Here is a 144,179-nt window from a genome sequence, read left to right as displayed (position 1 = left end):
TAGAGGGCTGGTCATAGCTACTGTAAGAAGGGCCTATAGGGCTGGGCATAGCTACTGTAAGAAGGGCCTATAGGGCTGGTCATAGCTACTGTAAGAAGGGCCTATAGGGCTGGTCATAGCTACTGTAAGAAGGGCCTATAGGGCTGGTCATAGCTAATGTAAGAAGGGTCTATAGAGCTGGTCATAGCTACTGTAAGAAGGGCCTATTGGGCTGGTCATAGCTACTCTAAGAAGGGCCTAGAGGGCTGGTCATAGCTACTGTAAGAAGGGCCTATAGGGCTGGTCATAGCTACTGTAAGAAGGGCCTATAGGGCTGGTCATAGCTACTGTAAGAAGAGCCTATAGGGCTGGTCATAGCTACTGTAAGAAGGGCACTTATGGCTGGTCATAGCTACTGTAAGAATGGCCTATAGGGCTGGTCATAGCTACTGTAAGAAGGGCCTATAGGGCTGGTCATAGCTACTGTAAGAATGGCCTATAGGGCTGGTCATAGCTACTGTAAGAAGGGCCTATTGGGCTGGTCAAAGCTACTGTAAGAAGGGCCTATAGGGCTGGTCATAGCTACTGTAAGAAGGGCCTATAGGGCTGGTCATAGCTACTGTAAGAAGGGCCCATAGGGCTGGTCATAGCTACTGTAAGAAGGGCTTATAGGGGCGGGTCATAGCTACTGTAAGAAGGGCCTATAGGGCTAGTCATAGGGCTGGTCATACTGTAAGAAGGGCCTATAGGGCTGGTCATAGCTACTGTAAGAAGGGCCTATAGGGCTGGTCATAGCTACTGTAAGAAGGGCCTATAGGGCTGGTCATAGCTACTGTAAGAAGGGCCTATAGGGCTGGTCATAGCTACTGTAAGAAGGGCCTATAGGGCTGGTCATAGCTACTGTAAGAAGGGCCTATAGAGCTGGTCATAGCTACTGTAAGAAGGGCCTATAGGGCTAGTCATAGGGCTGGTCATACTGTAAGAAGGGCCTATAGGGCTGGTCATAGCTACTGTAAGAAGGGCCTATAGGGCTGGTCATAGCTACTGTAAGAAGGGCCTATAGGGCTGGTCATAGCTACTGTAAGAAGGGCCTATAGGGCTGGTCATAGCTACTGTAAGAAGGGTCTATAGGGCTGGTCATAGCTACTGTAAGAAGGGCCTATAGAGCTGGTCATAGCTACTGTAAGAAGGGCCTAGAGGGCTGGTCATAGCTACTGTAAGAAGAGCCTATAGGGCTGGTCATAGCTACTGTAAGGAGGGCCTATAGGGCTGGTCATAGCTACTGTAAGAAGGGCCTATAGGGCTGGTCATAGCTACTGTAAGAAGGGCCTATAGGGCTGGTCATAGCTACTGTAAATAGGGCCTATAGGGCTGGTCATAGCTACTGTAAGAATGGCCTATAGGGCTGGTCATAGCTACTGTAAGAAGGACCTAGAGGGATGGTCATAGCTACTGTAAGAAGGGCCTATAGGGCTGGTCATAGCTACTGTAAGAAGGGCCTATAGGGCTGGTCATAGCTACTGTAAGAATGGCCTATAGGGCTGGTCATAGCTACTGTAAGAAGGGCCTATAGGGCTGGTCATAGCTACTGTTAATAGGGCCCTTATGGCTGGTCATAGCTACTGTAAGAATGGCCTATAGGGCTGGTCATAGCTACTGTAAGAAGGGCCTATAGGGCTGGTCATAGCTACTGTAAGAAGGGCCTATAGGGCTGGTCATAGCTACTGTAAGAAGGGCCTATAGGGCTGGTCATAGCTACTGTAAGAAGGGCCTATAGGGCTGGTCATAGCTACTGTAAATAGGGCCCTTATGGCTGGTCATAGCTACTGTAAGAATGGCCTATAGGGCTGGTCATAGCTACTGTAAGAAGGGCCTATAGGGCTGGTCATAGCTACTGTAAGAAGGGCCCTTATGGCTGGTCATAGCTACTGTAAGAATGGCCTATAGGGCTGGTCATAGCTACTGTAAGAAGGGCCTATAGGGCTGGTCATAGCTACTGTAAGAAGGGCCTATAGGGCTGGTCATAGCTACTGTAAGAAGGGCCTATAGGGCTGGTCATAGCTACTGTAAGAGAGGGCCTATAGGGCTGGTCATAGCTACTGTAAATAGGGCCCTTATGGCTGGTCATAGCTACTGTAAGAATGGCCTATAGGGCTGGTCATAGCTACTGTAAGAAGGGCCTATAGGGCTGGTCATAGCTACTGTAAGAATGGCCTATAGGGCTGGTCATAGCTACTGTAAGAAGGACCTAGAGGGCTGGTCATAGCTACTGTAAGAAGGGCCTATAGGGCTGGTCATAGCTACTGTAAGAAGGGCCTATAGGGCTGGTCATAGCTACTGTAAGAAGGGCCTATAGGGCTGGTCATAGCTACTGTAAGAAGGGCCTATAGGGATGGTCATAGCTACTGTAAGAAGGGATCGGATTTTTTGACTTTGTTGCTGTGCCAGCTAGTGACCGCTCTGCAGAGCTGCCTCCAGAACGTTAACCTGCCTGTTCTGACTGGGTTGTCGTCAAGCCTCTCCTCCTCTCCTATTCTCACCCTGGGCTCTAACGTCGGCTGGTGGGAGGGGTGGAAACATTTGAGGGGTGTCCTTAAACACTTGTGCCAATATGCCAATTTCAGTCAGCGGAACTAGGTATTAGACTGATCCAAATCTGGTCGGTAACTGGATTGGTTATGTCTTTGATTTAGCCAGTAGCCTTATCACTACATCACCATGTTTCATTAAAATATCAACAGTCAACAGACATTCCCCTTTTTGATTTATATTGGACATGCTTTGTGTTCAGCTTCTGTGAAACGTTTGGACTCATTCCATGTGATGCCCATTGCATGGAAGGTGTCAGTGACCGTAGGAAGCCTGTTCAGGAACATCAAGTTATTTAATTAAGACTGCTTATTGTTTTTCATTGATCATTTTGTCAAAGAATGCATCTTCCATTTTCCTCTGTTGGACCCAACTGTCAAATCTCAGGAATTCCAATCTCTGTCCGTGGTGCTGAATCCACTTGTAGCTACATTTGCCTGTTTGTTTGTTTACCTTTCACATTGCAAAGTCACTACCGGCCGTATCAACAGCCATGGAGGGCTTTAGCTGTGTACATCTGGGAGCAGTACAACGGTGAGTGAACATTCGCCCTTTCTCTTTATATTGGACATTTTTCCAGCTCCTGTGAAAAGTTTGAATGTGCGTAAAATCCTCCATAGTCTACGTTGTCTTAAGCCTATTATTATCTGCCCACAGGGAGCAATTATGGTGTCTGTAACTGTATTTAGACATAGCTTATTTAAAACAAGTTGTTGTTTCGTTTTATTAGAATTTGATTTAGATTATTCACTGTCTTTTTAGGTCTTACCAATTGTGAATTTAGTCTTGCTTATTGACAGCGTTTGGAATGTCCATGGGTCAGACATAAAGCATTTTACAGTAGGCCTATATCAGTGTCAATGCTATGTTAACAATGCAATATATATATATATATATATATATATATATATATATATATATATATATATATATATATATATATACATATACAATATATAATTTGTTGAAACACAATCCAAAGGCTTTATCTCTTACACACCCTGACCTTTCCATAACACCTTTTCTCTACAGGTGTACGATTACATCAATTAACCCTATCGGTCTACCTAAATACCTGATGCTACAACGTTATGAAGCATATTGGTATGCAGCATAGAAACTACATTCTACAACGGGTTGGTCAAAACAAGCGTAGTGATTGGTTGAGATGCGTTCCAAGCCATACTAAAAAAAAAGCATTTAGCACGGGTAAACCTATGATGCAAAAAAATAGGCATCTTGTTTTCTGTCCCATCAGCCCAGACAGCCAATTAATGAACTTGATCTCCACTGTAAAAAGCATCTAGACATTATTTCCCCTTGCTTCTAGCCTAACAATTGGTTTGCGACAACGGGGGGGTTTGTACAAATGTTGCTGTCCGTCTCTCGACAATTGAAACATTGTTTCAATATTGAAATTCGATCTCCACTGTTGTTTCAAATGCCAGCATGGCAACGGAACATTTCGAACGAACGACTGGGCCGCGTCATATACCTGTGACCGCAGCACAGCCGTGCAAAAAAAAAAAAGGTTTGTTTACAATGACTATATTAAAACACACTGGGTAAGCGTCCGAAGTGTCACCCTATTCCCATGGGGCTCTAGTCAAAAGTAGTGCACTATACAGGGAGTAAGGGTCCCATTTGGGATGCAAACAACACCTATAGGTCCTGTTCTGTATGTCAACAATATGGGGGGACTTGGTTTTTGACTCCAGCCAGCCATGACATGAAGAAGGCTAGGGAACGTGTGGAGATGAGCTAAATTAGGCCACACGGTAAATATTTTAGGAAGGCTCATCAATTATTGACCGATGGCTTTACCTTACCGAACGGACTGGGATGTCAAGTCTCTCCAGTCTCCTCACCGCCATAGCTAAGACTTCTCTCCGTGACCTTGGATCCCAAGAAACCAGGCCAGGACATTCCACAAGAGAGAGGTGACTGACCAGCTAAATGCATCCAGACTCCAGCCATAATAAATCCCTCGAAAAGTAATCTGTTGTGATATGAATGTCTACTATACCAACAGAACCATCTCATGTTCAGGTTCTTTCTAGCCAAGCCATACCATGAACATGTATCCTTACAGTTTCCTAACTGTACAATGGTATAGCAGACATACATGCAAGCTGCTGTAGCATAGGCAATAATATTATACTGTTTGCAAATATATATAATTGTAAATTGCTTCCCTACAATAATTTTACTGTACAATTCTAACCATACGAAAACCAATCTATTAAAACAGAAAACCAGGCACAGTTCAACAACCACCCTCAAAGTAAAAATCACATTAACTACATTTAAATGAATGAGTAAAGTAAACCCCAAAATGAATGTCAGGTGAGATTTGTTCCTCTGTTCCGTAGATGACTGTCCAGTGGAAGGCTGGCTGGGTGCACTGTGGAGGCATAATAATGTGTGTGTGTGTGTTTGTGTGTGTGTGTGTGTGTGTGTGTGTGTGTGTGTGTGTGTGTGTAATATGGCTGGCTGAATACTGTGGAGTCATAGCATCAATACAAAATGGCTGCCTTCCAATGTGATTCAGTTTAGCATAACATCATATCTGCAAGTGAAAATGTAGGTATGAAATAATATTTAACAACAATGTTGTTACCGTAGTAATTACAGTGTTTTTACACAGTGTGGGTGTGTGTGTGTGTGTGGGTGTGTGCATGTGTGTGTGTGTGTGTGTGTGATACTCACTGGTTGTGTTTCCTGACATCTGGATGATGCATTTGCTGTCCTTCCCAATCTCTCTGGAGTTGAAGGGTCGGACTCGCACCGCCACCTTCACAGAGGCCCCGGCCATTGTGCGTCCTGCCTAGCACCGGCCTGCACGGAGTGCCTCTCAAAACGGGCCCAAATACAGGGTCTGGGAGATGGGGTAGCAACACCTGCAGAAGAAGAAGAGGAGTGAGACACAATTCAGGTCCCGCTTTATTTGAAGTGCATCTTATGAACGCTTTATAGAGCCTTCATGTAGACGTCGTAAGCACGACACAGATGCTTTCACAATTCATATTTACTGGTAGCTTTAGGTATTACCAGAGCCATATATTTAGAGATTTAGGACATTGAGGTTTCTGCATGGTGCATTTACATGGCGCCACATTCCATGGCAGCCATGTTAGCTCCTCACGGGCAATATTGACCAATAGCTGTTCTCTAGAATTTTCAGAATTTCAACAATGCTAAGTACAAGACTCCAAATCCTCGTCATTAATGGATAAATGGAATGCTCAAAGTTGCTTACATGGCGTCCATTTTAAAGGTTGGCCCAACTCTCTCTATATGTCCCTGGGTCCTGGGCATTGGTGGTATAAATGTCTTAGTTGTCGCTGTTTAAGGCAGGGGGCGGAACTTTGGTTTTAGAAGTGAGGGGGGGGGACATAATATTTTTGTATAAAAAAAAAAAGGTATCCAGTCGGATAAACACTCCAAACAGCCTACCAGAACGCTCGGAGGCGTTCGCATGGTCCTAAAGCAACACCGTCGCCTCGTTTTGTATCACATTCCAATGATAAAAGTGAGGGGGACAAAAAATGCAATTTCAGAATGTGGGGATGTCCCCCACCGTCCCCAGTGAAAGTTGCGCCCCTGGTTTAAGGTATCGATTTGATACAGTTATGACCTAATAATGCATAGTGTATATACCCTACAGTTGGTTTCTATTTCAATAAGTTCCCCACAGAATGAAATACAACAAAGCAACAATAAAAATGGTGTCCCCCATGAATGATGCAGTTACAGTGGGGAGAACAAGTATTTGATACACTGCCGATTTTGCAGGTTTTCCTACTTACAAAGCATGTAGAGGTCTGTAATTTTTATCATAGGTACACTTCAACTGTGAGAGACGGAATGTAATCCAGAAAAGCACATTGTATGATTTTTAAGTAATACATTTGCATTTTATTGCATGACATAAGTATTTGATCACCTACCAACCAGTAAGAATTCCGGCTCTCACAGACCTGTTAGTTTTTCTTTAAGAAGCCCTCCTGTTCTCCACTCATTACCTGTATTAACTGCACCTGTTTGAACTCGTTACCTGTATAAAAGACACCTGTCCACACACTCAATCAAACAGACTCCAACCTCTCCACAATGGCCAACACCAGAGAGCTGTGTAAGGACATCAGGGATACAATTGTAGACCTGCACAAGGCTGGGATGGGCTACAGGACAATAGGCAAGCAGCTTGGTGAGAAGGCAACAACTGTTGGCGCAATTATTAGAAAATGGAAGAAGTTCAAGATGACGTCAATCACCCTCGGTCTGGGGCTCCATGCAAGATCTCACCTCGTGGGGCATCAATGATCATGAAGAAGGTGAGGGATCAGCCCAGAACTACACAGCAGGACCTGGTCAATGACCTGAAGAGAGCTGGGACCACAGTCTCAAACAAAACCATTAGTAACACACTATGCCGTCATGGATTAAAATCCTGCAGCGCACACAAGGTCCCCCTGCTCAAGCCAGCGCATGTCCCGTCTGAAATTTGCCAATGACCATCTGGATGATCCAGAGGAGGAATGGGAGAAGGTCATGTGGTCTGGTGAGACAAAAATAGAGCTTTTTGGTCTAAACTCCACTCCACTGTGTGTGGAGGAAGAAGAAGGATGAGTACAACCCCAAGAACACCATCCCAACCGTGAAGCATGGAGGTGGAAACATCATTCTTTGGGGATGCTTTTCTGCAAAGGGGACTGGACGACTGCACCGTATTGAGGGGTGAATGGATGGGGCCATGTATCGCGAGATCTTGGCCAACAACCTCCTTCCCTCAGTATGAGCATTGAAGATGGGTCGTGGCTGGGTCTTCCAGCATGACAACGACCCGAAACACACAGCCAGGGTAACTAAGGAGTGGCTCCATAAGAAGCATCTCAAGGTCCTGGAGTGCCCTAGCCAGTCTCCAGACCTGAACCCAATAGAAAATCTTTGGAGGGAGCTGAAAGTCCGTATTGCCCAGCGACAGCCCCGAAACCTGAAGTATCTGGAGAAGGTCTGTATGGAGGAGTGGGCCAAAATCCCTGCTGCAGTGTGTGCAAACCTGGTCAAGACCTACAGGAAACGTATGATCTCTGTAATTGCAAACAAAGGTTTCTGTACCAAATATTAAGTTCTGCTTTTCTGATGTATCAAATACTTATGTCATGCAATAAAATGCAAATTAATTACTTAAAAATCATATAATGTGATTTTCTGGATTTTTGTTTTAGATTCCCTCTCACAGTTGAAGTGTACCTATGATTAAAAAAATTACAGACCTCTACATGCTTTGTAAGTAGGAAAACCTGCAAAATCGGCAGTGTATCAAATACTTGTTCTCCCCACTGTACCTCTGGTTCATTCAGCCATCCCTATGGGAAATAATAGGGTTTTGGAAGGAAGGCTGAAAATAAGGTCGGAGGTTAACACTTAGGAAATCTTATATAAATAAATAATATGCCATTTAGCAGACGCTTTTATCCAAAGCGACTTACAGTCATGCGTGCATACATTTTTTTGTGTATGGGTGGTCCCGGGGATCGAACCCACTACCTTGGCGTTACAAGCGCCGTGCTCTACAAGCTGAGCTACAGAGGACCACATGTTCTATGAGATAATAGCAGTCAGTTAACATGACCTTTACGTGATTAATGTTTTAAAATGCACAAATAAAGACGTTAGCTGATGAAGATGATCTCATAGAACAAAACGTATAAGATTTCCTAAGCCTGTGTTTACCACAGACCACATTTTCCTCGTAGGCTTTCTCCAACGGACCATGGCGGAGTTAGTGCCTACAGAAAGACGCGTGACTATTCTAGCCAATGAGAGGGCAGATACGGGTGTGAACAACAGGCACGACTCCGATATGAAGTATTTTTTCATAAAGTTGCCGGGATGTCACGTGTCCCACTTACCAGTACATTTGTAGCAACCTAAGAACTACGAAACGTATATATTCGATCAAATAAGTCACACACAGCAAATAAGCCATACAAATGTTTGCTAACCAAATTCGACACTCCATACAAAATCTCCTCACTTTGTGAGTAAATATATTACAATAAAAAAAACGCCACCTGCTGGAGAAGACCCATTTATCTCCCTCGCTGCGTCTCTTCCTCTCTGGTGTGACTCACAGATGTCAGTTAATCACTATAAGCGCCCCCCCCTTGGGCCAATCAGTGTCATTTTGTAAATGCCGGATCTCTATGGCAAAGACGCACCCTTCACCCAAGTTTAATCAAAATAGGGCAGGTGCTGTCTGAGATGTCGTGTGTGACTAGAACGGACATACGAACGGAGGACGGTGACCAATCCATCGACAACAAAGTAAGTATTAAGTATTATGTAGTGTCTCTATGATGTGTTGACCGCTAACCCGCCAGGCCTGTCCCCCAAATGGACTATTCCCTATTTAGTGCACTACGTTTGACACATCCCAGATCAAAGAGCCCTTCTGCTGTGTATCTATTAAGATAAACAGAAGTGGGGATATTGATTCAGGAAGCCCCTCTATTGGAAGCATAATGCTCATAAATTACATTAGTTCAGCTTTAGGATAAGATGTTAGCTAAGATCTGAGATCACTAAGCTGTAGACTAACCCCCCCTCTGTCCATCCATATCACTATGGCAACCTAGTCCTCCGAGAGTCATCAAGCACTCGGAAATCTATAATCTAATTTAAGGGAGATGACACTGAACTGTAAAACAGCAGAGAGAGAGAGAGAGAGAGCGAGAGCGAGAGAGAGAGAGAGAGTGAGAGAGAAAGAGAGAGAGAGAGAGAGAGTGAGAGAGAAGGAGGAGAGAGATGTACAGAAGAGACATGGTGGCAACTGGACCTGTCTAATCTCGAAGAAACAAATCTCGCGTGAGTTGGACAAGTACTTGATTTGTGTTTATGTTAACAGTCAGTCACGACAGACTAGGACCTGTCATTCAATTAAATTAATCTGTGTACAAACAAGGCCTCACATCCCCTGGTCCAGACCAGTAGCAGCGGGCTACAATAGAGGATGCCTGACTGTGTGGCTGGCTGTCTCATGAAAGGAGCGTGCATGGTCAGCTCCAGTGGAGGGGAGATGAAACCTAGCCTGGCGGCAACAATGGAAGTGCAGCCACAGCTGAATGACAGGCCGCTTCCTAGGATTACCCTGACTGGCCCAATAACACAGAGTCATCCCAGTCAGCCAGTCAGCCAGTCAGTCAATCAGTCAATCAGTCAGTCAATCAGTCAGCCAGTCAGCCAGTCAGTCAATCAGTCAGTCAATCAGTCAATCAGTCAGTCAGTCAATCAGTCAGTCAGCCAGTCAATCAGTCAGTCAGCCAGTCAGTCAATCAGTCAATCAGTCAGTCAATCAGTCAATCAGTCAGTCAGTCAATCAGTCAGTCAGCCAGTCAATCAGTCAGTCAGCCAGTCAATCAGTCAGCCAGTCAATCAGTCAGTCAGCCAGTCAGTCAATCAGTCAATCAGTCAGCCAGTCAGTCAGTCAGTCAATCAGTCAATCAGTCAGCCAGTCAATCAGTCAGCCAGTCAGTCAGTCAGTCACTCAACAAACCCAAGGTTACTGCCGGGCTCATTTAAAAAGAGACCTGGGTCTCAATGTGACTCCGTTTTAAAATAAAGAAATACTTTTTTTTACTTTTTTTTTTACAAAAAAACTACAGACATCAGACCAGTCTGTCATTCACTCTGTCAGTCTGTCTGTCAGTCTGTCAGTCAGTCAGTCATTCAGTCTGTCAGTCTGTCAGTCTGTCAGTCTGTCAGTCAGTCTGTCAGTCAGTCTGTCAGTCTGTCAGTCAGTCTGTTAGTCTGTCAGTCTGTCAGTCTGTCAGTCAGTCAGTCAGTCTGTCATTCAGTCTGTCAGTCTGTCAGTCTGTCAGTCTGTCAGTCAGTCAGTCTGTCAGTCTGTCAGTCAGTCAGTCAGTCAGTCAGTCTGTCAGTCTGTCAGTCAGTCTGTCAGTCAGTCTGTCAGTCTGTCAGTCAGTCTGTCAGTCAGTCTGTCAGTCAGTCTGTCAGTCAGTCTGTCAGTCAGTCAGTCAGTCTGTCAGTCAGTCAGTCAGTCTGTCATTCAGTCTGTCAGTCTGTCAGTCTGTCAGTCAGTCAGTCTGTCAGTCAGTCTGTCAGTCTGTCAGTCAGTCTGTCAGTCAGTCTGTCAGTCAGTCTGTCAGTCAGTCAGTCAGTCAGTCAGTCGTCAGTCAGTCTGTCAGTCTGTCAGTCAGTCAGTCAGTCAGTCTGTCAGTCAGTCAGTCAGTCTGTCAGTCTGTCAGTCTGTCAGTATGTCAGTCAGTCAGTCAGTCAGTCTGTCATTCAGTCTGTCAGTCTGTCAGTCTGTCAGTCTGTCAGTCAGTCAGTCAGTCAGTCTGTCATTCAGTCTGTCAGTCTGTCAGTCTGTCAGTCAGTCAGTCTGTCAGTCAGTCTGTCAGTCTGTCAGTCAGTCAGTCAGTCTGTCAGTCTGTCAGTCAGTCAGTCAGTCAGTCAGTCTGTCAGTCTGTCAGTCAGTCAGTCAGTCTGTCAGTCAGTCTGTCAGTCTGTCAGTCAGTCAGTCAGTCTGTCAGTCTGTCATTCACAACACAACAAGCATAGACTGGATCAGGGTTCAAGACTGGGAGAATGCAGGAGCTATAGGAGTACAATTACTAGAATGATTGGATGAGGATAGATATGATTTAATCATATTTCTACAGCAATTAGATAGCAATTAAATATCAATTAGTTGCATACAGTATGATTACATGCTCAGTTGTTGTTGTAAGGGGACAGATTCCATTTTGACACGTGCTCCATTTGAGATGTGTCTGTGTGCTGTCAAAGTCAATTTACAAACCTTTGAAAGTCATTACATATTTGGGTAGTAAACAATAATTCAGAAGCCTCACTTTTTTTGCATCATTAACATGTTTTTTTTTTTTTTGAAACTATGACAAAATATCAGAAACGATGCAAGGATCTGACATATAGAATTACAAGCACAAGAATAATATGCCTCTAGCATATTGATGGAACACTGATGGCTGATGGGTAGAAACTGCTCTTGTCACACCAGACCAGGGTGTATTTCCTTTATCCTCATTGGCTAATGGCCACAAAGGCCCAAAGGCCAATAGGGTGCATTGAATAGGTTTACTAATAAGGGCATACACATCCTTCAAGATACACTATATATACAAAAGTATGTGGACACCCCTTCCAATGAGTGGATTCAGCTATTTCAGCCACACCCGTTGCTGACAGGTGTATAAAATCGAGCACACCGCCATGCAATCTCCAGAGACAAACATTGGCAGTAGAATGGCCCTTGCTGAAGAGCTCAGTGACTTTCAACGCGGCAACGTCATAGGATGCCACCTTTCCAACAAGTCAGTTCGTCAAATGTCTGCCCTGCTAGAGCTGCCCCGGTCAACTGTAAGTGCTGTTATTGTGAAGTGGAAACGTCTAGGAGCAACAACGGCTCAGCTTTACAGAACGGGACCGGCGAGTAATGAAGCGTGTAGCGTGTAAAAATCGTCTGTCCTCGGTTGCAACACTCACTACCTAGTTCCAAACTGCCTCTGGAAGCAACGTCAGCACAAGAACTGTTCATCTGGAGTTTCATGAAATGGGTTTCCATGGCCGAGCAGCCGCACACAAGCCTAAGATCACTATGCGCAATGACAAGCGTCGGCTGGAGTGGTGTAAAGCTCGCCGCCATTGGACTCTGGAGCACTGGAAGTGCGTTCTCTCGAGTGATGAATCACGCTTCACCATCTGGCAGTCCGACAGATGAATCTGGGTTTGGCGGATGCCAGGAGAACGCTACCTGCCCTAATGCATAGTGCCAACTGTAAAGTTTGCTGGAGGAGGAATAATGGTCTGTGGTTGTTTTTCATGGTTCGGGCTAGGCCCCTTAGTTCCAATGAAGGGAAATCTCAACGCTCCAGCATACAATGACATTCTAGATGATTTTGTGTTTCCAACTTTGTGGCAACAGTTTGGGGAAGGCCCTTTCCTGCTTCAGCATGACAATGCCTCTGTGCACAAAGCGAGGTCCATACAGAAAAGTTTATTTTGAGATCGGTGTGGAAGAACTTGCCTGGCCTGCACAGAGCGCTGACCTCAACCCCATCGAACACCTTAGGGATGAATTGGAACGCCGACTGCGAGCCAGGCCTAATCGCCCAACATCAGTGCCCGACCTCACTAATGCTCTTGTGGCTGAATGGAAGCAAGTCCCCCACAGAAATGTTTCAACATCTAGTGGAAAGCCTTCCCAGAAGAGTGGAGGCTGGCTGTTATAGCAGCAAAGAGGGGGGACCAACTCCATATTAATGCGCATGATTTTGGACTGAGATGTTCGACGAGCAGGTGTCCACATACCTTTGGTCATGTAGTGTACCTACCATTATAACCAGTTCCCAATGGTAAACCATTACCATACCCAATTGTAACCTAGGACTATAACTATTTGACTGAGTATGGTACTAAAAAGCTGTATGGAATCATTTGAATAGATTCTCACAGTAGGCTCACGTACAGGCCCACCCCCATGATCATACAGGCCCACCCCCATGATCGTACAGGCCCACCCCCATGATCGTACAGGCCCACCCCCATGATCGTACAGGCCCACCCCCATGATCGTACAGGCCCACCCCCATGATCGTACAGGCCCACCCCCCATGATCGTACAGGCCCACCCCCCATGATCGTACAGGCCCACCCCCATGATCGTACAGGCCCACCCCCATGATCGTACAGGCCCACCCCCCATGATCGTACAGGCCCACCCCCATGATCGTACAGGCCCACCCCCATGATCGTACAGGCCCCCCCCCCATGATCGTACAGGCCCCACCCCCCATGATCGTACAGGGCCACCCCCCATGATCGTACAGGCCCACCCCCCATGATCGTACAGGCCCACCCCCATGATCGTACAGGCCCACCCCCATGATCGTACAGGCCCACCCCCATGATCGTACAGGCCCACCCCCATGATCGTACAGGCCCACCCCCATGATCGTACAGGCCCCACCCCCATGATCTTGTGATTTGGAATCGAATGCGTAGGTCTGCCTCCCAAAATAAGAGCAAGCAACAACTACTGTATATCATATTACGTTAACCCCAAAATATTCCATTTAGTCTACAGTAGTAAGACTTCCATGCAGGTCTACAGTAGTAACACTTCCACAGTCTACAGTAGTAAGACTTCCACAGTCTACCAGTAGTAAGACTTCCATGTGGTCTACAGTAGTAAGACTTCCATGCAGGTCTACCAGTAGTAAGACTTCCATGCAGGTCTACCAGTAGTAAGACTTCCATGCAGGTCTACCAGCAGTAAGACTTCCATGCAGGTCTACCAGTAGAAAGACTTCCATGCAGGTCTACCAGTAGTAAGACTTCCATGCAGGTCTACCAGCAGTAAGACTTCCATGCAGGTCTACCAGTAGAAAGACTTCCATGCAGGTCTACCAGTAGTAAGACTTCCATGCAGGTCTACCAGTAGTAAGACTTCCATGCAGGTCTACCAGTAGTAAGACTTCCATGCAGGTCTACCAGTAGTAAGACTTCCATGCAGGTCTACCAGCAGTAAGACTTCCATGCAGGTCTACCAGTAGAAAGACTTCCATGCAGGTCTACCAGTAGTAAGACTTCCATGCAGGTCTACCAGTAGTAAGACTTCCATGCAGGTCTACCAGTAGTAAGACTTCCATGCAGGTCTACCAGTAGTAAGACTTCCATGCAGGTCTACCAGTAGTAAGACTTCCATGCAGGTCTACCAGTAGTAAGACTTCCATGCAGGTCTACCAGTAGTAAGACTTCCATGCAGGTCTACCAGTAGTAAGACTTCCATGCAGGTCTACCAGCAGTAAGACTTCCATGCAGGTCTACCAGCAGTAAGACTTCCATGCAGGTCTACCAGTAGTAAGACTTCCATGCAGGTCTACCAGTAGAAAGACTTCCATGCAGGTCTACCAGCAGTAAGACTTCCATGCAGGTCTACCAGCAGTAAGACTTCCATGCAGGTCTACCAGCAGTAAGACTTCCATGCAGGTCTACCAGTAGAAAGACTTCCATGCAGGTCTACCAGCAGTAAGACTTCCATGCAGGTCTACCAGTAGAAAGACTTCCATGCAGGTCTACCAGCAGTAAGACTTCCATGCAGGTCTACCAGTAGCCCGGGACATATATGTGAGGTGGCGTCAAACAGGAGTGAATTGAGACATAAATACAGATTGCTTTGGTGGAATGGTGTAGACTTCATTGCAAAGGTAAAATACAGAACAATTCTGATGTGTTTTGTAGGCTGGCCTACTTGCACCAGTAGGTAGGCCTATCAAACTATAAAGGTAGAATGGCGGGTAACATCTTTTAGGAAATGGATACTGCGTAGCAAAATGTCATTGACATAATTTATATGACCTGTGGCTACTTAAGTGATATTACCCTCGAAGCCGGTGTTTGGAGGATATATTGGCACGGGTGTTGTTAGGCCAGAGCCAAAGTCAAGGGCCGGCAAACCGTGCTAATATATCCTCCAAACACCGGCTTCGAGGGCATTATCACTTTTATATAACGGGTTACCAACATATTCAAATAATGATTTACATATTTTCATTTAAAAAAATAATATTTTGATGAATTTATTCATACTATTTCATCCTTCCACGAGATATAGTCTCGACACAAATCTAAGGTTGCTACCCAAGCCGGCTGGTCATTCGTTCTATCGGTTCGTTTGCCAGTGATGCAACCCAGTCGTTAAGTCTTTTTGTTCCGTATCTATGGACTCGACCCAGTCGTTAGTTCGAAATGTTCTATTGCCATACTGGCTGGTAACGTTCTTATCCCTTGCTTGCAAGCTAGCCGACTACGGCTAATTTACAGTCACGTCAAACAGTGCAGCCAGAATAACAATAGTAGGTGCATTTGCATTTGTTTAAGCTGTTTTTGGTTACATTTATTTGGATATATCCATAACAATGAGCTAATGATGTGCGATTTCACCTGGCATAGAAAATGTGCTCTCTCTCGTCAGGAGACTGTTGTTCAGAGGAGCTAGCCAAGAACACAGCTACCGCAATCACTTCAAACTGAAGCTAGAAAGACTATAAACTAGCTGCGCTTCTTTTCATTTGACCTGTTTTCTATTGACATTTCTTTATATATATATATCCATAAAAATAATGCTGATTCATGATTTCGACTGGCTGAGAAAAGCTGCCGATCAGTTTCGCCCCGACTCCCGACCCATAGACGTTCATTACTATGGGACAGCTGGAGATCGGATTTCAATACTGAAACAGTGTTGCAAAGACAGAGAGAAAGGTTATACAAATCTCTGCTATTTAAAACCAATTTCTAGTCTAAAAGAAATGGGAGGTGAAGTTTATAAATTGCCTGGCTGGGCTGATGAGATAGTGGATTGCGCAGTGAGATGGAACAGTAAAAAAAAAAGCATTTCAACATCATAGATTTACCCGGTGGTGACTTGTGGAATAGACACCGGCTAGAATGCAGTTTTAACCAATCAGCATCCAGGATTAGACCCACCCCCATTGTATAATGTATTATAATAATAATAAGATGGGTGCTTGTATTTGTCCTATTTCAATGTGTTTTTTTTTTGCATATCCCAATTCTCCCTGAGACACCCTCGGACTCGGAGAGTGGGGTAACAGCCAGAGTCTGGGCGACAGATTTTCCACCTTGCCGGCTCAGGGATACTAACTAGCGACCTTTCGATAACTGGCCCAACGCTCCAGGGATACTAACTAGCGACCTTTCGATAACTGGCCCAACGCTCTAACCACTAGGCTTCCTGCCACTCCACCTTATTATCAGGTAGGCGGGCGTGTAGGCTTAATCTGACATGAGTACGCATCTGACCGCCATTTTTTGGAGAGAGACTGTAAACACGAGGATATAACTGTTGGGATGCTGTGTGAAATAAGACGCAGGTGCACAGGCTGTGCATCGTAGGAGTTTATCATGATCCTAATGTTAGCCTACACATTTACCACGTCATTTTTGTCATAGCGATACGAACGACACACACATGTAGCCTAGACCTAGGCTGTCATTCGAAATGGATATTTCAGGACAATTCAACAGCTATTATATTGTCACAGGCACGATTTGTTTGTAACGTAACAAATAAGTCAAATTCTAAATGAGGCTGCCAACTGATTTAGATGCCTAGCCCACCTCCTTAATGGCATTCTTATCGTCAACCAGCTCAACATTATACTAGAAAATAACAATAAATAGGTTCTAGAGAAAATGATCTATTATATTTAAGCTCCTAGTTTTCCGTCCACCCTACGTGGTCTGAGCTGACAGCTCCTCAATAGCCGCACCCCATCACAATCATTTCTCCCTTCCCTTCCCAGCCGCAGGAGACCCAACACCAAACAAACAGACACTGCCCCATGAATACTGCATTATCACCAGAACAATGGATCCTACCTCTTTAATGCCCCGTCCGGTTTAAGAAGCTTGTTTGCTCTGCTCTCCTCCTCTGTTAATCGTCTGTCTTCCAGCTCCAGATCCTCTTCTCTCTTTCTCTCTCTCTCTCTCTCTCTCTCTCTCTCTCTCTCTGTCTGACTGTCAGTCCACCTCCCTTATTTTCTCCCCTCCTCCCTCCAAGCAGGAAGAAGACACACAAGGTAGAAATAACACAATGACCGGTAGAGGGTATATTATAGTATAGCCTAGAAACCCTGCTATAGCCTGGGGTCCAGGGAGGGTTTGATAAAACGAGAAGGGTTTGCGTTGCGTGCTAGAAGCCAAAATGTCTCTGTTCTGTTCTGTTGACTGCCTGCTGCTGCCTACAGGAAGGATGCTGAGCTGTACTGAGCCTGGTGATGTCATCACTGAGGGAGGTAGCAGCATCAATGCAGCAGAGAGAGAGAGAGAGAGAGAGAGAGAGAGAGAGAGAGAGAGAGAGAGAGAGAGAGAGAGAGAGAGAGAGAGAGAGAGAGAGAGAGAGAGAGAGAGTAAGGGAGGGGGAAGGGAGGGCTGAGCACCCGGGCAGAGAGAAAGAGAGAGTGCAGAGAGAGAGCGAGATTATTATCCTGAGGGGAATAGGGCACACAAACAAAAACACTGGTCTTCTGTGTGGTCTCTGTGTTTTAGCAACATTTAAGTGATAATGAAGAAGAAGTCTTTGGAGGATATAATGACACGGGTTACCAACAAATTCAAATAATGATTGACATAGTTTCATAGAAAACGTTATTTTAATGAATTTATTTATGCTATGTCATCCTTCCACGAGATATAGTCCCGACACAAATCTAGTGTTGCTACCCAAGCCGGCTGGTCGTCCGTTCTATCGGTTCGGTTGCCAGAGACGCGACCCAGTCGTTAAGTCTTTTTGTTTCGTATCTATGGACGCAACCCAGTCATTCGTTCTTAATGTTCCACTGCCATACTGGCTGGCAACGATCTTATCCCTTCCTTGCTAGCTAGCCAACTACGGCTAATTTACAGTCACGTCAAACAGTGCAGCCAGAATAACAACAGTAGCTGCATTTGCATTTGTTTAAGCTGTTTTCTTGTGACATTTATTTGGACACATCCATAACAATGAGCTAATGAGGCGCGATTTTGCCTGGCATAGTCAACAACACAGCTAATACAATCACTTAAAACTGAAGCTGGAAAGACTGAAAACTAGCTGCACTTCGTTTCCTTAGACCTTTTTTCAATTGACATTTATTTGTATATATCCATAAATATCATGCCAGCTGATTCATGAGTTCGACTCGCTGAGGAACGCTGCCTGCCTGTCTGTCTCGTCCCGTCTCCCGACACGTTCATTACTATGGGACACCTGGAGATTGAATTAGAATATTGAAACAATGTTGCAAATGTCGGAGAGACAGACAGCAAGGTTTATACAACCCTCCGCTGTTGAAAACTAAATGTTAGTCCAAAACAAATGTTAGATCATGTCTAGATGCTTTTTATAGTGGAGATCAAGTTCATAAATTGCCTGGCTGGGCTGATGAGACAGTGGATTGCGCAGTCAGATGGAACAGAGTATTCATCGTTAGGAATTCACTTTTCCTCTGTCTTTATATTAGTGATTCGTCTCTCGTGACGGCCTTAACATTACAATTAACTTAGAGTAGCTGATTTGCTTCTGGGTGCCGAGATGAGTACACCTGTCTTGGCATGTCTATATACAATACTATAGCTAGATGTTATACAGAATTATACAATGGGTGGGTCTAATCCTGAATGCTGATTGGTTAAAATCGCATTCCAGCCGTTGTCCATTCGACAAGTTACCACCAGCTAAATCCATGATGCTAAAATGCCAGTTTACAGTAATGTACATTTATTTACAGCGTTAATGTCCTGGACAATGGAAAGCAGACAGCAGCATTCTGATCTGCACGGTGAATTAATCCTTTGTAGGTCAAGCCTGAGACATTAAGCTGAGAGGACATAATACCAGCACAAAGCAGAGCTCTGTTACCATGGAAATGCCCCGTGAATGTTATCAGGTCTGGTTAGTTGGTTGGGACCCCACCAAGTTGTTTAGAGGGCCTGCCAGAAGAGGACTGGCCACCCCTCAGAGCCTGGTTCCTCTCTAGGCTTCTTCCTAGGTTCCGAGTTTTTCCTCGCCACTGGGCTTCTACATCTGCATTGCTTGCTGTTTGCGGTTTTAGGCTTGGTTTCTGTATAAGCACTTTGTGACATCTGCTGATGTAAAAATAGCTTTATAAATACATTTGATTTGATTTGGTTAGTTAGTTGGTAGCTGTTACAGGCTTTGGTTTTTCCATTTTTATTTTGAGGTTGAATGTTAGCACGATAGCACGTTAGCACGTGGGGTGTACCGATTGGTGTCACCTCGTTAGTCAGTGTGTGTTACACCTGTGCTGGTTTGTCATCTCGTTAGTGGGAAGGTGTTTCACCTGTGCTGGTCCAGGTGATATTTAAGAGTGGCTGTCCCAGTTCTCCAGTTGTCTTCAGAGATGTGGAGGGTCAACACCTTTAGTTGATTTCTAGAACAATCCTTTCTTTTTGTTTTGCTCCACTTGTTGTTTTGCTTCCTGTCTTTCAGTTTGGGGTTGTTATTTTGTTTACCTCTTATTGGACAGAGTTAGTGTGTGTCATGGTGGGTGTCTTTTAGGGCCCAGTTGTTGTTGCTAGTCCACTTTCAGTGGACACTCCCATGAGTGTCTTTCATAACCCGTCCTAAAACCCCACCTGTTTCGTTTTGGTTGTTGTCAGTGACTCTTTGTTAGTTACCCTTTCTCTTTGAGCAAAATTTTTTGGTTTTCTTGCTGGGAAACGTAACAGTAGCCCACCAAATTGTTTAGAGGGGTTGGTTAGTTGGTAGACCACAAAGTTGTTTAGATTGGCTCAAGATGATATCAGACAGAAACATAAACTATGATGTCAGACCTCATGCCAAGAGGAGAGTTGCTAGGTCAAAGACAAACCAATGTTTCAGTAGGTCCCAGACAAACACAAACCAATGTTTTTGTTAATATATTTTTTAAAATATATATATAGATAAATGAATGATGGATGGATATAAATACATGTAGATTCTGTAGATTCATGATATTAATTGATTGAATTCAGTGTACTGTCATGCCAGCCATTTATGATGCAAGTGGTTCTGTAAATAATGTCTGACCTTTTCACCCTACTAAGGTTTATCTGGAGTGGGGGAATTATGGATGCGTCCCAAATGGCATGCTATTTTCCCATACAGTGCACTACTTTTGATGCAGCTTATATCCAACCCCCCGAAATGTGAGAGAAAATCGAATACTTTTCAGTAAATCCCAGTGCAAGACACCCGTGTAACGCTCTCTCGGTGGTAGGGAGAATGCAGAGCAGTGAGACATGAGACCCAGCTCTTCTTGAGTCGGTTTTGGATTAGCCTTACAAAGGGGTTACATTTATAAAGTGTTTTCTCAACAAGGGAATTATTTTTTGGAAAATTAGAGGTAATATTATTGTTTGATCATCATTCCAAATATGTAACACATAATTAGAGTACAACATTATGTTGGCATATTTAGAGACTATGGGCTCTATGTCCATCTGGCTCTTCAGTATGTCCAGCTGGCTCTACAGTATGTCCAGCTGGCTCTACAGTATGTCCAGCTGGCTCTACAGTATGTCCAGCTGGCTCTAGAGTATGTCCAGCTGGCTCTACAGTATGTCCAGCTGGCTCTTCAGTATGTCCAGCTGGCTCTTCAGTATGTCCAGCTGGCTCTACAGTATGTCCAGCTGGCTCTACAGTATGTCCAGCTGGCTCTACAGTATGTCCAGCTGGCTCTACAGTATGTCCAGCTGGCTCTACAGTATGTCCAGCTGGCTCTATGTCCAGCTGGTTCTATGTTCAGCTGGCTCTACAGTATGTCCAGCTGGCTATATGTTCAGCTGGCTCTACAGTATGTGCAGCTGGCTCTATGTCCAGCTGGCTCTACAGTATGTCCAGCTGGCTCCATGTCCAGCTGGCTCTACAGTATGTCCAGCTGGCTCTATGTTCAGCTGGCTCTACAGTATGTCCAGCTGGCTCTACAGTATGTCCAGCTGGCTCTACAGTATGTCCAGCTGGCTCTATGTCCAGCTGGTTCTATGTTCAGCTGGCTCTACAGTATGTCCAGCTGGCTATATGTTCAGCTGGCTCTACAGTATGTCCAGCTGGCTCTACAGTATGTCCAGCTGGCTCTACAGTATGTCCAGCTGGCTCTACAGTATGTCCAGCTGGCTCCATGTCCAGCTGGCTCTACAGTATGTCCAGCTGGCTCTATGTTCAGCTGGCTCTACAGTATGTCCAGCTGGCTCTACAGTATGTCCAGCTGGCTCCATGTTCAGCTGGCTCCATGTTCAGCTGGCTCTATGTTCAGCTCACTAACCTACCTATACTGACTGGGTTGTCGTCAACCCTGTTCTCCTCTCCTATTCTCACCCTGGCCTCTATATTAGGCTAGCGGTAAGGAGGCACAAGTGTCAAACGCACCTTAGTTTGCAATTTCGTCATGTAAAAATTGGCGCACTGGCATTTTCCAGCCCTTTACGGCAGGTTTGACAATTTAATGTTTGGACTCATTCCATGTGATGCCCATTGCATGGAAGGTGTCAGTGACCGTAGGAAGCCTGTTCAGGAACATCAAGTTATTTAATTAAGACTGCTTATTGTTTTTCATTGGTCATTTTGTCAAAGAATGCATCTTCCATTTGCCTCTGTTGGACCCAACTGTCAAATCTCAGGAATTCCAATCTCTGTCCGTGGTGCTGAATCCACTTGTAGCTATATTTGCCTGTTTGTTTGTTTACCTTTCACGTTGCAAAGTCACTACCGGCCACAACAACAGCCATGGTGGGCTATAGCTGTATACATCTGGGAGCTTTCCAACCCCACCACCCCTTCCCTAATTGGAGTAAACTAGTGAACAACAATGCTTAGGCCTCTACTTCCAGCTTATACATACTATATACATTTTATGGACACTGTCAATTTTACAATAATTATATTTTGTTTGTTTTTACTCCTGAACTTCCTCTACCCTCAACCTCTCCTATCATTTTCATGATGTCCATCCGGTTTGCTTCTATATGCCATATCTTTCTAACTGTGCTCTTTCACAAAACCTCTCAACCTATAACCTATATACTTATTATGGACACAGCATGCTTTACATTAGTTATCTTGTTGTTATTAGTTGTTGTTAGTCCCATCCTTCAGCTCCATTCAACACCTCCCATCTATCTCTTAACACCATCCATATAGGATTTCTATTTGCCATATATTTTCAACTGTACTGTGATGTTTTACAAAAGTTCTGAACCTTTCTATTCTCATTGTTTCTACAGATTGTAAATTGAAAATACACATTTTTGCTAAAAGTATTATTATATTATTGATCGATTGACTATGACTTTTCAGGTCACCCGGTAGTGCTATCTGCAGGGTTAGCTCCAGGTAAATATTGCAATCCTTCAGCCATTCCTGGACCTGTGACCAAAAACAAGCTACATATGGACAGTACCAAAACAAATTATCTAATGATTCTGTCTCTTTGCAGCAAAATCTGCAGAGCTGGGAAGATTGTATCCCCCATATAAATAACATTATATTGGTAGCAATAATTTTGTATAATAATTTAAATGGAAAAATTCTAAGTTTTCAATCCGGCGTCGTTTTGCGTATCAGTTCGTAAACACTATGCCATGGAATCGGTACGTCAAAAATCTCTTCCCAACTATTTTGCAATCTATATGGGACGGCTGTCAATCCTTTGGTCCTTAAATGAAACTGGTATACTTTTTTATTTATCACCATTTTCTTTAACCAATTATATTATTTAAGGCCGACAGACAAGTTCCTTACTTTTTCCCCCTTCCACTTTCCTTTTCCATTTTTGCGGTAATGCTGCAATTAATTGGTTGTAATTTTGGGTAGAGCAGACATTTCCATATGTTTTTGTTAGCGACATAATTCCACCAGTCCTACCTATGATATCATTTACGATGTGATGCGTGTGATAGAAGGAGTCAGGCGCAGGAGAGTAATACGTATCCAAAGAGTTTATTCCGTCGATAAACAGTTGCGCAAGCCAACAACACTCAGGCACAGGGGAAATATCTACCCTGGCAACAACAAGGTAAGGGTAGCTCAACCGAGCTACACACAGCTCACTACAAACAATCACACACACAGACAAGGAAGCAGAGGGAACACTTATACAATGGTATAAGTTATACGTGGTCCTCTGTAGCTCAGCTGGTAGAGCACGGCGCTTGTTACGCCAAGGTAGTGGGTTCAATCCCCGGGACCACCCATACACAAAAATGTATGCACGCACGACTGTAAGTCGCTTTGGATAAAAGCGTCTGCTAAATGGCATATTATTATTATTATTATTATATACAATGACTAATTGGGGATAAGGACCAGGTGTGTGTGATTAATTAGACAAGACAAGTGGAGTGATGATAAATGGATCGGCAGTAGCTAGTAAGCCGGTGACGACGAACGCCGAAACCTGCCCGAACAAGGACGGGAGGCAGCCTCGGCGGAAGTCGTGACATATGAAGATTATACCTTTTTCAAAAAATAATTGTCCTTTTTTTTTTTTACAATTAGTATATTTGAGTTTAACCACAATATTTGTTGCATTATTTGTTCTGTCGTTTCTGGAGGATTAAATTGAAATTGCAACCAACTTTCTACGGCTTTTTTTAGAAATAGTGATATTTGGGAGATTATTTCCTTTTCAAATAACTGAAAGTCAGAGGTAAACCACAACTTAAAGCAACCACATATTTAGCCAATGAGCACGTTCAGTGAGGAGTCAAGCCTCGACACACCTTCAACTTGTTTATTCATTATTCATGGCGGTGGATAGGATGAAAACACCAGCTACTGCGCCCATAGTTCTAGTTGTGAAAATAGCAAAAATATTTCTGACACCCCCTGAACCTATAGCACTACAGCCAGCACTTAGATTTACAATTACTTTGGGTTTATTAAAATAGAGCCCACAATGTAGCACCTACAGTGGGGGAAAAAAAGTATTTAGTCAGCCACCAATTGTGCAAGTTCTCCCACTTAACGCTCCCGTTGTCCTAGGGTCAAAATGACCCGCCACTGTGTTGAACCAACTTTATTAAATTTTTATATTTTTTGGATCATTTGTGAGAAGGAGGCAGTGATACTTTCTTTAAAGTCTCACTGCCTCCTTCTCACAAATGATCCCAAAAATATAAAAATTAAATAAAGTTGGTTCAACACAGTGGCGGGTCATTTTGACCCTAGGACAACGGGAGGGTTAAATAGATGAGAGAGGCCTGTAATTTTCATCATAGGTACACGTCAACTATGACAGACAAAATGAGAATTTTTTCCAGAAAATCACATTGTAGGATTTTTAATGAATTTATCTGCAAATTATGGTGGAAAATAATTATTTGGTCATTAACAAAAGTTTCTCAATACTTTGTTATATACCCTTTGTTGGCAATGACACAGGTCAAACGTTTTCTGTAAGTCTTCACAAGGTTTTCACACACTGTTGCTGGTATTTTGGCCCATTCCTCCATGCAGATCTCCTCTAGAGCAGTGATGTTTTGGGGCTGTTGCTGGGCAACATGGACTTTCAACTCCCTCCAAAGATTTTCTATGGGGTTGAGATCTGGAGACTGGCTAGGCCACTCCAGGACCTTGAAATGCTTCTTACGAAGCCACTCCTTTGTTGCCCGGGTGGTGTGTTTGGGATCATTGTCATGCTGAAAGACCCAGCCACGTTTCATCTTCAATGCCCTTGCTGATGGAAGGAGGTTTTCACTCAAAATCTCACGATACATGGCCCCATTCATTCTTTCCTTTACACGGATCAGTCGTCCTGGTCCCTTTGCAGAAAAACAGCCCCAAAGCATGATGTTTCCACCCCCCATGCTTCACAGTAGGTATTGTGTTCTTTGGATGCAACTCAGCATTCTTTGTCCTCCAAACACGACGAGTTGAGTTTTTACCAAAAAGTTCTATTTTGGTTTCATCTGACCATATGACATTCTCCCAATCCTCTTCTGGATCATCCAAATGCACTCTAGCAAACTTCAGACAGGCCTGGACATGTACTGGCTTAAGCAGGGGGACACGTCTGGCACTGCAGGATTTGAGTCCCTGGCGGCGTAGTGTGTTACTGATGGTAGGCTTTGTTACTTTGGTCCCAGCTCTCTGCATGTCATTCACTAGGTCGGGGTGAGATGTTGCGTGGAGCCCCAGATCGAGGGAGATTAGCAGTGGTCTTGTACGTCTTCCATTTCCTAATAATTGCTCCCACAGTTGATTTCTTCAAACCAAGCTGCTTACTTATTGCAGATTCAGTCTTCCCAGCCTGGTGCAGGTCTACAATTTTGTTTCTGGTGTCCTTTGACAGCTCTTTTGTCTTGGCCATAGTGGAGTTTGGAGTGTGACTGTTTGAGGTTGTGGACAGGTGTCTTTTATACTGATAACAAGTTCAAACAGGTGCCATTAATACAGGTAACGAGTGGAGGACAGAGGAGCCTCTTAAAGAAGAAGTTACAGGTCTGTGAGAGCCAGAAATCTTGCTTGTTTGTAGGTGACCAAATATTTATTTTCCACCATAATTTGCAAATAAATTCATTAAAAATCCTACAATGTGATTTTCTGGAGAGAAAAAAATCTGAATTTGTCTGTCATATTTGACGTGTACCTATGATGAAAATTACAGGCCTCTCTCATCTTTTTAAGTTGGAGAACTTGCACAATTGGTGGCTGACAAAATACCTTTTTCCCCCACTGTATCTATGTAGCCAACATGGTATAAAATATGTGTTCATAATTATATTGATATTGATATGTCTTTCCCTAATGTCTATTGGATAACGGATCAAATCCATATTTTTTGATTCATACAGCAGTGTTGTATACAGATCACATCATCCACCGACACACTAAATGGTTAAATGATGATTTGTTGTTTGTGTAGGCCTGGCTACAGTCTATTGTAATGGCTAGTGGATAGGATGTACTGTATAGTGTTTAGCTGGCTGCTCTGGAAGGTACCATGCTAGGACAGGCAGGCAGTCAGGCAGAGGCCACTCAGGTTTCAACCCGCCTGTAACACAATGACATTGTGTTTTCTGTAGACAGCCTCAATCCAGATCAGACACGCTAACTAGCTACTGTTAGCCAGTTTCTCTCGCCCTCCCTGCTCTCTCTCTCTCTCTCTCTCCCTCTCTCTCACTCGCTCTCTCTCTCTCTCGCCCTCTCTGCTCTCTCTCCCTCTCTCTCTCTCTCTCTCTCTCTCTCTCTCTCTCTCTCTCTGCTCTCTCTCCCTCTCTCCCTCTCTCTCTCTCTCTCTCTCTCTCTCTGCCCTCTCTGCTCTCTCTCTCCCTCTCTCTCTCTCGCTCTCTCTCTCTCTCGCCCTCTCTGCTCTCTCTCTCTCTCTCTCTCTCTCTCGCCCTCTCTGCTCTCTCTCTCTCCCTCTCTCTCTCTCTCTCTCTCTCTCTCTCTCTCTCTCTCTCTCTCTCTGCTCTCTCCTCTCTCTCTCTCTCTCTCCCTCTCTCTCTCTGCTCTCTCTCTCTCTCTCTCTCTCTCTCTCTCTCTCTCTCTCTCTCTGCTCTCTCTCCCTCTCTCTCTCTCTCTCTCTCTCTCTGCTCTCTCTCTCTCTCTCTGCTCTCTCTCCCTCTCTCTCTCTCTCTCTCTCTCTCTCTGTTCTCTCTCCCTCCCTCTCTCTTGCCCTTCCTGTTCTCCCTCTCTCTCTCTCTCTCTCGCCCTCCCTGCTCTCTCTCTTTTGGCAGCAGGTTAGGAAGTGCAGCTCAGTTTCCACCTCATTTTGTGGGCAGTGTGCACATAGCCTGTCTTCTCTTGAGAGCCAGGTCTGCCTACGATGGCCAATAGCAAAGCTATGCTGACTGAGTCTGTATATAGTCAAAGCTTTCCTTAAGTTTGGGTCAGTCACAGTGGTCAGGTATTCTGCCACTGTGTACTCTCTGTTTAGGGCAAAAAAGCATTCTAGTTTGCTCAGTTTTTTTGTTAATTCTTTCCAATGTGTCAAGTAATCCTCTTTTTGTTTTCTCATGATTTGGTTGTGTTGTTGTCCTGGGGCTCTGTGGGGTCTGTTTGTGTTTGTGAACAGAGCCCCAGGACCAGCTTATTTAGGGGACTCTTCTCCAGGTTCATCTCTCTGTAGGTGATGGCTTTGTTATGGAAGGTTTGGGAATCGCTTCCTTTTAAGTGGTTATTGAATTTGACGGCTCTTTTCTGGATTTAGATAATTAGCGGGTATCGGCCTAATTCTGCTCTGCATGCATTATTTTGTGTTTTTCGCTGTACACGGAGGATATTTTTGCAGAATTCTGCATGCAGAATCTCAATTTGGTGTTTGTTCCATTATGTGAATTCTTGGTTGGTGAGCGGACCCCAGACCTCACAACCATGAAGGGCAATGGGTTCTATAACTGATTCAAGTATTTTTAGCCAGATCCTAATTGGTATGTTGAATTTTATGTTCCTTTTGATGGCATCTCTATTTGCACATCATCTTCTGCACATCTATCAATCCAGTGTTAATACTAAATTGTAATTATTTTACACTATGGCCTATTTATTGCCTTACCTCCATAATTTACTACATTTGCACACACTGTATATAGATTTTCTACTGTGTTATTGACTGTGTTTTGTTTATTCCATATGTAACTCTGTGTTGTTGTTGATTTTATCGAACTGCTTTGCTTTATCTTGGCCAGGTCGCAGTTGTAAATGAGAACTTGTTCTCAACTGCCTGGTTAAATAAAGCAAATAGATGGCCTTTCTTGCCTTGTCTCTCAGATCGTTCACAGCTTTGTGGAAGTTACCTGTGGCGCTGATGTTTAGGCCGAGGTATGTCTAGTTTTTTTGTGTGCTCTAGGGCAACGGTGTCTAGATGGAATTTGTACTTGTGGTCCTGGCAACTGGACCTTTTTTGGAACACCATTATTTTTGTCTTACTGAGATTTACTGTCAGGGCCCAGGTCTGACAGAATCTGTGCAGAAGATCTAGGTGCTGCTGTAGGCCCTCCTTGGTTGGTGACAGAAGCACCAGATCATCAGCAAATAGTAGACATTTTACTTCAGATTCTAGTAGGGTGAGGCCGGGTGCTGCAGACTGTTCTAGTGCCCTCGCCAGTTCGTTGATATATACAGTTGAAGTTGGAAGTTTACATACACTTAGGTTGGAGTCATTAAAACTCGTTTTTCAACCGCTTTGAGTCAATTGAAGGTGTACCTGTGGATGTATTTCAAGGCCTACCTTCAAACGCAGTGCCTCTTTGCTTGACATCATGGGAAAATTAAAAGAAATCAGCCAAGACCTCAGAAAAAAATAATGTAGACCTCCAAAAGTCTGGTTCATCCTTGGGAGCAATTTCCAAATGCCTGAAGGTACCAAGTTCATCTGTACAAACAATAGTACGCAAGTATAAACACCATGGGACCACGCAGCCATCATACCGCTCAGGAAGGAGACGCGTTCTATCTCCTAGAGATGAACGTACTTTGGTGCGAAAAGTGCAAATCAATCCCAGAACAACAGCAAAGGACCTTGTGAAGATGCTGGAGGAAACAGGTACAAAAGTATCTATATCAACAGTAAAACGAGTCCTATATCAACATAACCTGAAAGGCCACTCAGCAAGGAAGAAGCCACTGCTCCAAAACCGCCATAAAAAAGCCAGACCACAGTTTGCAACTGCACATGGGGACTTTTTGGAGAAATGTCCTCTGGTCTGATGAAACAAAAATAGAACTGTTTGGCCATAATGACCATCGTTATATTTGGAGGAAAAATGGGGCTGCTTGCAAGCCGAAGAACACCATCCTAACCGTGAAGCACGGGGGTGGCAGCATCATGCTGTGGGGGTGCTTTGTTGCAAGAGGGACTGGTGCACTTCACAAAATAGATGGCATCATGAGGAAGGAAAATTATGTGGCTATATTGAAGCAACATCTCAAGACATCAGTCAGGAAGTTAAAGCTTGGTCGCAAATGGGTCTTCCAAATGGACAATGACCCCAAGCATACTTCCAAAATCGTGGCAAAATGGCTTAAGGACAACAAAGTCAAGGTATTGGAGTGGCCATCACCAAGCCCTGACCTCAATCCTATTGAAAATGTGTGGGCTGAACTGAAAAAGCGATGTGCGAGCAAGGAGGCCTACAAACCTGACTCAGTTACACCAGCTCTGTCAGGAGGAATGGGCCAAAATTCACCCAACTTAATGTGGGAAGCTTGTGGAAGGCTACCCAAAACGTTTGAGCCAAGTTAAACAATTTAAAGGCAGTGCTACCAAATACTAATTGAGTGTATGTAAACTTCTGACCCACTGGGAATGTGATGAAATAAATAAAAGCTGAAATATATAATTCTCTCTACTATTATTCTGATATTTCACATTCTTAAAATAAAGTGGTGATCCTAACTGACCTAAGACAGGGAATTGTTACTAGGATTAAATGTCAGGAATTGTGAAAAACTGAGTTTAAATGTATTTGGCTAAGGTGTGTGTAAACTTCCGACTTCAACTGTATGTTGAAGAGGGTGGGGCTTATACTGCATCCCTGTCTCACCCCACGGCCCTGTGGAAAGAAATGTGTGTTTTTTTCCCAATTTTAACCACACACTTGTTGTTGTTTGTGTACATGGATTTTATAATGTCCTATGTTTTTCCCCCAACCCCACTTTCCATCAATTTGTATAGCAGACCCCCATGCCAAATTGAGTCAAAAGCTTTTTGGAAATCAACAAAGCATGAGAAGACTATGCCTTTGTTTTGGCTTGTTTGTCTCTCTCGCGCTCTCTCTGTCTCTAGCCCCCCCTCTCTCCGTCTCTCTCTCTCTCTCTCCCTCTCTTCTCTCGCCCTCCCTGCTCTCTCCCTCTCTCTCTCTCTCTCTCTCTCTCTCTCTCTCTCTCTCTCTCTCTCTCTCTCTCACTCTCTCCAGCTCTCTCTCTCTATCTCTGACTCTCCTTCTCTATCTCCATCTCACTCCCTCCATCTCACTCTCTCTCGCTCTCTCTCTAGTACCTCACCCTCTCTCTCTGCTCTCTCTGCTCTCCCTCGCCCTCCCTCACACCTCTCTCTCTCTCTCTCTCTCTCTCTGACTCACTCTGTCTCTCACTGGCTCACTCTGCAATAGCTTTCATTAATATTAAAACAATAATGTACCACTGTCTAGCTCTCAGAGCAATACTGCCATCAGCTAATCCAATTAATATTACAAAGTAGAGCAGTAGAAAAGCGTATAGCCTCAGTCCTTCTGTCCCACATAAACACCTATCAGATGAAGCAATATCATTTTACAGAGCCAGAGGTAAACTGATGTATCTTCTCTCCATTCCATTCCTCTCCACTCCTACTCTCTCTCTTCTCCTCTCTTCCTGTCCTCTCCCCTCCTCTTTCATTTCCTCTCTCCACTCCTCTCTCTCCTCCACTCCTCTATCTCTCTCCACTCCTCTCTCTCCTCCACGTCTCAATTTAGTGGCACTGGGGCTTGAATAATTTATTGGTAGAATGAGTTGAGAGGGTTCTACATGGAAGCAAAAAGGGGTTCTACCTGGAAACAAAAACTGTTCCTCTGTGGGGAACAGCCGAAGAACCCATTTGGAACTATTTTTCTAAGAGTGTATCCACTACCTGTACTCCCCTGTACTCCCCTCTCAGCAGCATAGAACAGGAAATCAAACCTTTAATCTTATAGTCCACAAAATCACTGCATAATCATCACAGACACATAGATGTTTATTTGAGTCATGAACAAGATGAGTTGCTTCAATGCACATGTACAGTATAATAATAATAATAATAATAATAATAATAATAATAAATAATAATAATAATATGCCATTTAGAAGACGCTTTTATCCAAAGCGACATACAGTCATGTGCGCATACATTTTAACGTATGCGCACATGTATCTGCTTTATACAGTTGATTAGCTAGATAAACCTCAAAGGAAGCTGCTTTATACACTTGATTAGCTAAATATAAAACCTCAAAGGTAGTTGCTATGTGTGATCCATTTCAGGAAACTAGGCATATGTCGCAGGTCACTACTTCACAGGAGAGCTGTTTGAACGTAAAAATAATGTTTTTAATCAAAATGCTTTTTTTTGCAGAAATGCCTTCTCGAACAGGTGAACTTTCATGTGCCTCAATAACAAACGTGTATGCCATCTGTAAATACGAATAACATTGTTAAATTGCGAGCCTACTGTAGTTGGTTTAGCCAAAGAAAAAGACAGCAACCTTCCCGCTAGCCATGATTGGTTGAGATAATGAGTGGGCTGGACATGCCGAGAGATGAGTTTGGATTGGTCTGACATATAGCACGCTTCTGTCTATTTGAGCTGGCTATTTGTCTAGGTAATGCTGTCTAACACGACTTAAAAAAAAATAAATGTATTGTGTATTAAAACTGCATAAGAGTTGCTCTCCACTTTCTGGAGGACCGAGTTTTGAAATCAGTGGAATTCAAGTATGATGGCTAAGGAGATGGAGAAAACACCTCCAGATTACATCTTCAAACTAAGGGGCAACCATGGCATCCAACAGGAGACGCATCCATCCGTGAATGATGTACAGTGGGGAGAACAAGTATTTGATACACTGCCGATTTTGCTGGTTTTCCTACTTACAAAGCATGTAGAGGTCTGTAATTTTTATCATAGGTACACTTCAACTGTGAGAGACGGAATCTAAAAATCCAGAAAATCACATTGTATGATTTTTAAAGTAATTAATTTGCATTTTATTGCGTGACATAAGTATTTGATCACCCACCAACCAGTAAGAATTCCGGCTCTCACAGACCTGTTAGTTTTTCTTTAAGAAGCCCTCCTGTTCTCCACTCATTACCTGTATTAACTGCACCTGTTTGAACTCGTTACTTGTATAAAAGACACCTGTCTACACACTCAATCAAACAGACTCCAACCTCTCCACAATGGCCAAGACCAGAGAGCTGTGTAAGGACATCAGGGATACAATTGTAGACCTGCACAAGGCTGGGATGGGCTACAGGACAATAGGCAAGCAGCTTGGTGAGAAGGCAACAACTGTTGGCGCAATTATTAGAAAATGGAAGAAGTTCAAGATGACGGTCAATCACCCTCGGTCTGGGGCTCCATGCAAGATCTCACCTCGTGGGGCATCAATGATCATGAGGAAGGTGAGGGATCAGCTCAGAACTACACGGCAGGACCTGGTAAATGACCTGAAGAGAGCTGGGACCACAGTCTCAAAGAAAACCATTAGTAACACACTACGCCATCATGGATTAAAATCCTGCAGCGCACACAAGGTCCCCCTGGTCAAGCCAGCGCATGTCCAGGCCCGTCTGAAATTTGCCAATGACCATCTGGATGATCCAGAGGAGGAATGGGAGAAGGTCATGTGGTCTGATGAGACAAAAATAGAGCTTTTTGGTCTGAACTCCACTCGCCGTGTGTGGAGGAAGAAGTAGGATGAGTACAACCCCAAGAACACCATCCCAACCATGAAGCATGGAGGTGGAAACATAATTCTTTGGGGATGCTTTTCTGCAAAGGGGAAAGGACGACTGCACCGTATTGAGGTGAGGATGGATGGGGCCATGTATCGCGAGATCTTGGCCAACAACCTCCTTCCCTCAGTAAGAGCATTGAAGATGGGTCGTGGCTGGGTCTTCCAGCATGACAATGACCCGAAACACACAGCCAGGGCAACAAAGGAGTGGCTCCGTAAGAAGCATCTCAAGGTCCTGGAGTGGCCTAGCCAGTCTCCAGACCTGAACCCAATAGAAAATCTTTGGAGGGAGCTGAAAGTCCTTATTGCCCAGTGACAGCCACGAAACCTGAAGGATCTGGAGAAGGTCTGTATGGAGGAGTGGGCCAAAATCCCTGCTGCAGTGTGTGCAAACCTGGTCAAGACCTACAGGAAACGTATGATCTCTGTAATTGCAAACAAAGGTTTCTGTACCAAATATTAAGTTCTGCTTTTCTGATGTATCAAATACTTATGTCATGCAATAAAATCCAAATTAATTACATAAAAATCATACAATGTGATTTCCTGGATTTTAGATTCAGTCTCTCACAGTTGAAGTGTACCTATGATAAAAATTACAGACCTCTACATGCTTTGTAAGTAGGAAAACCTGCAAAATCGGCAGTGTATCAAATACTTGTTCTCCCCACTGTATTCATGCAGCAGATGCTCCTGTCTGGGTGAATTACAGTAAGTGCATTCATCTTAAGGTAGCTAGGAGAGAAAACCAAAAAATAGTCTAACTAGCTACATTTTCAGATATTACACATTTCTAATTTTGACAGAAAGAGACATTTGCTTGGCTAGCTACAGCCTAATGTAGAAGGATTACTTTATCCTATCCCAGGTATTCCTTAAAGAGGAAAGAATGTTCTCTCATTATGTGTCTGGAAGTAGCTTGCAAGCTAGCCAATGTTAGCCAGTTAGCTTGGGTTCTTGACTGCCGTTGTGAGGTCAGAACGTTCGGATCAAACCCTAGTCATTGGCCAGAGTGACTGGCGTGCGCTCTGAAAGCTCCGAGAGCGACACGTTTTGAATTTATGAACGGACAATCTGACAGCACAGTTGCAGTCACCAACGCTCTGGATAACATAACAGCCTAACCAGCTCTGCTAGGGCGAGTAATGTTCAGTGAGCTGTTCTGGGATTTGTGTCTGGAAGTAGCTAGCAAGTTATCTTGGGTGCTTGACTTCTGTTGTTAGGACAAAACGCTCGGATCAATCCTTAAAGAGATGGGTGGGGCTAAAGCTTAAGAAGGTGTGAACGATGCTGAATGGGTGGAGACAAAGAAGGGCTCTCCACTAGGTGTACCAAAACATTCAAAGGCCATTTTCTCAAAAGTGAGTTTACATGTTTATCAACTTTCAAAGCAAAATTACTTTCACATTGTTCCTCACCTGTAGTGTATGATATAACATTTTGTAGCTCTGAGTCTTAACTTTTATCCAATGTAAAAAACACATTTTCAAATTTTGCTACAAAAGACCGATTTGAGCCGGTCGGTCACATATATACACTTGATTAGCTAAATGTAAAACCTAAAAGTTGCTTTATACACAACACTAGTGGGTTCATTTTCTGTACTGACCATAGGAGAGGGCAACAAACCTTTATCATTGACCATAACCACTATCTTCGCTCGCCTTGGGGGAGGTGCCTTCTCAATAGTCCACCGAACCACTAAATATCTACACATCCCAGACCTAAAAGGAGTTTCATTATTCTCTTTACACTAGCCTATAGTAAGTCCAACAGTAATGGAGCCTGGGTCGACAGTGAGTGCAGGGAGGAGTAGGTTGGGTTCTGTGTGGCACTGGGATACGGCCTGCTGCTGCCGCTGGCTGTGAGTGAGGCAGGCTCTGTACGGCTCTCTGGTTCCGTGGCTCACACACACACAACATACTCCCCCTGTTGGAGAGAAAAATGTACTGATTTTGCCATTCAGCGTGTGTACTCATACGTCAGCCATTTGTAGTCCTAGTTCAATCTAGGGCTATACTGTGCCACGTGAAGAATACATAGCCTATTGCAGAGGTTCTTTTCATAAATCCTCAATCATTCATCTGAACCAAATTACACTGTAATAACATTTGTATAACTATCTCTAACATAGCATTACTGATGTAGCATTGCTCTGTAGGAGAGGCGCTATAACGTGTATGAATATATCTATAATATACATTTGTTGCTGTGATGGCAGGTAGCTTAGTGGTTAAGAGCATTGTGCCAGTAAACGAAAGGTCGCTGGTTCTAATCCCCAAGCCGACTAGGTGGAAGAATCTGTCGATGTGCCCTTGAGCAAGGCACTTAACCCTAATTGCTCCTGTAAGTCGCTCTGGATAAGAGCGTCTGCTAAAATGACTAAGAATGTTTTTTATTTTATTTTTTTATGTAAATAGTGGACATTGCCTCTGTAAGAACATGAAACAGCCTGTCCCAATTCGCTCCCTACCCCTTCCCATTGGCCCTAACCCTTCAATGTTTACAGATCTGTAAGGTAGAGGCAATACGGTGGACAGGGGTGTCATGCACCCCCAAAATCTGAGGGAGCACAAAGTACGTGAGGATGGCTCGGGGGGTTTGTCCGGAGGGGGCTATGCCCCCCTTCCATAAACTGAAACACCTGAATCAGCCTTTTCCTGCAATCTAGAGCCATAATCATTATGCTTAGTTCAATGTAAAATAATATGTGTATTGTTCTGCGTATCTAAGCATAGCTTTTGATCAGACCATATCCTCCTGACTGGGGGTTCTTTATTAAATAAACTAAATATCCTTCTCTGCATCTCTGCTCAAATCTGGGTAAAAATATTGAAAGGAATGTACATTTTAGTTATTGCTTTTCTAAAGACATTTCTAAAGTCTACCGACGTTGCCAACAGACATGCCAGCTAAAGATAATTAGACAAGCTACTATAACTTAATTGATATCCTGAGGGGGGGGCATGTGCCCCTGTTGGTGGAAGCTTCTCCGGTTATACCAGACCAGACCCTTTCAGATCGGCAAACATTGAGGAGTTAGGGCCAAAGGGGTAGGGTTAATGAGTGATTGAGGCTGACTGAGTCCCCTTTCCCACATAATCCACCTACAGGTGTTAGGGGTTGGAGATAGGGGATATGGGGAAAGAAGGGTAAACAGATTGCCTAAGGTTTACTCTTTCAAAGCTGGCCTTGAGTACAGATCACATTTTTAAACCATGCCTGTCACAATGACTAAGTTAGGCTACTTTTTTTAAACCATGCCTGTCAGAATGAATAAGTTAGTCATTGTGACCTTAGGCAGGCTACCTTTTTAACCTGCCTGTCACAATGACTAAGTTAGGCTACTTTTTTAAACCTGCCTGTGAAATCCTTCACGGAGCCTTCACCGTGCGCTGCCACTTTAAGAGTGCATCAACAGTCAGGAAGAAGAAGTTAAAGATAGCTCTTCCGGCTCTGTGTGGGAGCTCTCGGTTGACGCGTCGGTTTTGTGTGGGACAATTGACATTTGGCCGAGAATATTTTAAGACTTCTTTGTTTTGTCTATGGATTTGCCCAAAACCCATTCATTCCTCCACTGGGAAGTAATACAGAATATTGCAAATTCTCTAAGGTTTATGACTGGGTTCTTTCTTGTCCATTTTTTCTATGAAATTGCCTTTGAATTGCTCTGCCATTATTCTTGCATGAGGTGCTATTGGCTGGGTTACCCCTGTGCTGTAATACATTTACATTTTAGTCATCTAGCAGACGCTCTTATCCAGAGCGACTTACAGTTAGTGAGTGCATATTTTATATTTTTATACTGCCCCCCGTGGGAATCGAACCCACAACCCTGGCGTTACAAACGCCATGCTCTACCAACTGAGCTACATCCCTGCCGGCCATTCCCTCCCCTACCCTGGACGACGCTGGGCCAATTGTGCGTCGCCCCATGGGTCTCCCGGTCGCGGCCGGCTACGACAGAGCCTGGATTCGAACCAGGATCTCTAGTGGCACAGCTAGCACTGCGATGCAGTGCCTTAGACCACTGCGCCGCTCGGGAGGCCTGGCACCCGAACAAACATCTTTATCTTAACCCCTCTCTAACAACACCGCTACATGCCTGTCACAATGACTGAGTTAGGCTACTCCTGTGGCATCCTGGTTTCAGTTTCAAACTCACGGTGTAAAACGATATTAATAATTCATATAATATATCATTAATAATCATTGGTAATATTTTTTATGATTTATTTTACATAGGGCTACTGTATCACTCACATTTATTAAAGAAAGTCCCAAATGAATGCAGACAGTACAGTATACTCAGGAATTCAGTATGCTGATATGACCAAATATGATACAGTGCCTTCTGGAAGTATTCACACCCCTTGACGTTTTCCAATTTTTTTTATGTCACCTATCCTCCCGGCCAGCTCGGTCCTCCCCTCCAGCTCCGTGGCTTGATGACTCATTGCGAGCTCACAGAACAGAGCTCCGGGCAGCTGAGCGGAAATGGAAGAAAACTAGACTCCCTGCGGACCTGGCATCTTTTCACTCCCTACTCTCTACATTTTCTTCATCTGTTTCTGCTGCTAAGGCCACTTCCAAGCATCTGCCTCTAACCCTAGGAAGCTCTTTGCCACATTCTCCTCCCTGCTGAATCCTCCCCCCCCCTCCTCCCTCTCTGTGGATGACTTCGTCAATCATTTTGAAAAGAAGGTTGACGACATCCGATCCTCGTTTGTTAAGTCAAATGACACTGCTGGTCCTGCTCACACTGCCCTACCCTGTGCTTTGACTTCTTTCTCCCCTCTCTCTCCAGATAAAATCTAGCGACTTGTGACGGCAGGCCGCCCAACAACCTGCCCGCTTGACCCTATCCCCTCCTCTCTTCTCCAGACCATCTCCGGTGTCCTTCTCCCTTACCTCACCTGATCAACTCATCCTTGACCGCTGGCTATGTCCCTTCCGTCTTCAAGAGAGCGAGAGTTGCACCCCTTCTCAAAAAACCAACACTCGATCCCTCTGATGTCAACAACTACAGACCAGTATCCCTTCTTTCTTTTCTCTCCAAAACTATTGAGCGTGCCGTCTTTAGCCAACTCTCTTGCTATCTCTCTCAGAACGACCTTCTTGATCCAAACCAGTCAGGTTTCAAGACTGGTCATTCAACTGAGACTGCTCTTCTCTGTGTCACGGAGGCTCTCCGCACTGCTAAAGCTAACTCTCTCTCCTCTGCTCTTGTCCTTCTAGACCTGTCTGCTGCCTTTGATACTGTGAACCATCAGATCCTCCTCTCCACCCTCTCCGAGCTGGGCATCTCCGGCGCGGCTCACTCTTGGATTGCGTCCTACCTGACCGGTCGCTCCTACCAAGTGGCGTGGCGAGAAGCTGTCTCCGCACCACGTGCTCTCACCACTGGTGTCCCCCAGGGCTCTGTTCTAGGCCCTCTCCTATTCTCGCTATACACCAAGTCACTTGGCTCTGTCATATCCTCACATGGCCTCTCCTATCATTGCTACGCTGACGACACACAACTAATCTTCTCCTTTTACCCTTCTGATAACCAGGTGGCGAATCGCATCTCTGCATGTCTGGCAGACATATCAGTATGGATGACGGATCACCACCTCAAGCTGAACCTTGGCAAGACGGAGCTGCTCTTCCTCCCGGGGAAGGACTGCCTGTTCCATGATCTCGCCATCACGGTTGACAACTCCGTTGTGTCCTCCTCCCAGAGTGCGAAGAGTCTTGGCGTGACCCTGGACAACACCATGTCGTTCTCCGCTAACATCAAGGCGGTGACCCGATCCTGTAGATTCATGCTCTACAACATTCGGAGAGTACGACCCTGCCTTACACAGGAAGCGGCACAGGTCCTAATCCAGGCACTTGTCATCTCCCGTCTGGATTACTGCAACTCGCTGTTGGCTGGGCTCCCTGCCTGTGCCATTAAACCCCTACAACTCATCCAGAATGCCGCAGCCCGTCTGGTGTTCAACCTTCCCAAGTTCTCTCACGTCACCCCGCTCCTCCGCACACTCCACTGGCTTCCAGTTGAAGCTCGCATCTGCTACAAGACCATGGTGCTTGCCTACGGAGCTGTGAGGGGAACGGCACCTCCGTACCTTCAGGCTCTGATCAGTCCCTACACCCAAACGAGGGCATTGCGTTCATCCACCTCTGGCCTGCTGGCTCCCCTACCTCTGCGGAAGCATAGTTCCCGCTCAGCCCAGTCAAAACTGTTCGCTGCTCTGGCACCCCAATGGTGGAACAAGCTCCCTCACGACGCCAGGACAGCGGAGTCACTCACCACCTTCCGGAGACATTTGAAACCCCACCTCTTTAAGGAATACCTGGGATAGGATAAAGTAATCATTCTACCCCCCCTTACCCCCCACCCAAAAAATAATAATAATATATATATATATATATATATATATATACATTGTAAAGTGGTGATCCCACTGGCTATAAGGTGAATCACTAACTGTAAGTCGCTCTGGATAAGAGCGTCTGCTAAATGATGTAAATGTAAATGTAAATGTTACAATCTGAATTTCAAATGGATTAAATTGAGATGTTTTGTCATCTTCTACAAACAATACCCCATAATGTCTAAGTGGAATAATGTTTTTTTAAATGTTTTTATTTAAGCTGAAATGTCTTGAGTCAATAAGTATTCAACCCCTTTGTTATGGCAAGCCTAAGTAAGGTCAGGTGTAAAAATGTGCTTAACAAGTCACATAATAAGTTGCATGGACTCACTCTGTGTGCAATAATAGTGTTTAACATGATTTTTTAATGACTACCTCATCTCTGTACCCCACACATACAAGTATCTGTAAGGTCCCTCAGTCGAGCAGAGAATTTCAAACACAGATTCAACCACAAAGACCAGGGAGGTTTTCCCAATGCCTCGCTAAAAGAAGGGCACCTATTGGTAGATTTAAAAAAAAAGCAGACATTGAATATCCCTTTGAGCATTGTGAAGTTATTAATTACACTTTGGATGGTGTATCAATACCCAGTCACTACAAAGATACAGGCGTCCTTCCTAACTCAGTTGCCGGAGAGGAAGGAAACCCCTCAGGGATTTCACCATGAGGCCATTGGTGATTTTAAAACAGTTAGAGTTTAATGGCTGTGATAGGAGAAAACTGAGGATGGCTCAACAACATTGTAGTTACTCCACAATACTAACCTAATTGACAAAGTGAAAAGAAGGAAGATAAAAATATTCTAAAACATGCATCCTGTTTGCAACAAGGCACAAAAGTAAAAGAGCAAAAAAACTGGCAAAGCAATTAACCTTTTGTCCTGAATTCAAAGTGTTATGTTTGGGGCAAATCCAACACGACACATCACTGAGTACCACACTCCATATTTTCAAGCATGGTGTTGGCTGCATCATGTTATGGGTATGCTTGTAATTGTTAAGGACTGGGGAGTTTTTCAGGATAAAAAATAAACGGAATGGAACTAAGCACAGACAAAATCCTAGAGGAAAATCTCCTTCTGTCTGCTTCAGACACTGGGATATTAATTCACCTTTCAGCAGGACAATAACCTAAAACACAAGGCTAAATCTACACAAGAGTCATTATGGGGTATTGTGTGTAGATGGGTGAGAAAAACATCTATTTAATCCATTTTGAATTCAGGCCGTAACAACAACATGTGGAATAAGTCAAGGGGAATGAATACATTGGATCTGTATATTTTGTGTTAAACAAAAAAGTGTAAAAAAATTAAAAACAGCAACATAAAACATATGGAAATGTCTGCTCTACCCAAAATTACAACCAAATAATTGCAGCCTTACCGTAAAAGTGGAAGAGGAAAGTAGAAGGGGGAGAAAGTAAGGAACTTGTCTGTCGGCCTTGCATTAAAGAACATAATTGGTTAAGGAAAACTGTGATAAATAAAAAAGCATATCAGTTTCACTTAAGGACCAAAGGATTGACAGCCGTCCCATATAGATTGCAAAATAGTTGGGAAAAGATCTTTGACGTACCGATCCCATGGCATAGTGTTTATGAACTGACATGCAAAACGACACCGGATTCAAAAATTAGAATCTTTCAATTTAAATTATTATATAAAATTCTTGCTACCAATAGAATGTTATTTATATGGGGGATACAATCTTCCCGGCTCTGCAGATTTTGCTGTGAAGAGACAGAATCATTAGATCATTTGTTTTGGTTCTGTCCATTTGTAGCTTGTTTTTGGACACAGGTCCAGGAATGGCTAAAGGATTGCAATATTTACCTGGAACTAACCTTGCAGATAGCATTACTGGGTGATCTGAAAAGTCATAGTCAATCAATCAATAATATAATAATACTTTTAGCAAAAATGTGTATTTTTAATTCACAATCTGTAGAAGCAATGAGAATAGAAAGATTTCAGAACTTTTGTAAAACATCACAGTACGGTTGGAATATATATGGCAAATAGAAATCCTATATGGATGGTGTTAAGAGATACAGTGGGGAGAACAAGTATTTGATACACTGCCGATTTTGCAGGTTTTCCTACTTACAAAGCATGTAGAGATCTGTAATTTTTATCATAGGTACACTTCAACTGTGAGAGACGGAATCTAAAACAAAAATCCAGAAAATCACATTGTATGATTTTTAAGTAATTCATTTGCATTTTATTGCATGACATAAGTATTTGATACATCAGAAAAGCAGAACTTAATATTTGGTACAGAAACCTTTGTTTGCAATTACAGAGATCATACGTTTCCTGTAGGTCTTGACCAGGTTTGCACACACTGCAGCAGGGATTTTGGCCCACTCCTCCATAAAGACCTTCTCCAGATCCTTCAGGTTTCGGGGCTGTCGCTGGGCAATACAGACTTTCACCTCCCTCCAAAGATTTACTATTGGGTTCAGGTCTGGAGACTGGCTAGGCCACTCCAGGACCTTGAGATGCTTCTTACGGAGCCACTCCTTAGTTGCCCTGGCTGTGTGTTTCGGGTCGTTGTCATGCTGGAAGACCCAGCCACGACCCATCTTCAATGCTCTTACTGAGGAAAGGAGGTTGTTGGCCAAGATCTCGCAATACATGGCCCCATCCATCCTCCCCTCAATACGGTGCAGTCGTCCTGTCCCCTTTTCAGAAAAGCATCCCCAAAGAATGATGTTTCCACCTCCATGCTTCACGGTTGGGATGGTGTTCTTGGGGTTGTACTCATCCTTCTTCTTCCTCCAAACACGGCGAGTGGAGTTTAGACCAAAAAGCTATATTTTTGTCTCATCAGACCACATGACCTTCTCCCATTCCTCCTATGGATCATCCAGATGGTCATTGGCAACTTCAGACGGGCCTGGATATGCGCTGGCTTAAGCAGGGGGACCTTGCGTGCGCTGCAGGATTTTAATCCATGACGGCATGGTGTGTTACTAATGGTTTTCTTTGAGACTGTGGTCCCAGCTCTCTTCAGGTTATTGACCAGGTCCTGCCGTGTAGTTCTGGGCTGATCCCTCACCTTCTTCATGATCATTGATGCCCCACGAGGTGAGATCTTGCATGGAGCCCCATACCAAGGGTGATTGACCGTCATCTTGAACTTCTTCCATTTTCTAATAATTGCGCCAACAGTTGTTACCTTCTCACCAAGCTGCTTGCCTATTGTCCTGTAGCCCATCCCAGCCTTGTGCAGGTCTACAATTTTATCCCTGATGTCCTTACACAGCTCTCTGGTCTTGGCCATTGTGGAGAGGTTGGAGTCTGTTTGATTAAGTGTGTGGACAGGTGTCTTTTATACAGGTAACGAGTTCAAACAGGTGCAGTTAATACAGGTAATGAGTGGAGAACAGGAGGGCTTCTTAAAGAAAAACTAACACGTCTGTGAGAGCCGGAATTCTTACTGGTTGGTAGGTGATCAAATACTTATGTCATGCAATAAAATGCAAATGAATTACTTAAAAATCATACAATGTGATTTTCTGGATTTTTGTTGAAGTGTACCTATGATAAAAATTACAGACCTCTACATGCTTTGTAAGTAGGAAAACCTGCAAAATCGGCAGTGTATCAAATAGTTGTTCTCCCCACTGTAGATGGGAGGTGTTGAATGGAGTTGAAGGATGGGACTAATAACAAATAACAACAAATAATAACAAAGATAGCTAATAATGTAAGCATACTGTGTCCATAATAAGTATATAGGTTGTATGTTGGGAGCTTTTGGGAAAGAGCACAGTTAGAAAGATATGGCATATAGAAGCAAACCGGATGGACATCATGGAAATGATCGGAGAGGTTGAGAGTAGAAGAAGTTCAGGAGCAAAAAAAAAATATATATATATATATATATATATATATATATATAATATAATTATTGTAAAATTAACTCTGTCCATAAGGTGTAGATAGTAAGTATAGACCGGAAGTAGAGGCCTGGGCATTGTTGTTCACTAATTTACTCCAAGTAGGGAAAGGATGGTGGGGTTGAAAAGTAATAAAGGGGAATATATATATAAAAAACATGAGGGATTGAAAGTGATGCAGACAATTACATTGATAGAAGATTACAATCTATCTGCAATATTAAGCTGATCCATTCCCCCCGAAAAAAAAACAAGAAAAAAAAAAACATAAAACATATGCTTATGGCATTCCTATCCCCATAGCAACAGCATCCCTCCAACCACCATCCTGGATAACGACCATGAGAGGAGGGCGTCAGCGCCGGGACAGTGTTTTGTAGACACTGCCTTCTGGGGAGAGGTCATCCCTGGCAACCAGGTACTGGATGAAACAAATGAAAGCGTTTAGCTGAAACCTCCTCACATCGATCTACGCTGAATGGAAAATAGTTGACTGCCCAAGGCTACCTTTTAAACCTGCCTGTCACAATGACTAAGGTAGGCTACCTTTTTAAACCTGCCTGTCACAATGACTAAGTTAGGCTACCTTTTAAACCTGCCTGTCACAATGACTAAGTTAGGCTACGTTTTAAACCTGCCTGTCACAATGACTAAGGTAGGCTACCTTTTTAAACCTGCCTGTCACAATGACTAAGTTAGGCTACCTTTTTAAACCTGCCTGTCACAATGACTAAGTTAGGCTACCTTTTAAACCTGCCTGTCACAATGACTAAGTTAGGCTACCTTTTAAACCTGCCTGTCACAATGACTAAGTTAGGCTACCTTTTAAACCTGCCTGTCACAATGACTAAGTTAGGCTACCTTTTAAACCTGCCTGTCACAATGACTAAGTTAGGCTACCTTTTAAACCTGCCTGTCACAATGACTAAGTTAGGCTACCTTTTTAAACCTGCCTGTCACAATGACTAAGTTAGGCTACCTTTTTAAACCTGCCTGTCACAATGACTAAGTTAGGCTACCTTTTTAAACCTGCCTGTCACAATGACTAAGTTAGGCTACCTTTTTAAACCTGCCTGTCACAATGACTAAGTTAGGCTACTTTTTTAAACCTGCCTGTCACAATGACTAACACTTTCATTGTGACAGGCAGGTTTAAAAATGTGATCTTTACTCAAGGCCAGCTTCGAAACAGTAAACCTTAGGCAAAAGAGTTGACAGGTGAAAACAACATCGCGGAAGATCATCATTAGACTGCCTCTCACCTGGTCAGTTCTTCCAGATCAGTGAGTATGGTTACATGCACACAATAATATGATTATTATTAATAGTTAAATTAAAACTTTGACATACTTTGCTAGAATGATTATAATCCTGTTTACATGGAAACATCTTAAATCAGGCTACTTGATGGGACTCTGATAAATACGGAAAATCGCCAATCAAATAAACTTTCTACCACAGTGACCATGTTATTTTCAGGAAACCTATCTGATTCTGATTTCGGACATGACCGGGCCATACTTGCGAACATTAGAAAAAGTTTACGTTTTAACTTTTTCCCCTGTCTCAAAATGCGCATCAGTCAATTAAAAATTGTTGACGTAGTTGCGTGTGATCAAACGTTAAACGTTAGCTGTTCCCATTACATAACCTGGCACATTTAGCCCTACGCTAACCTGAGCAGGTGGCAGTGATTATATCCTGTAACAAATTCTGCATCAGCCTATCAGAGATCTTAGACTTTAGCTCCACCAACCAATTGCATTTCTTAAAATAGGTCAAAATTGGCCACCAGAATAATATTTTAAACCTCCAAATTCAAGGTTTACTTTTGTTCCGCTTGGTCTGTCTCAAGTGTGGAATGCCAAACCAGGCTACTAGCTACTTACTTTAGACAAAATTCAAAATGCACATTTTTTTGCATATATGACAAAATCCCAGGTTTTTGCTCATCCGTTTCACACACATCCATGTGCTTTTATGGAGAAAAAAAAATAGAAAGGAGGTCTATACAACATTTAGGTTTATCGTACACCGTAGAAAACACATTTCTACAAGCCTTATGGACTGGTCAAATAGCAGTCACGTACCATCATCCCTGCTTCCTGGTGGCACACACTGCTAAAGTGGTAGACACTAAAATGAGTGCACATTAACTGTGGGTTCGAGCTCCCCTTCGCGTCAAGCTTTTTTGTTAAGGAAAACACTGTTCACTGCTGGTCCTCGATGCTTGATTCAAAAATACACATATGTGACGAAGTGGATGATTATAATAATAAAGTGGATGATTATTATAATTATGAATTATTATAAAACAATGTAAATGTAGCCTACAGGTCTATGTAATATGGCCTATAGTAGCGACCATTAGCCTGTAGCTTCGATAAGACCTACACCGTCATTGCACAAAATGGTACGCAGCATCATCTGGATGTGTGCGAGAAAAGTTCAACATTCACCTTCTGCTACCATTTCTGTCAAGCCGTCTACGCATACAGTTTGAGTGACACGTTCGATAAATCCAACGTGTGCACCCCACAGAACGCACTGCAACTGCCTCTGCAACACAATGCTGCACGGCGAACGCAGCGTTCCATTGGAAATGAATGTACTTATGGTGTACCGAAAACGCAATGACGCTGTCGGTGTGATCGAAGCGTTATGTGTTGGTCTGCAAGAGGGACGCCAACAAGAAGCTCCTCTTTTAAATGTATTCTTAATCTTCATTTACAAGGTTTTGGGCTGCGTTTCTCTTCCCGACACACTAACACAATACACGTCATTCTACATTTCAAAGGGGGGAAAAAACGAATGTGAAATTCGAAACCCTTACAACAATCTGCGACAACTACGTGGCGCTATAGACACTCTACACAGAGAGCTATCTGCCCAGCCAGTAAAATAGATGCTAGTTGCTTTGAGTATCAGAACCTGCTGTTTGGACTTCTGTTAAGGACACTTTCATGAACAAGTGTTGGATCACGTCCAACTACGTCAATGATTTTAATTGGCTGATATGGAATTTTAACCGGATATAATCATGGCCAGCTGTGCAGGTTAGCACAGGGCTAAATCAGATAGGAACAGCTAACATACTGTGTAGCCACAGATAGAACAATGAGATGTTTCACAAAATAGGACGATGTCCCTTTAAGACAATTGGGTTCCAAAAGAGATGTCTACCTCACAGATAGAACAATGAGCCAGATGTTTCACCGGATGTATAAATCTGAAGTGTCCGGTTGGCGTTTCCACCAACCACCAAATAATGGTGATGAGAGGAAGCCCAGTGGGAGAAGAAGTAGCCAGATGTATTTTAGCAGACATTCTGCTAATTTTCCCGTCGATTAAACATTTGATCTCAATACAGTTTTCTGTTCCCAAAACTAGAATCTGTTACGAACAGAGTGGATTACGTTTTGTAGACTTTACCCATTGCTAAAGTTTTTTTTTAATGTTGTTGTTTAGAAGGAGTGCAAGGGAAAATTGAGTTTTTGCACACTCCCACAGTCAGAAGTTTACATACACTAAATTGACTGCGCCTTTAAACAGCATGGAAAATTCCAGAAAATTATGTCATGGCTTTAGAAGCTTCCGATAGGCTAATTGACATCATTTGAGTCAATTGGAGGTGGACCTGTGGATGTATTTCAAGGCCTACCTTCAAACACAGTGCCACTTTGCTTGACATCATGGGAAAATCAAAATAAATCAGCCAAGACCTCAGAAAAATAATTGTAGTCCTCCACAAGTCTGGTTCATCCTTGGGATCAATTTCCAAATGCCTGAAGGTACCACGTTCATCTGTACAAACAATAGTACGCAAGTATAAACACCATGGGACCACGCAGCCGTCATATCGCTCAGGAAGGAGACGCGTTCTGTCTCCTAGAGATGAACGTACTTTGGTGTGAAAGGTGCAAATCAATCCCAGAAAAACAGCAAAGGACCTTGTGAAGATGCTGGAGGAAAAAGGTACAAAAGTATCTATATCCATAGTAAAACAAGTCCTATATCGACATAACCTGCAAGGCCGCTCAGCAAAGAAGAAGCCACTGCTCCAAAACCGCCATAAAAAAGCCAGACTACGGTTTGCAACTGCACATGGGGACAAAGATCGTATTTTTTGGAGAAATGTCCTCTGGTCTGATGAATCAAAAATATAACTGTTTGGCCATAATGACCATCGTTATGTTTGGAGGAAAAAGGGGATGGCTTGCAAGCTGAAGAACACCATCCCAACCGTGAAGCACGGGGTGGCAGCATCATGCTGTGGGGGTGCTTTGCTGCAGGAGGGACTGGTGCACTTCACAAAATAGATGGCATCATGAGGAAGGAAAATTATGTGGATATATTGAAGCAACATCTCAAGACATCAGTCAGGAAGTTAAAGCTTGGTCGCAAATGGGTCTTCCAAATGGACAATGACCCCAAGCATACTTCCAAAGTCGTGGCAAAATGGCTTAAGGACAACAAAGTCAAGGTATTGGAGTGGCCATCCTATTGAACATTTGTGGGCTGAACTGAAAAAGTGTGTGCGAGCAAGGAGGCCTACAAACCTGATTCAGTTACACCAGCTCTGTCAGGAGGAATGGGCCAAAATTCACCCAACTTAATGTGGGAAGCTTGTGGAAGGCTACCCGAAACGTTTGACCCAAGTTAAACAATTTAAAGGCAATGCTACCAAATACTAATTGAGTGTATGTAAACTTCTGACCCACTGGGAATGTGAATAAATAAATAAAAGCTGAAATAAATCATTCTCTCTACTATTATTCTGACATTTCACATTCTTAAAATAAAGTGGTGATCCTAACTGACCTAAGACAGGGAATTTTTACTAGGATTAAATGTCAGGAATTGTGAAAAACTGAATTTAAATGTATTTGGCTAAGGTGTATGTAAACTTCAGACTTCAACTGTATAATAGATGAACGATTTATACATTAACCCATGACTATTAAAGCCACCAGAGCCCTGAACTAAACTCCCTCCCCCTGATCACTGTGCTTTGTTGTAACTGTAGACAAAGTCCACAGGGAGGTAAACATGGATTCAGACAAGACAGTGTAATTATTTACTGCACAGAGAATATCTGGTCAAAGTCTCTTTTTTCTTCACTGTCACCAGGACGAACTGGGATCCATTCAAACATTTCATCTGACACTTAGGCTATGTTATGTATTCATGTATAACATAACTTTATACTCCCGAGTGGCGCAGTGGTCTAAGGCACTGCATCGCAGTGCTAGCTGTGCCACTAGAGATCCTGGTTCGAATCATATTTAAGTGACATTTGCATTAAAGGTCAAATAAATGTCCCCAATGTGAATCACTGGAAATTGAATAAATATTGGCTTAGATCAAGAACTATTCTGGGTGCTGCAGTAAAAGTATTGTAGGAAATACTCAGCAGTGTCATGCAACAATGCAACATTTCTAAGATTTTACTGTGTTACAGTTCACATAAGGAAATCAGTCAATTGAAATAAATGCATTATGCCCAAACCTATGGATTTCACATGACTGGGAATACAGATATGCATCTGTTGGTCACAGATACCTTTAAAAAAAAGGTAGGGGTATGGATCAGAAAACCAGTCAGTATCTGGTGTGACCACCATTTGCCTCAATGGGTGACATGTCTGGTGAGTATGCAAGCCGTGGAAGCTGGGATATTTTCAGCTTCCAGGAATAGTGGACAGATCCTTGTGACATGAGGTTGTGCATTATGATGCTGAAACATGAGGTGATGGCAGCGGATGAATGGCACCACAATGGGCCTCAGGATCTCGTCACCGTATCTCTGTATTCAAACTGCCATCGATAAAATGCAATTGTGTTCGTTGTCCGTAGCTTATGCCTGCCCATACCATAACCCCACCGCCACCATGGGGCACTCTCTTTACGTGTCTGCCATCTGCCCGGTACAGTTGAAACCAGGATTCATCCTTGAAGAGCACACTTCTTCAGCGTGACAGTGGCCATCAAAGGTGAGCATTTTCCCACTGAAGCCGGTTACGACGCCGAACTGCAGTCAGGCCAAGACCCTGGTGAGGACGGAATTGGTGGCTGGTCTCAGACGATCCCGCAGGTCAAGAAGCCGGATGTGGAGGTCCTGGGCTGGCGTGGTTACACGTGGTCTGCGGTTGTGAGGCCAGTTGGACGTACTGCCAAATTCTCTAAAATGACGTTGGAGGCGGCTTATGGTAGAGAAATGAACATTCAATTCTCTGGCAACAGCTCTGGTGGACATTCCTGCAGTCAGCATGCTAATTCCACACTCCCTCAAAACTTGAGATATCTGTGGCATTGTGTTGTGTGACAAAACTGCACATTTTAGAGTGGCCTTGTTGTCCCCTACACAAGGTGCACATGTGTAATGATCATGCTGTTTAATCAGCTTCTTGATATGCCTTTTACTGCACCCATTTCATTGGCGGCCGAATCACATCATATGTTCACTTACTACACTACAGAAAACCTGCTAACCAAACAACAGTGCAGGGCACTATCACTAAATTAATGGGCGATTAAATTAGATTAATCAAGTTTCTTAGATTTTTCCCAGACCTCAAAAGTTATGCCCTGATGTGGTTTAAGCGTTGTTGTGAACACAAATCTTTTTTAAATTTTTTTATTAGAAAAGTGGAGGAAAAACTAAAGCAAGAAAAAGGAATTTGGGAAAAGTAACTGAAGTATCAATAAATAAAAACTGTTTTTAAAAGACCCTACCAATGTTTTGTTGCTGTGACTGCACTTTAGAGTGTGTGTCATCCTGCAGCACAGCATTTTGGGAGAAGTTGAGGTCAGGTCCAATATTGACTATGCACCCAAGAGGGAAAGAGGTTGGGCCATCCTAGAAATGTTTTAGTGAAATATAATATAATATATAACATTTAGCAGACGATTTTATCTAAAGCGACTTACAGTCATGCATGAATACATTTTTATGCATGGGTGTAGTTTGAGGCTGGTATCTATCAGAACAGCAGCCTTGTTCCTGGTCACGATATGCAGACATGGTCATATGGGACCCAGAGAAGTAGTTTGAGGCTATTATCTATCACAGGAATTTACAAAGAAGACGCGCACTCTCACACGCACGCACACGCACACACACACACACACACACACACACACACACACACACACACACACACACGGCCCTATTATTCTATATTTTATTTCCTATCCAAGAGAAGTCCGAGTTTTCCTTATTGGAATCTTCTCAGACTGCAGTATCTAAGCTGAGGGATTCCGCAAGGCAGCTGCCTAGGCCCCCTCCTCTACAAAATTTTTACTAATGATTTACCATATGTAATACTAATGATTTACCATATGTAGTACTAATGATTTACAGTATGTAGTACTAATGATTTACCATATGTAATACTGATGATTTACCGTATGTAATACTAATGATTTACCGTATGTAGTACTAATGATTTACCGTATGTAATACTATTGATTTACCGTATGTAATACTAATGATTTACCGTATGTAATACTAATGATTTACCGTATGTAATACTAATGATTTACAGTATGTAATACTAATGATTTACCATATGTAATACTAATGATTTACCGTATGTAATACTAATGATTTACCGTATGTAGTACTAATGATTTACCGTATGTAATACTAATGATTTACCGTATGTAATACTAATGATTTACCGTATGTAATACTAATGATTTACCGTATGTAATACTAATGATTTACCGTATGTACTACTAATGATTTACCGTATGTAATACTAATGATTTACCGTATGTAATACTAATGATTTACAGTATGTAATACTAATGATTTACCGTATGTAATACTAATGATTTACCGTATGTAATACTAATGATTTACAGTATGTAATACTAATGATTTACCATATGTAATACTAATGATTTACCGTATGTAATACTAATGATTTACCGTATGTAATACTAATGATTTACCGTATGTAATACTAATGATTTACCGTATGTAATACTAATGATTTACCGTATGTAATACTAATGATTTACCGTATGTAATACTAATGATTTACCGTATGTAATACTAATGATTTACCGTATGTAGTACTAATGATTTACCGTATGTAATACTAATGATTTACCGTATGTAGTACTAATGATTTAAGAAGTGTTGTTATGTGTGCTGATGACTCTACAATGTATAGTGCTGCATCAGCACATAATGAGTTAACTGATGTACTGAACAATGAATAAAGAACTGTGTCTGAGTGGGTTGCGAAGAACAAATTGGTGTCAAACATTTCCAAGACCAAAGTATTGTGTTTGGCCCTAGAAATATTTGTGTTGGTGACCCGCAATTAAACTTGTCAACGGATGAACATGTGAAAAAGACCAAACTACTTGGCATCACATTGGACTCATCGCTATGCTGGTTTGATCATATAGACAACATTAATGTATCGCTGTGACAAGAAAATGCTCATATTTACCATCCGCCACTCTTTTTGCCAGGTGATTCAATCTTTGGTCCTGTCACACCTAGAGTACTGTCCAGTCACATGGTCATCTGCAGCAAAACTAACTAGCTCTTCATTCTGTTGAATGTAAATTACTCTACAGTCTTTAGATTTTTCTCAGAAATGCAATCCTTGTCATGAAACCCCATTTATTTCTCAAACCAATTAATATATACCGGCAGCAGATATAATCACAAAATCAGACAGCCATGTTTTGGGCATCTGATACCCCCCCCAGACCTCGGACAAATCTCCTCAAATCAACAGTTATATATACTGAGCCATCACTGAATGGAACTCCCTACCAACTCATATTTGTCACGCCCTGGCTCTGGGGACTCTAATATGTTGAGCCAGGGTGTGTATAGTCTATGTGTGTTCTAGGTTTCACTTTCTGGTTTTGTAGATCTATGTTGGCCAGGGTGGCTCCCAATCAGAGACGGCTGTAGCTCGTTGTCTCTGATTGGGAGTCATACTTAGGTAGCCGTTTGGCACTCATTCATTGTGGTTTCTTGTTCGTATTTGGTTTGTGTATTACCATTGACTGTCACGTCATCGTTTTGTTGTTTTGATCGTGTGATCATTCTATAAATAAATATGTTCGCCTTCAACGCTGCGCCTTGGTCCTCATCTCTGTTTGACGATCGTGACAGAAGAAACCACCAAGATTTGACCAAGCAGCGTGTCCAGGAGCCATCGCCAGGGAGATCTCTGGCAGATCTCCTTCGCCTCCTCGACTGGGTCAAGCCGAGTGAGGAAGAGAAGGGCTTGACGTGGAGGCAGAAGGGCGAAAGGCTGGCGAGGGACATGGAGACCTGGTCCACGGGTAGGAGAGACGGCCAGAAATTTTTTAGGGGGGGGCTAACGCCGTGGACGACGGGCCAGCAGGAGACCGCGGCAGAGCGGCCCAGCGGATTGGCAGAGGAGGCCGCCAGGTTACGGGGGCCACTGGTCGAAGAGGGGGTGGAAGGTGTAGAGGCACGGCGAGAGGTACTGGGGTGTGTTACCAGTCCGGTCCGGCCCATTCCAGATCCCTGCGTAGGACCAGTGGTGTGTGTCCCCAGTACGGTCCGGCCTGTTCCTGCTCCCCGCACCAAGTCAGTGGTGCGCCCGTCAGCCCGGCTCGGCCCGTTCCTGCTCCCCGCACCAAGTCAGTGGTGCAGCCCGTCATCCCGGCTCGGCCCGTTCCTGCTCCCCGCCCCAAGTCAGTGGAGCGCTTCGTCAGCCCGGCTCGGCCCGTTCCTGCTCCCCGCACCAAGTCAGTGGTGCGCTTCGTCAGCCCGGCTCGGCCCGTTCCTGCTCCCCGCCCCAAGTCAGTGGAGCGCTCGTCAGCCCGGCTCGGCCCGTTCCTGCTCCCCGCACCAAGTCAGTGGTGCGCCCGTCAGCCCGGCTCGGCCCGTTCCTGCTCCCGCACCAAGTCAGTGGTGCGCTCGTCAGCCCGGCTCGGCCCGTCCCTGCTCCCGCACCAAGTCAGTGGTGCGCTTCGTCAGCCCGGCTCGGCCCGCTCCTGCTCCCCACACCAAGCCAGTGGTGTGCGTCGTCAGTCCGGCACGGCCGTGCCTGTTCCACCGGTGGCTGGTCGGCACCGGTCAGATGCTTCACACCGGAGCTAGAGCAATCCGCTTCACCAGTGTGCAGTCCAGCTCCGGCCAGCGGGGCCAGACCGGACCAGGGGTACTTTGGGGGGTTGGAGAGGGAGCGGGGATCAGGCCCGGAGCCGGATCCGCCGCCTAAGCGGAGTGCCCACCCGGTCCCTCCCCTGTGGTATTTGGTGGGCGCGGTCGGAGTCCGCGCCTTTAGGGGGGGGTACTGTCACGCCCTGGCTCTGGGGACTCTAATATGTTGAGCCAGTCTATGTGTGTTCTAGGTTTCACTTTCTGGTTTTGTAGATCTATGTTGGCCATGGTGGCTCCCAATCAGAGACGGCTGTAGCTCGTTGTCTCTGATTGGGAGTCATACTTAGGTAGCCGTTTGGCACTCATTCATTGTGGTTTCTTGTTCGTATTTGGTTTGTGTATTACCATTGACTGTCACGTCATCGTTTTGTTGTTTTGATCGTGTGATCATTCTATAAATAAATATGTTCGCCTTCAACGCTGCGCCTTGGTCCTCATCTCTGTTTGACGATCGTGACAATATTTCCCAAGTGAAAAGTGAATTCACATTCAAGAAAACATTAAAAGTACATCTACTAAGATTGACCATATGACTGGACAGATACTGACAGATTGACTGTTAAATGTTACCTTTTCAAGTATTTTAAATGTCTGTAATGTCTACTTGTTAATGTTTTTTTTATATATATATGTAAATTGTAAAGTATTTGTCTGTAATGTCCTTTTCTGTATGTGTCGGACCCCAGGAAGACTGACTTGCTGTCGTCATGGCGTCAGCTAATGGGGATCCAAATTAAATTAAATTCAGGAAGTACACTGAAATTAATTGTAATTGGAAAGTAGTGTACTTTCAGAATTGACTGGAATTTAAATTATATTGACCGCAACCCTGGAGGAGATCTAGACATCACTGTGACTCCCTGGGGGAAAAAAATGGCAATGAATGATACTGACTGGACTATCCTCGCCAAAATAAATACAAAAAATATACATTTTATTTTATTGTCACATACACCGGATAGGTGCAGTGAAATGTGTTGTTTTACAGGATCAGCCATAGTAGTACGGTGCCCCTGGAGCAAATTAGAGTTAAGTGCCTTGCTCAAGGGCACATCGACCGATCTTTCACTTTTTCGGTTCAGGTATTAGAACCAGCGAACTTTCGGTTAATGGCCCAACACTCTAAATGAATGGTGTTGCAACTTCCATGGTGTTGAAATAAACAAAGCCCACTGAGAGTCTTTACAACATTTCTCCCCCCCTAAATTGACTAGATTCCAAGGGATAACAGTTTAGGAACTAGAGGAGAGAGTGGGGGTTAGCCTGTGCCTGTTCACTGCCTCTGTGTGTCACTGAGTAACCACTGACCAAACAGACACCTTGGAGTGATCTAGGAACCATATCAGCTCACCACAAACAAAACACCCTGAATTAAAAACAGGGCAGAATCACATGATCACAGAAATACACATTTTATTAGACAAGTTTCAAGGTCTTCATTTTTACCATTAGGTTTATTTGACTGAAATGGAAAAAGTGAGTGTCTGCTGAATTCTGCCTACATTGCGGGATATAATTATATGACCTACTGAAGCAGTGGTGGTCCATGATTAACCCTCGTAAATGTGTGTTGAGCAACGGTGTGAGTAAATTAACGAAACAAACATGTGACCTGTAAATAGTGTGTAATAAATGGGCAATATGTTTTTGGTTTTATGCAATCTGATTTTAAAAAAATTCAGGAGCGAACAACGAAAGGTTTGCTCGAATGAAATTCTCACAATGAAAACAGTATGCAAACCAAACATAGATGTGGGAGGGGTTTAAAGGCCTCTTTCGTCAAATGAGAGGTGTGCGTCTGACAGGCTGCTTACAGAGTCGGAGTCCAGCCGGTGCATTTTCTCATATCCACACGGCCAACAGCCCAGCTACTGCCATGTCGTCCCTCTCCGTCCCGCCACCAAAATGTCTCCAGAAAACCTTTGTGGCTCCGCAGCGACACATGTTTGGACCCGGACCGTCCAATGTTCCTGCTCGGATCTTAGCGGCGGGGGCCGAGCCCATCATCGGTCACATGCATCCAGAAATGCTCGAGGTATGTCTACAAAGTTTGGTTATGAGCAAACAATCTCAACTAAGATAACCGTGCACAAAATGTACTTTTATGCAGGATTTATGTGTATGCCTAATGGTTGAATTCGACGCATAATTATTTGATATTTTAGATAAGGCTTGTGATATTATACCCTAACCACGTTGTCTGTTTTGGTTTAGCTGCTTATGTCTTTCTTATGCATTAACAAGTCGTTTAGATAGGGATCTCCCAAGCAAATGTGTTTTATGAACATTTTGAGATTAGCCAAGTATCTGTGAACCAGCCTTTTTGGGGGTCCTAAGCGAGATTTGGTTGGGGGCCCCCCACCTTGCGGGCAAAACGTTTTTGGCAGTAAATAAGTTTTTTGGCACTAGCTAGGTTTCCATCCAATTGGGGACAGATTCTAAAATGTGCATAAAAAACAATATGCACATTTTCCCACCTGAGATGTTTCCATCAAATTGACTTGTTGCAGATAAAAGGCTGTGGGTGATGACGTAGTGTACATAAAAATACATTTTGCGGTTAAATTCCAATGTACCGAAAAAATATAATAAAATGAAATGGGTTTCCATCGCATTTTCAACTCTACTGATGGTTTTGCCACCATTTTTATTTGTTAAATAGCAATTGTGCCTACTCTGGTCTTGGCATGCACGCACTAGCAAACAGCGTACAGATACAATGTGGGTAGGTTACCTACATGATGAGATTATTATGGATGAGAGACAGATTGTTTGTATTTGTCAAACGGCAGCCAAGGATCGATCATCATGTCACCAAAGTAACCCTAGATATTTATTGGAAAGGCGCATCAAGCTCATCACTGTGCACTTTCATCATAAGTTATCACATCTAGCCTAATAAACTGCATTTGGAAAGTTTACCAACAAATTTGCTGATTCCATAAGGCCTGTCATTGGATGGAAACCTGGTTAGTGTAAAGTACATCTCCTGCAATTCTTCACATTTTGCCATTACTTATTATTATTATTATTTTTTTTTTGTCATTTAGCAGACACTCTTATCCAGAGCGACTTACAGGAGCAATTAGTGTTAAGTGCCTTGCTTAAGGGCACATCGACAGATTTTTCACCTAGTCAGCTCGGGGATTAGAACCAGCGACCTTTCAGTTACTGGCACAACGCTCTTACCCACTAAGCTAACTGCCGCCCATGTTATGCAATGTTCATATGATATCTGTTTGAGGATGACTACCAAAATCAAATGGGGGCCCACTGGAGGTCAGGGCCCTTGAGCACATGCCCTGCGTGCCCAGTCAGCATGGTGATGATTAGGCCTACAAGGTCTAGATAGATACCTTACCTAGCAATCAAAAAACATACTAGCTGACATGGGTTCATTGAGTGACTGACGTAACAAGTTGAATACTTCTGATGCACTTCCAAATTTCGAAATTGCAACTTGTGTATTCTACTTTTCTAACTTTCAACAGTAAGTTGAGACCCTGACTGAGTTCAAAAAAATGTAAATAGCACATTTGGGTCGTAGGGCCCCCTAGTGGCTGCGGGGCCCTAAGTGCAGCGTGCTGTCTGCGTATAGGAAGAGGCGGCTCTGCTTTGTAAAGCCATGTGTGTATGTGTGTAGTTCTGTTGGTACTACCCATCTACCTATTACAGTGTTGAGACAAACGTGCCTAATCATTGTATGAGATGTAGGATAGGATAAGGATGAACTTTTAACGTCTCGAGGGGGAAATTGTCTTATACACACAGTACTGCTGTGTACAAAATAGACTGTACATTACACGCTAGATATAATGCATACAGTACACATCCTAATACTCAGTGCCTTACCCGACAGACTCTTGGTCCCATTAATCAGCTCTTTACTGTACTGCGTTTGTTTCCAGATAATGAGCGACATCAAGAGCGGGATCCAGTACGCCTTCCAGACCCAGAACAACATGACGATAGCCGTGAGTGGCACGGGACACACGGCCATGGAGTGTGCCATCTTCAACGCCGTCGAGCCAGGGGAAGGGGTTCTCACTGCAGTCAATGGGATCTGGGGAGAACGGGCAGCGGAGATGGCAGAGAGGATGGGTACTTGCCAAATACTACCCTATTCCCTTCATAGAGACCCATAGGGCCCTGGTCAAAAGTAGTGCACTATATAGTGAATAGGGTGTCATTGGGCAACCATTGCTTCTGTCCCTCTCCTTACCCTAACCTGGGCTCGAACCAGGGACCCTCTGAACATTTCAACAACTGCCTTCCCACGAAACATTGTTACCCATCGCTCCGCAAAAGCCACAGCCTTAGCAGAGCAAGGGAAACAACTACTTCAAGGTCTCCGAGCGAGTGACGTCACCCACTGAAACGCTACTAGCGTGCACCGCTAACTAGCTAGCAATTTCACACCATTCACTGTACATGCCTATGCCTGTGACACACATATGAACCAGCGGGCAAACCTGGTTGTAAAGACCTCGTTTCAAATACAGTAGCTTTGCCCACCGGGGAAGTTCCCTTTGAATTGACAATTTTGTGATTTACATAATACATTTATCATCAACCCAACAGGTGCCAGAGTTAATTCCATTGTGACATCTGCGGGGGGATATTTCACCAGTGAAGAGATTGATCAGGTAATGACACACATCTCATTTGATCTGCTCATACCCTAACCTTTCATCTATAGGTATAGATACTCATACCCTAACCTTTATCTATAGGTACAGATACTCATACCCTAACCTTCATCTATAGGTACAGATACTCATACCCTAACCTTCATCTATAGGTATAGATACTCATACCCTAACCTTTATCTATAGGTACAGATACTCATACCCTAACCTTCATCTATAGGTACAGATACTCATACCCTAACCTTCATCTATAGGTATAGATACTCATACCCTAACCTTCATCTATAGGTATTGATACTCATACCCTAACCTTCATCTATAGGTACTCATACCCTAACATTCATCTATAGGTACTCATACCCTAACCTTCATCTATAGGTATAATACTCATACCCTAACCTTCATCTATAGGTACAGATACTCATACCCTAACCTTCATCTATAGGTACAGATACTCATACCCTAACCTTCATCTATAGGTACAGATACTCATACCCCTAACCTTCATCTATAGGTATAGATACTCATACCCCTAACCTTCATCTATAGGTATAGATACTCATACCCTAAACTTCATCTATAGGTATAGATACTCATACCCTAACCTTCATCTATAGGTACAGATACTCATACCCTAACCTTCATCTATAGGTACAGATACTCATACCCTAACCTTCATCTATAGGTATAGATACTCATACCCTAACCTTCATCTATAGGTATAGATACTCATACCCTAACCTTCATCTATAGGTACAGATACTCATACCCTAACCTTCATCTATAGGTATAGATACTCATACCCTAACCTTCATCTATAGGTATTGATACTCATACCCTAACCTTCATCTATAGGTACTCATACCCTAACATTCATCTATAGGTACTCATACCCTAACCTTCATCTATAGGTACTCATACCCTAACCTTCATATATAGGTACCGATACTCATACCCTAACCTTCATCTATAGGTACAGATACTCATACCCTAACCTTCATCTATAGGTACAGATACTCATACCCTAACCTTCATCTATAGGTATAGATACTCATACCCTAACCTTCATCTATAGGTATAGATACTCATACCCTAACCTTCATCTATAGGTATAGATACTCATACCCTAACCTTCATCTATAGGTACAGATACTCATACCCTAACCTTCATCTATAGGTACAGATACTCATACCCTAACCTTCATCTATAGGTATAGATACTCATACCCCAACCTTCATCTATAGGTACAGATACTCATACCCTAACCTTCATCTATAGGTACAGATACTCATACCCTAACCTTCATCTATAGGTACAGATACTCATACCCTAACCTTCATCTATAGGTATAGATACTCATACCCTAACCTTCATCTATAGGTACAGATACTCATACCCTAACCTTCATCTATAGGTACAGATACTCATACCCTAACCTTCATCTATAGGTACAGATACTCATACCCTAACCTTCATCTATAGGTACAGATACTCATACCCTAACCTTCATCTATAGGTACAGATACTCATACCCTAACCTTCATCTATAGGTACAGATACTCATACCCTAACCTTCATCTATAGGTATAGATACTCATACCCTAACCTTCATCTATAGGTATGGATACTCATACCCTAACCTTCATCTATAGGTATGGATATACCAAATTGCTGCTATCTGATAGACCATGTGTGCGTCCCAAATGGCACCATATTCCCTATGTAGTGGACTACTTTTGACCAGGGCCCATCTCTTTCTGTGCATCAAGACTGGTATTTCTGATCTGTCATGTCACTGTTTCACCCCAGGCCCTGGCCAAACACAAGCCTGTACTGTTCTTCCTAACCCATGGAGAATCCTCCACAGGAGTAGTTCATCCACTAGATGGAATTGGAGACATTTGTCACAAGTAAGCGCCCCTATCCAACTCTTCAGCTATTCAGTGTTATAAAAAAACCAACAGACAATATACAGTACCAGTGAATCATTTGCATAAAGTAACGCCACTCTTTTCTTTCTGCAAGGCACAACTGTCTGTTTCTTGTTGACTGTGTGGCTTCAATGGGAGGTGCACCACTTTACATGGACAAACAAGGTATGGTGTTGTAGTGACCCTGTAGCATATAGGACAGGGACCATGCAGGTATAACTGAGTTCCTGTTGAGAGGGATGAGCAAAGATCACATCACTGTTACAGTGACACCAGTTGCTCAAGGATACAAAGACAGGTTTATCAAGACCACCTAGTCAAAGACCCTGGGGGAAAACTAGTTAAAGACATTTACATTTACATTTTAGTCATTTAGCAGACGCTCTTATCCAGAGCGACTTACAGTTAGTGAGTGCATACATTATTTTATTTTTTCATACCCCCTGTGGGAATCGAACCCACAACCCTGGCGTTGCAAACGCCATGCTCTACCAACTGAGCTATATCCCTGTAAGACCCTGGGGGGAAGCTTGCCTCTGTATTCTTATGTTGATGCTTATTATGAAGCTATTTTGGACTATTGAGGTGCACCAAAACCCTGCATATAACGTTGCTACATACCTATTATTTAACCATGTGAAAATAGCATTACAACTAGTTTAATGAATTGTACTGCCAATAAGAGCTTACAGATTTCAGGTTGAAACTTACCTAGTCAAGTTAATGTTGGTTCCTTGTGTTTTCCTCAGGTATCGATATCCTGTACACTGGCTCACAGAAGGTCCTGAACGCCCCTCCAGGGACCGCCCCCATCTCCTTCAGTGAAAGAGCTTGGTGAGGAAGGTGTTCTAATCTCTAACGTTTAGAAATGTAAAAAACATGACATGTTGGTCGCACTTTTTAATGCTACAAAAAAATTGACCTGGCTGATATTTACTAAGCAACTGCATGTTAAAATGGTAATTAAACAGTAATGACTTATAAATGACTTGTTTTCTAAGAACACTTGTCCTTTTTCTACTTCTATCCAGTCAGAAAGTATTCAATCGGAAAACAAAGCCGGTGTCGTTCTTCCTGGACATGACCTGCCTTGCCAACTACTGGGGGTGTGACGGCAAACCGGCTAGAATGTGAGACTCCCATAATGCATTACACCAGAACCGTGTAACACCAACACATAATCTAACACCACGTTCTATGACATGATCTACCTTGACAAAAACACAGTTTAACAGTTTGATCTACCTTAAAAAAAACACAGTTTAACAGTTTGATCTACCTTAACAAAAACAGATTTTAACAGTTTGACCTACATGAACAAAAACACAGTTTAACAGTTTGATCTACCTTAACAAAAACACAGTTTAACAGTTTGAGACGATGCATCTGTGAATGTGTCACGCCCTGGCTCTGGGGACTCTTAAATGTTGAGCCAGGGTGTTTAGTTTCTATGTTTAGTTTTCGATGTTTGAGTTTCTAGATCATGTAGATCTATGTTGGCCAGGGTGGTTCCCAATCAGAGGCAGCTGTAGTTCGTTGTCTCTGATTGGGGACCATACTTAGGCAGCCGTTTGGCACCAGTCTGTGTGGGATCTTGTGGGATCCGAAAGGTTTGTTTAGTATAACCTAGGACTTCACGTATCGTTTGTTTGTTGTTTTGGTTTCGTGTTGTGTACGAAATAAAATGTACGCTTATCACGCTGCGCCTTGGTCCGTGTCTTCAGTCGACGATCGTGACAGAATGTCAAGGGATCGCTGCTCAGAGTGTAAGTAAAGCAGTATTTATCTTTAGTGACAGTACTTAGTCTGACCTGTTGTTCCTGTGTGCAGATACCACCACACTGTGCCTGTGTCTGCCTTCTATTCTCTCCGGGAGAGTCTGGCTATCCTCGCTGAACAGGTGACTTCAGTCTGCTTCCTAAATCATGATGCCATTCACCCTCTCTATAAGATAGTGTTACATCTTATAGATTAATACAATCATTCACGGGGATCGATTATATCATAGCCCTCTGATACGTGTTAAATCATCCACTGATCTTACCCCTCTCTCTCTCTGAGATTTAAGACAATTGAAAACAGGAATATGTCATAGCAGCATAGCACACGGTAGTTGTGTTGGTGACGATGAAACGACACACTGTGGCTCTACTCTGTCCCAGGGTCTGGAGAACTCCTGGCAGAGACACAAGGAGGTAGCAGAATACTTCCACGAAGGACTAGAGAACATGGGCCTCAAACTGTTTGTGAAAGACAAGGTCAGGATCAAAAGGCCTCAGAACGATTTACTGTCAACTATTTACTGTAGGCCTAGTCTATATAAAGTACAAATGCAAAAAACACATTAAATCATTTCGATCTTTAACTAACACATACATTATAAACTTTTTTTTTCTGTGCCGTAATATATTGAAGACAACAACATGTTTTAATGTAAAACACAACACTCAGACACCTTAAAACCCTCCTCTTTCCATTGATGGTTCCATTTGCCAGAACGCCAGGTTACCTACAGTCACCACTATAGTAGCACCCCCTGGGTATGACTGGAAGGAGATCACCAGCTACACCATGAAGAACCACAACCTAGAGATCTCTGGAGGACTGGGACCATCCGTTGGACAGGTGAGTTACTTCAAGGGTACTCCTGGGCAGAGCAAAATGTACTTGGTGGTACAGTAGCAAAAAAAAGGTTGAGAACCACTGAGTTAGTGGGCTGAGGCCGTCTAAGCCAGGACACAGAATGGACTACTGCTGCGTCTTAGTTTTGGATGAGTTAACAGTCATAGCAGGCAGCCCCACTTATACAGGGGAACCTTTGGGTTAAGTAGCTACGATCGCGGTCATTAGCCCTCTTCGCTAATGATAACAGCCATAGTCTATTGCTGCAATAACAGGAAGGCAACACTCACGTTGGTAGTGTGGGCTCAACCATGCCTTCTCCTATGTGCAAACCCGGCTCACTGACCTGTCTGTCTCTCTCCTCAGGTGCTGCGTGTGGGACTCATGGGATGTAACAGCAGCAAGACAAGTGTTGACATGGTGCTGGAGGCCCTGAGAGATGCTCTCAGATACTGCCATAAGACCAAATTATAACATGGAGTCTGAAAGACAGTTTAAGTCAGCTTTGATATCAGGGAAGAAAAATGTAATGGATATATGTTGAATCTGAAGAAAACAAATTAAACTGAAAAAAAAAAAAAACATTATGGGTTTGTTTGTTACCTCTGACTCAAGTGTTGTGTAAACTTCTAATAAAATACACTGCTCAAAAAAAATAAAGGGAACACTTAAACAACACAATGTAACTCCAAGTCAATCACACTTCTGTGAAATCAAACTGTCCACTTAGGAAGCAACACTGATTGACAATACATTTCACATGCTGTTGTGCAAATGGAATTGACAACAGGTGGAAATTATAGGCAATTAGCAAGACACCCCCAATAAAGGACTGGTTTTGCAGGTGGTGACCTGTCACTTTTGAATGCTGGCGGTGCTTTCACTCTAGTGGTAGCCTGAGACGGAGTCTACAACCCACACAAGTGGCTCAGGTAGTGCAGCTCATCCAGGATGGCACATCAATGCGAGCTGTGGCAAGAAGGTTTGCTGTGTCTGTCAGCGTAGTGTCCAGAACATGGAGGTGCTACCAGGAGACAGGCCAGTACATCAGAACTCACCGGTACTCCTGAGTGGTGCAGTGGTCTAAGGCGCTGCATCGCAGTGCTAACTGTGCCACTAGAGATCCTGGTTCGAATCCAGGCTCTGTCGCAGCCGGCCGCGACCGGGAGACTCATGCGGCGCTGCACAATTCGTCCAGGGTAGGGGAGGGAATGGCCGGCAGGGATGTAGCTCAGTTGATAGAGCATGGCGTTTGCAACGCCAGGGTTGTGGGTTCGATTCCCACGGGGGGCCAGTATATAAAAAATAAATAAAATAAAAAACATATTCACTAACTGTAAATCGCTCTGGATAAGAGCGTCTGCTAAATGACTAAAATGTAAATGTAAATCAGGAGACGTGGAGGAGGCCGTAGGAGGGCAACAACCCAGCAGCAGGACTGCTACCTCCGCCTTTGTGCAAGGAGGAGCAGGAGGAGCACTGCCAGAGCCCTGCAAAATGACCTCCAGCAGGCCACAAATGTGCATGTGTCTGCTCAAACGGTCAGAAACAGACTCCATGAGGGTGGTATGAGGGCCCGATGTCCACAGGTCGGGGTTGTGCTTACAGCCCAACACCGTGCAGGACATTTGGCATTTGCCAGAGAACACCAAGATTGGTAAATTCGCCACTGGCGCCCTGTGCTCTTCACAGATGAAAGCAGGTTCACACTGAGCACGTGACAGACGTGACAGTCTGGAGACGCCGTGGAGAACGTTCTGCTGCCTGCAACATCCTACAGCATGACCGGTTTGGCGGTGGGTCAGTCATGGTGTGGGGTGGCATTTCTTTGGGGGGGCCGCACAGCCCTCCATGTGGTAGCCTGACTGCCATTAGGTACCGAGATGAGATTCTCAGACCCCTTGTGAGACCATATGCTGGTGCGGTTGGCCCTGGGTTCCTCCTAATGCAAGACAATGCTAGACCTCATGTGGCTGGAGTGTGTCAGCAGTTCCTGCAAGAGGAAGGCATTGATGCTATGAACTGGCCCGCCCGTTCCCCAGACCTGAATCCAATTGAGCACATCTGGGACATCATGTCTCGCTCCATCCACCAACGCCATGTTGCACCACAGACTGTCCAGGAGTTGGCGGATGCTTTAGTCCAGGTCTGGGAGGAGATCCCTCAGGAGACCATCCGCCACCTCATCAGGAGCATGCCCAGGCGTTGTAGGGAGGTCATACAGGCACGTGGAGGCCACACACACTACTGAGCCTCATTTTGACTTGTTTTAAGGACATTACATCAAAGTTGGATCAGCCTGTAGTGTGGTTTTCCACTTTAATTTTGAGGGTGACTCCAAATCCAGACCTCCATGGGTTGATAAATTTGATTTCCATTGATAATTTTTGTGTGATTTTGTTGTCAGCACATTCAGCTATGTGAAGAAAAAAGTATTTAATGAGATTATTTCATTCATTCAGATCTAGGATGTGTTATTTTAGTGTTCCCTTTATTTTTTTGAGCAGTGTATATGTTATGTGATTGTGGGTTATCCTTTCATTGAATAAAAAATAAATGCAATATTCTTAACGCTTTCAATGTTTGAATACATTTTTGTCGCTTGTCTTCCAAAGCTTTAATACTATTCTGTCATTTTACATTTTATTTTGAAGAAGAAGAAACATCCGGACGTGGAGCCCTGGACGTTTCTTCCTTGTTGACGTTTTGCACAAAAGCGCGCGGAACTGTTCCAGTGTGTTGTCTGTGGGAAAGGTAGCTAACTACAATAAGGCTTTTAGCTTTGGCTGGCTTAGTTGTTTGCCTAAACCATATAGTCGTAGGGACCAGACTCACCAAAAAAAAGTTATTAAAAACGTCCCACAAGACACTACAGCCAATTTATGTCTTTGAGATATACACTCATGTCAATATCAAACATTTGCGCTATTTCCACTATAACAAGCATGAACGTGTATAACTCGAACTGTTTACTTGCTGTTTTGCCCATGTCTTAGAACTCCTTTCTACATCACTACATTTTAGTCATTTAGCAGAAGCTCTTATACAGAGCGACTTACAGTTAGTGAGTGCATACATTTTTCATACTGCCCCCCCCCGTGGGAATCGAACCCACAACCCTGGCGTTGCAAACGCCATACTCTACTAACTGAGCTATACGTGGCAACTACTACATCTGTGCACAGCTAGAACAATGAGACAGATACACTGAACAAAAATATAAACTCAACATGTAAAGTGTTGGGCCCATGTTTCTTGAGCTGAATTAAAAGATCCCAGAAATGTTCCATATCCCCCGTGAGGGGTCGGCAGGGGGGGCGACCCACAGTTTGGGAACCACTGGTCTAAAACATATACTTCCACAGTGTTGTCTTTATTTGGGAACATGTTGAAGAACAAGTAACTTTGTTGGTCAGATACTCATAGCCAGTTATACACCTTGTATTTACATGGGTATAGCCATATACATGTTGTGTAATAAGACTTTGTGTCATTACTTGTTCAGTCTTTATACATTCTTGCAAATCCTCAGACTCCTTGAATCTCGCCCCCCCTCAGTCCGGCTTTAAACTTCCTCTTTTAAAGTTGTAAGAGTAGAATGCACAAGGTGCAATTTCGGAATTGGGTAGAGCATCATCAGTTCCTCTTCTCATGTTAGTCATTGCATACCTTAGAGAGCTATTTATAGAAATGTCCAGATCAACTAGCCCATGTCAGCTAACGTTTTTTTTTTTTATTTGTTTAGGCCATAGTTATTGTTGTAATATTTTTTTGTCACTCAAATATCACATGAATACACATTAGAGATGGCAAAATGTATAGAATTGCAAGAACATTTGCTTTAAAAACGGCAAAATGTTTTGACCCAGCTGTGTGGAAATGAGCTTTAAACATGCAACATTCCTTCCACCAACCAGAGGGGTGGGAACATGATCTCCACCAACCAGAGGGTTGTGAACATGATCTCCACCAACCAGAGGGTTGTGAACATGATCTCCACCAGGGTAGGAACATGGTCTCCACCAACCAGAGGGGTGGGAACATTGTCATGGCGTCTCCACCAACCAGAGGGGTGGGAACATGATCTCCACCAACCAGAGGGGTGGGAACATGATCTCCACCAACCAGAGGGGTGGGAACAGTTTGGGTCATGGACAGTCTCCACCAACCAGAGGGGTGGGAACAGTTTGGGTCATGGACAGTCTCCACCAACCAGAGGGGTGGGAACAGTTTGGGTCATGGACAGTCTCCACCAACATTTTACATTTACATTTTAGTCATTTAGCAGACGCTCTTATCCAGAGCGACTTACAGTTAGTGCATACATTTTTATTTTTTATACTGGAATCGAACCCACAACCCTGGCGTTGCAAACACCATGCTCTACCAACTGAGCTACATCCCTGCCGGCCATTCCCTCCCCTACCCTGGACAACGCTGGGCCAATTGTGCGCCGCCCCATGGGTCTCCCGGTCGCGGCCGGCTACGACAGAGCCTGGATTCGAACCAGGATCTCTAGTGGCACAGCTAGCACTGCAATGCAGTGCCTTAGACCACTGCGCCACTGCGCCACCAACCAGAGGGGTGTGAACAGTTTGTGTCATGAACAGTGCTTGCGCCCATAGAAATAGTGGCACGTGCTGGCGTGGGATGTTCCCCAATGCTGGAAGGGGGGACCCCGAGTGGAAAGAGTTTGGGAACCCCTGTTGTAGACAATCAATTTGTAATAAAGGTTCTAAAAGTAAAATACACAACTAATATAAAAATACACTTGTGAATAAATAAATGAACATGTAAAACCTACTACTTTGTCAATCCAACTACCTATGTAACTTCTTTGACATCTAGACTATCGTTATCCCTGTCCTAGCTAGTGACATCTAGGCTATCCTTATCCCTGTCCTAGCTAGTGACATCTAGGCTATCCTTATCCTTATCCCTGTCCTATCTAGGGACATCTAGGCTATCCTTATCCCTGTCCTAGCTAGTGACATCTAGGCTATCCTTATCCCTGTCCTAGCTAGGGACATCTAGTCTATCCTTATCCCTGTCCTATCTAGTGACATCTAGGCTATCCTTATCCTTATCCCTGTCCTATCTAGGGACATCTAGTCTATCCTTATCCCTGTCCTAGCTAGGGACATCTAGTCTATCCTTATCCCTGTCCTATCTAGGGACATCTAGGCTATCCTTATCCCTGTCCTATCTAGTGACATCTAGACTATCCTTATCCCTGTCCTATCTAGGGACATCTAGTCTATCCTTATCCCTGTCCTAGCTAGTGACATCTAGGCTATCCTTATCCTTATCCCTGTCCTATCTAGGGACATCTAGGCTATCCTTATCCCTGTCCTAGCTAGTGACATCTAGGCTATCCTTATCCTTATCCCTGTCCTATCTAGGGACATCTAGGCTATCCTTATCCCTGTCCTATCTAGGGACATCTAGGCTATCCTTATCCCTGTCCTAGCTAGGGACATCTAGTCTATCCTTATCCCTGTCCTATCTAGTGACATCTAGTCTATCCTTATCCCTGTCCTAGCTAGGGACATCTAGACTATCCTTATCCCTGTCCTAGCTAGGGACATCTAGACTATCCTTATCCCTGTCCTAGCTAGGGACATCTAGTCTATCCTTATCCCTGTCCTAGCTAGGGACATCTAGGCTATCCTTATCCCTGTCCTAGCTAGGGACATCTAGTCTATCCTTATCCCTGTCCTAGCTAGTGACATCTAGTCTATCCTTATCCCTGTACTATCTAGGGACATCTAGTCTATACATATCCGTATCCCTGTCCTATCTAGGGACATCTATTCGTATCCTCATCCCTGTCCTATCTAGGGACATTAATTGTTTTCCTTATCTGTATTTCTGTATGTGTAGGCACGCGCTCTGTTGACAAGCGAGAGATGACACTCCTACTCCGGAGCTTTTTCTACAGGCCCCCTGAAAACATAATCCTCTTTAGGATTTTATGTAGAGAAGCTTTGAAGCACATTTCCGGCCACTACCACTATATGACTCATGCCAGCAACTAAGCCAGCCAAAGACATCTCAGGAATGGAACTCTGACCAAAACAACTGTCTGGATGATGCTTCAACACTACAAGTAAGTGGAAAATGAGGTCTAACATGCTAAAAACATGAAATATCCCTTTAACTATTACTTTTGCCGTTTGAGGTCGGAGTTGATTTTTTACTGGTCACGCAGTTTGCTAGCAACAACAGTGAATCGCCATAAGTCCATACTTGTAAAAATGTAAATTCTGAAAAACGCTTAGCTACCTCTGCTGTCCTACCGTGGGGTGCTAAAATTCATACTTTTAATTAAAGTACGCTGTGATTCAATTGGCACGTGCGATTTCGTGCCGAGTTGAGCAACAAATTCAATAAACCGTTTTTATTAAAGCTGCAATATGTAACTTTATGGGCGACCTGACCAAATTCACATACAAATGTGAGTTATAGATCTGTCATTCTCATTGAAAGGAAGTCTAAGAAGCCATGGTTCTGTTCTGTGTGTGCTATTTCTATGCTTCCCCTTTCGATTTTTCCTCTTTTACTTTCGGTTTTGTAGCTCAAAGAGCTGAAAATACTATATTTCTGTTATGGAAAATATATTTCACAGCGGTTTAGATGCTACAGTGATTCTCTACACTACACTTGCTTGTTTTGTCACATAAATTGAAATTAGCCGAACTATTAGAATTTTAGCAACCAGGAAATATCGATCACAACTTATTTATCTCATGATCACGACATAACAAAAATTGTTTTGTCGAGATCACAAAATATACTCTATAAATAGGAGTGGACATATTGATGATATATTGTATGGCTGAGGTGGCAGAGCCCACGGTGGATCAGCCCATACGTTTTTATTGATTGCTACACTAAGGGATGGTTCATTTCATGCTAACATGCTAACATCATGCTTTCATTTGTGTTTGGAGCTCATTGTCAGTTTATAAGTTAGAATGTTAGCAAGCTAAATGTCCCTTACCTTGAGCTAATAGCTCATTGGGCATCAATGCGGTGGGGTATTTAAGCCCTGAACAATGCCTGACAAGCAGCCAGGTAATAGCTCATTGGGCATCAATGCGGTGGGGTATTTAAGCCCTGAACAATGCCTGACAAGCAGACAGGTCTCCCATTTCAGCAACAAGGAGCGATTTCTGTATAGTGCACCTTTAATACAATACATAGTGTTGGTATTCCTGATTCCATAAATGATCAGGAGTCATATAATGCCTAATGACAGCAGAATCAGGAATAACAACACTTTGTATTTTCTTAAATGAAAACACACGATTACTCAACACTAGAATAAAGAGCAATATGCGTGTGTAATCAATATGTAAACATGGCTCAGACATTGTATAGGCCTATGCTATAATGTTGTGAACATGGCTCAGACATTGTATAGGCCTATGCTATAATGTTGTGAACATGTCTCAGACATTGTATAGGCCTATGCTATAATGTTGTGAACATGTCTCAGACATTGTATAGGCCTATGCTATAATGTTGTGAACGTGTCTCAGACATTGTATAGGCCTATGCTATAATGTTGTGAACATGGCTCAGACATTGTATAGGCCTATGCTATAATGTTGTGAACATGTCTCAGACATTGCCCTATAATGTTGTGAACATGTCTCAGACATTGTATAGGCCTATGCTATAATGTTGTGAACGTGTCTCAACTTTAAGGCTTGAATGGCTCAGACATTGTATAGGCCTATGCTATAATGTTGTGAACGTGTCTCAGACATTTTGCCTCTTTTTAAACTCAGACATTGTATAGGCCTATGCTATAATGTTGTGAACATGTCTCAGAAAATGCTTGGAGTTTGTCAGAATTTGTGGGTTTTTGTTTGTCCACCCGACTCTTGAGGTTTGACCACAAGTTCTCAATGGGATTAAGGTCTGGGGAGTTTCCTGGCCATGGACCCAAAATGTCGATGTTTTGTTCCCCGAGCCACTTAGTTATCACTTTTGCCTTATGGCAAGGTGCTCCATCATGCTGGAAAAGGCATTGTTCGTCACCAAACTGTTCTTGGATGGTTGGGAGAAGTTGCTCTCAGAGGATGTGTTGGTACCATTCTTTATTCATGGCTGTGTTCTTAGGCAAAATTGTGAGTGAGCCCACTCCCTTGGCTGAGAAGCAACCCCACACATGAATGGTCTCAGGATGCTTTACTGTTGGCATGACACAGGACTGATGGTAGCGCTCACCTGGTCTTCTCCGGACAAAGCTTTTTTCTGGATGCCCCAAACAATTGGAAAGGGGATTCATCAGCGAAAATGACTTTACCCCAGTCCTCAGCAGTCCAATCCCTGTACCTTTTTCAGAATATCAGAATATCAGTCTGTCCCTGATGTTTTTCCTGGAGAGAAGTGGCTTCCTCGCTGCCCTTCTTGACACCAGGCCATCCTCCAAAAGTCTTTGCCTCACTGTGCGTGAAGATGCTCTCACACCTGCCTGCTGCCATTCCTGAGCAAGCTCTGCACTGGTGGTGCCCCGATCCCGCAGCTGAATCAACTTTAGAAGACGGTCCTGGCGCTTGCTGGACTTTCTTGGGCGTCCTGAAGCCTTCTTCCCAACAATTGAACCTCTCTCCTTGAAGTTCTTGATGATCCGATAAATGGTTGATTTAGGCGCAATCTTACTAGCAGCAATATCCTTGCCTGTGAAGCCCTTTTTGTGCAAAGCAATGATGACGGCACGTGTTTCCTTGCAGGTAACCATGGTTAACAGAGGAAGAACAATGATTTCAAGCACCACCCTCCTTTTAAAGCTTCCAGTCTGTTATTCTAACTCAATCAGCATGACAGAGTGATCTCCAGCCTTGTCCTCAACACTCTCACCTGTGTTAACGAGAGAATCACTTACATGATGTCAGCTGGTCCTTTTGTGGCAGGGCTGAAATGCAGTGGAAATGTTTTTTGGGGGGATTAAGTTCATTTTCATGGCAAAGAGGGACTTTGCAATTAATTGCAATTCATCTGATCACTCTTCATAACATTCTGGAGTATATGCAAATTGCCATCATAAAAACTGAGGCAGCAGACTTTGTGAAAATTAATATTTGTGTCATTCTCAAAACTTTTGACCACGACTGTACATGATTATTTCTGGCATATGAGACAACGCAGTGTAGGCATAGCTTATAGGCCTAGTGGTTTTAATTTTTTTATGTATTCATTCGGTTTCACAGTGCGGACCGAACAGAGGTCCCGTACCGAACGGTTCGGTACAAATACCTATTTTATATACAGTGCCTTCAGAAAGTATTCAGACCCCTTGTCTTTTTCCACATTTTGTTAGGTTACAGCCTTATTCTAAAATTGATTTAAAAAATAATAATCCTAATCAATCTACACACAATACCCCATAATGACAAATCAAAAACAGGTTTTTAGAAATGTGTGCTAATTTATAATAAAATATAAACTGAAATATCACATTTACATAAGCATTCAGACCCTTTACTCAGTACTTTGTTGTAGCACCTTTGGCAGCGATTACAGCCTCGAGTCTTCTTGGGTATGACGCTACAAGCTTAGCACACTGTATTTGGTGAGTTTCTCCCATTCTTCTCTGCAGATCCTCTCAAGCTCTGTCAGGTTGGATGGGGAGCGTTGCTGCACAGCTATTTTCAGGTCTCTCCAGAGATGTTGGATCGGGTTCAAGTCTGGGCTCTGGCTGGGCCACTCAAGGACATTCAGAGACTTGTCCCGAAGCCACTCCTGCGTTGTCTTGGCTGTGTGCTTAGGGTCGTTGTCCTGTTGGAAGGTGAATCTTCGCCTCAGTCTGAGGTCCTAAGCACTCTGGAGTAGGTTTTCATCAAGGATCTCTCTGTACTTTGCTCTGTTCATCTTTGCCTCCATCCCGACTAGTCTCCCAGTCCCTGCCGCTGAAAAACATCCCCACAGCATGTTGTTGCCACCACCATGCTTCACCGTAGGGATGGTGCCAGGTTTCCTCCAGACGTGACGCTTGGCATTTAGGCCAAAGAGTTGAATCTTGGTTTCATCAGACCAGAGAATTTTGTTTCTCATGGTCTGAGAGTCTTTAGGTGCCTTTTGGCAAACTGCAAGCGCAATCCTGTCTCGGAGCTCTACGGACAATTCCTTCGACCTCATGGTTTGGTTTCTGCTCTGACATGCACTTTCAACTGTAGGACCTTATATAGACAGGTGTGTACCTTTCCAAATCATGTCCAATCATTTGAATTTACCACAGGTAGACTCCAATCAAGTTGTAGAAACATCTCAAGGATGATCAATGGAAACAGAATGCACCAGAGTTCAATTTCGAGTCTCATAGCAAAGGGTCTGAATACTTATGTAAGTAAGGTGTGTTTTTTTTGTTTGTTTTTTTATGTGCAGAAATGTCTAAAAACCTGTTTTCGCTTTGTCATTATGGGGTATTGTGTGCAGATTGCTGAGGATGATAATTTTTTAAAATCAATTTTAGAATAAGGCTGTAACGTAACAAAGGGAAAAAGTCAAGGGGTCTGAATACTTTCTGAATGCACTGTACACACACACACACACACACACACACACACACAGAGAGGCATTGACCATTCAATGGCTAAGATCACATCAGAATGGATTGTGTTATGATGAGCTGCCTTCCTGTAATAAGGTCATTAGATGTTGTGGGTGGGTTGTGAATGTGGGTCTGACAGAGATAATGACTACTCCTTTATCCCCAGGGAGGAGTTTGAGCAGTGCATCAGTCTGGTGCTCGACAGACACGCCTTCTCTGGAGCGGCCTTCACCAGCGCCAAGCCTGTGAGTCTCTGGAGCGGCCTTCACCAGCGCCAAGCCTGTGAGTTCCTTAAAGTCCTACTCCAGTCTCCTCCTCACCTCATTTAACAGCTGATTTTCTTAACAAAAGGAACATCTCAATAGGTGGTCCCGGTATGTCATGACATCACAAGTGGGCCGTTCCTCTTTTGTTCTCTACTGCTCCTCTAGAAAGGTGGGGGGGCTGATGACATCACGGATTCCCATCAGACCAACTCCTTGAATGCCCTACTCCTTTTTTGAAGTTTGCAATTGTCAAAAAAATATATTTTTTACCCTTTAGTGTGTGTACTTTACTGTATTTATACTTGGGATATCGCTTTTTCAACAGTAAAAGTTCAAAAATCACTGAAAGACGTCTTTAATATAGACACACACCTTCTCTGGAGCGGCCTTCACCAGCGCCAAGCCTGCGCGTTTCTGTTCTACATAACGGTACATGTTGTATCCTGTGGCGTTCACCAGCACAGTGCTACTGTAGTTAGATCCAGGGCTATGCTAAAGAGTCAAGTAACTCAACTGATGTGTGGTAACCAACAGCTGTTACAGTCTGTCTGCAGAGTTTGAGTCTGGACGGGTGTATGAAGCCTGACGCCCAAGCCAGACCTGGTGATTTCCTTCAGATTCAACCTCTCCGAGGCGGCCCAGCGGGGGGCCAGTTTGGGACAGAGAGATATGAGACCAGCGTCTTCCGGAAGGCCACGCAGCAGAAGTTTGAACAGCCGAGGAAGGACCCCCTCTGTCAACTGGCAGGTAAGAGGCTCTGGGGAGATTTGGGTTGTGGTCAGTAGGTACAGAAGGGATTAAAACCGAAAGCGAAACGGGGTGGTACTATTTGAACTTGTCCAATAAGAAGCCCTCAAGTTTTGCTACAGTGTGTGTACTAATGAACCCACCCATTTCTTAATTCAACACAGCACAAGCAAAAGGCTGAATTATGTCCTACTGTAGATCAGGTGGATATCCGTAGGGTCGTACGTCTTTCTTCTCCCAGGAACATTGAACATGTGCACACAGACGTTAAGAGCCACAGTGGAAACTCCATCAATGCAGCAGAGAATGAGCCCTATCGAGCTACCTGGGTCGTTTTCATTATCGCACACTGTAACAGAAAAATAAAAAGTGTTTCTTATTGGACAAGTCTAGGTAATCCCTCCCTGTTTTTCCTGTTTGGTGCCTAATTAACATGACCCTGGTGTCTGAGGAGCAGGAAGCCTAGATATAATTTATCCTCTTAAGAGAAAGATCACACACTGGCCTTGATTCCATCTGACAGTGCCTGTGCACTGAAAAAGAAGAAGAAGGAGAAGAGGAGAGAAGAAGGAGAAGAGGAGAGAAGAGGAGAAGAAGAGAAGAGGAGAGAAGAAGATAAGAAGAGAAGAAGAGGAGAAGAAGAACAAGAAGAGGAGAGGAGAGAAGAGAAGAGAAGAAGAAGAGAAGAGAAGAAGAAGAGAAGAAGGAAAGAAGAAGAGAAGAAGGAAAGAAGAAGAGAAGAAGAGGAGAGAAGAAGAAAATAGAAGAGAAGGGGTCAGAGAAGGGAAAATACTTGAATATGAAGATGCAATATAGGTTGTACAATATTTAAGTTGGCGCGTGATATTTAAGTCGATATAATCAACTATTTCAAATCAGCCCAAAACGACTAAATGAAATGTCCAAGCTGTAACTTTTTAAATTGTATTTTCATTAACATTTCCATCCATCTGTCCATTCATCTTTCTTTGTGTTAGAGTAAATAAATCATCTTAAAATGAGTCAGTGTTCTGTACAGATATATTTTTAGACATGACAACGGTGCTCTAAATGAACAGATTATAATACAAGCAATCTACTTTGTCTGCAAATTACACTCAAGCACTTTTTGGTTTACAATTTACATCAGTTAATCCAGGTAGTGACATAAGCCAAGTGTACAGAGTAAACCAAGTTCCTGACAACACCGTAGTGTGTTATGGTAATTCAGCTTTTAGGAGAGGGGAAGGCACCATATCACTTAAAGTGCACGTGTCAAACTCATTCCACAGAGGGCCGAGCGTCTGCGGGTTTTCGCTTCACCCTTGTACTTGACTGACGAATTAAGGTCACTAATTAATAAGGAACTCCCCCTCACCTGGTTGTCTAGGTCTTAATTCAAAAAAACCTGCAGACTCTCGGCCCTCCATGGAATGAGTTTGACACCTCAGACTTAAAGTAAATATTTAAAGTGTTAAGACTTAAATGGAGACAATGTGAAGATGCACATAGGACTGAAACTCAAAAATGTGTCCTGAGCTCCTGCTACCTAGTACCACCTCCTAGCAAGGAGTCTCCTCATTGGACACAGAGAGCAGTAAGTGGCTGCTCAGAAGGCGACCGTGACATCACTACACCATCGGTGCCAGACTGGTTAGTGATGTCACCAGTCATCTCCTGTCCCCTAACGGCTTCCCTTCTGATCCAGAGAATAATCGTTGGGGTTCTGCCAGGACGGAAAATAACTGTATTCCTCCTGTTCATCACAGGGACAGGATCTCAAACTCTTCATCCTCAGAATCAAAGAACCGCTCCAACCTATCTGAGAAATCTACAGGGGAGAGGGAGTGAGAAATTAGTATTTAGCAACATTATCACATCAATGTCTTAACACGTGTATAGTCTGTAAAGATACATCACATTATCTTGTCCTCAACATAATTAAATCACAGATCCAGATTCAGGATTCAAGCAAAGGTGAGTTGTAGTTTAGCACACAGCTCTCGACATTTAAATGTAACGTCCACTTGAGCCAACGTCTGCAGTTTTTTTTACCGTGAGTGCGATCTCTGCAAACGTCAGGGAAATTGCCTTTAAAAGGCGCTTTGTCGGTAGTGCAATGTCCACAACGCACCTCTGACTGAATCCCAGCCTCATCTGTAAAGAGAAATAAATCACAATATCCCTTTCCCCCGACCCCCCCACAGGTCAAGAGACTGTAGACAGAAGTGTTTGATATTTACCAGTCGTGAGGTTGAGCACGTCTACAGAGGAGGCGAAGTGTGATGGTTGACGGTCTACTAGCTCAAACATGGGCAGGCCTCCTCTAGTGTGGGACAACTGGGGGACAGGACAGTCAGTACACTCAGCACCATAGGACCCAATGCTCGAAGGGCCTGGCTAACTGAAGCACAGCAGAACTACCACATTCTTTATTTAGATCCCCGTTAGCTGACGCCTTAGAAACCACTAGTCTTCCTGGGGTCCAGAGGAATAGGGACTAACTCCTAACGGATCAGAAGTTCAGTTGTGTGTCAAGGTGAATTCTTAAAAAGGAAAGGTTCACCCATTTTTTAAAATATTATATTGTTTTTATGCATCTGATGTTCTGTCATTTCATGTTTATCTGAGTTATTGGTTATAAGCCCTTAACCAACAGTGCATTTATTTTTAACAAAAAAAGTAAAAATAAAACAACAACAAAAAAAGTGTTGAGAAAAAAAGAGCAGAAGTAAAATAAAATAACAGTAGGGAGGCTATATATACAGGGGGGTACCGGTGCAGAGTCAATCTGGCCGGTATGACGTAGCACTGTGATAAAGTCGCTCTCATGACACTGGAAGTTAAATGGGAATACGACTTTAAGATCGGGAATATTACTTTAAGATCGCGAAAACGTCTATCATAACATGTCAGATTTCAATACTGGCCGATGTCATAACTCGGCAGAATGTCTTCTCTCGAATGAGCCATTGATCATTATTTTTTGCAATATTTAAAGATTTGTAATGTTGTACTTCTTGTTGATGAAATTCGTGCTTAAAAAAAAAAATGTTTTGCTAGCTCCCAATTGACTCCCATTCACTCCTTGTCCCAGAATCGCCCAGAATGCACCGCACGGCCCATTGACGTAGCATAGGCAACGTTTTCCAGGCACATTGATCTGCAGGTTGAACATGGTGAGCTTGTAGACCAAATTGACAGTGTAGTTTGTTTAGGAGATTTTCAGCTAACTAGCTACTTTACATGCTGATATTGTCTTTGGTATTATTGTGTGTAGCTACGGTTGCTAGCTAGCTAGCCAGCCCATAGAGAGAGCATTGCATTGTGGATTTTGTAGTCGACTTGGGCTGCAACAGATTTCCACAACGATTTTCCATGTTGCTACCAACCTTATTATAATGCCAAAATGAAACATTTGTTCACAAAACATATTGTCCTCACATAGTGTTATTTAAAAATGTAAAGTAAAGGAATGAGTGGTTTTGGGTGGATTTTTTTCTTTAACCTCAGTATTTGTACCGCATAGAGAAGAAACAGCGTAACGTACCTTACGGATGCGCATACACCAGTCATCAAAGTCGTCCTCCGTTCTGCAGAAAAAACCCTGGTAAACATCAGAAAACAGGACAACTGTAGGATGTCTGCTTTACTGTGTTAAAACAAATCTGTTACAGCAAAATAGAACACATCTATCGAACTGGAATCATAAATAACCAACGTAGAGGCATTTAGCCATTCACTTCAAATAGTGTTCAGCAGAATGAGCTTTTGCTAATGCTATCATTTAGTATTTATTAGGATCCCCATTAGCTCTTCCTGGGGTCCAAACATGGTTAAAACAGTTACAGCACAACATAACAGCCTACACTGTAAATTAAACATTACATCATACAAAGACATTACTACTCTATTACAAATGTACAATATAAAATCCACAATACCACAACATTACAATGTGTGTCTAGAGTGCTTGCGTTAGTGTGTGAGTTGGTGTCTCTTCACTGTCCACGTTGTGCCTTGAGTTATGTTTTTTTTTAAATCTGATTTTACTGCTCGCTTGAGTTACTTGATGTCTGTTCTGGACTTGGACTGTGAAGAGACCCCTGGTGGCATGTCTTGTGGGGTATGTATGGGTGTTAGCTGTTTGAACAGACAGTTTGGTGCTTTCAACACACCAATACCTCTCACAGACAAGTAATGATGCAGTCAATCTCTCCTCTACTTTGAGGCAGGATAGATTGACATGTTATTGATATTAGCCCTCTGTGTACACAGCTGTGCACAGCTGGCCCAACTGTAATTTGACTATGTTCTTCTTTGTGGCACTTTACCATGTGTGACTCGTTTCAGGAAACTAGGCGTATGTCGCACGTCACGTCACTACTTCATAGGAGAGCCATTTGAATGTAATTTTTATTTTATTTTAATCAATGCGTTTTTTGGCAGAAATGCCTTCTGGAACATGTAAACTTTAATGTGCCTTAATAACAAACTTGTATGCGATCTGTAAATACGAATAAAATGGTTAAATCACGAACCTAGTTGGTTTAGCCACATAAATAGATAGATGGCACCGACAGAGAGGGCTGCCTCGCTTCTAGTCCTTAGGAAACTTTGCAGTATTTTGTTTTTTTATGTATTACTTCTTACATTAAAAAAATACTAGATATTGCTGCACTGTCAGACCTAGAAGCACAAGCATTTCGCTACACTCGCAATAACATCTGCTAACCATGTGTATGTGACCAATAAATTTGATTTGGTTTTGATTTGAAAAAGACAGCAACCTTCCCGCTAGCCATGATTGGCTGAGATAATGAGTGGGCTGGACATGCCGAGAGATGAGTTCGGACTGGTCTGCCATGTAGCACGCTTCTGTCTATACCACGAGCTGGTCAGTATGTGTAGGTAATCCTTTCTAACTTGGCTTTTTTGAAAGATATCACATAGTAGAACTACATAAGTGTTGCTCTCCACTTTCTGGAGGACCGAGTTTTGAAATCAGTGGAATTAGAGTATGATAGCTAAGGAGATGGAGAAAATTCAGGCAAATATGCAGACGGAGTCGAAAAGAGAACACACAGAAGGCTGTTGTATAAAACACCTGTCTCCGGATTACATCTTCAAACTAAGGGCAACCATGGCATCTGTGACAAAGAGGGAGAAGCGTCCATCCATGTAAACGGGTAAGAGAGTCTAGCCAGCTACATTTTCAGATATTACAAGTTTCTAATTTAGTCAAAAAGTTGTTTTCATTTTAAGTTAAAGTGTACTGTTACCTAGCTAACTAACGTTACGTTTATGATCTGTGTAGTTATATTATTCGTATCTCAGAGCCATTTGCATTGCTAGTTATAGTCGTCCTCTGTAGCTCAGCTGGTAGAGCACGGCGCTTGTAAAAATTATGCTAAATGGCATATTATTATTATTATTATAGCCTAATGTTAGCTAGCTAACATTGAACCTGGTCGGTTAGCTACCTACAGATTCATTGAGGGTAGTAACGTTATGAGTTGGGATTATGGTTAATTGTTTAGCTAGCTACATGTCTAAACAAAAGACTCCACTACTATGCAAGTAACCATTTCAATAGAATGTTCATGATGTCACTGCGACAACTGTCGCTAGACGTAGTTGGTAAATTCGCTCTGGCTATCTACTCCGATTTCAGAGAACTCTCGTCTGAGTGTGCCAGAGCGCAGAATAACTGACAAATTGATGAACGCTCAATACCCGTTGAATATGGCCGGTGTCAGTAAATGTTGGCAAAAAAGCTTAATTAAATTGTTGCCAGCAGCACAGTTGCAGTCACCAACGTTCTGGATAACATAAAAACAGCCTAACCAGCTCTGCTAGGGCGAGTAAAATGGTCAGAGTGAGCTGTTCTCTCATTTGTGTCTGGAAGTAGCTAGCAAGCTAGCCAACGTTAGCCAGTTAGCTTGGGTGCTTGGCTGCTGCTGTTAGGACAGGACGCTTGGATCAACCTTACTCCTCGGCCAGAGCGTCCAGTGTGCGCTATGAACGCTCCGAGAGCGAAACGCTCTGAATTTACGAACGGACAATCTGACAATGCTCCGAGTTTATGAACTCTGAGCACACTCTGGCACCCGTAGTATAAACCAGCCTTTAGTCTTGAAATCTCTGGTTGTTTAGAACATAGCCTAACATTAAAGAGATGGGTGGGGCTAAGGCTTTAGAGGGTGTGAACGATGCTGAATGGGTGTAGACAAAGAAGAGCTCTCCACTAGGTGTACCAAAACATTCAAGGGCAATTTTTATCAACTTTCAAAGCAGAATTACTTTCCCATTGTTCCTCAACTGTAGTGTATGATATACAATGTTCTACCTCTGAGTCTCTACTTTTATCCAATGTAAAAAACACAATTTCAAATTTTGCTACATAAGACCGAATCGAGCCGGTCGGTCACATATAACTGGGCAGTAGTCCAGGTGGGATAAAACTAACGCCTGTAGGACTTCAGTTGATTGATGTCACGAAAGCAGAGCAGACTTTATCCCAGACAGACCTCTCCCCATCTTAGCTACTGTTGCATCAATACATTTTGACCATGTCAGTTTACAATCTAGGGTTTCACCAAGCAGTTTAGTGTCCTCAACTAGTTCAATTGTCACATTTTATTATAAGATTTAGATGAGGTTTAGGGTTTAGCGAATGATTTGTCCCAAATACAATGCTTTTGATATATTTAGGACTAGTTTATTACTTCCCACCGATTCTAAAATTGACTGCAGCTCTATGTTAAGTCTGGCTGTGGTAGCCGACCTGTATAATGTTGAGTCTCAATGCTAGTGGTAGGTTATTAGTGAAAATAGAAAAAGGTGCATAGACAGCTGCCCTGGGGTATGCCCGACTCTACCTGGATTATGTTGGAGAGGCTTCCATTAAAGAACACCCTCTGTGTTCTGTTAGACAGGTAACTCTCAATCCACAATATAGCAGAGGATGTAAAGCCATAACAGATGTTTTTTTTTTTCAGCAGCAGATAATAATCGATAATGTCAAAAGCTGCACTGAAGTCTTAACAAAACAGCTCCCACAATCTTCTTATTATCGATTTATTTCAGTCATGGAGCTGAGTTTAGGTCACCCAGAAAAATCGAGTTGTACCTGCGAGCTAAAGTATTGTTCTACCTTCTTTGATCTAAAACCCACATAGGCCCCACCTCTGGTTCTCTTACCACTGCGATGGAGGGGTCTATTTCACAGATGTGCATGCGGCAGGGCGGGTGCTGAGAGTGGTAGGTGTGGTCAGGGACCTGGCTGTCCTCACAAGGCTCTACTGCAGGCTGGGTGGTGTGGGGGTCCAGGTAGATAAGCTCATCTCCTGGGGGAGGGGAAATGGAGGACAACATGCTCTACTTAGCAGCAGGAGACATTTAGTCATTTAGCAGACGCTCTTATCCAGAGCGACTTACATTATCTTTTTATTTTATTTTTCAATTGTTAAATCCACTTCAAATCAGTGTAGATGGAAAGGGAGGAGACAGGTTAAAGAAGGATTTTTAAGGGGGGGGGGGGGTGCAACTCAATATTAGGAAGGTGTTCCTAATGTTTGGTATACTCAGTGTATACATCGACTGTCTTTGAGCTGGATATCAAAAATATGTTAAGCAAATGACAAGACTGTACAGTGTTTGTTTGTAGCTGAACGATTCAGGCGCTAGTAAGCAATTGTGTTTTAAGGCTTTTTCATAAGCAAATTATCTTTCTTCAGATGTGTGGTTAGTGTACAGAACATGCCAGCATAGCCTATGAAGTAATGTTAGTGTACAGAACATACCAACATAGCCTATGAAGTAATGGGCACTGTTGGGTTTCCCTCCGATGACACCAAGGCACTGGGGCAGCTGGAAGCATTGCTGTGAAGAGGAGAAACAGAAAGAGAGGTCATTTAAAAAGAGGCACTTGACAATGGTTGAGCCTTTAAATAGTACCAGGTGATGTTCTGGTCATTTAGCAACCAAACTGTCCGTGTCTACATTTCAATTCAATTCAATGCAAATTGTGCATTATTTTGGTATGGTTGGTGAACACGCCTCTGTCCCACCTTCAGCGTCTCAATGTAGGCCTTGTTGATATCGCTCAGGCCCAGCCTGAGAGGGATGAGAAGCACCAGAGGCTTCCAGAGTGTCGTCTCCTCCTCAGCCAGGGCACAGGCCCCTTCCAGGCAGCCGTTATGCTTCGGCATCCCCCCCTGGGTCTCCGCACACGCTGCTCCACCGTAGTCCAGCCAGGGCATACACAGCCGCTCTGGGGAGAAGAACACAACGTACGGTTGAACGTCGGAAGTTTACACACACTTAGATTGGAGTCATTATAACGCGTTTTTTTTTTTCAACCCCTCCACGTTACAAGCGCCATGCTCTACCAACTGAGCTACAGGGGGGGACTCACTCATCTCATAATGTCAGTAGCCTGTCACCCATCTATTATTATGGTGAAGACTGGTCCATAGGTGGTCCACAAGATCCCTTGGGTTACCTGGACTATGTTAACGTCATGAGTAACAGTTGATGCCCCTTCCTCTTTAAATCATGAAGTACCCAGTGGTGTGGGAGAGGGAGCGTACCCAGTGGTGTGGGAGAGGGAGCGTACCCAGTGGTGTGGGAGAGGGAGCGTACCCAGTGGTGTGGGAGAGGGAGCGTACCCAGTGGTGTGGGAGAGGGAGCGTACCCAGTGGTGTGGGAGAGGGAGCGTACCCAGTGGTGTGGGAGAGGGAGCGTACCCAGTGGTGTGGGAGAGGGAGCGTACCCAGTGGTGTGGGAGAGGGAGCGTACCCAGTGGTGTGGGAGAGGGAGCGTACCCAGTGGTGTGGGAGAGGGAGCGTACCCAGTGGTGTGGGAGATGGGAGCGTACCCAGTGGGTCTTACGTGAGGGAGCGCTAAAAAATGAAATGTAAATGAGTCATAATTTCCTCCGTTTGTCCAGACAGAAGTAGCCTATTGAATAGCCTATCATTATATAGAATATGCATAAAATGGATCCTCCAATTGCAACATATGCCTATACCCACACATATTGTCTCAAGATTATATATATATATATTTAAATACCCTCAAAACACCAAGTTAGGCATACCTAATTTCAAAATGGGCCATCACTGTCAATCGTGAATGATAATTCACGTTTTGCCAGTGAAACTGCATCTGCACGCCAATCATTTGATCGCTCTCAATCAGTTTCACGGGAATAGCCTATGCATTTTAATCTCATTGAATTGCTGTTTTTAACGAACATCAAGGCAGACACGGTGAATATAGATTTTTTTTTGTTTTGTTTTACGTTCTGATTGGCCAAGAGGTTAAGCCTCTGCTGGGCCTCCCACCAGAGAGAAGACAGGGAAGAGACCACGTACCTCTAGGCTGCTACACATATTTATTCGTTTTGTCATTCTATCGTTTTTCATGGCATTTACGTGGTAATTAAATAGAATTTATCAGAATAAATTTTCCCAGAAATAGTTTTTACCAGCTCCGTGTATTCTCAAATTGAAAAAGGTGAGGGAGCACCGGTCCTCAACGCTACGGCAGCAATACACCCCTGGAAGTACCATGACTGATGCCCCCCTCTTTAACGGCATACACTGAGTGTACAAAACATTAGGAACTCCTTCCTAATATTGAGTTGCACCCCCTTTTGCCCTCAGAAGAGCCTCAATTCGTCGGGGCCATGGACTCTACAAGGTGTCGAAAGCGTTCCACAGGGATGCTGGCCCATGTTGACTCCAATGCTTCCCACAGTTGGCTGGATGTCCTTTGGGTGGTGGACCATTGTTGATACACTCAGGAAACTGTTGAGTGTGAAAAACCCAGCAGAGTTGCAGTTCTTGACACAAACCGGTGCACCTGGCACCTACTACCATACCCTGTTCAAATACACTTAAATATTTTGTCTTGCCCATTCACCCTCTGAATGGCTCACATACACAATCCATGTCAATTGTCTCAAGGCTTAAAAATAATTATTTAACCTGTCTCCTCCCCCTTAATCTACACTGATTGAAGTGGATTGAACAAGTGACATCAATAAGGGATCGTAACTTTCACCTGGATTCACCTGGTCAGTCTATGTCATAGAATGTTTTGTACACTCAGTGTATGTTCTATACATTTATGAGGCATAGTGTTAATCCTGAAGTACCATGACTGATGCCCCCCTCTTTAACCACATGTTCTATACATTGATGAGGCATTGTGGTAATCATGAAGTATTATGACTGATGCCCCCCTCTTTAACCACATGTTCTATACAGTGATGAGGCATTGTGGTAATCAGTATTATGACTGATGCCCCCCTCTTTAACCACATGTTCTATACATTGATGAGGCATTGTGTTAATCAAGTACCATGCCTGATGCCCCCCTCTTTAACCACATGTTCTATACAGTGATGAGGCATTGTGGTAATCAGGAAGTATTATGACTGATGTTCACTACTCACTGATCTCCTCCATCACCACAGTGTTGTCCATAGCAACATGTACCGCCAGGCGACTCCACGAGTCAAACACAGTTAGCTTCCTGGGGGGGGAGACGGACGATATTCAACACAGTTAGTTTCCTGGGGGGGAGACGGACGATATTCAACACAGTTAGTTTCCTGGGGGAGACGGACGATATTCAACACAGTTAGTTTCCTGGGGGGGAGACGGACGATATTCAACACAGTTAGTTTCCTGGGGGGAGACGGACGATATTCAACAGTTAGTTTCCTGGGGGGAGACGGACGATATTCAACACAGTTAGTTTCCTGGGGGAGACGGACGATATTCAACACAGTTAGTTTCCTGGGGGGAGACGGACGATATTCAACAGTTAGTTTCCTGGGGGGAGACGGACGATATTCAACACAGTTAGTTTCCTGGGGGAGACGGACGATATTCAACACAGTTAGTTTCCTGGGGGGAGACGGACGATATTCAACACAGTTAGTTTCCTGGTGGGGAGACGGACGATATTCAACACAGTTAGTTTCCTGGGGGAGACGGACGATATTCAACACAGTTAGTTTCCTGGGGGAGACGGACGATATTCAACACAGTTAGTTTCCTGGGGGGAGACGGACGATATTCAACACAGTTAGTTTCCTGGGGGAAGACGGACGATATTCAACACAGTTAGTTTCCTGGGGGGAGACGGACGATATTCAACACAGTTAGTTTCCTGGGGGGAGAGGGACGATATTCAACACAGTTAGTTTCCTGGGGGAGACGGACGATATTCAACACAGTTAGTTTCCTGGGGGGAGACGGACGATATTCAACACAGTTAGTTTCCCTGGGGGAGACGGACGATATTCAACACAGTTAGTTTCCTGGGGGAGACGGACGATATTCAACACAGTTAGTTTCCTGGGGGAGACGGACGATATTCAACACAGTTAGTTTCCTGGGGGAGACGGACGATATTCAACACAGTTAGTTTCCTGGGGGAGACGGACGATATTCAACACAGTTAGTTTCCTGGGGGGAGACGGACGATATTCAACACAGTTAGTTTCCTGGGGGGGAGACGGACGATATTCAACACAGTTAGTTTCCTGGGGGGAGACGGACGATATTCAACACAGTTAGTTTCCTGGGGGAGACGGACGATATTCAACACAGTTAGTTTCCTGGGGGAGACGGACGATATTCAACACAGTTAGTTTCCTGGGGGAGACGGACGATATTCAACACAGTTAGTTTCCTGGGGGGAGACGGACGATATTCAACACAGTTAGTTTCCTGGGGGAGACGGACGATATTCAACACAGTTAGTTTCCTGGGGGGAGACGGACGATATTCAACACAGTTAGTTTCCTGGGGGGAGACGGACGATATTCAACACAGTTAGTTTCCTGGGGGAGACGGACGATATTCAACACAGTTAGTTTCCTGGGGGAGACGGACGATATTCAACACAGTTAGTTTCCTGGGGGGAGACAGACGATATTCAACACAGTTAGTTTCCTGGGGGGAGACGGACGATATTCAACACAGTTAGTTTCCTGGGGGGAGACGGACGATATTCAACACAGTTAGTTTCCTGGGGGGAGACGGACGATATTCAACACAGTTAGTTTCCTGGGGGGAGACGGACGATATTCAACACAGTTAGTTTCCTGGGGGGAGACGGACGATATTCAACACAGTTAGTTTCCTGGGGGGGAGAGCGGACGATATTCAACACAGTTAGTTTCCTGGGGGAGACGGACGATATTCAACACAGTTAGTTTCCTGGGGGAGACGGACGATATTCAACACAGTTAGTTTCCTGGGGGAGACGGATGATATTCAACACAGTTAGTTTCCTGGGGGAGACGGACGATATTCAACACAGTTAGTTTCCTGGGGGGGAAGACGGACGATATTCAACACAGTTAGTTTCCTGGGGGGAAGACGGACGATATTCAACACAGTTAGTTTCCTGGGGGGAGACGGACGATATTCAACACAGTTAGTTTCCTGGGGGGAGACGGACGATATTCAACACAGTTAGTTTCCTGGGGGAGACGGACGATATTCAACACAGTTAGTTTCCTGGGGGGGAGACGGACGATATTCAACACAGTTAGTTTCCTGGGGGGGAGACGGACGATATTCAACAGTTAGTTTCCTGGGGGAGACGGACGATATTCAACACAGTTAGTTTCCTGGGGGGGAGACGGACGATATTCAACACAGTTAGTTTCCTGGGGGAGACGGACGATATTCAACACAGTTAGTTTCCTGGGGGGAGACGGACGATATTCAACACAGTTAGTTTCCTGGGGGAGACGGACGATATTCAACACAGTTAGTTTCCTGGGGGAGACGGACGATATTCAACACAGTTAGTTTCCTGGGGGGAGACGGACGATATTCAACACAGTTAGTTTCCTGGGGGAGACGGACGATATTCAACACAGTTAGTTTCCTGGGGAGACGGACGATATTCAACACAGTTAGTTTCCTGGGGGGAGACGGACGATATTCAACACAGTTAGTTTCCTGGGGGGAGACGGACGATATTCAACACAGTTAGTTTCCTGGGGGAGACGGACGATATTCAACACAGTTAGTTTCCTGGGGGAGACGGACGATATTCAACACAGTTAGTTTCCTGGGGGGAGACGGACGATATTCAACACAGTTAGTTTCCTGGGGGGGAGACGGACGATATTCAACACAGTTAGTTTCCTGGGGGGAGACGGACGATATTCAACACAGTTAGTTTCCTGGGGGGAGACGGACGATATTCAACACAGTTAGTTTCCTGGGGGGGAGACGGACGATATTCAACACAGTTAGTTTCCTGGGGGGGAGACGGACGATATTCAACACAGTTAGTTTCCCGGGGGGGAGACGGACGATATTCAACACAGTTAGTTTCCTGGGGGGAGACGGACGATATTCAACACAGTTAGTTTCCTGGGGGAGACGGACGATATTCAACACAGTTAGTTTCCTGGGGGGAGACGGACGATATTCAACACAGTTAGTTTCCCGGGGGGGAGACGGACGATATTCAACACAGTTAGTTTCCTGGGGGGAGACGGACGATATTCAACACAGTTAGTTTCCTGGGGGAGACGGACGATATTCAACACAGTTAGTTTCCTGGGGGAGACGGACGATATTCAACACAGTTAGTTTCCTGGGGGGAGACGGACGATATTCAACACAGTTAGTTTCCTGGGGGAGACGGACGATATTCAACACAGTTAGTTTCCTGGGGGAGACGGACGATATTCAACACAGTTAGTTTCCTGGGGGGAGACGGACGATATTCAACACAGTTAGTTTCCTGGGGGGGAGACGGACGATATTCAACACAGTTAGTTTCCTGGGGGGAGACGGACGATATTCAACACAGTTAGTTTCCTGGGGGAGACGGACGATATTCAACACAGTTAGTTTCCTGGGGGAGACGGACGATATTCAACACAGTTAGTTTCCTGGGGGGGAGACGGACGATATTCAACACAGTTAGTTTCCTGGGGGGAGACGGACGATATTCAACAGTTAGTTTCCTGGGGGGAGACGGACGATATTCAACACAGTTAGTTTCCTGGGGGAGACGGACGATATTCAACACAGTTAGTTTCCTGGGGGGAGACGGACGATATTCAACACAGTTAGTTTCCTGGGGGAGACAGACGATATTCAACACAGTTAGTTTCCTGGGGGAGACGGACGATATTCAACAAGTTAGTTTCCTGGGGGGAGACGGACGATATTCAACAAAGTTAGTTTCCTGGGGGGAGACGGACGATATTCAACACAGTTAGTTTCCTGGGGGGGAGACGGACGATATTCAACACAGTTAGTTTCCTGGGGGGGAGACGGACGATATTCAACACAGTTAGTGTTTACAGTCATCATCTAAAAACTAAGGGACTGATTTCCTGACATAGATTAAGACTAGTCCTGGACTAATTCTTAATTGAGCATGATTTTTTTTTATCCAGGACTAGTCTTAAATCAGGCCGAAAGTGTACAGTCATTATCTAGTAACTAAATGATCATCTAGAGACTAAGTGATGAGGTCACGCTACTTACTTCAGTACCTGTGCCACTGTGTTTGGTCCGTACCACTGACCTATAGGCTTCCCCTCCCCGACTCCCATCTGGGCTGCAGTACACAGACAGACAGACAGACAGACAGACAACTGCTGTTAGTGTCATCCCAATAAAGATGTTGTTATACTGATGCTGTCATCCCAATAAAGATGTTGTTATACCGATGCTGTCATCCTAATAAAGATGTTGTTATACCAATGCTGTCATCCCAATAAAGATGTTGTTATACCGATGCTGTCATCCCAATAAAGATGTTGTTATACTGATGCTGTCATCCTAATAAAGATGTTGTTATACTGATGCTGTCATCCCAATAAAGATGTTGTTATACTGATGCTGTCATCCTAATAAAGATGTTGTTATGTCGATGCTGTCATCCCAATAAAGATGTTGTTATACCGATGCTGTCATCCCAATAAAGATGTTGTTATAATGAATTACATGTCAGTATTTACCAATCTGATGTAAAGAATAGTAGCTGTCTTTCTTGTCAAGGAAGGCGTTGAGGATACTGATGTACTCATCTCTCTGAGGCTGGTCTCTCACCCATCTCCAGTCTGCATAACAGAAACACCATTATAGTTTGCTATGTGAAACAAGTGCTCCATTGAACAGTGTACTTACTACAGTGCAATAAGAGATCTGTACCACACAGTGCCAGAGATCGTTCGGTGCAGTACATCTTGAATAATAGAAGCTAATGTTGAAAGCATTACCACTAGCTGTATGCTTCAGGGAACAGATTACGGTAAATAATTAGTAAAGCAGTCATCCATACCTCGGCCTAGATGCCTGCAGACCAGGGCCTCGCCTAGGATCATCTGTCCACATCGCAGCATGCATCCCCAGCCTGTGTCGGACGTAGGCCCTGTCCCTCCTGGAACACATTGAAACAATCTGCACCTGATAGGCTAATCTTATTGGCATTACAATCAAAATGCTAGCTATGCTACTGCAGTACCAGGGGTCTATTCTGTGGCCTGCTATAGTAGGTTTGGGCTACTCACCAATGGGTGGGAAGTTTTTTCTGTAGGTGAACCATAATCGTGAAGTGACGTCTGAAAGAATGTCATCCCTTTCTAGATAAACAAAGACAATGAGTTAGCTAAGAAGCGATGCCTTCTGTTAGCCTGGTTGCCGTCTCTATTCAGCTATTCCATGCCACTCCTTGGCACTTGGTGTCATTTGCCAAAAAGAGACTGGCCTTTCGGCAATCTCGAGAAGATCAGAGGATTTGATCCTGATTCAATAACCCTCACAGCTATCATTCAAATCACAATGTTTATGCAAATTAGACTGATAGGAAAACTTTCTAACTTAATTCATACATTTGATTGGAAATATTCTAACATTGGGCATTCTGAGATACCGTGACGAGATCCTGAGGCCCTATTGTCGTGCCATTCATCCGCCGCCATCACCTCATGTTTCAGCATGATAATGCACAGCCCTAAGATTTATACACACTCCTGAAAGCTGAAAATGTCCCAGTTCTTCCATGGCGTGCACACTTCACTGACATGTCAGTCATTGAGCATGTTTGGGATGCTCTGGATCGAAGTATACGACAGCGTGTTCCAGTTCCTGCCAATATCTCAGCAACTTCGCACAGCCATTGAAGAGGAGTGGGACAACATTCCACAGGCCACAATCAACAGCCTGATCAACTCTTTGCGAAGGAGATGTGTCACCCTGCATGAGGCAAATGGTGGTCACACCAGACACTGACTGGTCTTCTGATTCACGGCCCTACCTTTAAAAAAAAAGTTATCTGTGACCAACAGATGCAAATCTGTATTCCCAGTCATGTGAAATCCATAGATTAGGGCCTAACTAATTTATTTCAATTGACTGATTTCCTTATATGAACTGTATCTTTGAAATTGTTGCATGTTGTATGAACCGAATCTTTGAAAATTGTTGCATGTTGTGTTGATATTTTTGTTCAGAATATATTGTTACTTCTGGGACACGCATTGGGCTAGGCTACTGTGCTAGGCTACTGTGCTAGGCTACTGGGCTAGGCTACTGGGCTAGGCTACTGGGCTAGGCTACTGGTTCAAGAGGAATAGAGAGAGGATGGAAGAGAGAGCCAGGTGGAGATGCATGGGTTGTGCAAGGGAACAGTGAATACAGAGTTGTGTAAATCAGAAGTTAATTCATAGGCTGGGATATTAATCTACCATTCGTATGCTAGCCTATACACCGAGTGTGCAAAACATTAAGAACACCTTCCTAATATTGAGCATGAAAAACCCAAATGCATTGCAGTTCTTGACACAAACCGGTGCGCCTGGGCCTACTACCATACCCCTGTTCAAAAGCACTTAAATATTTTGTCTTGCCCATTCACCCTCTGAATGGCACACATACACAATCCATGTCTCAATTGTCTCAAGTCTTGAAAATCCTTCTTTAACCCGTCTCCTCCCCCTTCATCTACACTGATTGGAGTGGATTTAACAGGTGACATCAGTAAGGGATCATAGCTTTCACCTGGATTCACCTGGCCAGTCTTTCATGGAAAGAGCAGTTGTTTGTACACTGTTTTGTACACTCAGTGTACATTAGGCCTGGCTTACTGCAGTGAGTTTAGGTGACCAACACCTGTGCTATGCAAGCCAGATCTTTGTCAGTTTAATTAAAATGTGCAATAACAAAAGTATAGTGCCTAGGCCTTTTTAATGAAACCTTGGCTGTTGATGTAGGCAACAGATCGCAAAGCAGGCAATCCCTGATTCCCCACTGAGCTCCTTTTTGGAAATTGCAAGTTCACTTTCTCATCCATAAAACGCATAAAAGTGCCAGTGTGCTGTCCAGCAGCTCACAGCCGCAGGATGGGGAGCCTTTTCATTAGGACGGACGTCCACGGTGGATAGCTAAAATAATAATTATGACCACATTTCCTCAATTTAAACATTCGGCCTATGGGGACGCCTATACATTCGGCCTATGGGGACGCCTATACATTCGGCAGCCAATCACGAGTGACGAGAGTAGCCTTTTATCGTCTCGACATGATGTTGAAATATCTTCATGCCCACAATAAAAAACAACAACATTAAGCTTCTGTCAGACTCAATTAAATGAAACATTTTAAAGAATTAGGCTACGGGGGCAGTTTGAAAAAAAAAAACGAATGTCAATTCAGAAAGTATCCCGTGTACCCTGTCAGGACTCCATCTTAACAATAGAGAGGAAAATAACTGAAATGGGCATAACAAAATGTCAAAGTCATGATGATTAGCAAGTGTGAGGAATGATGACAGGTGCCAGTTTTTGCGTTTCTTTCCACTCATTAATGAGATGCAACTGAAGCAAACTTAGCTCATTTGAATCATGTAGGCTAATTTCCGTATCATTATTTCTCTCTCTCACTACATTTTAGTCATTTAGCAGACGCTCTTATCCAGAGTGACTTACATTTTTATTTTATTTTTTTCCATACTGGAATCGAACCCAACTGAGCTACATCCCTGCCGGCCATTCCCTCCCCTACCCTGGACGACGCTGGGCCAATTGAGCGCCGCCCCATGGGTCTCCCGGTCGCGGCCGGCTACGACAGAGCCTGGATTCGAACCAGGATCTCTAGTGGCACAGCTAGCACTGCAATGCAGTGCCTTAGACCACTGCGCCACTCGGGAGATGGCATCCTCTCTAGCCACTTCGAACAACATGATCTTGAATTGACACTGCCTTCTCATGAGGGAATGACCGCAGCAGGTTACTGTTGTTCTTTAAGTTGTAATTCTATATTAATGTTGTCATGGAAAATTTTAAAATGTTGTTTCCAACTGCCAATCAGAAACTGCGCCGTAAATCCAGCTGCATATTGAACGTTGAGATTGCTGCAAGGGCAGTCTCTTTGGCAAATGACATGGAGTGGAAGGTTAGCTAAAAAGACTGGGACTCAGACTAGCCTTTTGCTGCTTGCAGTATGCCTTTACGTACCATCTATGTACTGTAGCTAAGCCTATGTGTTTGTTCTATAGGCCTATACTTCTGCATTTACATTTTGACTAATGGAATCATTCCATATTTCACAGTAATGTAGCAAGGATAAAACACACAACATTGACACCACCTCGCTGATCTGCTGTCTCCAGTTACCTGTGAGTGCGTTGAATTCTTTCCCCAAGATCCACACAGGCTCCGAGGTCTCTGGAAAATCTTCAAACTCTCCAAAGCGAAGTGTGTCGTATGTGAGAGTAGCTGAAATATATAAGTACATTTGAACACCTTGCTACATAGATTACAGACACACACACACACACACACACACCAGGGAGCCATATTTGAACAAGAAATCATTCATGATCTGACTTTGTCATCTTTATACAAATGACCACTGTGACAGTTCATTGTATATTGATTTAAATAACATTAGGGCTATTAGCTTTGGTTCAAGCACTTTCAGCACTGCAAAACAGACTCACTCAATGCAGTTTGACAGCTGAACTAGTTAGCTAGCTGGCTTGGCTAGATAGCCTAGGATGGGATTGCGACAGAGAATGACATTGCAAATATATTTGGCTTGCTAGTTATGAGACCATCCTTTCAGCAGTTGTTGGTAGATATCTATATAGCTAGTGACACTGTTGAACAATAACGTTAGTTTACATTGGCGTAGACGCCAGAAACGACTTTTCTTGGAAGTCATGGACCCAGTTCTGCTAGCTAACCGATGTCAAGGACAGAAAGTAGCCTTCACGTTCGTTTGTTGTTTTCAGTTTAAAATACACTGACTGCTTGGTTAGCTAGACCAGAATAGTTTAGGCTGTCTGTCTGGATGGGTTGATAGCAATGACTGGTTAATAGCCAACGTAACTGGCTAGCTAGCTAGCTATTGACTATTTGATTCACATTCAACAATAGATGTAACGTTAAACCTCAACTGATGTACACATTGGAATCCTGTATGAAACATAGCTCGCTACATGAGGCTTGCTTTTGTTCAGAGGCTGGCCAAAATACAAAAACGTTAAATCATTGTTTTCCTACCTGCATCCATCCCGACAGCGTTTAACCTTATGTTGTTGTTAATCAGTCCAACAGAAAGAAATATCATACGGCCAATGAGAAATGAATACCGCAGACTATTGTTTACAGTATCCAATCAGAGTTTCTGCTTTGGGCGGGGCAAATATCTTTCGTCCAATAACAATCCATTGATCGCATCCTAGGCGCAACATCTCTGTAGATCTGTTGGTAGTTTTGATAGACTGCACTGAGTGCGATTCAACGTGATTTCTTGCTACACATAGGATGAAGATCAGCGAAACTAGGCAAACTGACTGCCACGAACAACCCAAGTAAACAGGAAGTCAGAGAAGAAAGGAGTTCTTCTACGTTTCAGTCCCACTGAGGTATAATTAAATAATAAGGGCCCAGGAGGTGTGGTATTTGGCCAATATACCACTGCTAAGTGCTGTTCTTCTGTACGACGCAAAGCGGACTGCCTGGATACAGCCCTGCCTGGATAATTTTCATCATAGATACACGTCAACTATGACAGTCAAATTGAGAAGAAAAAAATCCAGAAAATCACATTGTAGGATTTTTTATGAATTTATTTGCAAATTATGGTGGAAAATAAGTATTTGGTCACCTACAAACAAGCAAGATTTCTGGCTCTCACAGACCTTTAACTTCTTCTTTAAGAGGCTCCTCTGTCCTCCACTCGTTACCTGTATTAATGGCACCTGTTTGAACTTGTTATCAGTATAAAAGACACCTGTCCACAACCTCAAACAGTCACACTCCAAACTCCACTATGGCCAAGACCAAAGAGCTGTCAAAGGACACCAGAAACAAAATTGTAGACCTGCACCAGGCTGGGAAGACTGAATCTGCAATAGGTAAGCAGCTTGGTTTGAAGAAATCAACTGTGGGAGCAATTATTAGGAAATGGAAGACATACAAGACCACTGATAATCTCCCTCGATCTGGGGCTCCACGCACGATCTCACCCCGTGGGGTCAAAATGATCACAAGAACGGTGAGCAAAAATCCCAGAACCACACGGGGGGACCTAGTGAATGACCTGCAGAGAGCTGGGACCAAAGTAACAAAGCCTACCATCAGTAACCCACTACGCCGCCAGGGACTCAAATCCTGCAGTGCCAGACGTGTCCCCCTGCTTAAGCCAGTACATGTCCAGGCCCGTCTGAAGTTTGCTAGAGTGGATTTGGATGATCCAGAAGAGGATTGGGAGAATGTCATATGGTCAGATGAAACCAAAATATAACTTTTTGGTAAAAACTCAACTCGTCGTGTTTGGAGGACAAAGAATGCTGAGTTGCATCCAAAGAACACCATACCTACTGTGAAGCATGGGGGTGGAAACATCATGCTTTGGGGCTGTTTTTTCTGCAAAGGGACCAGGACGACTGATCCGTGTAAAGGAAAGAATGAATGGGGCCATGTATCGTGAGATTTTGAGTGAAAACCTCCTTCCATCAGCAAGGGCATTGAAGATGAAACGTGGCTGGGTCTTTCAGCATGACAATGATCCCAAACACACCGCCCGGGCAACGAAGGAGTGGCTTCGTAAGAAGCATTTCAAGGTCCTGGAGTGGCCTAGCCAGTCTCCAGATCTCAACCCCATAGAAAATCTTTGGAGGGACTTGAAAGTCTGTGTTGCCCAGCGACAGCCCCAAAACATCACTGCTCTAGAGGAGATCTGCATGGAGGAATGGGCCAAAATACCAGCAACAGTGTGTGAAAACCTTGTGAAGACTTACAGAAAATGTTTGACCTGTGTCATTGCCAACAAAGGGTATATAACAAAGTATTAAGAAACTTTTGTTATTGACCAAATACTTATTTTCCACCATAATTTGCAAATAAATTCATTAAAAATCCTACAGCGTGATTTTCTGGATTTCTTTTCCTCATTTTGTCTGTCATAGTTGACGTGTACCTATGATGAAAATTACAGGCCTCTCTCATCTTTTTAAGTGGGAGAACTTGCACAATTGGTGGCTGACTAAATACTTTTTCCCCCACTGTACACAGACCGCCATCCCTTGTCTTACCGGAGTCAGCCGTTCTATCCTGCCGATGTAGCGTATAGCCCGCTAGCTGTATGTTATCCATGTCGTCGTTCAGCCACGACTCGGTGAAACATAAGATATTACAGTTTTTAATGTCCCGTTGGTAGGATAACCGTAATCTTAGGTCATCCAATTTATTTTCCAATGTTTGAAGATTGGCTAATAGGATTGAGCGGCAGTTTACTCGCTCGCCGTCGGATCCTTACAAGTCACCCCGACCTACGTCCACGATATCTCCGTCTCTTCCTCATGCGAATGACGGGGATTTGGGCCTTGTCGGGTGTCTGTAGGATATCCTTCGCGGCCGCCTCGTTGAAGAAAAATTATTCGTCCAATACGAGGTGGGTAATCGCTGTCCTGATATCCAGAAGCTCTTTTTGCTTATAAGAGACGATGGCAGAAACATTATGTACAAAATAAATTACAAATAACGCGGAAAAACACATAATAGTACAATTGGTTAGAGGGCTGTAAAACGGCAGCCATCTTCTCCGGCGCCATTCTATTGATGCACCTGTACTGACCTCGCCTTCTGGATGATAGTGGGGTGAACAGGCCGTGGCTCGGGTGGTTGTTGTCCTTGACAATCTTTTTTGCCTTCCTGTGACATCGGGTGCTGTAGGTGTCCTGGAGGGCAGGTAGTTTACATTTACATTTTAGTCATTTAGCAGACGCTCTTATCCAGAGTGACTTACAGTTTTTAGTTTGCCCCCGGTGATGCGTTGGGCAGACCGCACCACCCTCTGGAGAGCCCTGCGGTTGCAGGCGGGGCAGTTGCCGTACCAGGCGGTGATACAGCCCGACAGGATGCTCTCAATTGTGCATCTATAAAAGTTTGTGAGGGTTTTAGGTGCCAAGCCAGATTTCTTCAGCCTCCTGTGGTTGAAGAGGCGCTGTTGTGCCTTCATCACCACACTGTCTGTGTGGGTGGTCTTTTTCAGATAGTCAGTGATGTGTACGCCGAGGAACTTGAAGCTTTCCACCTTTTCCACTGCAGTCCCATCGATGTGGATAGGGGTGTGCTCCCTCTACTGTTTCCTGAAGTCCACGATCATCTCCTTTGTTTTGTTGACATTGAGTGAGAGGTTATTTTCCTGGCACCACTCTCCCAGGGCCCTCACTTCCTCCCTGTAGGCTGTCTCGTCATTGTTGGTAATCAGGAGGGTACTGTGGTGTTGTAGTCCCGTGTAGCTCAGTTGGTAGAGCATGGCGTTTGCAACGCCAGGGTTGTGGGTTCGTTTCCCACGGGGGACCAGTATGAAAAATGTTTTGTATGCACTCACTAACTGTATGTCGCTCTGGATAAGAGCGTCTGCTAATTGACGTAAATGTAAAATGTGTTGAATGCTGAGCTATAGTCAATGAACAGCATTCTTACATAAATGTATTCCTCTTGTCCAGATGGGAATGCCAGATTGTAAATCCAGACGTTCAAATGTTCATTGATGACCAGCAGGGTCAAATAATAACCATAATAGCTAGAGTGTGCAAAAGTTCAACGCCTCAGGAGTCAATGTCAGTTGGCTTTTCATAACCAGGCATTCTGGAATTCGAGGTCCGAGTGGGAGCACGGCCGGCGAATCAGGTCAGGGGTCCACAGCAGCAGGCAGGACAGCAAAACTGGATCAGCGGCACGACCAGGTGGACTGGGGACAGCCGGGAGTCATCAGGCCAGGTAGTCCTGAGGCATGGTCCTAGGGCTCAGGTCCTTCGGGAGGGGAGACAGAGAGAAGGAGGGGCATTGTAGAGAGCGTGCCTAAGAACACACAGTACTTCTCCCCTGTTATTACACGTAATAACTGCCTTTAAAGTACCATTATGTTGAGCCATATTACATTATTTACATCTATGGGGAAGTTGTATTATTTACTACGGTAACGTTCAAGCATCTTTTTATACCATACAAATATTTAATCTGTATCCTACAGTTTTCCCAATGTGACCAGAATGAAGGATCTCTCATATTCCAGAAAAACGTTTGGCGATATCATTGTATTGGACACTAGATGGCAGTAAATCATAATAAATAAGTTGGCTATTCAAGACTGTATGTGGCAGACTTGGGACTATTTGGGCCATTCACTTGAAAGTAGGCAAAATCGGTAGCTATCCATTTTCAATGTATGACGCTGACGTTAATGAAACCAATTAAAACAATGTTGAAACATAAAACATTTTATTTCTGAAGACACTCAAGTGCTGCATGCCAAATATAGTGTATGTGTAAGCTACTGTGTAGTCATTCACAAAATAAAAATAATTTGTAGAATAAAAACAGACAAAACATTTCTGAATGTGATTTAAGTTTCTGATGATGGAGTGATCCATAAATTGCACAATATTCTACAAAAACATTCCCCCCTCCCTCCCACCCACACACACACACACACAACACACAAAATCTGGGTGAATTATATAAATCCACACATTCATCACATACATAGAGTATTGGAGCATGCAGGTACACTTTATAATCTAAACCATATTTCCATCCAAAACGGAGGAATTCATAATTATAGCACTTTAGTGAAGTCCATGATCCTTTTCATTCATCTGTGATCTCACACCGTCGTCTCAGGCGTTTCGGTCATTCTTGTTGTCCGCCACTAGGGGGGCTGACAACAGAAGCACTGGGAGAATCTCAACTGCATCGCTTTGACTCCTCACATCCTCTCGCCTCCTCAAAACCAATCGTCCCTGCGCTCTGACCTGCTCATCCAATAGGTTGAGGAGGTGAGGAGAGGAATCAAGGAATCAAGGAAATGCAATTGAGATTCTCCCACTCTGTCTGGGCCATATCCCCACTTCACTTGACATACAGTATGTATGCAGAAATGAAACTCAAAATGTATACAAATATTCCATTGCTTTAAATTGAATATTTGCCCAGGAGTAATGGGAGGGTTGGTTGTTTAGCAACTATGGGGCAAAACAGACGGGATTGGCTTAGATTGTTGACAACATGTAAACTATACTTAATCTACAATGTTTATTGAAAACATAAATAAAATTGCACAATGAGCACTTGTCTCTCAAATACATCGTTACAGTTGTTGGTTAGCTAGCTAGCTAGCACATTTGAGCCATTTTAGCATAGACGTGACATCAGTCAAAACACCTCAAAACAAGACACGGTATCAAGAACAAGATCAAACGAGCTGAAACGAGCCACTTACGATTCCCCACATGGCAGTTTCTTGTCATTGTTGCTAGCTATCTGGTCATCCAGAATCACAACACAAGGCCTTCTGCCTCTTTGAAGCGCGTGCATGGTTTTCGTGAATTCGTCAGTTAACCAGTCTATGCAAGCATAACGAAAGCAAGGAATGTGACTCTCTCCGAGGGAGCTAAAGAAAAACAGAGATCCAGACACAGAAATATAATAATTAGAATGGGCATTCCCATTCAAGTCAAATGTTGATGGTATGGATCTTGTTGACTAGACTACTACCTCACAATCCAGCTTGAGGATCTGTACGTCACAATATTACTGTCAAGCGAAATAATAAATACCCTGACGGGTGTTCAAAGCAGACATAGCTAACAAGCTAATTCACATTGACGCTCCAGGCCAGTGCGTGCGTTTGTTTGTTTGTTTGTTTGTTTGTTTGTTTGTTTGTGAAGGCCCAAGGTGCTCGTCAGTGGCAGTGGTGGAGGTTCAGTGCAAACTTCTGCAGGTGTAAACAACAACATATCTAGACCCTAGAGCAGTGATAGCTACAGCTTAAACAGATGCTGGCTCTGAGTGTCAGTCTGTTTGGGCTGTCATGACAACTCCTTGTCACTCATTGTCATGACAACTCCTTGTCACTCATTGTCATGACAAACTCCTTGTTTGAAACACACAAAACAAACACGTTTTGGCTTGACAATGACAGCAATAGAGTTGTCATGATAGCCCAAAACAGATCTGGGACCACGGCTCTCCTGTCCTACACTGGTGGATGTGGCAGGCTGTCCATTATGTGGTCGTGATCCAACTCCTCCTCCTCCTCCGTTGTCACTTGTCCCGGAGCAGGTGAAACACCATGGCCTTCAGGTAATGTCCACAGGCGCAGGTAGCAGACACCAACCAATGGGAGCGGAAGCTGGGGTCCGTGTTCACCACGCACTTTGTGATATCAGCCTATGAGAGGAGAGAGAGGGTGAGTCAGCCTATGAGAGGAGAGACAGCATCACTCAGATACTAGCCGACAATCCCAATCACTCAGATACTAGCCTACATTCCCCCCAATCAGATACTAGCCTACATTCCCCCCAATCAGATACTAGCCTACATTCCCCCAATCAGATACTAGCCTACATTCCCCCCAATCAGATACTAGCCTACATTCCCCCCAATCAGATACTAGCCTACATTCCCCCCAATCAGATACTAGCCTACATTCCCCCAATCAGATACTAGCCTACATTCCCCCAATCAGATACTAGCCTACATTCCCCCAATCAGATACTAGCCTACATTCCCCCAATCAGATACTAGCCTACATTCCCCCCAATCAGATACTAGCCTACATTCCCCCAATCAGATACTAGCCTACATTCCCCCAATCAGATACTAGCCTACATTCCCCGTCAATCAGATACTAGCCTACATTCCCAGTCAATCAGATACTAGCCTACATTCCCCCCAATCAGATACTAGCCTACATTCCCCCCAATCAGATACTAGCCTACATTCCCCCCAATCAGATACTAGCCTACATTCCCCCCAATCAGATACTAGCCTACATTCCCCAATCAGATACTAGCCTACATTCCCAGTCAATCAGATACTAGCCTACATTCCCCCAATCAGATACTAGCCTACATTCCCAGTCAATCAGATACTAGCCTACATTCCCAGTCAATCAGATACTAGCCTACATTCCCCCAATCAGATACTAGCCTACATTCCCCCAATCAGATACTAGCATACATTCCCCCCAATCAGATACTAGCCTACATTCCCAGTCAATCAGATACTAGCCTACATTCCCCCCAATCAGATACTAGCCTACATTCCCAGTCAATCAGATACTAGCCTACATTCCCCCCAATCAGATACTAGCCTACATTCCCAGTCAATCAGATACTAGCCTACATTCCCAGTCAATCAGATACTAGCCTACATTCCCAGTCAATCAGATACTAGCCTACATTCCCCCAATCAGATACTAGCCTACATTCCCAGTCAATCAGATACTAGCATACATTCCCCCCAATCAGATACTAGCCTACATTCCCCCCAATCAGATACTAGCCTACATTCCCAGTCAATCAGATACTAGCATACATTCCCCCCAATCAGATACTAGCCTAAGTCCCCAATTCTTCAACCTTCTCCCAAACTGTGCATGTGCACACTTCCCATCATGGATATACCAAATGGTGGACACTCCATCCAGCCAATGATTACAGCAATCAATACTTTTAAATCCATGAGGAGAAGGGTGGAGTGTCAGAACAGACATGGAACTCAGAACAGAGGCTGGGCATTTATGATTTCACAGGTCAAAGTGTCACAGGCAGTTGAGGGATGCCCTATATACCAATGGATTTCATTAACACAGGGAAGGACCCTTTAACAGTTAGTCTGTAACCAATGAATGACAGATAAATTACATGCATTAACAGGACTATATTATATTACAAAATGTGTTTGAGACATGCTGGTCTATCCAAATAGATATTATCTAGACTAGAGGTCAAGGTTAAAATGTTCATAAAAAAAAAAAAATGTTTACTTTGACCATGTCCGGAAAAAAAGTAGGAGGAAATGTGGCCAGCCTGCAAGTATGCCCCCAGTCAAACAAAACACTGTCATCTTAACAACACATATTTCAAAATACCACTTGTGACAATTGGTCAAAAGGTTTTGACTGACAATAAAAACACACAATAAGGAGAAAGAAATGAGGAAGAATACATAATTGAGACTAACTAAGTAGGCTACATCAACACACGGTTCAACTATCTGATAGTGCAGCCATTTCCTTCTCAATGTTGTGGTATGTTGTTTTTTTGTAAAAAAAAAAATTTTTTAACTGCATCAAACTCCAGTCCACTTCAACATTTCCTGATTTCAGCTTATGTAACCTGTCAGTGCCTAAGCATTTCTGTGAAATGTACAGTATGGCAACTGCATGTTATCAAAAGAAGACCAGGACTAGAATTGGGATAAATCTGCACCTCATTCCCCCCCCCCCCGTTGTACAACACATTGTGTTCCATACTAATCTGATAAGACAGGTCAAGCTGTCTTGGGGAACCAGAGGGCTATATTACACACCTGGTATGAGGAGTTAGCGAGGTAACTTTGGTCAACTCGGGACGGTACTACTAAAGTGGCTCACCTTTTAGCCAGGTACAGTCCGTTCGGAAAGTATTCAGAGTCCTTGACTTTTTCCACATTTTGTTACGTGACAGCCTTATTCTAAAATTGATTAAATAAATTTTTCCTCATCAGTCTATACACAATACCCAATAATGACGAAGCGAAAACAGGTTTTGAAATGTTTGCACATTTATTTAAAAAAACCCGGAAATACCTTATTTACATAAGTATTCAGACCCTTTAATATGAGACTCGAAATTGAGCTCAGGTGCATCCTGTTTCCATTGATCATCCTTGAGATGTTTCTACAACTTAATTGGAGTCCACCTATGGTAAATTAAATTGATTGGACATGATTTGGAAAGGCACACACCTGTCTACAGTGGGGGAAAAAAGTATTTAGTCAGCCACCAATTGTGCAAGTTCTCCCACTTAAAAAGATGAGAGAGGCCTGTAATTTTCATCATAGGTACACGTCAACTGTGACAGACAAAATGAGAATTTTTTTTCCAGAAAATCACATTGTAGGATTTTTAATGAATTTATTGGCATATGATGGTGGAAAATAAGTATTTGGTCAATAACAAAAGTTTCTCAATACTTTTGTTATATACCCTTTGTTGGCAATGACACAGGTCAAACGTTTTCTGTAAGTCTTCACAAGGTTTTCACACACTGTTGCTGGTATTTTGGCCCATTCCTCCATGCAGATCTCCTCTAGAGCAGTGATGTTTTGGGGCTGTCGCTGGGCAACACAGACTTTCAACTGCCTCCAAAGATTTTCTATGGGGTTGAGATCTGGAGACTGGCTAGGCCACTCCAGGACCTTGAAATGCTTCTTACGAAGCCACTCCTTCGTTGCCCGGGCGGTGTGTTTGGGATCATTGTCATGCTGAAAGACCCAGCCACGTTTCATCTTCAATGCCCTTGCTGATGGAAGGAGGGTTTCACTCAAAATCTCACGATACATGGCCCCATTCATTCTTTCCTTTACACGGATCAGTCGTCCTGGTTCCTTTGCAGAAAAACAGCCCCAAAGCATGATGTTTCCAACCCCATGCTTCACAGTAGGTATGGTGTTCTTTGGATGCAACTCAGCATTCTTTGTCCTCCAAACATGACGAGTTGAGTTTTTACCAAAAAGTTATATTTTGGTTTCATCTGACCATATGACATTCTCCCAATCCTCTTCTGGATCATCCAAATGCACTTCAGACGGGCCTGGACATGTACTGGCTTAAGCAGGGGGACACGTCTGGCACTGCAGGATTTGAGTCCCTGGCGGCGTAGTGTGTTACTGATGGTAGGCTTTGTTACTTTGGTCCCAGCTCTCTGCAGGTCATTCACTAGGTCCCCCGTGTGGTTCTGGGATTTTTGCTCACCGTTCTTGTGATCATTTTGACCCCACGGGGTGAGATCTTGCGTGGAGCCCCAGATCGAGGGAGATTATCAGTGGTCTTGTATGTCTTCCATTTCCTAATAATTGCTCCCACAGTTGATTTATTCAAACCAAGCTGCTTACCTATTGCAGATTCAGTCTTCCCAGCCTGGTGCAGGTCTACAATTTTGTTTTTGGTGTCCTTTGACAGCTCTTTGGTCTTGGCCATTGTGGAGTTTGGAGTGTGACTGTTTGAGGTTGTGGACAGGTGTCTTTTATACTGATAACAAGTTCAAACAGGTGCCATTAATACAGGTAACGAGTGGAGGACAGAGGAGCCTCTTAAAGAAGAAGTTACAGGTCTGTGAGAGCCAGAAATCTTGCTTGTTTGTAGGTGACCAAATACTTATTTTCCACCATAATTTGCAAATAAATTCATTAAAAATCCTACAATGGGATTTTCTGGATTTTTTTTTCTCAATTTGTCTGTCATAGTTGACGTGTACCTATGATGAAAATTACAGGCCTCTCTCATCTTTTTAAGTGGGAGAACTTGCACAATTGGTGGCTGACTAAATACTTTTTTTCCCCACTGTATATAAGGTCCCACAGTTGACAGCGCATGTCAGAGAAAAAACCAAGCCATGAAGTTGAAGGAATTATCCATAGAGCGCCTAGACAGGATTGTGTCAAGGCACAGATCTGGGGAAGGGTACCGAATAATTTCTGCATCATTGAAGGTCCCCAAGAACACAGTGGCCTCCATCATTCTTAAATGGAAGAAGTTTGGACCCGCCAAGATTCTTCATAGAGCTGGACGCCAGGACAAACTTAGCAATCGGGAGAGAAGGGCCTTGGTCAGGGAGGTGACCAAGAACCTGATGGTCACTCTGACAGAGCTCCAGAGTTCCTCTGTGGAGATGGGAGAACCTTCCAGAAGACAACCATCTCTGCAGCACTCCACCAATCAGGCCTTTATGGTAGAGTGGCCAGACGGAAGCCACTTCTCAGTAAAAGGCACATGACAGCCCGCTTGGAGTTTGCCAAAAGGCACCTAATGACTCTCAGACCATGAGAAACAAGATTGAACTCTTTGGCCTGAATGCCAAGCGTCACGTCTGGAGGAAACCTGGCACCATCCCTACGATAAAGCATGGTGGTGGCAGTATCATGCTGTGTCGATGTTTTTCAGCTGCAGGGGAGACTAGTCAGGATCGAGGGAAAGATGAACGGGACAAAGTACAGAGAGATCCTTGATGAAATCCTGGTCCAGAGCGCTCAGGACCTCAGACTGGGGCGAAGGTTCACCTTGCAGCAGGACAACAACCCTAAGCACACAGCCCTAAGCACAGTGACGCTCCCCATCCAACCTGACAGAGCATGAGAGGATCTGCAGAGAAGAATGGGAGAAACTCCCCAAATACAGGTGTGCCAAGCTTGTAGCGTCATACCCAAGAAGACTCGAGGCTGTAATCGCTGCCAAAGGTGCTTCAACAAAGTACTGAGTAAAGGGGCTGAATGCTTATGGAAATTTGATATTTCAGTTGTTGTTTTTTTAATACATTTGTAAAATATTATAAAAACCATTTTTTTGCTTTGTCATTATGGGGTATTGTGTGTAGATTGATGAGGGAAAAAATACAATTTAATCAATTTTAGAATAAGGCTGTAACGTAACAAAATGTGGAAAAAGTCAAGGGGTCTGAATTATTTCCGAACGCACTGTACATTTCATACACACACACACACACACACACACACACACACACACACACACACACACACACACACACAACTAAATGTGTGATATGTAAAGGTGTAGTAGGTCGGAGCCCAATGAATCAGCGGCTCACCTTTTAGCCAAGTACATTTCTATGGCAACTAATGCTTCAGAACTAACCTGCTCCGGGGCAGGTTTACTCAGCGCTGACTCCATTTATCCTGAATGAAGTGTCTGAGCCACGAGTTGAGGACCAATGAAATCAGATTCCATCCGTCTCACAAAGATTGCATCATCGTCCCCTTCAGTGTGATGCCAGGACAACAATCTCTCCCTCAACGTCAGCAAGACAAAAGGAGCTAAAATGTGGCACTGACTCGCCCATGGATTGATGTTTCAGCATTGTCTCAATGAATAGTTTGGGGGTCGACTGGCCACGTACAGTCACAAGCCTGCTAGATTTAGCGGCAGGCGGAAGATCAATATCTTCTGTCACAGTACATATGAAGCCTAAGCTGGAATGTGAAGCTAACTGAAGCTAGTCAATAAAAAAAAAAAAAGCCTGGGTACATCTAGCTACGTACATAGTACACCCCTCTGGTTTCAACTGTAACCCGCAGAGATGGGGCCAGAGGGATGGGATTAGGTCACGTAGACATCTTTAATTATCTGGCGTGTTTAACTTTCAAATGGGCCATTCCAAGGCTGTGTCCCAAATGGCACCCTATGGGTTCTGACCGAATGTAGTGCACTACATAGGGAATAGGGTGCCATTCTCTGGTCTAAAGTAGTGCACTACATAGGGAATAGGGTGCCATTCTCTGGTCTAAAGTAGTGCACTACATAGGGAATAGGGTGCCATTCTCTGGTCTAATGTAGTGCACTACATAGGGAATAGGGTGCCATTCTCTGGTCTAATGTAGTGCACTACATAGGGAATAGGGTGCCATTCTCTGGTCTAAAGTAGTGCACTACATAGGGAATAGGGTGCCATTTGGGACGCTAAACCCCAGCTCTGCTGTAGAGGGATTCTTGGTTGATCTTTTTAAGCTATGCCAACCGAGCTCACAGATTTAGGCCACGGCTGCTTGCCTCCTCTCTGCTCTGAGTACCAGTTGAGCACCACACTTTTCTATCTAGAGCACGACTATATTGAGACATTCTTTGGAGTTTCTTAAAGTAGTGGCTTAATTAAATTCAACTCCATTTCTGGATGTTGGTTTTTTAGAAATAGCTATTACAGACACCTCATGCTTTGAGGAGAAAGCCTTGAGTTAGCAAAACACCCTGCCTTTCTACCACGTACAGAGCAGGGAGTTTTGTTTTGCACTGTCATGATTGTGTTGTGTTCAGGCTCTTCTTTGCCTCAGTTTTATTGAGCTATTCTCTCAGCGGACACCTTGAGGCTGTGATGGACACGTTCAGGACAGACCTGATTGGTGGGTATGGGAAAGTCCATGACATACACTACCGGGTCAAAAGTTTTAGAACACCTACTCATTCAAGAGTTTTTACTATGTTCTACATTGTAGAATAAGAGTGAAGACATCAAAACTATGAAATAACACATGTAGTAACCAAAAAAGTGTTACACAAATCTAAATATAATTTGAGATTTGAGATTCTTCAAATAGCCACCATTTGCCTTGATGACAGCTTTGCACACTCTTGGCATTCTCTTACTACATGATTCCATATGTGTTATTTCATAGTTTTGATGTCTTCACTATTATTCTACAATGTAGAAAATGTAAATGTAAAGAAAAACTCTTAGGTGTGTCCAAACTTTTGACCGGTACCGTATGTACTGCAGGCAGTCTGACTCAAAATATAAACAAACATAGGAACACGTACAGCCGTCATAGTCATGCAGAACGTATCTGTACAGACTCTCTGCTATCTAGAATCTAAAAGGGTTCTTCGGCTGTCCCCATAGGATAACCCTTTTGAAGAACACCTTTTGGTTCCAGGAAGAACCCAAAAGGGTTCTACCTGGAAACGAAAAGGGTTCAGCCAAAGAACACTTTTGGAACCCTTTTTTCTAAGAGTTCAGACATTTTTACTGTACACCGTCTTAGTACTGAGTCTGTCATCTAGGACATCAATCATGTGTGTACAATTCTGTGTTAAAGTAGCACATATCCATTATCAACACATAACCTATACTAAAACAAACCACGGGAGGCGGCGCAGACTTTAGTCAATCACTGAACCACAGGCCTGTTACTAAGAGGTCAAAGCTGAGCAATGTAACTTCTCTTTGTGTTTCCTAACTTGCATGTTCTAGCCCCATACCACTGGCAGGGTTAGGGTTCCGACTAGTATCCATGCTACACATACCACTGACAGGACCTGCTGTAGACCCACATTATATGAAAGGTAAACATTCCCACAAGGCAGTGAGGTCTGAGCAATATCAGCAGTCAACCCCTCTTCCCTCAACCGCCTTCCCCGCTGCAGAGACACAGACCACCATGATGGTGAAACCATATACGTACATCCACTGTTTACCTGCTCGGCATCCGACCGCAAGGCGCTACAGAGGGTAGTGCGTACGGCCCAGTACATCACTGGGGCCAAGCTCCCTGCCATCCAGGACCTATATACCAGGCGGTGTCAGAGGAAGGTCCTATAAATTGTCAAAGACTCCAGCCACTCTAGTCATAGACTGTTCTCTCTGCTACCGCACGGCAAGCGGTACCGGAGCGCTAAGTCTAGGTCCAAAAGGCTTCTTAACAGCTTCTACCCCCAAGCCATAAGACTGCTGAACAATTAATCAAATGGCCACCCAGACTATTTACATTGACGACCCCCCCCTTTGTTTTTACACTGCTGCTACTCGCTGTTTATTATCTATGTATAGTCACCTTACCCCTACCTACATGTACAAATTACCTCGACTAACCTGTACCCCCGCACATTGACTCGGTACCGTTACCCCCTGTATATAGCCTCGTTATTGTTATTTTATTGTGTTACTTTTATATTTTATTTTTTAAACTTATTTAGTAAATATTTTCTTAACTGAACTGCGTTGTTGGTTAAGGGCTTGTAAGTAAGCATTTCACGGTAAGGTCTACACCTGTTGTATTCGGCGCATGTGACAAATAAAATGTGATTTGATTTGAATACCAAGTCAGCCATACTGAGTGTACCCATATTTATTCGGTCAAATTGCGGTTGTCTGATGGGCTTTTCATTTTAGCAATGCGATGTCTATGGGTGAAACCATGGAGTGGTGAGCATAGAAACTCTTACCCATCCTCCTCTCCTCTTCAACCAGGAGAGCAGGCTCTTGCGGACAAACTCCCCCATGCAGTCTACGATGGTGTGGACCATGGCTGGGTGACCATGGCGCACGCAGTCCACCGCCAGGGCACCCGCCACCGCGTACAGGGACACCACCTTCCCCCACGTTATACCTGAGGAGAGACGCAGACAGAGACTCAGACACCAGACGCATTACATAAACCTCCTGCAACAGACCCATTACATAAACCTCCAGCACCAGACCCATTACATAAACCTCCTGCACCAGACCCATTACATAAACCTCCAGCACCAGACCCATTACATACACCTCCAGCATGATTAACGGTGCAGACACTCGCTCTCCAATATTGACTGAATGCAGTCTTGAGTCAGTCAAGCTGTCTTCAGGCATGAGGTCATAAGGTCACCCCTTCCCACACATTTCAATACTCTTAACAGTGTCAAATGTAAACCTTTTTTATTTACCATTTCATTTAAGTTTATTACAAAATGGATAATGTAAAATTATTCATATATAATACGGAGACTGTATAGCAATGACATGAGATCATGGTTTGGGTTCTACATGATCATGCTGCCTGAAGGATGCATGACAAAGCAGTGAATTTCTGAGCTCCCCGTCTATCTGTCTGCCTGCCTGTCTGCACTCCCTGTCTGTCTCTCTGAGCTCCCCGTCTGTCTGCCTGCCTGTCTGCACGACCTGTCTGTCTCTCTGAGCTCCCTGTCTGTCTGAGCTCCCTGTCTGTCTCTCTGAGCTCCCTGTCTGTCTGAGCCGCCTGTCTGTCTTTCTGCTTTCCTGTCTGAGCTCCCTGTCTGTCTGTCTTTCTGCTTGTCTGTCTGTCTGTCTGTCTGTCTGTCTGTCTGTCTGTCTGTCTGTCTGAGGTCCCTGTCTGTCTGTCTGCCTGTCTGTCTGAGGTCCCTGTCTGTCAGTCTTCCTGCCTGCCTGCCTGTCTGAGCTCCCTGTCCGCCTGCCTGTCTGTCTGTCTGAGCTCCCTGTCTGCCTGCCTGTCTGTCTGTCTGAGCTCCCTGTCTGAGCTCCCTGTCTGTCAGTCTTCCTGCCTGCCTGCCTGTCTGAGCTCCCTGTCCGCCTGCCTGTCTGTCTGTCTGAGCTCCCTGTCTGCCTGCCTGTCTGAGCTCCCTGTCTGTCAGTCTTCCTGCCTGCCTGCCTGTCTGAGCTCCCTGTCTGCCTGCCTGCCTGAGCTCCCTGTCTTCCTGCCTGTCTGAGCTCCCTGTCTGTCAGTCTTCCTGCCTGCCTGCCTGTCTGAGCTCCCTGTCTGCCTGCCTGCCTGAGCTCCCTGTCTGCCTGCCTGTCTGAGCTCCCTGTCTGTCAGTCTTCCTGCCTGCCTGCCTGTCTGAGCTCCCTGTCCGCCTGCCTGCCTGCCTGTCTGTGCTCCCTGTCTGCCTGCCTGTCTGAGCTCCCTGTCTGCCTGCCTGTCTGTCTGTCTGAGCTCCCTGTCTGCCTGCCTGTCTGAGCTCCCTGTCTGTCAGTCTGCCTGCCTGCCTGTCTGAGCTCCCTGTCTGCCAGAGGGAGCCGAGTGTGTTTGAGGAGCTGACTGCATCTCTGCCAGGAACTCCTTCAGTGAAGGGGGGCAGAGAGAGAGAGAGGGGGGGCGGGGGGAGAGAGAGAGAGAGAGAGGGAAAGACAGTGAGAGGGAGAGAGAGAGAGAGAGAGAGAGGGGAGAGAGAGAGAGAGAGAGAGAGAGAGAGAGAGAGAGAGAGAGAGAGGGAGAGAGAGAGAGAGCAAGAGAGAGAGAGAGAGAGAGAGATGCAAATAGAATCAGCAGCCAGGCATTCAGCAGCATGTCCAACTGCCCGTGAACAAGACAGCACCGATACACCAGAAACAGCCAGGCGATCTCTAAAAGGGTTATACTAAATCCTTACTAGCTCAGACATTAATCAAACTTGAAGCATTTGTTTTCAGTAAGGATTTTATCTAGTACACTACCATTTATGGTAAGGTCTTCTGGCTATGAGGACTGAATAGTTCCAAGCACAGTCTCATTCCTTTGTCCAAATAAGCTCATTTCAGTTCTAAGTAACATAAAAGGATTTCTCACTTCTTTATCATCCAAACAAATAGTTCTAGTGTTCTGAAAATGTAATATAATCAACTGACAATGTAATGGACTCTGTGAAATACAAGGTTTAAGTCCAACGTCATGGATTCAACAGTCATTCCCTGACAGAATGGGACAGTGTCAACACAACTAGACTATGATTAGTATAGCTATACAATGAGGGAAAAAAGTATTTGATCCCCTGCTGATTTTGTACGTTTGCCCACTGACAAAGACATGATCAGTCTATAATTTTAATTGTAGGTTTATTTGAACAGTGAGAGACACTCCAAAAGTCAATACTTTGTAGAGCCACCTTTTGCAGCAATTACAGCTGCAAGTCTCTTGGGCTATGTCTCTATAAGGTTGGCACATCTAGCCATTGGGATTATTGACCATTCTTCAAGGCAAAACTGCTCCAGCTCCTTCAAGTTGGATGGGTTCTGCTGGTGTACAGCAATCTTTAAGTCATACCACAGATTTTCAATTGGATTAAGGTCTGGGCTTTGACTAGGCCATTCCAAGACATTTAAATGTTTCCCTTTAAACCTTCTCAAGTGTTGCTTTAGCAGTATGCTTAGGGTCATTGTCCTGCTGGAAGGTGAACCTCTGTCCCAGTCTCAAATCTCTGGAAGACTGAAACAGGTTTCCGTCAAGAATTTCCCTGTATTTAGCACCATCCAACAATTCTGACCAGTTTCCCAGTCCCTGCCGATGAATATTATTTATTTTTTTGTAATTTAGCAGATGCTTTTATCCAGAGCGACTTACAGTTAGTGAATGCATACATTTTTCATACTGGGCCCCCGTGGGAATCGAACCCACAACCCTGGCGTTGCAAGCGCCATGCTCTACCAAATGAGCTACAACATCCCCACAGCATGATGCTGCCACCACCATGTTTCACTGTGGGGATGGTTTTCTCGGGGTGATGAGAGGTGTTGGGTTTGCGCCAGACATAGCGTTTTCCTTGATGGCCAAAAAGCTCAATTTTAGTCTCTTCTGACCAGAGTACTTTCTTCCATATTTTTGGGGAGTCTCCCACATGCCTTTTGGCGAACACCAAATGTGTTTGCTTATTTTTTTCTTTAAGCAATGGCTTTTTTCTGGCCACTCTTCCGTAAAGGCCAGCTCTGTGGAGTGTACGGCTTAAAGTGGTCCTATGGACAGATACTCCAATCTCCGCTGTGGGGCTTTGCAGCTCCTTCAGGGTCATCTTTGGTGCCATATTCTTTCCATCCGTGGGATGTTCAAAGTTTCTGATATTTTTTTATAACCCAACCCTAATCTGTACTTCTCCACAACTTTGTCCCTGACCCGCTTGCTTGGTGGTGCACCTTGCTTAGTGGTGTTGCAGACTCTGGGGCCTTTCAGAACAGGTGTATATATATAAAAAACTGAGATCATGTGACAGATCATGTGACACTTAGATTGCACACAGGTGGACTTTATTTAACTAATTATGTGACTTCTGAAGGTAATTGGTTGCACCAGATCTTATTTAGGGGCTTCATAGCAAAGGGGGTGAATACATATGCTCGCACCACTTTTCCATTATGTATTTTTTGAAACAAGTTATTTTTTTCATTTCACTTCACCAATTTGGACTATTTTGTGTATGTCCATTACATGAAATCCAAGTAAAAATCTATTCAAATTACAGGTTGTAATGCAACAAAATAGGAAAAACGGCAAGGGGGATGAATACTTTTGCAAGGCACTGTGGGTCAACAGCAGATTAACAACAGGACTGAATGGACCTGGTCCAGTTCTGATAAGCCTGTTATAAAAATGACCTGCCCTGTGTGGTTCAATACAGGAGAAAGCTTTATGAAAGGCTCTGCAGCTTTTCTTCCTACTAACAGGATGCCCAGAATACAGATATGATCTCATTTCACCATCCTGTTGTAGCCACTTACTGTATGCCTGTCTGCTTAAAACCACAGTTATGGTTCTCAGAAGAACACTTCAGACATTTCAGACAGTACATTCAGTTAAGGGTGCATCCATAAATGGCTCCTCATTCCCTATGGGCTGGTCTAAAGTAGTGCACTCTAAAGGGAATAGGGTACCTTTTGGAACACGCAACTGATGTTTGCCCTTGAGTTGCCGCTCCTTAAAGGGAAACTTCGACATTTTGGCAACTATACCCTTTTTTTCCACTTATCCCTTTTAAGCCCCTTTTTTTCTAACATGCTAGCTGCTCTTGTAGACTTCCCATTAGTTAGTTAGTTAGTTAGTTAGTTAGTTAGTTAGTTATTTAGCGATGGCTCCAGAAACTACCTTCAACGTCCTTCAAACTGCACGCAGAGACATATAAAATGGTAGCCATGAATTCATCGGACTCTCGGTAAGTAGAAAAAAAGTGCTTAATTGCCAAAATGTCAAACTATCCCTTTAATTGCCCCTTTAAATTGGGTTATGTTACTGTAGCAGGGTGGGGATTGTAGGGAATTGCTCTGGAGAAGGCTGTTCAAGTCGTGGAGTGAACTCCCTGGGCTGGGTGGGGCCTAACAGAACAGTCTGTAATCTGTAATTACCTCTGGCATGGGCATTTTCTAACCTAATATGGGCCAGTCTAGAGTTCAGCCCTCTACCAGTTCTGTTCTGATGGGAGAGCAGAGCAGCAACAGGAATGAATCTACAGTCTAGAAGTCACAGCTTCCAGGCTCCTGGTTGTCATATTCTAACCGAATATTGGCTCCAGAATTCTTCCCCTCGACCAGTTCCATTCCGAGTCTGACAGGAGGAGACCCACCCGACCAGGGGCCGTATGTATCAATCGTCTCAGAGTATAGGAGTGCTGATCCAGGCTCAGGGCCCGTATCCACAAAGTGCCGATCTAGAATCAGTTTTCCTTTTGGATCACAATTAATACGATTGATTTACGAATAATCGTATTAATTGTGATCCAAAAGGAAAACTTTGTGGATACGGTCCCTGAGCCTGGATCAGCACTCCTACTCCGAGATGCTTTGTGAATACGGGCCCTGGTCCCCCCCTGTCCATGTGATTCATTGTGATCTAAGGCCCTATTCCCACTACGAGAGATGAAGAAGAGTCTGAAGCGAAGTGCTTAAAGAGATTTCTACTTTTCAATTCACATGACATCCTCGTCTTACCTTTCATTGTGCCTGGCTACGCGACATTCTGGGTCCGCAGCTCAATGACCATAAATATCACAGTAGCCACTAGCCACTAAGCACTAACTATTTAATAATCCGAGCTATCTGAACTTTTCTTTTAAAACATTACACTATTGAATAACGCAACCAAACCATATTTCACTCTTGAATAATGCAACAATTCACAAGCATGTGCAGAAAACTAAAGGGTCTATTTTCTCGTCCGTAAACATTAAATTAGCTGACAATACACAGCTAGCTAACTCCTGCTAGCCAGCTAGCTAACAACATGCTTCATGATCAAGTAACATTAGCATATCAATAATGAACGTTTACCCCCCCATACGAATGTAAAAGTACAGTAACGTTATCATACGCTGTTATTCATATTATAATATTAGCTAGGCTACACAGCTAGGTAATGTTAGCGAGCTAGCTAGCTAGCTAAACAAAAATAATTTCTTCATCCGTCTCACATCAACGTGCTGGCTGTTAGCTGAAGGCTGACCTTAAGCTGAACCGTAGCTAGATAGGAGCTCTTAGGCTGACACTAGCATATTAAAAGTTACCTTAGAAAAAAAAACAGACTTCATTTGATCAATATCGTGTAAGTCATTAGGCCTATATAAGGTAAAAGCAAATTGCAACTGAAAACAAGTCTAAAAAAAATAAGGTAAAAGTCTATATTTCAGATGTTTAAAAAAACATTGCTCTGCTATTGCAATTTTTACTGTAAGATTGTTGGCTCAACTATACAATTTAGTTTACACTGCCCTGTTTAGAGGGGGGGCAGCTTTCGGGCGAGTGTCGTGCGCTACATCTGGAGGTAGTGGTCAAGACGTGACACGTTTAGTAGAAATATGTGTAGCCGAGGGTATTTTGGCGAAAAGTCGAATAATTGTGAAGACCCTCTAAAAAGGCAAAACTGACTATACATCAGCACTCCTAATTTTGTGAATATGAGCCCAGAGCCATGGCAAGAATACATTTTCCAGGCTCCAGGGGGAATGAGCGTTCGGTCTTCCACAGTCTCATGGCTAAGTCTCAATCTCTACTCTACACGCTCCAGGTTGCTCAGAGTATTTAAATTGAAAGACAGCAAAGACTGAATGTGTATAAAAATGTCAGCAGTGGTCTATTTCTACCTTCTCCCACAGAACTATGCTTTGCCCCCCCGTCAGTAAATCATTTTAAAGAGTGGTAAAATAATGGTAACACACAATACTGAGAGCTGGTCTTCCTTAAAGTGAGTCAAGCTTGTGCTCCCAAAGTTGAAATATCTTCTGTTTGATTGATAATGAATCCACTAGTTCCTCCTTTTCCAAACAAAGCACACTGCTAATAGGCCCTCGACATCCTCTGTGCTTGCTTACTTCTCTTTGCCATGAATATTCTTGCTAATATTTGCCACAATACAATAACTCTGTGCCAACATTGCCACTGGCATCATGTTACAACGCAGATACATTATAACCAGTGTAGTGTCGTCCATACATTTCAGGTTTTTTCACACTACTAAGCCGAACCGAGCAAAGGCAAACCAAGTTGAGCTGGCCTGGTTATGAATCCACCATACTGTAGATAGTAGATGGAACCATAATGCTGAACAGATCATATCCGAGTCAACACAGGTCATGTAAAATGTGCAATTGTTTGTTTGCCCCAGGCTTGTTGTCAGAGAGGTATAGACCTACTGGTGTAGCAGTGAATAGGTATAGTCCTACTGGTGTAGTAGTGAATAGGTATAGTCCTACCGATGTAGTAGTGAATAGGTATAGTCCTACCGGTGTATTAGTGAATAGGTATAGTCCTAGTGGTGTAGTAGTGAATAGGTATAGTCCTACTGGTGTAGTAGTGAATAGGTATAGTCCTACTGGTGTAGTAGTGATAGTCCTACTGGTGTAGTAGTGAATAGGTATAGTCCTACTGGTGTAGTAGTGAATAGGTATAGTCCTAGTGGTGTAGTAGTGAATAGGTATAGTCCTACTGGTGTAGTAGTGAATAGGTATAGTCCTACTGGTGTAGTAGTGAATAGGTATAGTCCTACTGGTGTAGTAGTGAATAGGTATAGTCCTAGTGGTGTAGTAGTGAATAGGTATAGTCCTAGTGGTGTAGTAGTGAATAGGTATAGTCCTAGTGGTGTAGTAGTGAATAGGTATAGTCCTACTGGTGTAGTAGTGAATAGGTATAGTCCTACTGGTGTAGTAGTGAATAGGTATAGTCCTACTGGTGTAGTAGTGAATAGGTATAGTCCTACTGGTGTAGTAGTGAATAGGTATAGTCCTACTGGTGTAGTAGTGAATAGGCATAGTCCTACTGGTGTAGTAGTGAATAGGTATAGTCCTACTGGTGTAGTAGTGAGTGAATATGTATAGACCTACTGGTGTAGTAGTGAGTGAATAGGTATAGTCCTAGTTGTGTAGTAGTGAATAGGTATAGTCCTACTGGTGTAGTAGTGAATAGGTATAGTCCTAGTGGTGTAGTAGTGAATAGGTATAGTCCTACTGGTGTAGTAGTGAATAGGTATAGTCCTACTGGTGTAGTAGTGAATAGGTATAGTCCTACTGGTGTAGTAGTGAATAGGTATAGTCCTACTGGTGTAGTAGTGAATAGGTATAGTCCTACTGGTGTAGTAGTGAATAGGTATAGTCCTACTGGTGTAGTAGTGAATAGGTATAGTCCTAGTGGTGTAGTAGTGAATAGGTATAGTCCTACTGGTGTAGTAGTGAATAGGTATAGTCCTACTGGTGTAGTAGTGAATAGGTATAGTCCTACTGGTGTAGTAGTGAATAGGTATAGTCCTACTGGTGTAGTAGTGAATAGGTATAGTCCTACTGGTGTAGTAGTGAATAGGTATAGTCCTACTGGTGTAGTAGTGAATAGGTATAGTCCTACTGGTGTAGTAGTGAATAGGTATAGTCCTACTGGTGTAGCAGTGAATAGGTATAGTCCTACTGGTGTAGTAGTGAATAGGTATAGTCCTACTGGTGTAGCAGTGAATAGGTATAGTCCTACTGGTGTAGTAGTGAATAGGTATAGTCCTACTGGTGTAGTAGTGAATAGGTATAGTCCTACTGGTGTAGTAGTGAATAGGTATAGTCCTACTGGTGTAGTAGTGAATAGGTATAGTCCTACTGGTGTAGCAGTGAATAGGTATAGTCCTACTGGTGTAGTAGTGAATAGGTATAGTCCTACTGGTGTAGTAGTGAATAGGTATAGTCCTACTGGTGTAGCAGTGAATAGGTATAGTCCTACTGGTGTAGCAGTGAATAGGTATAGTCCTACTGGTGTAGTAGTGAATAGGTATAGTCCTACTGGTGTAGTAGTGAATATGTATAGACCTACTGGTGTAGTAGTGAATAGGTATAGTCCTACTGGTGTAGTAGTGAATAGGTATAGTCCTAGTGGTGTAGTAGTGAATAGGTATAGTCCTACTGGTGTAGTAGTGAATAGGTATAGTCCTACTGGTGTAGTAGTGAATAGGTATAGTCCTACTGGTGTAGTAGTGAATAGGTATAGTCCTACTGGTGTAGTAGTGAATAGGTATAGTCCTACTGGTGTAGTAGTGAATAGGTATAGTCCTACTGGTGTAGTAGTGAATAGGTATTGCCCTACTGGTGTAGTAGTGAATAGGTATAGTCCTACTGGTGTAGTAGTGAATAGGTATAGTCCTAGTGGTGTAGTAGTGAATAGGTATAGTCCTACTGGTGTAGTAGTGAATAGGTATAGTCCTAGTGGTGTAGTAGTGAATAGGTATAGTCCTACTGGTGTAGTAGTGAATAGGTATAGTCCTAGTGGTGTAGTAGTGAATAGGTATAGTCCTACTGGTGTAGTAGTGAATATGTATAGTCCTACTGGTGTAGTAGTGAATAGGTATAGACCTAGTGGTGTAGTAGTGAATAGGTATAGTCCTACTGGTGTAGTAGTGAATATGTATAGTCCTACTGGTGTAGTAGTGAATAGGTATAGTCCTACTGGTGTAGTAGTGAATAGGTATAGTCCTAGTGGTGTAGTAGTGAATAGGCATAGTCCTACTGGTGTAGTAGTGAATAGGTATAGTCCTACTGGTGCAGTAGTGAATAGGTATAGTCCTACTGGTGTAGTAGTGAATAGGTATAGTCCTACTGGTGTAGTAGTGAATAGGTATAGTCCTACTGGTGTAGTAGTGAATAGGTATAGTCCTACTGGTGTAGTAGTGAATAGGTATAGTCCTACTGGTGCAGTAGTGAATAGGTATAGTCCTACTGGTGTAGTAGTGAATAGGTATAGTCCTACTGGTGCAGTAGTGAATAGGTATAGTCCTACTGGTGTAGTAGTGAATAGGTATAGTCCTACTGGTGTAGTAGTGAATAGGTATAGTCCTAGTGGTGTAGTAGTGAATAGGTATAGTCCTAGTGGTGTAGTAGTGAATAGGTATAGTCCTACTGGTGTAGTAGTGAATAGGCATAGTCCTACTGGTGTAGTAGTGAATAGGTATAGTCCTACTGGTGTAGTAGTGAATAGGTATAGTCCTAGTGGTGTAGTAGTGAATAGGCATAGTCCTACTGGTGTAGTAGTGAATAGGTATAGTCCTACTGGTGCAGTAGTGAATAGGTATAGTCCTACTGGTGTAGTAGTGAATAGGTATAGTCCTACTGGTGTAGTAGTGAATAGGTATAGTCCTACTGGTGTAGTAGTGAATAGGTATAGTCCTACTGGTGTAGTAGTGAATAGGTATAGTCCTACTGGTGCAGTAGTGAATAGGTATAGTCCTACTGGTGTAGTAGTGAATAGGTATAGTCCTACTGGTGTAGTAGTGAATAGGTATAGTCCTACTGGTGTAGTAGTGAATAGGTATAGTCATACTGGTGTAGTAGTGAATAGGTATAGTCCTACTGGTGTAGTAGTGAATAGGCATAGTCCTACTGGTGTAGTAGTGAATAGGCATAGTCCTACTGGTGTAGTAGTGAATAGGTATAGTCCTACTGGTGTAGTAGTGAATAGGCATAGTCCTACTGGTGTAGTAGTGAATAGGCATAGTCCTACTGTTGTAGTAGTGAATAGGTATAGTCCTACTGGTGTAGTAGTGAATAGGTATAGTCCTACTGGTGTAGTAGTGAATAGGTATAGTCCTACTGGTGTAGTAGTGAATAGGTATAGTCCTACTGGTGTAGTAGTGAATAGGTATAGTCCTACTGGTGTAGTAGTGAATAGGTATAGTCCTACTGGTGTAGTAGTGAATAGGTATAGTCCTACTGGTGTAGTAGTGAATAGGTATAGTCCTACTGGTGTAGTAGTGAATAGGTATAGTCCTACTGGTGTAGTAGTGAATAGGTATAGTCCTACTGGTGTAGTAGTGAATAGGTATAGTAGGTATAGTCCTACTGGTGTAGTAGTGAATAGGTATAGTCCTACTGGTGTAGTAGTGAATAGGTATAGTCCTACTGGTGTAGTAGTGAATAGGTATAGTCCTAGTGGTGTAGTCGTGAATAGGCATAGTCCTACTGGTGTAGTAGTGAATAGGTATAGTCCTAGTGGTGTAGTAGTGAATAGGTATAGTCCTAGTGGTGTAGTAGTGAATAGGTATAGTCCTACTGGTGCAGTAGTGAATAGGCATAGTCCTACTGGTGCAGTAGTGAATAGGTATAGTCCTAGTGGTGTAGTAGTGAATAGGCATAGTCCTAGTGGTGTAGTAGTGAATAGGCATTGCCCTACCGGTGTAGTAGTGAATAGGTATAGTCCTACTGGTGTAGTAGTGAATAGGTATAGTCCTACTGGTGTAGTAGTGAATAGGTATAGTCCTACTGGTGTAGTAGTGAATAGGCATAGTCCTACTGGTGTAGTAGTGAATAGGTATAGTCCTACTGGTGTAGTAGTGAATAGGTATAGTCCTACTGGTGTAGTAGTGAATAGGCATAGTCCTAGTGGTGTAGTAGTGAATAGGCATTGCCCTACTGGTGTAGTAGTGAATAGGTATAGTCCTACTGGTGTAGTAGTGAATAGGCATAGTCCTACTGGTGTAGTAGTGAATAGGTATAGTCCTAGTGGTGTAGTAGTGAATAGGTATAGTCCTAGTGGTGTAGTAGTGAATAGGTATAGTCCTACTGGTGTAGTAGTGAATAGGTATAGTCCTACTGGTGTAGTAGTGAATAGGTATAGTCCTACTGGTGTAGTAGTGAATAGGCATAGTCCTAGTGGTGTAGTAGTGAATAGGCATTGCCCTACCGGTGTAGTAGTGAATAGGTATAGTCCTAGTGGTGTAGTAGTGAATAGGTATAGTCCTACTGGTGTAGTAGTGAATAGGCATAGTCCTACTGGTGTAGTAGTGAATAGGCATAGTCCTACTGGTGTAGTAGTGAATAGGTATAGTCCTACTGGTGTAGTAGTGAATAGGTATAGTCCTACTGGTGTAGTAGTTAATAGGCATAGTCCTAGTGGTGTAGTAGTGAATAGGCATTGCCCTACCGGTGTAGTAGTGAATAGGTATAGTCCTACTGGTGTAGTAGTGAATAGGTATAGTCCTACTGGTGTAGTAGTGAATAGGTATAGTCCTACTGGTGTAGTAGTGAATAGGTATAGTCCTACTGGTGTAGTAGTGAATAGGCATAGTCCTACTGGTGTGTAGTGAATAGGTATAGTCCTACTGGTGTAGTAGTGAATAGGTATAGTCCTACTGGTGTAGTAGTGAATAGGCATAGTCCTAGTGGTGTAGTAGTGAATAGGCATTGCCCTACCGGTGTAGTAGTGAATAGGTATAGTCCTACTGGTGTAGTAGTGAATAGGTATAGTCCTACTGGTGTAGTAGTGAATAGGTATAGTCCTACTGGTGTAGTAGTGAATAGGTATAGTCCTACTGGTGTAGTAGTGAATAGGTATAGTCCTACTGGTGTAGTAGTGAATAGGTATAGTCCTACTGGTGTAGCAGTGAATAGGTATAGTCCTACTGGTGTAGTAGTGAATAGGCATAGTCCTACTGGTGTAGTAGTGAATAGGTATAGTCCTACTGGTGTAGTAGTGAATAGGTATAGTCCTACTGGTGTAGCAGTGAATAGGTATAGTCCTACTGGTGTAGTAGTGAATAGGCATAGTCCTACTGGTGTAGTAGTGAATAGGTATAGTCCTACTGGTGTAGTAGTGAATAGGTATAGTCCTACTGGTGTAGTAGTGAATAGGCATAGTCCTACTGGTGTAGTAGTGAATAGGTATAGTCCTACTGGTGTAGCAGTGAATAGGTATAGTCCTACTGGTGTAGCAGTGAATAGGTATAGTCCTACTGGTGTAGTAGTGAATAGGTATAGTCCTACTGGTGTAGTAGTGAATAGGTATAGTCCTACTGGTGTAGTAGTGAATAGGTATAGTCCTACTGGTGTAGTAGTGAATAGGTATAGTCCTACTGGTGTAGTAGTGAATAGGTATAGTCCTACTGGTGTAGTAGTGAATAGGCATAGTCCTACTGGTGTAGTAGTGAATAGGTATAGTCCTACTGGTGTAGTAGTGAATAGGTATAGTCCTACTGGTGTAGTAGTGAATAGGTATAGTCCTACTGGTGTAGTAGTGAATAGGTATAGTCCTACTGGTGTAGTAGTGAATAGGTATAGTCCTACTGGTGTAGTAGTGAATAGGCATAGTCCTACTGGTGTAGTAGTGAATAGGTATAGTCCTACTGGTGTAGTAGTGAATAGGTATAGTCCTACTGGTGTAGTAGTGAATAGGTATAGTCCTACTGGTGTAGTAGTGAATAGGCATTGCCCTACCGGTGGAGAAGATCTCTGCAGCCACAGCCAGGAAGGCATCAGACACCACGCTCTCAGACGCAACGGTGATGTTCAGCTGACGAGCTACATTACGGTAAATGTTGGGCCGCAGGTACTCCAACTCATCACCTAGGGAACAACAGAACAGATAGTGATCCAATCAGACGCTCCAACTCATCACCTAGGGAACAACAGAACAGATAGTGATCCAATCAGACGCTCCAACTCATCACCTAGGGAACAACAGAACAGATAGTGATCCAATCAGGGACTCCAACTCATCACCTAGGGAACAACAGAACAGATAGTGATCCAATCAGACGCTCCAACTCATCACCTAGGGAACCACAGAACAGGTAGTGAGTAGAGGCCTTCACGGATCCATCTGTACCCGAATAACCGAGACCCGAGCAGGTCCGGATCCAGAATTCAAAATAATGTCACGGGACGGATATGATTGTCACAGGTTTCAGGTATGTATTTATGCAGGCAGGCAGGCAGGCAGGCAGGCAGGCAGGTAGGCAGGCAGGCAGGCAGGCAGGTAGGCAAGAGAGATAAGAGAGAGAGAGAGAGAGAGAAATGTAATCATTTATGCTGCTTCTCTTGCTTTTCACCGGACTGGAGCATGTAGCTTGTTGTTGTCTGCCAATCAGAAGTCATCAAAGGGGCAATAGGCTACAGTCATATAAGTTAGAAGATATCTAATCAATGGAAGATGGAATTCAAAGTTAAAGGACAGGCTACAATGACCAAGAGCCAACAGGAAGGCTGCTACTTTATATTCTGAACGGAGTCGTTGTTGTGTGTAACTGTAGGATGAGAATGCGCACGCACTCCAGCCTCAATGAGCCTAACTAGCTAACGTTAGCTAGCTTGACTAGCTTCTCCAGGTTTGATGCAGTCAAGATAGGTACTACGTAATCATATTTTATGATAAATAACCTAGCTATCGCAGCTAATAGTCTACTATAGGGCAGGTCGGCATGGTTGGTTACCGTCTCTCGTCTCTCCCTCCCTGCTCACAGTACGGCCCCTCCCCAGCCAGCTAGAGTGGCACTTCTGCCTCCCTGTCCCTCCTCTCGAGCATTATATGCTCCGGCTAATAAAGTAGCTTAAAAAATGGCTTTACTCACTCGGATCAGACCTGGTCTGGATCCGACTAGGTCTATACGGAACGGGTTTAGTTGTCCTCGGGTCCGTTCGGAACGGGTCTCTATTTAAAAAAGATATATATTTATGCATATCAGGTCCGGGTGGGAAAGCCCCAGGTCCATTTCAGAACGGGGTCCAAAAAGACCTCTAGTAGTGAGCCAGTGAGGTGTTTTTTTTCCCAGCCTGGTCCTAGGTGTGCTTGTGCTGTATAGCCCCAAAAGAATTAGGAAATTATAATACTATTTTAACAGGATCTCTTTGTATAGCCCATCCTATGGTAATTGTCAACCAAGACAAGACCGCACAAACAGATCTGGGACCAGGCTAGTGGACTTCTCTGTTCTCTGTTCACTAGTGCTTTAGGTACTAGCTCAGGCACCATATCTTTGAATACGTTATCTTCCTTTACTCGCTGTGATTCACTGGTATAACTTCTGCCATTAGCTGCAGCAGGTCTAGATGATCACGTGACGTGGGCTACTGTGGTGGGCTTCAGACAGTGATTCAGCGGTGTGTCTATATCTTTCAGAAGAGAGTACACTTCTCTTCATCAAAGGGATACACATAATACAGAGGAGGGCAGGTATTGTACAATCCAACACAGAGTAGCCTAGGTAACCTCCACAAACTCATGACTTTAGTTAGATGTCCGGAGAGGAGTCTGAACAGAGAGCCAAATTCCAACACCAAGCTAATCTGACCAAGTAGGCTTGGCTACTAGGTTATAGAAAGCCTATAAAATAGCTGAATCCTATAAACTGAGCCTATTAATACAAACAACTTTGTTTTAAGTGAAATATAAGCTTTTTTATGAGGCCCGGAAAATACAGAAAATTCTAAAGCTAAATTTGACCTATGCACTAACAGGGTTTTTCAGCATAAGCAGCTTGACTACTGCTAGAGTACTGTATGTAGCTTTGTTGATCTACTGTACTTCAACAACAGGATGTACTCACATTGGATGGGGTTGATTTAGGATTCAAACCTCTGAAAGAGCTTAATACACACTCTTAGAGAGGGTTTAGCACATTAAATGTACTTGGTAACGTAAACGTGTTTTTTCATGTAATACACAATGAGTGGAATGGGATTATATCTTACATGAAAAAACACGTTTACTTTACAAAGTACATGAATGTAGAGTATGTAGAGTATGTATTAGGCTGTTTGAGAGAAGGTCTTTTTCCGGCTTCAGACAAAAGCTAATATTTCACTTAAAACATATGTTTTTGTATTTATTTCCAAGGGGTTTTTTTTCCGGAAGGTCTGATAATAAACACAAGTCCTGCCACTATTTGGAATTGCATAAAAACAACATGTCTGTCAATGGCAGGCTATTTTGGTTTTCAAAATGGTACAGCTCTTCAACAGTTTAAGCTACAGACACTAGATCAACTGTAAAAAAGGTCTTACAATTAAATAACACGTTTATACTGTATAATGATTTAATTGTGCATACATTTTCATAAAAAGGAATACACCACAGTACGTAACTTCCCCCATGATGGATTTTCTGAATACCGCGTTGGGCCGAACAATGGCATTTAGCTGTTGTTTGTTTTTTTGGATCCCCATTAGCTCTTGCGGAAGCAGCAGCTACTCTTCCTGGGGTCCACACAAAAAAAAAAAAACACACAACATGACAAGTAACAAAACACTGATACACTGATAGACAAGGACAGTCACACACATTTAGAATACAACGATATGCAAACAATACAACTAAAAAAATAAACCACCCGCGGGGGCCGCCAGTTGGGGAACCCTGATACACAGTCAAGTTAGTTCAGACAGTACGACCGGGAGAGGTGGGTGAAGCCAAATGTAAGATGAACACCATTATGATAGATGTGTGGCAGAAGAGTTGGGACAGCGAGCCCAAGGGCCGGCATTTATATACCCTCCAAAGAAAGGTCGGTGGACCAAGATTCATAGGTCAGATTAGGGAGGAAGAGGTGGTGTTTGCTCGGTTGCTCCTATGACATCGTACATTGAACTCATCATTACATCTGGTTGGCACGCACGTTAAATGGTTTGTGTACGGAGTGCAAGCTGTTGGACTGGTTCAAACCGCTATTTTGGGAGCGGAATGCCGGCGAGTAGTGAGGATGCGGCGATGGAGGATATGGAGAGAAGGTTGGAGAAAACAACAACTGGACGGTATCGTGGTGGAAGTAGAAGTGCTGGTTGATTCTGATGGTGCGTTGAGCAAGCTCAGCGAGAGAGTGGAAGACCGTGTGTCACGCCCTGGCTCTGGGGACACTTGTATGTTGAGCCAGGGTGTGAGTTTTCTTTGTATGTTCTAGTTTTTGTATTTCTATGTTGGCCAGGGTGGCTCCCAATCGGAGACGGCTGTAGCTCGTTGTCTCTGATTGGGAGCCATACTTAGGTAGCCGTTTGGCATTGTTTTGTGTGGGATCTTGTTCCTGTGTAGGTTTGTGGTTTGCACCTTTGGACGTCACGTATCGATTTGTTGTTTTGTTCGTGTATCATTTAATAAATAAGTATGTTCACCTTCCACGCTGCGCCTTGGTCCTCCTTCAGCGATCGTGACACCGTGGCAACGAAAAATAGAGCAAGAATAACACAAGTTGTAGATTATCATCGGTTTCTTGTTGGAGTGCAATTTGTTAATAATGATGTATACTTGGGCTTGAGATCCATTTGAGGTCAAAGGTTATAAAGGATGCATTAGGGAAAGGTAGAATCAGTCAGAGTTACCAGGTGTGGTTTTGTTCTGATTTAATGCGCCTCGGAAGAGTAGAAGGAGAAATCTTTGTGGCTCCATAAATTGGAGCAGGGCACCAATTAAAAAAGGTGCGATATCAGGAGTGTCGCTGGACATTGAGGTTTCATGTCTTAAGAAGAAGTTTCCAGTAGTGGTGGGAGCACAGTGCCTGCAGTGGATGGAAAGACGGAAGAAAGACATTTTACTGATGTTTGATGAAGAGTATCTGCCTACACATGTAAAGACGCCATACGTGAGATATGCTGTAAGAGCCTTCGTAAATAAACCGTTACAGTGCCAAAATTGCCAAAATTATTAATTATTTGTAGATAGTGTTAGTGTATGGTTGATTTTTAATGTTATGTCTCTGGGTTGTGTGGATGGATGCATTCACAGACACCGCGATCAGCTTGTTGGAGGTTGAACTGGGAGCACAGTGCTGTAGCGGTGGGACAGATGACGGCAAGAGAGAGGGCTTCGTCCTGAGCCCTTTACCACGAATCAGGCTTGAGGAGTTAGCGAGGTAACTTTGCTCAACTGAGTTCAACTCAGGATAACCGATAACATGAAAGTGGCTCACCTTTTCGCCAGGGAAATTTCTATGGCAATGAATCCTTCAGAACTAACCTGCTCCGGGGCAGGCTAATTCAGGGCTTACTCCATTTATCCTGAATGAAATGTCTGAGCTGCGAGTTGAGGACCAATGAAATCAGATTCCATCCGTCTCGAAAAGACTGAGTCATCATCCCCTTCATTTGTGGAAGACGACTGATTAAATATTTTATTAAATCAAAGGTTTTTGTGTGTGTAAAAAAAAAATTGTCACGTTAAAATACACTGCTCAAAAAAATAAAGGGAACACTTAAACAACACAATGTAACTCCAAGTCAATCACACTTCTGTGAAATCAAACTGTCCACTTAGGAAGCAACACTGATTGACAATAAATGTCACATGCTGTTGTGCAAATGGAATAGACAACAGGTGGAAATTATAGGCAATTAGCAAGACACCCCCAATAAAGGAGTGTTTCTGCAGGTGGTGACCACAGACCACTTCTCAGTTCCTATCCTTCCTGGCTGATGTTTTGGTCACTTTTGAATGCTGGCGGTGCTTTCACTCTAGTGGTAGCATGAGACGGAGTCTACAACCCACACAAGTGGCTCAGGTAGTGCAGCTCATCCAGGATGGCACATCAATGCGAGCTGTGGCAAGAAGGTTTGCTGTGTCTGTCAGCGTAGTGTCCAGAGCATGGAGGCGCTACCAGGAGACAGGCCAGTACATCAGGAGACGTGGAGGAGGCCGTAGGAGGGCAACAACCCAGCAGCAGGACCGCTACCTCCGCCTTTGTGCAAGGAGGAGCAGGAGGAGCACTGCCAGAGCCCTGCAAAATGACCTCCAGCAGGCCACAAATGTGCATGTGTCTGCTCAAACGGTCAGAAACAGACTCCATGAGGGTGGTATGAGGGCCCGACGTCCACAGGTGGGGGTTGTGCTTACAGCCCAACACCGTGCAGGACGTTTGGCATTTGCCAGAGAACACCAAGATTGGCAAAGTTGCCACTGGCGCCCTGTGCTCTTCACAGATGAAAGCAGGTTCACACTGAGCACATGTGACAGACGTGACAGAGTCTGGAGATGCCGTGGAGAACGTTCTGCTGCCTGCAACATCCTCCAGCATGACCGGTTTGGCGGTGGGTCAGTCATGGTGTGGGGTGGCATTTCTTTGGGGGGCCGCACAGCCCTCCATGTGCTCGCCAGAGGTAGCCTGGCTGCAATTAGGTACCGAGATGAGATCCTTAGACCCCTTGTGAGACCATATGCTGGTGCGGTTGGCCCTGGGTTCCTCCTAATGCAAGACAATGCTAGACCTCATGTGGCTGGAGTGTGTCAGCAGTTCCTGCAAGAGGAAGGCATTGATGCTATGGACTGGCCCGCCCGTTCCCAGACCTGAATCCAATTGAGCACATCTGGGACATTATGTCTCGCTCCATCCACCAACGCCACGTTGCACCACAGACTGTCCAGGAGTTGGCGGATGCTTTAGTCCAGGTCTGGGAGGAGATCCCTCAGGAGACCATCCGCCACCTCATCAGGAGCATGCCCAGGCGTTGTAGGGAGGTCATACAGGCACGTGGAGGCCACACACACTACTGAGCCTCATTTTGACTTGTTTTAAGGACATTACATCAAAGTTGGATCAGCCTGTAGTGTGGTTTTCCACTTTAATTTTGAGGGTGACTCCAAATCCAGACCTCCATGGGTTGATACATTTGATTTCCATTGATAATTTTTGTGTGATTTTGTTGTCAGCACATTCAACTATGTAAAGAAAAAAGTATTTAATAAGATTATTTCATTCATTCAGATCTAGGATGTGTTGTTTAAGTGTTCCCTTTATTTTTTTGAGCAGTGTAGCTATCAAATTACATATTTAGTAAGGACAGCATTTGGTTTCCAAACTGTATGTTTGTCGTGTGATTGTTTTTTGACATTTGTGAAAAGGCAAACTGACAGCCGCAACCAACCATATAAATATAATCCATAGATGGCGGTTCCCATTCAAGTCAGGACTGGCAGCCATTGCTAGTGTACCCATGAGTTTAACAGTCAAATTGCCAGGGTAAGAGGTTCCAAAACCCTTCTATGGATTATATGTCTATGGCCACAACACAACAAGCTGTTCCACAGATAGGAGTGGGAAAAGGGTGGTTGTGCATTGATAAGCAACACCAAAGACGGCATTAACAATAAGTCATAAAATAAAGACGACACTTCTAAGAGCCTATTCCACACCACAGCCTGCTGAATTTGCAAGATAACTTTTCTTTCATTTTGTTTTCGTCACACTGGCGAGTCCATTAATTGATGTTTCAGCGTTGTCTCAATGAAGAGTTTGGCGTTCGACTAGCCATATGCGGCACGCGGGCAGGCGAGCGATATCCACCGTCGTAGTACGGATGAAGCTTGACCTGGGATGTGAAGCTAACTGAAGCTGGCTAGCTTTATAAAAGCCTGAGTAGATCTAGCTTGCTTCGTAGTATACCACTCTGGTGACAGACAGCGAGACACACACTGACACACACACAAGCTACCATTCTCTTGTATCTCTTTGTTAGTCTAATGGCTGGTGTTAGTTTAGTAGCTGGGATGCCAGCTAGATGTTCAGAGACAGTAAGCACCCAATTTCCAACCAGAATACCTGTATTTATACTGGTACGCTTGACTGATAAGACCATGTCAATTTACTCTCCTTTCCATATGTCCCATAGAAGACAGGGGATTGGACAGTAGAGGGAGCAACCCAAATTTTGGGGAATATTATAAATACTGGGTTTGAACAAAGAACGTTAGAGCAGACATTGCAATTTGGGAAACACTGCTCTCCGGGTGATCTAGACATCTGTACACTTATGCTGAAATCTTGTGATATGAATAAAACTTATGATCAAAGTTCAGTATAAGCGGACTTTTTTGTTTAACAGCAATAATTAGCAACATTGACTCGACACTACACTTTCTTTGCCGACCACAAGCATCTATGTCAGATATGAGAGAATTGCTTGGTTTAAAAAAAAAGTTTTAGTGTTGCTACAGTTGTTTGCAAACAAAGTCTTGTGACACCATTTATATGTTTTTCAGGTGAATCTCTACAGGACTCTAGTTAGTTTAATCAGGTGTGTTAGCTGGGGCCGGGGAAAAGTGTGACACCAATCATGCCCCCGAGGGCTGGAGTACCACGATGAGGATAACCGGATCAACAGACGACGCAGGAGCCCCTGGGCACGTGTCCTGCGTGCCCAGTTGATATTCGGTCATTATTACTACAAGTTTAGATACAGACTTCAACTGTAGCTGGCTAGACTACAGTAACTACCAATCTAACAATTGCTAGCTAACATGGCTAATTGAGTGACTGTCAGTGACAGACATAACAAGAGAAAAACTAATGATGCATATATTTTGACATTGCACCTGGTGTATTCTACTATTCTTACCCTCAACAGTAAGTTGAGACCCCACTGAGTTCCTCAAAAAATTCTAAATAAAATGTTTTGGGTTGGGGCCCCCTAGTGGCCGCTTATATTACTTATGCCTGGAACCGGCCCTGATTACACAATTGCCAGAAAGTCAATATTAATCAGGCTAAGATGCTGCAACATCAGTCAACAGACATCTTAGTGCAGAACAACATTGCATGAACACTTACACTACCGGTCAAAAGTTTTAGAACACCTACTCATTCAAGGGTTTTTCTTTATTTTTTACATTGTAGAATAATAGTGAAGATATCAAAACTATGAAATAACACATATGGAATCACGTAGTAACCAAAAAAGTGTTAAACAAATCAAAATATTGTATATTTGACATTCTTCAAATAGCCACCCTTTGCCTTGATGACAGCTTTGCACACTCTTAGCATTCCCTCAACCAGCTTCATGAGGTAGTCACCTGGAATGCATTCTTAAAAGTTAATTTGTGGAATTTATTTCCTTCTTAATGTGTTTGAGCCAATCAGTTGTGTTGTGACAAGGTAGGGGGGGTATACAGAAGATAGCCCTATTTGGTGAAAGGCCAAGTCCATATTATGGCAAGAACAGCTCAAATAAGCAAAGAGAAACGACAGTCCATCATTACTTTAAGACATGAAGGTCAGTCAATATGGAACATTTCAAGAACTTTGAAAATTTCTTCAAGTGCAGTCGCAAAAATCATCAAGCGCTATGATGAAACTGGCTCTCATGAGGACCGCCACAGGAATGGAAGACCCAGAGTTACCTCTGCTGCAGAGGATAAATTCATTAGAGTTACCAGCCTCAGAAATTGCAGCCCAAATAATAATAATTTTTCACAGAGTTCAAGTAACAGACACATCTCAACATCAACTGTTCAGAGGAGACTGTGTGAATCAGGCCTTCATGGTTGAATTGCTGCAAAGAAACCACTACTAAAGGACACCAATAAGAAGAAGAGACCTGCTTGGGCCAAGAAACACGAGCAATGGACATTAGACCGGTGGAAATGTGTCCTTTGGTCTGGAGTCCAAATTTGAGATTTTTGGTTCCAACCGCCGTGTCTTTGTGAGACGTGGTGTGGGTGAACGGCTGATCTCTCCATGTGTGGTTCCCACCGTAAAGCATGGAGGAGGCGGTGTTATGGTGTGGGGGTGCTTTGCTGGTGACACTGTCTTTGATTTATTTAGAATTCAAGGCACACTTAACCAGCATGGCTACCACAGCATTCTGCAGCAATACGCCATCTCATCTGGTTTGGGCTTAGTGGGACTATCATTTGTTTTTCCACAGGACAATGACCCAATACACCTCCAGGCTGTGTAAGGGCTATTTGACCAAGAAGGAGAGTGATAGAGTGCTGCATCAGATGACCTGGCCTCCACAATCCCCCGACTTCAACCAAATTGCGATGGTTTGGGATGAGTCGGACTGCAGAGTGAAGGAAAAGCAGCCAACAAGTGCTCAGCATATGTGGGAACTCCTAGACGGTTGGAAAAGCATTCCAGGTGAAGCTGGTTGAGAGAATGCTAAGAGTGTGCAAAGCTGTCATCAAGGCAAAGGGTGGCTATTTGAAGAATCTCAAATATATTTTGATTTGTTTAACACTTTTGTGGTTACAACATGATTCCATATGTGTTATTTCATAGTTTTGATGTCTTCACTATTATTCTACAATGTAGAAAATAGTAAAAAATAAAATAAAGAAAAACCCTTGAATGAGTAGGTGTTCTAAAACTTTTGACTGGTACTGTATATGAATGATTTTGTGATGGGACTCCAAGTAATATTGGTGACTAGGGGAAAAACACACTTTGAGAGGGTGCTACGAAATTAATGTCAACATTTATTTGCCCTGTGTCATTATAAATTACATAGAAATAATCATTAAATTGTTCTCTACAATATTATAACCTTAATATACTTGTACCTGACAGTGTTGATTAAATAAGAAGGTCAATTTGCTGTGACCGTTGCTAGTTTAGCCTGCGCAGCGCTTGGTTGCATCGCTTCCATATTTGGTGTTGTGAGGTGGTACCATTTGGAGTTGTTTCCACTGGTTGGATTCATCAAAATGAACTTGATGCTTTCATCATTTTCACATCCAGATCCTTGGCAATGAAGCCAATATTGGCGATCAATCTACTTTGAGAGGGGCCGTTTCTATGGCGATGTAAAGGGAAATACACATTGAAAACAGGAACAGTTGTAAGTTAGCACCGTTCTGCCGCGGAGAAGCGACCACTTTCTGATCATGCCCGTGATGACATTCCGTTCACTCTAAACATGCTCAATTTTCAGTAAATCGTCTAACTTTTGAGAGACATGGGGTTTGGACAATTGTTTTTCTGACGGAATTTTCTATTGAATGGACATGTTTGTATAAACCTTGAATTAATTAATCATTTTATGAATGAACACCCTTTAACATGCATTGGCTGGCTCAAAAACGATCGTTCAGTCTATAATATTTGGACATTGTAGACAATATATTACTAAGTGCTTTCTAAAATGGTCCTATAGGATGTGTTGCTGAATACAGCCCTTAATAGGTACGCAGCCTGTCATTCAGACAGACACAGTAGCCCACCAATGTACACAAACTGCGTTCTTACCTAACCACATGAGGACAGAGGAGATTTCTCCAAATGTCCCACCTGATGCCGACAGCTGTTGCTCGGGTTTCGACCACCCAATCCCGGTCCTGTTCAGCCTGGAATGTATGAAATCCCTGCATAGCGCCTTCGCCTGTGACACCAGCTCCTTGTCTGTGGGGGATCGGTCAAATACTTCCATCACTTCAGCCGCGAATACTGAGGAGCGACGCAACATCTCCATACCCCAGTCCCCAGCAGCAGTTAATCACAAAACAGCCCCGCATGGCGCTGGCACTAATCGGCCCGAGCCTCCACCTCGATCGCCGTGTATGGTCCTCTGTCACCAGAATGCTACTTCACTACCTCCTCCCCGAGGGCGTTTCGAAGAGGATCGCTCTGGAAGAGGAGGGATTATTTAATTTCTCTTCAGTAGCGCAGAATTGCATTTGGTTTATTCACAGTCACGGTGCACACCGGCTCCATTGCAATGCCATTCTGCATGCAGTCAGTCAAACTAATCTTCCTTGAGTGATAGGGTGATTTGACCTACCCTGATTATACATTGACCTACATTATCACTACACAGAAACTTCTGTAGGTAGTCGGATTAATCAGGCTGTAATACAACATTAGTTGGTATATAGCCTGAAACATTTGAGTGCAAAATCGTGTAAATGTTCCTTTGAAGCCAGAATGTTGAATAAAATTACATTCGAATTTACTCTATTGGTTGTCTGTGAGATTTGTCCTTCAGCTGCTCGAAATTTGAGACAAAATATCCACAGGAAAGTATTGTTTACCCCACTTTTTAGAGAGCAGGTTCCTGCAGGTATAAAACTAGTTTTATATTGGATATTCAGTTCTCTTGTCAATACAGTGGTGTGAAAAAGTGTTTGCCCCCTTCCTGATTTCTTATTATCCACAAATGGCGAAAACATGGAACAGTGGTGAACCTTTCCAGGAGTGGCCGGCCGACCAAAATTACCCCAAGAGCGCAGCGACGACTCATCCAAGAGGTCACAAAAGTCCCCACAACAACATCCAAAGAGCTGCAGGCCTCACTTGCCTCAGTTAAGGTCAGTGTTCATGACTGCACCATAAGAAAGAGACTGGGCAAAAATGGCCTGCATGGCAGAGTTCCAAGACGAAAACCACTCCTGAGCAAATAACATTAAGGCTTGTCTCATTTTTGCCAGAAAACATCTTGATGATCCCCAATACCTTTGGGGAAAATACTCTGTGGACTGACGAGACAAAAGTTGAACTTTTTGGAAGGTGTGTGTCACATTACATCTGGCGTAAAAGTAACACCGCATTTCAGAAAAAGAACATCATACCAACAGTAAAATATGGTGGTGGTAGTGTGATGGTCTGGGCCTGTTTTGCTGCTTCAGGACCTGGAAGACTTGCTGTGATAAATGGAACCATGAATTCTGCTGTCTACCAAAAAATCCTGAAGGAGAATGCACGGCCATCTGTTTGTGACCTCAAGCTGAAGCGAACTTGGGTTCTGCAGCAGGACAATGATCCAAAACACACCAGCAAGTCCACCTCTGAATGGCTGAAGAAAAACAAAATGAAGACTTTGGAGTGGCCTAGTCAAAGTCCTGACCTGAATCCTATTGAGATGCTGTGGCATGACCTTAAAAAGGCAGTTCATGCTCGCAAACCCTCCAATGTGGCTGAATTACAACAATTCTGCAAAGATGAGTGGGCCAATATTCCTCCACAGTGCTGTAAAAGACTCATTGCAAGTTATCGCAAACGCTTGATTGCAGTTGTTGCTGCTAAGGGTGGCCCAACCAGTTATTAGGTTGTAGGGGGCAATCACTTTTTCACACAGGGCCATGTGGGTTTGGATTTTGTTTTCCCTTAATAATAACAACCTTAATTTCAAAACTGCATTTTGTGTTTACTTGTGTTATCTTTGACTAATATTTACATTTGTTTGATGATCTGAAACATTCAAGTGTGACAAACATGCAAACAAATAAGAAATCAGGAAGGGGGCAAACACTTTTTCACACCACTGTAGCTACAGTATTTAACCAAGCACACTATGACAGCCCTAGGACCATGCCTCAGGACCACCTGGACTGATGACTCCCGGCTGTCCCCAGTCCACCTGGTCGTGCTGCTGATCCAGTTTCTGCTGTTCTGCCAGCGGCTATGAAACCCTGACCTTTTCACCTGACATCATTTACCATTTCTATTGGGCACAAAATAATCTGAAACACAACCAAAACAAACAGAATGCATTCAACAAATGTGTAGAGTCACAGGCTTGATGTAGTCATTGTGTGCTGTAAATATAGGACCAAATACTTCACTTTCTAATACTTTCATACACATACAAGTGAATTTGTCCCGATACTTTTGCTCCCTAAAATGGGGGGACTGGATCACCCTGTCCTGCCCCTAGGGGTCCACCGCCCTGCAGCGCCCCCAACCCAACACACCCCACTCAGCTTTAGGATCTTGTTGAAACATTCAATATTGGTTTCAGGTGTGTTAGGCCAAGGTCAGAGTGACAACCAACAGTACGGCAGACCCCCAGGGCCGGGTCTGTGCAGCCCAGCAGCTAGGGATTCCCTAAATAGGTATCTCCCCTGACGTGGGCATGTTTTCAAGACATACTCCTTTTGTCATACAGTATTCCATATAAGGCATCCAGACCTTATGCAAGTTGCACAGTATACCTTTAATCTTGTAATAAACAAAATCTAGTGATACATAACTTGACATTTCTGCCATCCCATTGTGACATTGTGGGAGGATAACCAACCTTCCAATTAAGTATCAACATTTCCAAACAAACAAAACAGAGAGAAAACAGAGAGCAGGGAGAATCTGATAAAAGAACTCTCTTCTGCCAGAATTCAGCCAGCCTTCACAAGAACATAACAAATGCAAATATACTGAACGAAAATAGAAACGCAACATGCAACAATTTTAAAGATTTTATAGAGTTACAGTAAATCCGTCATTAGAAATAAATTCATTAGGCCCTAATCTATGGATTTCACATGACTGGGCAGGGGCGCAGCCATGGGTGGGCCTGGGAGGGCATAGGCTCACCCACTTGGGAGCCAGGCCTAGCCAATCAGAATGAGTTTTTCCCCACATAAGGTCTTTATTACAGACAGAAATCTTCTTCAGTTTCATCAGCTGTCCGGGTGGCTGGTCTCAGACAATCCCGACAGGTGAAGAAGCCAGATGTGGAGGTCCTGGGCTGGCGTGGTTACACGTGGTCTGCAGTTGTGAGGCTGGTTGGATGTACTGCCAAATTCCCTAAAACGACGTTGGGTGCGGCTTATGGTAAAATTTGTAGCCTTTTATCGAAAAAGACTTACAGTCATGCACATTTTTACTTTTAACCAAGCCCTTCTACAGCTACACTATCTGGCAATAGCTCTTGTGGACATTCCTGCAGTCAGCATGCCTATTGCAAGCTCCCTCAAAATTTGAGACATCTGTGGCTTTGTGTTGTGTGACAAAACTGCACATTTTAGAGTGGCCTTTTATTGTCCCCAGTACATGGTGCACCTGTGTAATGATTATGCTGTTTAATCAGCTTCTTGATGCCACACTTGTCAGATGGATGGATTATCTTGGCAAAGGAGAAATGTTCACTAACAGGGATGTAAACAAATATGTGCACAACATTTGAGAGAAATAAGCTTTTGTGCGTATGGAACATTTCGGGGATCTTTTATTTCAGCACATGAAACATGGGACTAACATTTTACATGTTGCGTTTATATTTTTGTTCAGTGTATGTCCCCTTTTGTGTTTTACACCTCCAGCAGAGGAATGACATTTCTGAGTGGATGAAATTCAGTTTCACTGGCATGTAGTACGTTCAATGGATGGTGTTAATGCATTCATTTATGTCTGAGATTATATGAACATGACTCGGCATTCAAACATACACTACATGGCCAAAAGTATGTGGACATTGAACATCTCATTCCAAGATCATGGATATTGATATGGAGTTGGTCCCCCCTTTGCTGCTATAACAGCCTCCACTTCTCTTGGAAGGCTTTCCACTAGATGTTGGAACATTACTGCAGGGATTTGCTTCCATTCAGCCACAAGAGCATTAGTGATGTCGGGCGCTGATGTTGGGCGATTAGGCCTGGCTCGCAGTCGGTGTTCCGATTCATCCCAAAGGTGTTCGATGGGCTTGAGGTCAGGGCTCTGTGCAGGCCAGTCAAGTTTTTCCACACCGATCTCGACAAACCATTTCTGTAAGGACCTCGCTTTGTGCACCGGGGTATTGTCATGCTGAAACAGGAAAGGGCCTTCCCCAATCTGTAGCTACAAAGCTGGAAGCACATAATCGTCTAGAATGTCATTGTATTCTGTAGCGTTAAGATTTCCCTTCACTGGAACAAGGGGCCTAGCCCGAACCATGAAAAACAGCCCCAGACCATTATTCCTCCTCCACCAAACTTTACAGATGGGACTATGCATTGGGGCAGGTAGCATTCTCCTTGAATCCGCCAAACCCAGATTTGTCCGTCGGACTACCAGATGGTGAAGCGTGATTCATCACTCCAGAGAACGTGTTTCCATTGCTCCAGAGTCCAATGGCGTTGAGCATTACACCACTCCAGCCAATGCTTGGCATTGCGCATGGTGATCTTAGGCTTGTGTGCAGCTGCTCAGCCATGGTAACCCATTTCATGAGCTCCAGACGAACAGTTCCTGTGCTGACGTTGCTTCCAGAGGCAGCTTTGAACTCGGTAGTGAGTGTTGCCAACCAAGGACAGACCATTTTTTCGCGCTACACGCTTCCGCACTCAGCGGTCCCGTTCTGTGAGCTTGTGTGGCCTACCACTTCGCGGCTGAGCAGTTGTTGCTCCAAGACGTTTCCACTTTGCAATAACTGCACTTACAGTTGACCGGGGCGGCTCTAGCAGGTATAACACCGAACCGGGGAAAAGCCTCTATCAACCCTTGACACAGTTTGGAAATCAACTTTAGAGGTTAATCAGACTGCCTTAAAATAGTTTCAATCTTTGAAGCTCCTGGCTTGTCCAGTGTTTGCTTCACAGAGAAAATAAAGTTTTGCATCTGAAAAAGTTCACCTTAGCGCCGTCACAGACTGGTCTTCCCTGGCTGCCTGACCCTGCTGAGACCCTGTCACCATCTGATCCTGCTCGGATGAGGCACGACAAAGAATTACATTGGTGTACATTTATACATTATATTATCCAAGAATAGAATCAATGGTTCAATTATTGAAGTGACCATTATTCCCAGATCCCGGACTGTAGCCTACCCATCAACTCAAGAAGAAGAAGAACTTTGTATCCATACACTGGTTGTTATAATATACTGCAAAATTCACCTGAGCTCCGTAGACTGGTCTTCCCTGGCTGTCTGACCCTGCTGGGACACCTGTCACCATCTGATCCTGCCAAGACATGATGAGCATAGTGTTGTGTACTGACTGTGCCCCATGACAGTGAAGCCCGTAGAGCTGTTTTATACCATGTCAGTGTGAAATTTAGGGAATTACTAGTAGCTAGGGAAACTTACAGATCAATAACGTTATATTGCTACACTGACTCAAACAAAAACTCACATTGCGCTGTGAATTTTCTTTCTTCAGAATATTGGACTTCAATCGTTTGGCCGCTGGTTTCATCGTTCGATTCAGGTCTATAGCTAAAGTTAGTGAGCTAGCTAGCTAGCTAACTTTAGCCAACTTTTGTCTAGCTCTAATGGTACACATCAACTGGCGAAAAACTAGCCAAGTTAATTTACTTCCTGTTGAAACGTGACGAAAACAAAGGCTACACACAACAGCTGTTAGATACTGCTACCTGACAGATAGCTAGAGGCTAGAGCTGAACTGGCTGTGGTAGCTACTAGCTAGCTAGTTCATTCCCTTCAGACAGAACTTCGCTCGAGAGGGGATGAAACATTAGCTAACGTTACATGTCAGTTACACTACTAACTGGGAATAAATACCTGTTTTCTTTTAAGTCAAACAGCAGTTACCTTGCCAGCTACATCAGTCAAATAAAGAGTAGCCAGTTTCTGCTTTACTTGCTTTTACAACTCTGAGAAAAAGCAGAACACACACACACAGACAACAGCTGCCTCTGTTCGTATGCTCTGTTGTGTCCACACAGTCCTAAATCCAGCCGGCTGATACCGCATGGTCTTAAAGCACACCGTTGCAGCTTTTTGCATGACAGTGCAATGATAAAACTGTGGGGGGACAAAAATGCAATTTCATGGCTTCAGTTCCTTACCGATACACCAAACGATGTCTTGACCATTGAATAGTCGGCGGGACTGAGTTCGGGAAACCCTGGTCTACAGCACCCTGCCAGTTCAAGTCACAGAAACATCTCAACATCAACTGTTCAGAGGGGACTTTGTGAATCAGGCCTTCATGGTCGAATTGCTGCAAAGAAACCACAACTAAAGGACACCAATAAGAAGAAGAGACCTGCTTGGGCCAAGAAACATGAGCAATGGAAATTAGGCCGGTGGAAATGTGTCCTTTGGTCTGGAGTCCAAATGTGAGATTTTTGGTTCCAACCGCTGTGTCATTGTGAGACGCGGTGTGGGTCAACGGATGACCTCTGTATGTTAAGTTCCCACCGTAAAGCATGGAGGAGGTGGTGTTATGGTGTAGGGGTGCTTTTCTGGTGACAGTGTCTGTGATTTATTTAGAATTCAAGGCACACTTAACCAGCATGGCTACAACAGCATTCTGCAGCGATACGCCATCCCATCTGGTTTGGGCTTAGTGGGACTATCACTTGTTTTTCAACAGGACAATGACCCAACACACCTCCAGATGTGTAAGGGCTATTTTACCAAGAAGGAGAGTGATGGAGTGCTGCATCAGATAACCTGGCCTCCACAATCCCCCCGACCTCAACCAAATTGAGATGGTTTGGGATGAGTCGGACGGCAGAGTGAAGGAAAAGCAGCCAACAAGTGCTCAGCATATGTGGGAACTCCTTCAAGACTGTTGGAAAAGCATTCCAGGTGAAGCTGGTTGAGAGAATGCCAAGCGTGTGCAAAGCTGTCATCAAGGCAAAGGGGTGGCTATTTGAAGAATCTCAAATCTAAAATATATTTTGATTTGTTTAACACTTTTTTTTGGTTACTACATGATTCCATATGCGTTATATCATAGTTTTGATGTCTTCACTATTATTCTATAATGTAACTTATTTATTTTTTATAAAGAAAAACCCTTGAATGAGTAGGTCTGTCCAAACATTTGACTGGTAGTGTGTATATTGATTTGAACATAAAACACACACACACGTGCTAAATCAACACTGCTTCTTCAAATGATCCATTAGTGAAAACTCATTACTGTGTCTTAGTTCACCATGCCAAGACAGGCCTTGTAATTACTGTACATAAGCATTTCCGCTGAATTACCCTGGAACAACTGTAGATTTCAGTTCCCTAATTGCACAATGGGCCCGTCCCAAATGGCACCCAAATTCCCTAAATAGCGCACTACTTGAGCCCTAGTCAAACGTAGTGCACTATAAAGGGAATAGGGTGCCATTTGGGATGCATCCAGAGATATAGGTGTAGTAGTGCACTATATAGGGAATAGGGTTCCTTTTTGAGACTGACAAAAATTGTCTCTCTCTGATGATGATGATATTGTCTGTGTAATGTCCTACGGACCGGTTTCCTAGACACAGAAAGTCTGAGTTGAAAGTGCTTTTTTTAGTCCCGGACTAGGCTTCTTCTGATCTGGGAAACGGGTCCTATACAGTATGCATAGCCTATTCACTTGTGTACAGTCACTACTGCTCAAGGTCATTACCCACATGTTGGGCTGATGATAAGAAGAAAAACAAAAATAACTTCAAAAAATATGTTTAAGGACATGATCAACACGACAGAATGTTGACAGCAGATGGCTTGGGCACTGTTTTCCCCTGGGCTTAAACCACAAATGCCACAAATTTGGCTCTCCCTTCTCCAACCCCTGAAAAAAAAACTGTGGCTAAAACTGAATGTTATCTTGAGAAAGTAAAGGAAGCTCTTTGGAGCTGTCATATGAAGATTACAGAGGGGCCCTTGAGGATGTATCGTATGCCAACACACACAGCAACAGTTCTCCCTGGTGGTCCAACCAGGATTTTAAAGTACTGTGTTCTCTTTCTATTACGAGTTCATGAGTTTGGTTGAATTAATTAAAACCAGGGACAATAGTAGCATGATGGTATAAAGACTACGGCCTTGAATAAAAGGAGTTTATAGGAATTTAGGAAGGAAAGGGCGTGCATCTCGCTCACAAAACTTGGTACCTTATTCATCTAAATATTAATATCCTAATGTTTCGGCCGTTGATGGCCGAAAGGTCACAATGAGTCACACAACCTTTTGAGAACACTCAAGAATTCTGTTTTTAAATGACATACAGTATTACACAAGATGCAGCATACATTGCGGCTAGAATACAGAGTTGTACATGCATTTACAGTGAATTAACCCGTATGACAGAGTTTTGTTTGGGCATGCAAAGAGAATACCTTCTCATAGGATTCCCCAACCGACTATTATTAATCTTCATATCGTTATCGTTTGAGTCGTTCTTAGGGTAAGTAGCTGTGTAACTATGCTGCTATGGGGTCCTGAGTTGTCAGGGTAAGTAAACTGATAAACTATGCTACTAATATGCCCTGTTGAGCAGACGCTTTTATCCAAGCGACTTACAGTCATGCGTGCATACTTTTTTTGTGTATGGGTGGTCCCGGGTCGAACCCACTACCTTGGCTTACAAGCGCCGTGCTCTGCCAGCTGAGCTACAGAGTGTAACTATGCTGCTATGGGGTCCTGAGTTGTCAGGGGAAGTAACTGTGTAACTATGCTGCTACGGAACCTGAGTTGTCAGGGTAAGTAGCTGTGTAACTATGCTGCTATGGGTCCTGAGTTGTCAGGGGAAGTAGCTGTGTAACTATGCTGCTATGGGGTCCTGAGTTGTCAGGGTAAGTAGCTGTGTAACTATGCTGCTATGGGTCCTGAGTTGTCAGGGGAAGTAGCTGTGTAACTATGCTGCTAGGGGTCCTGAGTTGTCAGGGTAAGTAGCTGTGTAACTATGCTGCTATGGGTCCTGAGTTGTCAGGGTAAGTAGCTGTGTAACTATGCTGCTATGGGTCCTGAGTTGTCAGGGTAAGTAGCTGTGTAACTATGCTGCTATGGGGTCCTGAGTTGTCAGGGTAAGTAGCTGTGTAACTATGCTGCTATGGGGTCCTGAGTTGTCAGGGTAAGTAGCTGTGTAACTATGCTGCTATTGGTCCTGAGTTGTCAGGGTAAGTAGCTGTGTAACTATAATAATAATATGCCATTTAGCAGACGCTTTTATCCAAAGCGACTTACAGTCATGCGTGCATGATTTTTTTTGTGTATGGGTGGTCCCGGGGTTCGAACCCACTACCTTGGTGTTACAAGCGCCGTGCTCTACCAGCTGAGCTACAGAGGACCACTATGCTGCTATGGGTCCTGAGTTCTCTTGGCCTTGTCTCAAATGGCACCCTATTCACGATTTTAGTGCCCCTTTTCTCAAGAATAGTGCACTATTCTCAAATAGCACCCTATTCCATATATAGTGCACAACTTTCGACCAGAGCCGCTGGGAATAGGTTGCCATTTGGGACCGAGCCATTCTCTCTGCTCCCCTCAATATACTCCAGGTTTTCACTCACTAGGAAGTTGGGAACAGCACCCTGCCAGCTTCATGATGATTTTGGTCAACAGCCCATCACTGCCATCTTCTGGCAAATAATTCCAGATGGACATGGAAGCTAATAAAGATATTGTCTGTGTCTGATATGGCACCCTATTCCCTATAGTAGTGTACGAGCACTATGTTGTAAATAGGGGGCCATTTCAGACGCAGACATTGAAAAAGAGACTCCACCAACTGGTGGTGGACTGATAGAGGTGCCGGTTAATATACAGGTCCAACTGTCCCAGCTCCTCTGTTAGAAGGTTTAATCTACAGGTCCAACTGTCCCAGCTCCTCTGTTAGAAGGTTTAATCTATAGGTCCAACTGTCCCAGCTCCTCTGTTAGAAGGTTTAATCTATAGGTCCAACTGTCCTCTGTTAGAAGGTTTAATCTATAGGTCCAACTGTCCTCTGTTAGAAGGTTTAATCTATAGGTCCAACTGTCCCAGCTCCTCTGTTAGAAGGTTTAATCTATAGGTCCAACTGTCCTCTGTTAGAAGGTTTAATCTATAGGTCCAACTGTCCTCTGTTAGAAGGTTTAATCTATAGGTCCAACTGTCCTCTGTTAGAAGGTTTAATCTATAGGTCCAACTGTCCTCTGTTAGAAGGTTTAATCTATAGGTCCAACTGTCCTCTGTTAGAAGGTTTAATCTATAGGTCCAACTGTCCTCTGTTAGAAGGTTTAATCTATAGGTCCAACTGTCCTCTGTTAGAAGGTTTAATCTATAGGTCCAACTGTCCTCTGTTAGAAGGTTTAATCTATAGGTCCAACTGTCCTCTGTTAGAAGGTTTAATCTATAGGTCCAACTGTCCTCTGTTAGAATGTTTCATCTATAGGTCCAACTGTCCTCTGTTAGAAGGTTTAATCTATAGGTCCAACTGTCCTCTGTTAGAATGTTTCATCTACAGGTCCAACTGTCCTCTGTTAGAAGGTTTAATATACACTACCCGTCAAACGTTTTAGAACATTCAAAGGTTTTTCTTTATTTCTACTATTTTCTACATTGTAGAATAATAGTGAAGACATCAAAACTATTAAATAACACTCATGGAATCACGTAGTAACCAAAAAAAGGTGTTAAACAAATCGAAATATATTTTACATTTGACATTCTTCAAATAGCCACCCTTTGCCTTGATGACAGCTGGAGTTGGATTTAGAGAGGGCTGAAAGACAGACAGGCAGGCAGGCAGGCACACACAGCGATAGGAATTGGACTGATGGTAGCAGTGAAAGTGATAGTGGTTTCTGTAGTGAACTGAGAAAAGAGTATATATGCATTACACAGTGACAGTGTACGGTCAGTTATGGCTAGGTAATATCAGTAGGATAGATAACAGCTGTGTAATACTGATAGCAAGGTGCTATGTAGGCTTTGCAGAGCAATGTAAGTAGTGTACATGATGGCTAAGGTATTGGCAGCAGCTAGTAGGTCAAACATAGCACACAAGGGACATAGCCTACATGATGAGATTACCATGGATAAGAGCAAGATTATTTATTTGTCAAACGGCAGCCAAGGATCGATCGATCATTTCACTAGAATAAGACCCTTGATATTTAGTGGAAAGGAGCATCAAACTCATCACCGTGCCCTTTCACCACCCTGTGAAGTTCATCAGAACTTATTTCATCTGTAGCCTAATAAACTGCATGCTTTCACGAGTCGTAGTGGGAGGACCACACAACATGTCATCACGTGAATCCAAGTTTACTTCGATATGACGATTATTATACTAATATTTTAGCGTTAAGCCATTTCTCGCACTATTAATTTTAAAGACACAAAAAGATCCCACCTTGTCTAGTGTATTTTGTTTTGCCGACGTTTGGAAAGTTTACCGACACAACTTAGCTGTTGCCATCAGGCCTGTCATTAAATGTTTTATCCGACATGTAGTTCATGTTTATAAAAAGGTTAGATGGAAACCTGGTTATTGTAAAGCCGTAGTTGTTTTGTTGCTTTTTTAAAAGTCATTTCTGATGATAATTATTGATTTCATGTGATTAGTGATTAATTTACGTTTGTCCCTCAATTGAAGGTCATCCCTGTTACGTGAACTGAACTCTCATTTTAAATATGGTGAATCTATTTCTTTTTAAATATTATTTTCAGAAGAAAAATCTTATTAAGAGCAGGTAAACTAGTTCTAATCTTTTTGGACATTTTCTGGTGTTTTGTGGTGGAAAACTGAGCGGGTCGAGCATAACATGTCAACCCTGTTACCCACAGATAGACAGGCTAGAAATGTTTTAACAATTTACTTTTTGGGGAGAAGGTTGCATTCAATTGCCCCTCTCTGTTGCACACAATAAGCTTCCATTCTCCCTGTTACAAGGGGGATTGGTTTCGGATGAGTTTGACCGCAGAGTGAAGGAAAAGCAGCCAACAAGTGCTCAGCATATGTGGGAACTCCTTCAAGACTGTTGGAAAAACATTCCAGGTGAAGCTGGTTGAGAGAATGCCAAGAGTGTGCAAAGCTGTCATCAAGGCAAAGGGTGGCTACTTTGAAAAATCTCAAATATAAAATACATTTTGATTTATTTAACACTTTTTTGGTTACTACATGATTCCATATGTGTTATTTCATAGTTTTGATGTCTTCACTATTATTCTACAATGTAGAAAATAGTTTTAAAAAATTAAGAAAAACCCTTGAATGAGTAGGTGTGTCAAAACTTTTGACTGGTATTGTACAGTATACAGTCTATTATATATACATTATATATTATAAATGTAGTATATATTTTGTATTTTTTTACTGCAACAGCCAACCATAAGAGGACTCATGAGTGTAGACAGCCTGATGTTGCTCCTCTGCTAATCATCAGATGGGGGGAGGAGAGGAGGGAGGGGGGT

General features: G+C 43.6%; 4 protein-coding genes, 1 long non-coding RNA gene and 1 other non-coding gene across 8 annotated transcripts in view; 2 read left to right on the top strand and 4 right to left on the bottom strand.

Moving 5' to 3' along the window:
- The window catches only part of LOC121556646 (kinesin-like protein KIF1A), a 150,303-nt gene extending 132,914 nt beyond the window's left edge, over window positions 1-17,389 (bottom strand). Inside the window, 2 exon segments of the mRNA XM_045223583.1 lie at window positions 5,278-5,468; window positions 17,023-17,389. Of these exon segments, the coding sequence (XP_045079518.1) occupies window positions 5,278-5,383 (106 nt within the window). The 5' untranslated portion in view covers window positions 5,384-5,468; window positions 17,023-17,389.
- Window positions 17,390-36,410: 19,021 nt separating this feature from the next.
- On the bottom strand, window positions 36,411-36,489 carry trnat-ugu. The gene has a single exon. It is a non-coding gene; the product is annotated as a tRNA-Thr (tRNA).
- Window positions 36,490-54,916: 18,427 nt separating this feature from the next.
- Window positions 54,917-62,998, top strand: LOC121577115 (serine--pyruvate aminotransferase, mitochondrial-like). Its single transcript, XM_041890910.2, has 11 exons — window positions 54,917-55,144; window positions 57,018-57,210; window positions 57,691-57,755; window positions 59,569-59,669; window positions 59,785-59,855; window positions 60,440-60,524; window positions 60,722-60,820; window positions 61,521-61,590; window positions 61,853-61,948; window positions 62,187-62,315; window positions 62,679-62,998. Exons 1-11 carry the CDS (start codon window positions 54,986-54,988, stop codon window positions 62,784-62,786), a joined length of 1,176 nt encoding a protein of 391 aa, XP_041746844.2. The 5' UTR covers window positions 54,917-54,985; the 3' UTR covers window positions 62,787-62,998.
- LOC123491985 lies at window positions 57,763-58,981 on the top strand. 2 transcript variants are annotated; one of them, XR_006661567.1, is made up of 3 exons: window positions 57,763-58,046; window positions 58,444-58,579; window positions 58,766-58,981. It is a non-coding gene; the product is annotated as an uncharacterized LOC123491985 (long non-coding RNA). The 2 variants fall into 2 exon arrangements; XR_006661566.1 differs by having other exon boundaries at window positions 58,410-58,579.
- A 12,240-nt stretch (window positions 62,999-75,238) lies between the features above and the next one.
- Window positions 75,239-93,531, bottom strand: LOC121577114 (cysteine protease ATG4B). 2 transcript variants are annotated; one of them, XM_045223584.1, is made up of 14 exons: window positions 93,434-93,531; window positions 92,543-92,644; window positions 89,440-89,511; window positions 89,211-89,309; window positions 88,888-88,989; window positions 88,412-88,484; window positions 84,331-84,410; window positions 81,938-82,140; window positions 81,671-81,749; window positions 81,069-81,214; window positions 77,416-77,472; window positions 76,109-76,205; window positions 75,921-76,022; window positions 75,239-75,696 (listed from the first exon to the last, which is right to left on the bottom strand). In XM_045223584.1, the coding sequence occupies exons 1-14, from the start codon at window positions 93,498-93,500 to the stop codon at window positions 75,629-75,631; spliced, it is 1,347 nt and encodes a 448-aa protein (XP_045079519.1). In that variant the 5' UTR covers window positions 93,501-93,531; the 3' UTR covers window positions 75,239-75,628. The 2 variants fall into 2 exon arrangements, with proteins under 2 accessions (XP_045079519.1, XP_045079520.1); XM_045223585.1 differs by lacking the exon at window positions 75,921-76,022.
- Window positions 93,532-98,651: 5,120 nt separating this feature from the next.
- On the bottom strand, window positions 98,652-132,210 carry LOC121577113 (bcl-2-related ovarian killer protein homolog A). Its single transcript, XM_041890907.2, has 4 exons — window positions 131,604-132,210; window positions 121,093-121,221; window positions 108,160-108,323; window positions 98,652-99,613 (listed from the first exon to the last, which is right to left on the bottom strand). Exons 1-4 carry the CDS (start codon window positions 131,824-131,826, stop codon window positions 99,488-99,490), a joined length of 642 nt encoding a protein of 213 aa, XP_041746841.1. The 5' UTR covers window positions 131,827-132,210; the 3' UTR covers window positions 98,652-99,487.
- Window positions 132,211-144,179: the final 11,969 nt, after the last annotated feature.

The sequence above is a fragment of the Coregonus clupeaformis genome, chromosome 11 (genome assembly GCF_020615455.1).
Source record: "Coregonus clupeaformis isolate EN_2021a chromosome 11, ASM2061545v1, whole genome shotgun sequence".
NCBI classification, from domain to species: Eukaryota; Metazoa; Chordata; class Actinopteri; order Salmoniformes; family Salmonidae; genus Coregonus; species Coregonus clupeaformis.
The sequence above is the reverse complement of the archived record's forward strand: the minus strand, read 5'-3'. Positions and strand labels throughout refer to the sequence as shown.

Excerpts from the sequence above, each read along its gene's own strand:
- LOC121577115 (XM_041890910.2), top strand. The coding sequence starts at position 54,986 with ATGTCGTCCCTCTCCGTCCCGCCACCAAAATGTCTCCAGAAAACCTTT. Across the intron at positions 55,145-57,017 it reads TGCATCCAGAAATGCTCGAG|ATAATGAGCGACATCAAGAG; the intron begins GTATGTCTACAA and ends GTTTGTTTCCAG. Across the intron at positions 57,756-59,568 it reads CCAGTGAAGAGATTGATCAG|GCCCTGGCCAAACACAAGCC; the intron begins GTAATGACACAC and ends GTTTCACCCCAG.
- LOC121577114 (XM_045223584.1), bottom strand. The coding sequence starts at position 93,500 with ATGATATTTCTTTCTGTTGGACTGATTAACAACAACATAAGGTTAAAC. Across the intron at positions 81,215-81,670 it reads TTACTTCATAGGCTATGTTG|GAGATGAGCTTATCTACCTG; the intron begins GTATGTTCTGTA and ends CCCCTCCCCCAG. Across the intron at positions 76,206-77,415 it reads GGTGTATGCGCATCCGTAAG|TTGTCCCACACTAGAGGAGG; the intron begins GTACGTTACGCT and ends CCTGTCCCCCAG.
- LOC121577113 (XM_041890907.2), bottom strand. The coding sequence starts at position 131,826 with ATGGAGATGTTGCGTCGCTCCTCAGTATTCGCGGCTGAAGTGATGGAA. Across the intron at positions 108,324-121,092 it reads TGCAGAGATCTTCTCCACCG|GTATAACGTGGGGGAAGGTG; the intron begins GTAGGGCAATGC and ends GTCTCTCCTCAG. Across the intron at positions 99,614-108,159 it reads TGAAGAGGAGAGGAGGATGG|GCTGATATCACAAAGTGCGT; the intron begins GTAAGAGTTTCT and ends CTCCTCTCATAG.